Source organism: Magnolia sinica, chromosome 2, assembly GCF_029962835.1.
Source record: "Magnolia sinica isolate HGM2019 chromosome 2, MsV1, whole genome shotgun sequence".
NCBI classification, from domain to species: Eukaryota; Viridiplantae; Streptophyta; class Magnoliopsida; order Magnoliales; family Magnoliaceae; genus Magnolia; species Magnolia sinica.
Window position 1 is genome coordinate 12843846 of NC_080574.1, and position 144179 is coordinate 12988024.

At 39.9% G+C, this 144179-nt stretch overlaps 5 protein-coding genes across 10 annotated transcripts in view; 2 read left to right on the plus strand and 3 right to left on the minus strand.

Moving 5' to 3' along the window:
• Positions 1–565: 565 nt before the first annotated feature.
• On the minus strand, positions 566–2138 carry LOC131235398 (uncharacterized). The gene has a single exon (XM_058232576.1). It carries the CDS (start codon positions 2044–2046, stop codon positions 685–687), a length of 1362 nt encoding a protein of 453 aa, XP_058088559.1. The 5' UTR covers positions 2047–2138; the 3' UTR covers positions 566–684.
• Positions 2139–6542: 4404 nt separating this feature from the next.
• On the minus strand, positions 6543–66854 carry LOC131235407 (kinesin-like protein KIN-14B). Of its 2 annotated transcripts, XM_058232586.1 has the most exons (23): positions 66369–66850; positions 65378–65501; positions 65111–65197; positions 64787–64957; positions 64511–64617; positions 63455–63586; positions 63048–63226; positions 62549–62710; positions 57509–57600; positions 52926–53077; positions 52580–52753; positions 42414–42560; positions 37920–38111; positions 34701–34772; positions 28997–29052; positions 28599–28815; positions 25305–25496; positions 24939–25154; positions 24460–24810; positions 19049–19147; positions 8784–8924; positions 8521–8679; positions 6543–7202 (listed from the first exon to the last, which is right to left on the minus strand). In XM_058232586.1, the coding sequence occupies exons 1-23, from the start codon at positions 66573–66575 to the stop codon at positions 6747–6749; spliced, it is 3885 nt and encodes a 1294-aa protein (XP_058088569.1). In that variant the 5' UTR covers positions 66576–66850; the 3' UTR covers positions 6543–6746. The 2 variants fall into 2 exon arrangements, with proteins under 2 accessions (XP_058088569.1, XP_058088573.1); XM_058232590.1 differs by lacking the exons at positions 6543–7202; positions 8521–8679 and having other exon boundaries at positions 8788–8924; positions 19049–19137; positions 66369–66854.
• Positions 66855–94938: 28084 nt separating this feature from the next.
• On the plus strand, positions 94939–105383 carry LOC131235425 (peptidyl-prolyl cis-trans isomerase CYP40-like). 5 transcript variants are annotated; one of them, XR_009166123.1, is made up of 10 exons: positions 94940–95320; positions 98204–98704; positions 99734–99821; positions 99940–99992; positions 101943–102047; positions 102933–103008; positions 103652–103689; positions 103776–103849; positions 104415–104517; positions 105013–105383. XR_009166123.1 is itself a non-coding variant. In XM_058232627.1 (9 exons), the coding sequence occupies exons 1-8, from the start codon at positions 95150–95152 to the stop codon at positions 103827–103829; spliced, it is 1086 nt and encodes a 361-aa protein (XP_058088610.1). In that variant the 5' UTR covers positions 94939–95149; the 3' UTR covers positions 103830–103849; positions 105013–105383. The 5 variants fall into 5 exon arrangements, 1 of the variants encoding a protein (XP_058088610.1); XR_009166124.1 differs by having other exon boundaries at positions 104474–104517; XR_009166125.1 differs by lacking the exon at positions 105013–105383 and adding an exon at positions 104840–104991.
• A 1515-nt stretch (positions 105384–106898) lies between these two features.
• On the minus strand, positions 106899–121586 carry LOC131235417 (uncharacterized). Its single transcript, XM_058232602.1, has 8 exons — positions 121256–121586; positions 118871–119236; positions 117937–118220; positions 115320–115448; positions 108293–108415; positions 108041–108148; positions 107382–107560; positions 106899–107261 (listed from the first exon to the last, which is right to left on the minus strand). The coding sequence occupies exons 1-8, from the start codon at positions 121401–121403 to the stop codon at positions 107138–107140; spliced, it is 1461 nt and encodes a 486-aa protein (XP_058088585.1). The 5' UTR covers positions 121404–121586; the 3' UTR covers positions 106899–107137.
• A 14114-nt stretch (positions 121587–135700) lies between these two features.
• Positions 135701–144179, plus strand: part of LOC131235445 (uncharacterized) — a 14299-nt gene continuing 5820 nt past the window's right edge. The window contains exon 1 of the mRNA XM_058232632.1: positions 135701–135925. Within this exon, the coding sequence (XP_058088615.1) occupies positions 135745–135925 (181 nt within the window). The 5' untranslated portion in view covers positions 135701–135744. The remainder of the gene's footprint in view (positions 135926–144179) is intronic.

Here is a 144179-nt window from a genome sequence, read left to right on the forward strand (position 1 = left end):
TTATTCTAGCTGCACAAAACAAATAGACCGTGACATTAGGATGAGTATGCTTGCGAGATGGCTTCAGAATATCCAAGAAGCACAAATGCAACAAATAATCATGCACCTTGTATTAACCGTCACAAATTCATATAAGCATGGTAAGGGTCATGAATTAATAATTTCAAAAAACTAAAACAAAATTCAAGTTAGAATCAGGTTTCAAAGTAAATGAGCTACCATAACAAGGAATGGTTGTGGTCATATATACATACATCAAGAATAACATCAATCAATTGTTCGAAAACTAAGATTTTGATCAAAACTCAGCATACTCACCTGGGATGGCTGGTGGACCGACCTTTTGTCAACAAAACTCAGACTTTGTGTAAAAAACTTGACTCACCAATCTCTCCCAGGTTCAACTAAAAATTACAGTAAATAGCTAGCAGTTTCAAAACTCACCATGTTGGCCCTGCCTTCCCATCAATGATTTTGAGATGCTCATGGAGTTCTTAAATGTTGATCTATGATCCTTCTAGCCACAAAACAACTACTCATATAGAAAAAGACCACACATGTGAGCTCAGATCTCATTGCTGCAGGTCATACATTAAATTAAAACTTCGAGTACAAAGCACCGTGTTACAACAAAAACTTGGGTTCTCTCCAAACCCAATAAACATAACGACATGAAGGGGTGTTCTACTTTTCCCAAGCACCCATGTCACTGAATGTCATGTCCATTTCTTCATCCTTCACGCCTAAAAGCTTCAGTAGACTAGGAATATCTACAGGATCTGGTTCCACACTAACATCTTGCGGCGGCACCGGTTCCCCAACTTTCTCGGGTTCCCCAGCTTTCTCAGTTGCAGCTTGAGATTCCCCAAGTCCCTCAGAACTGCCAACACCCATTGCAGGGTCTTCTACATGATTTTGTGTTTCTACGTTCGTTTCATCACCACCAACCGGTTCCCACACTGGTTCTTGGGCCGGCACTTCTCCTAGCTTCTCAGATTTCACCTTCCTGACTGTTTGCTTCTTAGCTTTCTTCACTGCTTTTTTCTTCTTTGGGGGCCGCATGCTGATGGGCACTGCAAGTAAAGGTTCGCCAGCGTCCATATTCACCTTTGGGGGCGGTACATTCCTCGTCTTCTTCCTACTCTCCCCAGCTGATTCCTCAATCCAATCTGGATTGTTCAATGAACCCCCTTGTGGGCCCGCCGTCTTATTTGCTGCAGTCGCATTCCACATTTCCCCCAGCTGAGATCCACCGGGGAACATTGGAAAGAAAGGCTTCCAAGAAGGAAAACCCATGTTCTGCCCGCTTCCCAAATTAGGCATAAAAGAAGGGAATCCTTCAAACCCTAAGCTTGAATTGGGGCCCCAAATGCCCAAAGGGAAGAAACCCCAAGAACAGTAATAGGCTTCCATTCCAGGCACGATGGGCGGAAGTTTCGGAATTGGCTCCGCATGGAACCCACGTTGGCATTTCTGACATCGGAGCCTACAGTTCTCGTACTCCTTTGCATATTCATAGAGATTACAACAGTACGGGCACGAGGTCCAGAATCTAGCATCTGGGTCTTGTGCAGAAGCCTTTCGTGTTTGGTACCGCCTTGAATTCTTCAAACCACTGGAGGTCGAATTCGACGCAATGTTCAGCTCCTTATCGTAGAGGGCCCGTCTGGCAGGGTCCGACAGGACGGCCCAAGCATCGACAACGAGCTTGAAGGCGTTGTCAGCGCCGATAGATCGGTTCTTGTCAGGATGTAAGAGGCGGATGAGCTTGTGGTATTGCGTTTTCATGGCATCCGCGAGGTCAGGAACAGAATGGGGATCGAGTTGGAGGATGGCGTACCAGTCCATGTGGTTGTTTATGCGCTTCTGGGAGGCGAGGAGAACGTCGATGATGGCGAGGATCTGATCTGCGCCGTTGAGGGTGGGGTCGGACTGGTGTGCCCGTAGGGCGAAGTTCTTACTGCCGATGAGATCTCTGGCCGTGAGAAGCTTCTCGGCCACGCCGAGTGAGCGTTCTGCTTCAGCTCGGCTGCTGATCTTCTCCATTTCCTTTCCTCTCTCTCTCTCTCTCTCTCTCTCAATCTCTCTCTCTCCCCCCTGTGAGAGGAGAAAATGGTGGAGGAAAGTCAGTCTCTCACAGGCGTAATTTTAAAGGAGTTATTTGAGAGAGTGTGATGGATGATACGCAGGCACTTGCATTTGCTCACGTGGCATACAATAAAACTTATTTTTTAAGGCCGTCCATTTCAGCTGTTGAATTTGACCGCCCATTGTATATCATCTAATCGGCAAGGTAACGCATATCGGGTACCAGTTCTGAGTGACTGCGTATCATCTATCATACTCCGCCGGAGCATAAAGTTTTTCGCTCAAAGAGGTCAGATCCTCTGTTGCACCTGTGTTCTTTAAGTCGGACACTGCCTGCCATCTGTCACTCGTGAGCGTGAAATCCAACTAGACTCGCTCGTCACACGTGCCGCCGGGTGCGAGACCCGAGTCCCTTGTCAGCTAGATCAGTTGGCCTGAAAGGGTAAGGAACTTCGATACACTGCCATACGCACGGCTTGCGTCCAACCCCCGTCTAGACAGGGCGCTGTGGGGCCCACCGTGATGTAAGTGTTTTATCCACGCCGTTTGTCGTTTTTATCAAATCATTTTAAGGTATGAGCCAAAATCTGAGAAGGTAGAGGGCTTAAGTGGACTACAAAGTGGGGATTGAACATCCACCATTAAAAACCTCTTGTGAGCTGGAGAAGCTTCGGATAAGCTGATATTTGTTTTTTCACTTCATCCACACATCTACATGACCTTATGAATAGGTTAGATGGTTAAAAAAACATCACGGTAGCTGTTAGAAAGGTTTCAACGGTGGATGTCATTATAACTGCAGCTTCCTTTGGTATGGTCGACTGGAGCTGTGGACCTGCTTAATTTTAAGGTTATACCTTAAAATGATACGAGAAAAGTGATGAACGGCGTGGATAAAACACTTACATCACGGTGGGCCCCACAGAGCCCTGCCCTGACGGTACACAGGAGTTGTATACCCCGTCTAAGTAGAATCTACCTCAGCTAATGGTGGCCCCCACTCTGCATAGGCCGTTAGATGATGGGTGGACATCAAATGAATGGTTTTGAAACAAAGAAATTGGGTTCGCCTAAACATACCCCATCTAAGTGGGTCTTATTATTGGAACGGTAACATTTTTTTAATTTTTATATTTTTTGAAACAGTCTAACGTGAGTATTGCACGTGTACAATTATTTGTGGGAGTGGATTTGCTATTACCGGGTGTTATTCTAGCCGTGTGGGGCCATGAATATCTCCATCCTTTTTCTGAGCTCATTTCATTTCGTAAGTTTGTTCCAAAATTTAGGCAGATCAAAATCTCCAGTAGTCAATGGCCATTAAAATTAATATTTTCACTCCATTCAAGTTTGTCTCACCTTATTCATGAATTATATGGAAGATAATGTCATAGACTTTTGTTTCAGTGGTCCCTTGACAGTTTTTAATGGCGAATGTTTAATCATTACTATTTCCTGTGGTGTAATCCACCTGAGATTTGGATCTGATTAAATTTTGGGACCACTTTCTTAAATGGGCTGGAAATACTTATGTAGAGCATTGATATGTAACATATTATCAAGGCTTGCCTCACGGGTGTTACCTGGGTAACACCCAATCCTCTCCCATTATTTGTGCATGAGTATCAACCATCACGCTATGCCAGAGTATTAAACAAGTCGTCATACCGGCAGTAGAAAAAATTAGCACGGTAGACATTTATCTTTCATGCGGTTTTTTTTTTTCCCCTGAACGGTCGGAAATTTATATTACGAAATTAGATTTTTCAGGTACAGAAGAGGTTTTGGACGAAAATACTTCTAGCTTTCGGGTAAAAGTAGTTGAAAAGGTAGAGGTATTATTTCTAGCTTTTAGGTAAAAGTAGTTAAAAAATTAGAAGTATTTTTATCTTTATTGATTTAGCCATACAGGTAAAAGTCTATATTATTAAGATAGGTTTGTTTGGATTAAAAAAAGAAAAAAGAAAAGCGGATGGATGGTTGCATATATGGTAAAAAATTACGTGAAATAGAAAAAATTAGGGCTATGATAGCGCTATGATAGTTAGCTACTGCAGCAGATGGATGCTGGAAAGGAGTGCATGTGCAAGATCTGAGCCGTGAACAGAAATTGACCAACGATCCATATTCTACGTAGATTCAGTGTCCCACCTCATGATCAAATTGGCCCAAGTTTTAGACATGGTATAAATATACAGTCTCGATTTCCCTAATAAGCGTCTCTGATTTTTTGCTGGCGTGTGAGGCAGATGCCATGTAGAAGTACACTCGAGCAACTGCCTTCGGCATATGCTTGCTGCAGTTACTTTTCGGGACCACCTCCTAAGTCCTAACGCCGACCATTTTATATCCAACCGTCTCTTCGGGGACTTGCACCGAGGTCGACACTGCGTTGACGTGGCAAAGTTCTGTGGTACCCACCATGACCATCCATCCATTTTTCTAGATCATTTTGGGGCATGAGCCGTAAAATGAGTTAGATACAAAGCTCAAGTGCTGAAGATTGAACGTCCACAATTTAAATCTTGTTGTGTGCCAAGAAGTTTTAGATCAAGCTGGAATTGGTGTTTTTTCCTTAAATCCAGGTCACCGTACACTTATGAATAAATTGGATTGCAAATAAACATTATGGTGGACCGTAGGAAGGTTTTAGTGGTGGATGTTATTGTCCCCACTCTTTTCTGTGTTGTGGTCGACCTGAGCTTTGGATCTGACTCATTTTTGGGTTTATGCCCTAAAATGGTCTGGAAAAATGGATGGAGGGTGTGGATATGACTCGTACATTATTGTAAGCCCACGGAACTTTGCCACGTCAACACACTACCGACCTCGTGGTGCATATGAATGCTTTAGCCCGCCATTCACATTCAAAAATAAAAAATAAAAATGCATGTAGCCTACCAAATAAACCGTATGGATGACTAAGACACGGTAAAATGTGGCGACTTGGTGGGTCCACACCTGTATGTTGAGTCAGACAATCATTTTCCATTGCTTCCAGCAGTGTGGCCCACCTGATGAGTGGATGGCCTGGGCTTTTTGCCAAGGGATCTCATTGTGGGTCCTGCCACTTTCATAGCACTGACATCCCACACATGTTGGCGGTAAAGATGGTATGGTACCACAAGCTGTTGTACCTTGTGTGTATGTCATCGGTTCTCTCCCAAGAAAAGGTTCAAGAATGGGACCCGTCGTGTGACGTGCAATGCATTTCCTTCGTTGGATCAAATTAGCCAAAGCGTTTTAGAACGCCCATTTCTCCTTTCGGGAATTGAACTAACACAGTGCTGTTATTTGTCTCGGACTCAGTTGGGTGCGACTGAGATGAATTGACTCGGACTCTGTGAAACCCGATTCGGTTTGACACTATTTACCCCTCAGGACACCCCGACTACAGCAAGTCGCAACTCCAATCAGAGCCGAACGTGTGGATCCAAAGTGCCAGTCTTTCAACCATGTTCAATCCCCAAGGTAGAAATAGAAAAGTTAGGTGTGGGCGTATATCAATAAAGGCCCAGAAGTTATCATTTCCTTGGCAAAAAATCAAAAGTTAAAGAAAATCATGAATGAGTTACCAAATTTCTAACGGATTTGCACGCATGGGAAAAATGCTAGTCATGCCAATGGAATCCATTTTGGCCAGAGATAAATATATAAATATATTGGTAAATGGTATTATGAGGTCCAAATCATGGGAACTTCCCATGAGGTTGAGCTCTGTGGGCCTCACCATTATCCGTGCATGCGTGTGTGAAACCTCCAGTAGCAGTGTTTGCTTAGGCGGACATGATCGGATATGGAGTTCTTTTCTTGACGAATGCAGCTCGCCGTAGCATTTCCTGTCATGAAATCAAGCAACATCAGAGTATAGATTTTCATGAGAATGTTTCTCAGTAGAATAGTGAAAGTTACAAATCATACCTGCCTCCTCGGATTCCTTCACAATGAATTCTCAATCCTGGGGGAGATTTGACTGATGGAGACAAAGCATTCACCCTAAGCAGCATATGAAAGGAAGATGACTCAAGGGAATTGCACTGCGTCACAATCAAGGTTCTGCAGAGATAAAGCCGCTTTTTTTTATCCAGGCCCACAACAAAAGATAATAAAGCTGATTGAATACATTCCTCAAAACAGGTGAACATGGACATCAATGCAGCAGCGTTCCATGGACCTCTTTTCATATACCATCAACCCTCTAGCTGTCAAAGACATGCAATCAGTCCAATTTCCAAACTATGCCGAGTCCACACCAGGCCCCACGATCTGAATTGTGCAGATCATGCATGGAATATTTGCAGCAGACCTCTTTAGGTTTCCAAAGGTTGCCCGTCTTGATAACCGCACATTAAATAAAGGGCTTGTGTTATTCTTAATACTCGAAATCATCACACCTGAACGTAACAAGAGCATCACTCATATCCAATAGCAAAACATTCGCAACTGTCAAAAAGTGAATCATAAGGGGTATATCTGTCAATTCATCATTGAAATGGGTGGGTGCATCACCTTGAAGTAATGGGAACGTAACCCTGTAAAGACAAAATACAGATACATTGGAAAAACAATATCAACAAACCCCCCTGATACATTGGAGAAAGAAAAAACCTGTTTTACAAAACAACATGCATGGCTATTTACCAAAATACCCACTACATTCATGATCTCACATCTTTCAGTGCTCCCCCTTTTTCGAGCTCGCCAATGACATCCCGCAGCGATGGCACTTTCATTGCCAAAGTCCTGTATAGCCTTGAGTACCGGGCCCGTGTCCCATCAGCAGTCCTTGCCAGAGCCAACAAGCTTAGAGCCTCAGGGAGCTGGCTAAACACCTGCTTCATCTCCTCCAAGCTCATGTTGGCAAGGACATGTGGCCTCGGAACAACCCGTATGATCTCACCCCCTTTCGGTTCCTGCACTCGTGTGTCTGCTTTGATGACCAGCTCAGAATTGGAGTTTGCTCCGCATTTGATGATGAACGGAGTAGTCGAACCTGTGTTGAACTGCAGCACATTCCACTGCGCCACTTCAGTCTCCCCACCAGATGCCCAATCTGTGGATTGTTGGAGAGTTCGCCCTTCCACTTGCATAGGATCCTCTTTTTCAGGAACAGCCTGCATGTTCATCACACAGTGGCAAATTAGGACTGATGCCAATGAGTACTGAACAGTATCAAAAGTGTTACATCTCTGTCACCATGCCAAAAGAGTTTCTGCGACTAAATGGAGAAAGATATGCTGCTCAGTTCCCAAAAACTTTTTAGAAAATCTAATTGAGCCGGAGATGCACCAAGGCTAGGACCACTCGACTTGGGCTCGGCTTGACCCGAACCCGAATGACCCAACCTGAGTTTGGGTCAGGTTAGGTTGGATTGTCAATGTCCTTGGGTCAGGTTAGGTCGGGTTAGGAATACTTATCATGCATACTTTTGTCAGGTCAAGTTGGATCAAGTACAGAGGAAGTTGGGTCATTGTCAGCTTGGTCACCTTGGGTTGGAATTCGGATCTGGTCGGGTTGCAGATTGGTTCCTCTTGAGGTCAGGCTCAGGATGACCCTCAATTCAACCCAACCCGCCCGAGTTGCACCCCCAGCCAGGGCCAAGCTTCTGAAAGGTCGAAAGTATGAACCAAAGCAAAAGTGTGGCCTATGCTAATGTCAAGAGTGGCTATTCTAATGCAATCTCAGACCCTTGAATGCAAAACTCATTTGTTTTTATTCAATAAAGTCATTATATATATATATATATATATAAGAAGAATGAGCGAACAAACAGTGGCTACCTACAGGGGTTCACAGCTATCGACTTTTTGGATTTTGCCAATTGCAAAATTGAAGTTTTTTTTAAAAAAAAACCATGTTCACACATATCAGTTTCAGCTCTAATTAGTCATGAATACAGAGGGATGGGTGCACAAAAATAAATAAATGAATAAATAACCTGTTGTTAATTATAGACTGTGTAAGTTCCCATGACAAACTACAACTGTAATTTCATATCGACATCTGCGTAAGTTTGATTGTGTTCACCGACCTTGTTTAGCGCTGCATCCTCTAGACTTCAATGGTTCACAAAATCCCGTTTGCAGGTAGTGCACAATAGTTGTTCTAAGATGCAGTGAGGGCATTGTTCGAAATATCCCCGATATTATCAAAATATTCCTGTTATTATCCTTATCTCTAGCTCGGCGATACTGATAACACTAGCGATACCGATAACATTGGTAGTATCAGAAATTCTAGGTATCAGCGATGTATTGCTAAGTATGAGTCCTTCAAGACAGAGGAGGTCGCCTCCAAAGCGAAGTTTCTTATATCAAATCTTTAGAAGATTGTAATTTTTCCTTTTTTGCTTCAGTTGTAATTGGTTCTTGTGCCATCTCGGCGCTCTCTTAACAAAACGTTTCGTTGCTCTTAAAAGAAAAGGGAACATACCTCTACTGCAGTTCGAGCATCTGCTATCTGCCTCTGGGCACATGGATGGTCAATGCCTAGAAGTGAAGGCATCCGTTCCGAGAGTTCATCAAGAGAGGCAAGCAATGTTCTCTTCTTGGTTTTGGTCAGTGAGTCTTGAGATACTTGCCTCATTATATCCTGTGAACATAAAGAAATGGGTGAAGTTTTCAGACATTCACTTGAACATTAATCCTGCCATTTAATGAAGATAGATTCAAATATTGAGTTAAAGAGCAGCAGACCTTGACTTGTTTCAAGATGCCATCAAGGGATATGAGAGATGCCAGCCGTGCATCTTCAGCTGCAGTAGAAGGATTGCGGATAGGTGAACCACCTTCTTCTTTTGTCAGCAAGGCAATATCACTTCGCATTTGTTGCAAAATCTTATCACAATGTAAAAAAGAAATAAGGTCCCTACTCAAGTTGGGCAAAATAAGATAATATCCAGAAACATGTGGAACATAACCTTAGAATGATAGAAACACATGCTTGTCACAGTCTGCAGAATTGTTGAAGCAATTATCTAAAATTTCCAAACCAAAGTTGGAAACTCAACAAAATGGGGATCCAAACCAAAAGGCGAAGATGGCACTTTCATCTAGCTTAGGATCGTTGATTGACCGTTAAAGCAACTTTGCAGATCATTTCTTAAATGACAACAAGGGTTCATAAGCTATAACCTTCATAACAAGTTCCTCTAGCCATCAAACTTATTTGGTCAAACATCAATAACAATAACGGCTGGACCTTTGATCATGGTCAGTATTCAGACTCAAACTATCTTTCAAGTTTCCCAGTTTATGAAATGAGGCAATCATGACAAACGAAAATAGTTCATACTATTCAAGATATGGAGGTACTGGAAGTCCAAATATCATCCAGAAGGATGCAAGAAATGCCTTTGCTCTCCAGATGAAAAACCCAAAACATCATGCCCACTAAATCAATGTTGTCAAGGATGTAATTGTTTATGTGAAATAAATTAGCAAATAAGTAATGATTACGTGGCATTTGTCATAGATTAACATGCATTCACTTGACATTTGCACATCTATTGCAATTTATTTCGTACTAGAATCAGATACTCCACACCTTACAAGAACTTTCAACCAAGGTTTCAGTCCCACTTAGGAATCTCACTCCAATATCACCTCTGGCACCTAAAAATAGCTAATAGCATGAGAATATTATGACAACCAGCACCACCAGAGCTAATGGCAAGGAAAAACTGCCCAGTAATCGACACCTCCCGATTGATCATGAGGAAGGGGAGTGGACTAAGGTTCTGCCTAGAAGACGTAATCAGGTCCCGGCAGGTAATAGTCGCAGTAAATATGCCCATTATCCTACCATTTTCATTAAAGGCTACCCGCAAGGATGGTATCCCATTAATCTTGAAAAAGTATTCGGCCGAGCGGGTGCAGTCATGGATGTGGTAATGCCCAGAGATAGAAATAGCGGCAAATATCGTGGTTTCGTGTTAATCCGCATGAGTAGCGAAATAGAGTTGGCAAGAGCGGTGGATATGCTCCATGGCGATAGCTTCGATGGCAGGAAACTATTAGTCCAAAGAGCTAGATATGGCCCTGAAACACTTCCCAATCCTCCCATCCGTAGACACTCAGCTCCTAAGCCTAACCCCATTGCGAATTCCCAACAGCAAAACTCTACTCCCACTACAGCCGGTACTATCTATGTTCCTGCTCCATGCCACTCCTTCAAAGATGCTCTAGTAAACGGTAATAGCACCCCCAAAGATCCTTCCTCTTCTTCTCCAACGTTAGAGGAACCCATCTTCAACTCGTCTCAGCAGTCTGCCAAAGCAGATGGAGAAGATGTATCAGTCGGCACCCTTACTATAGATCAAGTTAAGTTTGAGAAAAACAGAGCACAACTGGCCAATTCCGCAGTCATCATCACGAATGAGGGAGCGTCTATTCCCATCATCAGGGACTGGATCAAAGAAAAAACTGGATTTCAATACGGGAATTCCGATCTTAAACCCATCAGTTCTAATGCTCTTTGAGTTAAAGTATGTCCAGGCCTTACCCGCGATTTTCTTTCGACAGTGGGGAATATTCACAAATCCGGTCCGATTGCTAATATCATGCCATGGGAGGAATTTTCCATTTTCGGTAAAGAAAATATATGGGTTCTCATATGGGATGTTCCGTTGGAATTTTGGTATGACGAATTCCTTATATCGGCAGCATCCACTCTGGGTTTTATTCTGGAAATGGATTCAAAAACTCAGCTAGGGGTAGCGCTTGGCGTTATCAGAGCTAGAGTCCGAAGGAAGAAAGGAACCCCCCTTCCCGACCACATACATGTTAAGGCGGATAATCGAAAAGTATTACTTCCGGTCCAAAAGGAAGATCCTCATTCCAATCATCTCAGGTGGGGTGATGTTTGGAGTGCCAGAGACATCGGCCGCTTCTCACCGAAGCAATTCCAGGAACACAACAGAGAAGATGGAGCACTGTCTCCATGTACCGGCGGAGCACCGAAGTAGGGTGCTTTCAAATCGCCTGCTACCGCAGTCTGTCATGATAGAATGATGTCGTCCTCCGAGCCACATGGCAGCTCCCCGAGACCTCTCTCATTCCGTATTGCTGACGGTTCTCATTCCGTGGGAGAGAAGTTCGGGCGCCTTCCGGAGTTAGCAACAGGTGGATCGAAATCTACGACCCTCCTACGATTGGAGGATCCGACGAAGGAGAGGCAGCCACGCAACATGCCTCCATTCCACTTCCCGAAAGCCTTCATGATGACAACTCTTCGATCTCCTCCGGACGTCACGTATCCTCTGCTATTTCTGAAGATTGCATTAGATCCGTTCATGTGGATGCCCACACAGCTTCTCCGAGACTCACATCCCTAAACGAAATCGGGTCAGTGGATCCGAGTCTGTTTTCGACCCGAATCCGCCTTCCTCATAGCAAATGGCCCACTCTCACAGTAGTCAAATCAGTTCCTCTCAAACCCAGTCCTCCGCCTATCGTATCCCAATCCTTCGATACCACTTCATACCCCCACTAAAAGCCCATCTCAATATTTACCCCCTTCATCTCATCATATCCATCCGACGCCTATGGAAGACAGTCAATCCCGCGGGGATTTTTCGGAGAGTTATTTCAGAATCACAAGGCGCTTCGTCCTGCCCTTCATCTCCTTCCACCTCAGCATCCAAGAGACGGGATTGGGCAGACCTGGGACCTCTGACTCTGTTCCAAGAGGAGTGTCCTAGTGAGATCATCATCGCTGAACCACTCCAGATGAGAGCAGAACCCTCCCATCAACAGATAGACAACTCGTTGTTATCCACAGAGGGCAAAAGTTGTGAGGAAATTTTTGATAAAATGCAAAACACGAGGTGGATCAGGGATGCTGTCGGTCGATCTCTAGGCTTATCTTTCGGCGACAGGACAGAAGACTATATTGGCCTGTTCCAATACATTAAAGACAGAGGAAGACCTCTTCCTCCGACCAAGAATCCGATTAAACAACCGAATCGTTCCTTCTCCAACAGGGAGCTCTTCAATCTGCAATCTCAGTCAGTGACATCTCCCACGTCTACCTCTAGAAGCAAAAGAAAGGGTGCTCAAGGCAGAGTGGTTTCTCAATGAAAATCTTTTCCTGGAATGTTCGTGGGGTGGGCTCCAAGCAGAAGCGGAGCCTCATCAAGGAATCCATCAGGCGTAAGAACCCGGACATCTTATGCCTTCAGGAAACCAAAGTCCCTATTTTCTCTGATAGACTCCTGGGTACATTATGGGATGCCAACGACGCCAAATTCGTGACTCGGGACGCTGATGGCTCTTCAGGAGGCATTCTTATTGCCTGGAAATCAACTCAGTGGGACTTGCAGCATTCGGTTACGGGCATTTATTCGGCAGCAATCATCCTCCAAGATAAGTCATCCAATTTTCGTTGTCTTATCATTGTTGTTTGTGGTCCTAATGATGATTCTGTTAGGTAGAATTTCTGGGATGAGTTGACAGCTATCAGACAATCATTTTTAGGTCCCTACTATTTTGTGGGAGACTTCAACGTGATCCGATTCACAGAGGAACATTCCCGAAAGAGGAGAGCAAACCCGGCCATGCTCGCCTTCTCGGACTGGATCCAGCAACAGGAGCTGGTCGATCTCCCTCTCTCTGGCGCCAAATTTACATGGACTAATGGGCGCCGAACTCCAATTCAATCCAGGCTTGACAGGTTTCCCCTGTCCACAGAATGGATCGATGCGTTTCCATCTATTAGCCAGATTGCTCTCCCCAGATTGACTTTCGACCACTGTTTGATTCTTTTATCGTGGGACGGCGATAACTGGGGCCCGAAACCGTTCAAATTCAATTCCGCCTGGCTTGCGATTGATGGCTTCAAACAGAGAATTGAGGAGTGGTGGTCGTCCTTTCAAGTTGCCGGTTTTGCTGGTCACAGTTTGCTATGCATGCTTAGACTTTTGAAGGAAAAAATAAAAATCTAGAAGGAAGAGGAGCTTCGAAAGAGAGATCAAGAAACCAAAGCTCTCTTTTCGGAATTGCAGCTAATAGACTCTAATATCGACAGCACCGAAATTCCTCTACGTATCCTATCCAGACGCATCCAGATTATCCAGGACATATCCCCCAGGGCTCTTGAAGATGAAATTTCTTAGAAGTTGAAAGTGAGGGCAAAATGGATTGCTAGGGCGACAGAAACACGAAGTATTTTCACAACATTGCTAGTATGAAAGCTCAGGCCAACGCCATCATCAATGTTTCAGTTGATGGAAGACAGATCGATGATAAGGATGAAATCGCTGCTTGCGCAGTCACTCACTTCAGTTCCATCTACACTGCGGAGGGCTGGAATAGACCTCAACTTGATGGTATTCCATTCCACTCCCTTCAAATCGCTGAAGCGGATCTGTTGGAAATTCCTTTCTCTAAGGAAGAAACCTTAGCGACTATCAGCGCGATGGGTGGAGACAAATCCCCAGGCCCCGATGGATACCCCACGAGCTTCTTCCAAACCTTTTGGGACACGGTTTGTTGCGATATTATGAATTTTTTACATGAATTCTACTCCAGGAGCAAGTTGTCTAAAGGTTTAGGTGCTTCTTTTATTGCACTCCTTCCCAAAGTGTTCGGCGCTTCTTTGTTTACTGAGTTCGGGCCCATCAGCCTCATTGGCAGCCCCTATAAAATCCTGGCTAAAATCCTATCCTCCAGACTATCGTCAGTCATGGACAAACTCATTTCCAAATATCAGAATGCCTTTATCAAGGGAAGACAAATCATCGATGGTGCTTTGATTACTAACGAAATCCTTCATTCTTGCCACAGGTCGGGGAATAAATATATTTTTCTCAAATTGCATATTGAAAAGGCGTATGATCATTCTGATTGGGACTTTTTATACTATATGCTCGATCGGATGGGTTTCGGTGATAAGTGGAAACGGTGGATCAAAGCTTGCGTCGAATCGGCCCATTTTTCGGTCCTTCTAAACGGCACTCCCAAAGGTTTTTTCCAAAGCTCTAGAGGGCTACGCCAAGGCGATCCCCTCTCTCCGCTCTTATTCCTCATGATTGGAGAAGCCTTGTCCCAAATGCTCATTAAAGGTGAATGTGCCGGTCTCTTCAAAGGAGTATCGATACCAGGAGTAAATTCGTCAATCTCACACATACAATTCGCTGACGATACCCTAATCACGATGGAGGCAGACTTAGTTTCTTTGGAAAATCTGCAGACCACCTTAAGATGCTTCGAGGCGGTCTCAGGTTTAAGAATCAATATGGCCAAATCCCGAGTCATCGGCGTCAATTGCTCTGATGACGACTTATCCTCTTATGCAAACATCTTCGGCTGCTCGCCTGCTTCCTTCCCAAGTATGTTCGTGGGCCTCCCGCTTACGTTAGGCCCCCATCCGAAGCCCATGTGGGACAGAGTGGTAGAGAAATTTCACAAAATGCTCGCCACATTGAAGGGCCGCTATCTGTCTATTAGGGGAAGGCTCACTCTTATTAAGGCAGCGCTGTCCAATATCCCCATCTATTTTATGTCCTTGTTTAAGTGTCCTTCTCATGTTCTAGATAAAATAGATAATTTGAGAGGAGACTTCCTTTGGAGTGACAAGGAGAATCAGAAAAAAAATCCATCTGTTGGACTAGAAAGAAGTTTGCTCTCACTTCAAGGATGGTGGAGCAAGCATTAGGAGCCTAAAGGTGATGAATCGTGCCCTCCTTGGCAAATGGTCTTGGAGGTTGGGAATAGAGACAGACGCTCTATGGAACTTGGTGATCAAAGGAAAATATGGGTCGTCGCCTGGCAGTTGGTGGACTAAAGATTCTTCGCGTTACAGAGCTTCCTCTATCTGGAAAGGAATTTTACGTGCAAAAAAGTCGGTGGTGCAAAATATCGAGTATCAACTCAGGAACGAAGCAGCAATTAGATTTTGAGAGGATCACTGGCTCGGCGAAACGGCTCTCAAAAATAGATTCCATAACATCTACCACATTGTTGTTATCAAAGCTAGCCCGATTCACTGTTTCTTCTCTCAGACCGATTCCGGCTTAGCATGGGAAATAAGTTGCACTAGGAATCTGAACGATTGGGAGGTGGGGGAATACGCCGATCTTCTCAATTGCCTCTCAATGGTGTCGCCGATCCGGAATGAGCCAGATAAATTATTGTGGAAGGGGGATAAATCTAGCCTTTTCTCCGTGAGGTCGCTTTACTCTCTCCTTTCTCCCTCCACAACCCCAGCTCCATCGGCGCACCCTTTTATTTGGAAGTACCAGGCTCCCCCCAAATTTATCTGTTTCGGCTGGCTAGCGGCTAGGAATCGAATTCTAACGGTTGCCAACTTGAAGAAGCGAGGCATGCAACTTGCTAATATCTGCCTTTGCTGCATGAATGATGAAGAGACGGCCGACCATTTGCTGGTCCACTGTGCGTTCATTTCTCACATTCTATTGGATTTTTTCAAAAGATTTGATGTCTGCGGGTGTATTCCTGAGACCGCCTCTTCCTTAACATCGTACTGGCATGGGTTTAAATTAGGGAAGACCAAATCGCATATTTGGAGAATGGCAATCCTCGCTATTTGGTGGGCTGTTTGGACGGAAAGGAACGACCGATGCTTCAACAACACTCAATCTTCAGCTCAAGCAGTGGGTTCTCAGGCTAAAAAACTTCTTATCAAATGGGTGGCCAATGTTTCTAGTCTTAAGGGCTGTAATCTTTTGTTTTTAGGCTTGTAATCCTGGTTCTGCCATCTCAGCAGAACTTCTTTGTTTGTTTTTTCTCTTTTAATAAATCGTTACTTCTGGAAAAAAAAAAAAAAGAAGAAGAAGCTAATAGCATGTCTACCATGTCCAATCAATATCATCTTCCTCCAGACCAATTCTATACAGTATTAGCTGGTTGATTATCGAATTTATGAACTTGTTATCAAATTTAGAAAATTCAACGTTTCACGAGTCAGATTGCATATAAACCAATTTTCAAACTAATAATAATATTAAAACATGTTTCAAAATTCAAAGCATTGTTTTACAAATTTATAGACTCTCGTGGATGGTTGTGTTTCATGACTTGGTTCTTTTTTTTAAAGCATCACCTCTCTCAATAGCCAAAGTTGCAACTTAACATGCCCCCGCTTCGTGCAATTAAGGGCCAGTTTGTTTTTCAAATCCCACGGTAAATGCAATGTAAATGGGTAATTATTATTTACACATGTATTTACACCCAGTAGCCACCTCTTGACAATGACCTGACGTTGACAGGAATCTTCTTTGAAAAGCTCTTGCACTGGAATAGAGAAGGCGGAGATTTTTTCCACCAAAATATGTGGGGAACACTGTTATGTATGATCTGAATCCACACCGTCCATTCAGTTTCCCTCTCATTTTAGGGCATGAGCCCAAAAATGAGACAGATCCAAAGCTCAGGTGGACCACACCACAAGAAACAGGGGGAAATGAATGCTTACTGCTCATTTTTTTTCTTTGGGGCCACGAAAGTTTTACATCAAGCTTATTGTTTTTGTTTTCCCTTCATCCATATCTGTGTGACGTTATGAACAGGTTGACTGGAAGGTATACATCCCTGTGGGCCCTAGGCTCATTTAAAATTTCAACAGCAGGCGTTCAATTCCTCGTGTTTTCTGTGGTGTGGACCACTTGAGCTTTGTATCTGCCTCATTTTTTGGCTCATGCCCTAAAGTGAGCACGTATAACATATGGTCCGCGTGGATCAGACACATGTATAGCGATGGGCCCCACAAAATTTACCACCATAATTTTGGTAAGATGACACTGTTTTGCGCCACGGTTTTTGACGTGAAATTACAACCTCATTTCCTCTTTTCCAATCAGGTAGAAAAAGTAATAATTGCTCATTTACTGTGAATTTGGAAAACAAACAGGCCCTAAGAGAGAGACATCGTTACTCGTGCAAAAGAGACTGACCAAGAAAAACAGACTTGTATACTATTCAATAAGAGAGTTGTGTGATCACTTCTTCTGTTTACAAGGCAAACAACAGGTTACCAACAAGCATTGACTGCTGCGAGATAGATTGTCAAGGTGTTAAGATGATGCTAATCTGATACATGATGTCAAAATGTTATCTTTGAACAATACAGACATTCAAGAGTAAGAGCAAACTAAGAAATAGCAGGAGAACATTGCCATTGTTGTCATCATAGAGTTTTACAGTTAGTTGGGTCAGCTTTACACATTCAGCTTTGCCAATCATTACTATCTAAGGCCACATACTTGGTAAGGGAACAAATGTAATATCCTTTCTAACCACCTAGAACCATAATCAACCGTAATCAAAGTTCCCCACTTTGGGGCCGTCTCGAATTTTCATAGTACATAGCTGAGCAATCTCAAAGATATCTGCATCATCTCATCTCCCCTATCAGAGCTACTCTCAAGGGTCCATTTGGTGTTGATTAAAGAAGCAGTTTGGGGTGATTATATATTCATAAAACCATTTAGTTAACAATTAAACATCTTTGGTTAGGGGCTGCATTAAGTGATCGTTAAAAACAATTAATGACAAAATTGCTCTTTTAGCGACTTGGAGACATTTCCAATACAGTTTTTTCACTATACGTGCAGACCCTCATGTGAGGGGGTGGAACACATGTAGGAAATCCGTGCTTACAGCACACATATCAGAGATCAAGGCCATTCATGAGGTAGGACCTACTATGAACATGTCAGATACCAAAATCATGGTAGCATACTCATCGAGTGAGGGAAACATGCATATTCAGATCTCGACTGTTGGACCTTTTTTCTAACTGCCCATTTTTCTCATACAAGTTTAATCTGCATGATCAACAGGTTATCATCATTTTTGGTTCATGGCACATTCACAGCGTACCATATGATGAATGGCCTGAATCTCCGATACATGTGCCATCCACCTGATATGTGGACACATTTTCTATCACCTCAAATGAGGACCCACTCCTTTTGTGAAATAATATGGCTCTTTTTGTAGGGGAGTTATTTGGTACTTTGGCAAGGTATCACGCTTGATAGTTGATACACATGCACAAAGAAATTGCACAAGTGGCATACATCAACTCAAATAACTAATCAAATTGTGAAACTCATTGTCTAAGTCACAGCCCCAAAATCAGATTGGTTGAACAATCTTAACCTCTGATTTGTGGACACTTGCTGGTTGAAATAGAATCTTTGGAGAGTCCCCAATCCGATAGTCAAGTGGTCAAATAAGCTTTGAAAATTGTTTTGTCTGCAATTTCTAAGCAATTTCCAAGTGCGTGCATATCATCCATCATATTGCTAGAATATCAAGGTTTTACCCTTTTGTAGGATCTTTCCAAATCCGATTCCACGCACACAGTGGCAAAGCTCTATAGAGGTTTGATAAGCCCATGCATGTACCAGGCATACTGTCTACACCACATCACACGTGCTACCATGGTAGAAATGCAATATCAAAGCAATCCATCAGACGGGTCCAACCGTCAAGATGTTCTCGTCCAAAAATTCAGGCCAGTGCACTAATCAGGTGGGCCATGATGTTAGAAACAAGTGGATGGCTTATAAAAGTTTGAGCAAGTTTTTTTCTAAGCCGTACATCTGTTTCATAAGCATGCTCACCTGATTGGTTTGCCGACCTGATTCTTGGGCCAATGCATTAACATGGTTGGCTAATTTTTATTTTTATTTTTTCATGTATGTTTACCAAACATGTTTAGTTTTGCACAAGCAATTCTCAATCAATAAAAAATGTTACGGAAGTTTTTATTGTTAATCAGCTCTGCACTTCCTAGAGCCACACCTTAGGCTACTTCAAAGACATAAAAGAAAATGCATTTTGTACTGTATCAAAATGAGGACAAAGATTCTTTATGACATTCAGACTTAGTTAGAGCAACTTTCAGCCACACAAGAAAGAAAAAGTTGGGATGAAATAACACGTGAGGAATGCTATTCATATTTTTTTCTATTTTATGTGGAGAAGATGGCTACCTTCCTTCTCTTGTGGTCAACAGACTCAAGAGCAGAACGCAGCTTATTTACTTGCACCGAGTCTTCTGCCTCCTCCGTTGCCAAGGTGCCTGCAATATCCTAATCAAAGACCAGAAAATCAAAGAAAGGTACACGCGCTTTCTTAATTCAGGCAAAATTAGAAGCATCCTTATAAGCACACATTTAATTTTTATTATTATTATTTTTTTTTTTAAAAAAAAACAAAGGTATGACTGCTTCTGGTACTGATTTTAAAGGGGAAATATTATAAGGTGTGCAACTTCTCTGCAAATGACAATGTGAGACGTGCATGGAAAAGGCTCAATTCCACAATAGGTGCCAAGTGCAAAAAACATGTGCTTTCGATGCAAGCACTTCAAGCATCAATTCAAGTGCAACAAATAAGCCATCCAGCTACCACCCTATTGATGGTAAGCTGGCAGCATGGGGGGCCTAGCCATTCCATTTCTGTCATCTTATTAAGTGCCCCTAGCAGAAGTTTCACAGAAGTAAATTAGGTCAAAGAACTTCACCACTAAAATATTCCCTGGAAACCACCATGAAATGAATGCTAGGACAATGTGACTTCACTAGATTCTCAATAAGAAAACAGAGAACTGCTGCAGGAACTATGAAGTAAATCTATGACTAAGCACGTAATGCTTATAGCGAGTTAAATGTAGAGCTTCTCTTTAACTGTTACATGGTCTATTAAAATTGTAAGCAGATGAAAATGAATAAAAATAGTTTTTTTTTTTTTTAAAGCAGTTTGGTGCTGTTTGGTAAACTGAAAATTAGGGTCTGAAAATTAATTGAAGTGCTGAAAACTTAAAGTGCTGAATTTTAGTACTCATAAGTACTGAAATATATGTTTGGTAATTTGTCTGAAAAAAAGTCCTGATATCTGAAAATAAGAACTTTTTTCACAAAAATCTGTTTGGTAAACACAAACCACAAATGTCTGAAAATTGGCAACTTGTCATATTTGCCCCTATTGTCTCAATTTCTATCTTGTGTAGAGTATGAGACGAAACCTGTTATCGCCATTGCACAAAATTTGGCACACCTATGTCCAATCCACATACATCTCTCAAACATATCCCTTTCTATCATAACCATTTGAATGGTATCCTTGAATTGGATAGTTAATAGGAGAAACACAACATCTCACATTTAATTGATAAAGGCCGATTTGAAGGTTAGGCTCATCTTTTCTTCTTCTTTTTGCATGGTCCATCCACAGCAGACCCCATGTTGACAGTATTGTTGATCATGGAATCGGTGGGCTCACCTGTACAAGGTGCACTATAACTTGTACTGGAGTACTTGATGGAGACATCGGAGGACCTACTTGGGTGTACTAGAGACGGAGACGACCACACACATCAGCGCAACTTTCTTTGTTGATGAGATACGAGTTCTAGATGGGGCCCGCCAGGCCATTTTGAAGACCCCACATGCATTGGACGTGCATCAGGAAGACCCCACTTTGGAATGGTGCATGTGGGTTGCTTAGGAGATAATTTTAGTCATACGATTTCTATTTCGTATCAATCCGACCGTTGGAACTTGTTGATCAAACCATCGGGCCACCAGATCTTCTTGATCTAGGGCCTTTGGAATCTGATCTTATTTTCTTTATTTATTTATTTTTTTTGTTATTTTTAGGATTTATTTGATGGTTGATATTGATAATAAATGCTTTATTTTTCTTATTTTGGATAATGGGCCACTTCACTTAAATGAGTGGCGTAGTTGTAATTATGCTGAATTTTTAATTCCAAATTTTTTATTATAAAAGCACATGGGAGGTGGAATTCCAACCCTAATGGTGTTATTGAGAAGAAAGAAAAAGAGAAAAGCTCTCTTGTGTGAAGGAATTTTCCTCCTTGTGTTTTAGGGTTTATGAGAAACTCTCCCTTCGAATTGAATTGTGGAAGGGTAAAAGCTTATTTAGTGGTGGATTCCCCAAGGTAGATCATTCATCTTCGTCTTCTTCGAAAGGTATTCTTCCTCTTACATCCTTCCTCTCTTTTTTTCAAAAAGTATTCTTCTTCTTCTTTTCCTTTCCATTACAACCTTCTAAACCCTAGATCCTTTGAATCCCTAAAAACCTCATTCTTAAAATTTCCATCCATGAATCCAAAACCCTAATCAAAATCTGAATTTTTTTATTTTTATTTTTGGGAAACTCTTCCAAAACCAGAATTTTGGTTGCATCATTATCTATCCACGTGGTTATTGCACTACCCACGCTAGATTGAAAGTCCCCACTTCCAAGTGGGCCACTCTTGAACTATTTTATATTTTCACGCACCGCGTATGTGTAAACCTAGGATATTCATGTTATAAATCTGAATTTTCGAATCTATTATGAGGATATGTTTGATTTTACATGATTGATTGTTGAAATTAATGTGTAATTGATCTCTCATCTTGCATCCTAGGATAGTTCCCATCATCCCACATTAGTACTTCTCTATAATATAATATATATTGAAGATATATAGCCCGAGACAAGGATAGCCCAAGCTTGGCCCAAAATTATTCGGGCTTTTACATTATGGCCGAAGCTCATCCCATGGGCCTAAAAGGCATGCCAGTCCCTTCCCAAATATCCACCAAACGGGCCAAAGTCAGACGCATATAGGAGAATCCTTCTAAAAGTGAAGTGTCCCACATTGATGTATGTGTGAAATCCACGCCAGCACACCATTGTGCCAACTTACTTTATGGCACAAGCACAAAAATGAGGTAGATCGGAATCTCCTATGACCACACCGTAAGAAACAATGGTAATTGAACACGCACCATTAAAAATTTCTTAGGGGCCACAAAAGTTTTGGATCAAGCTGATATTTGTGTTTTCCCTTCATCCATGTCTGTCTGGCCTACTCGACAAGTTGGATGGAAATAAACTTTACAATGGAACCTAGGAAGTTTTTAATGCATTGTTCAATCACCACTTTTCCTATGTTGTGGTCCACCTAAGATTTGGATAGGCCTCTTTTTTGGGCTCATGCCCTAAATAATTTGGAAAAATGGATGGATAGCATGGATAAAACACATAAGTCATGGTGGATAAAACACATACATCATGTGGGGCCATAGTTAATGTGGGGGCATTTTCACACTGGGCTCAAGTGGGGTGGCCTGTAGGATGCAGGGGCACACTCAGAGTGGGCGGCCTGCGGAACCCATGGATAAAACACATAAATCATGGTGGATAAAACACATACATCATGTGGGGCCATAGTTAATATGGGGGCACTTTCACACTAGGCTCAAGTGGGGTGGCCTGTAGGATGCAGGGGCACACACTCAGGGTGGGCAGCCTGCGGAACCCATGGATTTGGGGCACGTGTGAGGCAAGTGGCTCGTGTGAGGCGAAACCCATGGATTTGGGGTCCATGATGAGGGTTCGGCCAAGGACCTAATCCATAGATTTGGGGCCTGCGCTATGAGATAAAGGGATTAATTCGCCATGTTCTATTACCTCGAGCTTTTAGAGCAAGTGGTTAATTGTCCTGTATCAATAGTGCACCGTAACCTATGTGTATATGCAATCCCCGCCAGCATTGCATAGGTAGGCTATCAAAAAAATGACATGGCCCAATTTGATGCGGGTGAAATCCACGCCATCCTACCATTTTGCCAGCTTATTTTAGGGCACGAGCCCAAAAATGAGACAAATCCAAATCTCAGGTGGACCGCTCCATAAGAAACTACGATTATTGAATGCCCACCATTAAAAACTTCTTAGGGGTAACAAAAGTTTTGGATGAAGCTCATATTTGTGTTTTCCCTTCATCCCTGTATGTGTGACCTAATCAACAGATTGGATGGAAAATAAACATTACAGTGGGCCCTATGAAGTTTTTAATGGTGGGCGTTCAATCACCGTTGTTTTCCTGTGGTGTGGTCCACCTGAGATTTGAATCTGCTTCATTTTTAAGAATACCCAAGAATGATCTAGAAAAACTGATGGACAGCTTGGGCATACAACATGTACATCAAGGTGGGCCCAACAGTTAGGGCAGCACCCACTAACGTATTACCAAGTAAAACTTAAAACTGCTCATGTCATAATGGATTGCCTAGTATAGAACACGGCACCAAAGGCCAATATCATGTTGATGTGGCAAAGTTCTATAAGCCCCACCATGATGTATGCATTAGATCCACACCGTCCATCCATTTTTTTAGATTATTTTAGGTCATGATCCAAAAAATGAGGCAGATCCAAAGCTTAACTGGACAAATGGCTACAATTGAAAACTTCTTGGGGCCATGGAAGTTTTGGATCAAGCTGATAACTGTTTTTCCTTTCATCCAAGTCTGTGTGACCTTATGAATAGATTGGATGGCAAATAGACATCATGGTGGGCCCTAGGAAGGTTTCAGCGGTGGGCATCATAGCCCCCACATCTTTCTATGGTGTGGTCCACTTGAGCTTTGGATCTTCCTCATTTTTTGGCTCATGCCCTAAAATGGTCTAGTGAAATAGATGGACGGTGTGGATATAACACATACATTATGATGAGGCCCAAAGAACATTGCCACATCAACACATCTTCTAACCTACACAATTAGAAAGAATGGACCGGAAGTTACTTCGAAAATGGCAGAGTTGTCATTCAGGAAAAAAAAAAATATATCACTCAAAATCACTTACCGCATTCCGTGTTTAGTGTCAAGTCAAGGGAGAAAAGCTTTAAAAAAAAAAAAAAAAAAAAAAACCTATTTTTTCAGTGAAAATCCAAATCCAAATTAAGCACTTAATTTCTTGGATTTACCAAACAAACAGAATTAGGGAAAATCACTGAAAATAGCTTGTTTCAGTGATAAGCACTGAAATTAAGTTTTACGAAACAGGCCCTTTATCACTTTTTTATTTCCTTTTACCATATCCCATACACATTTTGATGGTACTAATGCATTTTGTCTACCTGGGTATGTTTTTCTAAGTTTTATGCTTTCCTGAAGTGATATTTGGGTAATAATAATGTTTAACCTTATAACTGCAAGCACATGTTAACGTGATGGGTCTTTCTGGGTACCCATTTCTGATACCCCATGTCTGTGTCCAACATTAACAAATGTGTCTGTCTAGGTTATTTAGGCTTAAATATGAGAAAGATGAGTGGCAGATACTAAGGTGATCTCTTATTGTGATCAAGCTTATAGTCATATCGCTTAAAAAAACACAATTTCAATTATGACAATCAGATGTAACTAGAGGAACATTCTTTGTAGCATAGATTATTGTAACAAATCAATATAACTAGCTGTGCCAGCCTAAGACAAATAAATAAAACACCAGAACCATGTGTTGAAACTTGAAGGCAAGGATCTGCCTGTTCAGAAGAGTAAACTTGGACGATAAAATTTTAACAATTTCACGGAAGTACCTTCAGGTGTTGCAACTGAGATGTATAAACCCGCTTAGCATACTCAGACAAAAGCTGGCCTAAAGCATCTGTACTGGGAGGTTGTGCTGCACCAAGACCAGCCATCCATCCATCCATGATTGCAGTTGAAAGAAGTTCTAACTGCCCAGTTGTTCCCCCTATAGCATCACCACCGGTGACAGAAAGAAATTCAAAATTCTCCGCGAGCCAGGATCTGATTTGACGTTGCAGCTCACCAGCTGGAGTATGAACAAAGAGAGCAGCAAGCGCCTTGTTTCCTACTGCAAAACTTTTAGCTTCCTCAGTTATCTCCCTGAGCTTTCCACCAGTTACATGTTGCCTCCATATCTCCTGCGCATTTTAAATCATGCAATCTCATAAATAAACTTCTGTGACCCATTCACTCCAAAAATGAAGATCAAGTAAAACACAGGCAAAGACCAATCAGTATCCAAACAAAAAGGCCATGGTAATTTTACCTGATCAATCCCTCGAAGTTTCAAGACAATTGACGAAAATTTGGACTTCTTTTCTTGTTTTATATTCACTTTAAATCCATGAACGTGCTCATCGACCAGAGCATTCCTCCCACTGGGATCATAATGTACTGGAGAACGGCCAGGGCTATTACCACGGCTGGAACTTCTACTACGGCCTGTATTAGTCTTCTCTAGAAAACGTTCAACTGGAGAAACCTATAACATGACAGAACGATCAGCATTCACCTCCACAAAACCTAGTATGAGTAGACACAGACATAACAAAAGTAATAAATAAATAAATGGAAAGAAAGAAAGAGAAAAAAAAGTAAAAGAAAACAAAGAGTAGCATGTTCAGCTTCTTACCTTGATGGATTGAAGTTCTGGTGATCTAGCTAGCAAAGATCTTATATACAGAATCCTAACACGAGAGACAAGCATGGTATCCATTACCCTCCTAGGTTCCATTTTACGGATAAATGAGAAAACAGCATCTCGAATTTCAGCAAGTATTTCATGCTCTCGTGCAGCACCTGCTTTAATGACTGCAGCCAAAACCTGCAACATTGGTATTGAGTGGTTCCTTTTAGAATAAATGGCATAAGGAAAAATACTCATGTTAAAAGACGACCAGAATGAAATAAAACAACTCCATAGTTATCTTTCAAGCAATTGAAAACCTACAAGTCTATAACACATCCTGCCCTATCATATCCTGGATTACGAACGCTGAAAAATGGAAGGCAAGTGAGCATATATCATTGACAAGATATACTTAAACTATTTCCTTTAATCCACCATCTCATGCTCTTTCATAGTGCCACTTTCTAACCGCTAGGGGGACGAGGAGGGCGCAAAAATTGTTATGGACTAAATCATAAGAATTTTTTTAAGTCAAAAATGAATATTTGTCCATGCATTAGGAACAAAAAAAAAATGCACAAGTTGCACTGAGAATTGCTCATGTACAACATTTGGCAAGATATGCAAAAGCACTTGTTTTGAACCTATAGTTGCATGAAGCATGAAGGGAAGTGGCAACCAATTCAGGTGCGGGAGTGGAGAAGTGTCTCTTTCAAAATGTAAAAAAGTAAACAGATAGGAAGCGGGAGCAAGAGCGAGAGGCTGAAGCGGGGATTCCAAGAGGTAACAGCATCTAGCTAGAAGGATCCTGCAACAATGTGAACCAACTAATTCCAGTTCATGTTGCCAGTAGATACAACGTGAATCAGCATGTAGTGACAGAAGTGGCGAGCAATTTGAATATTCAATGAGAATTCTCTATTTCAACATCAGAAGCAAATGGAAAACTTATTTTTCAAGAGATGCGCTAATGATGAGAGAATAAGAAAAGAGAGCTAACTCATCAAGGTAATAGAGGGTTAGGATTTTATAGAAATCACAAATAACTCCTAAAGTTTCCACACATTCTAACCATATAACCCCACTAGGATTAATTCAGTCTACATAACACAATAAGTATCATTCGATTAGAATTCTGTACCCAGTTGAAGTAATATGATAATCGCACAACATATCATTCAGTGGCACAATAGTACAGTGTTAGAGAAGATGTAGTTGTCACATCAATATATCATCCTTGCCAAAATCTAATGGATTATAATTAGAGGATAAAATCAGTTACTAAAAAACTATATTTATGCAATCAATGTTCTTCTCAAAATAATAAGAGAATAGTTGGTAAAAAAAGCAGCAACCGCCAACGAGAGAGAGAGAAGCGTGACACTAGTACAAGACAAGTATTGCCCCACAAGAGCGTAGCCCCCAAATCAAGGCACTCGCTAGTCACAGCAAACAAGTTAACTCCCACTTATCCATGGTTAGGAATAAACCTGCAACTCTTTATACCAAACTACGATACACATATTGGAATCTGTATATGCTAGTCCCAAAAAAGATACAATGTGGGGCGTACGTATCAGACCCGTATTGGAATCTATCATTTTTGTGTGGGTCTTTGTGTGTTTTTAACATGTATACAATGGTGTATCGGACATTCTTTGATAAGAATGTTGTCTGTCAGCTTGACCTTCTGAAAGTCAACCAAATCAGCCCTAATCGAACACAAATCAAGCATGATTTGGTGGACTAGAGCCCATTACACAAATACAAATTTTAAATAAATAAATAAAAGGATTAAAAAATGAAACAAAAGTGGTGGTTTTATCCCTTCTTTCAACATTTCTTAAAATGGTTCACTCTACTTCGATTCGGTGAACCTCACTTAGACCTTGTGTTTTGAACCTCAAAATCTAGTCTAAAAATAGTTTCTAAGCTTACTCCATGATTGAAATGAAGAAAGAAGTGAGAGAGAGAGAGAGAGAGTTGAAAATATAACTTCCAAAATGTGGCCTTTATGGCTGTATTGGCAGCATCAGTCCCATCTAGGTGCCGATATGGCCCATTTTCTTCATAATGGAATGACTGACCCCATATCATGTAATGTGGCCGATACAATTGCAATATGATAGGTACAGTCATATCGTAACTGATACTTAAAACTATGCATAATACTGTTATGATAGACATCCTCTCATCAATAATACATATGTGATATGTACATCTTTATGAGGAGATTCAGGCATTTTTTACAATCTTTGATACTTAGATACGGCATGCAGATGAAATGGGGACAGCATGAGGATGAAATTTACAATTCATTGATGTATCATGTATAAGAGATCTATAGAATACGGATACATTAGTTTCTGGGAACTCATTGGTCACACCCATAGCATTAGGCTGAGAAACAATGCTACAAACATGCAGGAGAAACATCATCATATTCAATGCTATAGCATTTCACCAAGATATCGGAAAGACTGGCGAGAGAGACAAAGCACAAAGCATAATCATCTGCAAGGAGAAAAAGGTTTCCTGACAACAATTTTTATCAGTGTTTCAAAACCGGACTGAACTGGACGGTCCAAGCAAGTTTGGACCAGAACAGCGACAAAAACAGGCTGGGCCTATAATACTCGGTTAGTTGAGTTGAGCGGGTAGCCATTTTGTAACAAAAAGTGCAACTACATCAGCCAAAGCTTGAACCTATGACTTCCACTTTGAATCAAAGGCTCCAACCACTGTGCTAAGAGCATATAACTTGTTAATTTCCTATATTTTTTTATGATCTTAAATTAAACAGTTTCCCGGCTGAAAGAGACCACTGTGCATCAGACCAGTTGGACTAGGTAGTCTGAACCAAACAGCCACGAAAAATGGGATCCTGTCTGGGTTTTGAAATATAGATTTTTGCGACTTCTGCTGTGATTTTGGTATTTAATTCAAATCATATACAAAGCGAATAATGATAGGATTTTTCTAATATATGAAGTGGGAGTGTATGAAGTGGGAGAGGGAACGCAAATGTGAGGCAATGAGTAGGAGTGAGACCATCACCTAGGATAGAAAATGGCTTCCACACCTAAGGGTTTGACATTAAATAAAGGCCAACCTACCTTAAGACCTCAACCAACTTGTATTCTTCTACAAAAGCTTGAGGGCAAAAAGAATCCTCAAGGAAACTTACTTTCCTTTCAACCAACTTAACATATAGATTACAGAAACGAGTACAATAAATATATCAGATTACTAATCTAATATCCATGTTCATTAACTCGAGTAATTCCATGTGCATACCAGCATCAACAGCTTGTTTGCTCCATCAGCAATGGTGGCAAGACTGTCATATTGTTCAGGATCAAATTCCGTTAGTGCAGAAGTGAGATATTCTCCTGCAGGGGTTGTCTTTACTTTCTCAGGACCTGACTTCACTAGAGCTACTGTGCCTTCATTCTTATCAGGGGCTGACATCAATGGAAGAACATCAGGGGAATGCCCTTTGGTACTTTCGGTCCTGCAAACACATCACCCAAAAGAAGTACTTTAAGAATTGCCTGCCAATACATTACCACCAAAAATGTAACCTCAGAAAAAATCCCTTAGGAATTGCTTGCCAATACATTACCACAAAAAAAGCAACCTTAGAAATTATGAATGCACTAAAAACACCACAAGAAGCAGAAACAATTGCATACCTGCTCAGCTCTTGAGAATGAGGAGTCACCAGTCCTTTAGCAGAGGGACTAGATATCTACATCAAAAATGGTTGCAATAGAAGACAATTAGAAATCACCACAATCTCGTTAATCACAACTTCTAAACAAAACAAGCATATTCACACCCCCACCCCCCAGGAAAAAAAAAAAAAGTGATCAACAAAGCATGGGACTCAATTGCTGCACAAGGAAAACATTTCCAAATCTTGGGTTTTGGTGATCTGAAGTTTCCAAACAAAAACCCATTTTTGGGGCTTTTCGAATCTTGGGGGGGGTGTCTATTGATGTATATTGGTGGTTTTCAACTCAATACCACCTCCAAATAATGGATATATGGATTTGGGCTTTAGATTCTAGAATGCGCACTTATATAATTATATATAACATTTACATAACACTGCCATGATATTAGATTAAAGTGTTCACAAATTCAGTTAGAACGTTTTCAGAGAAGCTAGGGTATCTCACAAAGAATTTGAATTAGGTAATATTAGCACTTCAAATTTAAGTGTTAAATAGTAATATAACATTGATTGTTTTCAAGATAACTAAAGTATTTCAAATTTCAGCATAATGGTGGACACCAACGTGAGGTTGTTCCAAATTTGAAAAAAGAAAAAATCGCCTTGAGGATCTTGAACCCGATTGCCTCTTCCTCAGGCTATGAGATAAAGTATAGACATTCTTTCTCCTTGGCACAAAGCCAAGAAATGGTTAAGTCTAAAAAGAAGGAGAAATTTGTTTTCGTCCACTACAATTTCAAATTGCGGGACATAAATCAAGCAAGAGTAATGAACAAGAAGTTTAAGTTCTATGATTCAATGAATTTGGATTATATATTTGAGGAGGATGATCCGTTAAGTGAATGGCTGTCAAAAGAGAATAGCCTACTCTGAACAGTCTGAGTTTTTTCAACAATTCGAACATGAACTTAGATGACATAGATATACCAATTTCTACATCACAACAAAAGCGATGGCAATCGCAAATGATTCCATGGAGCCCTATTTTTAGGAGGAATATTTCCGATAGGGAATTTGAAGAGATGGTTCTTTTGCTTGAAATGTTATCGAAGATTTCCCCACTTTATCAGAATCGGATTCCTTGAGATGGTGTAAGCTGAAGATAGGTTCTTTCTTGGTGAGATCCTTGTATTGGTTCTTGTGCTCGGGTGAGGATCATTCTAACATTGCGGCAATGGCATCCCTTTGGCATTACGGTGCTCCTATGAAGGTGGTGGCTTTTGGTTGGCTACTAGGCGGAAACAAAGTGCAACAATAGACAACCTTTGTAAGCGAAACATGTTATCTCCCAAATGTTTGCTTGATGTGCTTCAAAGATGCAGAATCTACGGATCATCTATTCATCCATTGCGTATTTGCCAAGGAGGTGTGGTATCTTCTTCTATAATTTTTCGGGGTTCTTTGGGTGTTCCCGAAGACGATTGACGAGTTTCTCATAACTTGGCATGGAGAGAGGATAGGAAAAGAAGGGAAAAGGCGGTGGCGTTTAAGTTTATTAGTGACTTTATGGGCTTTGTGGTTGGAAAGGAACCAGCGTTGCTTCAACAACAAAATGAGTGAGCCGGTGCAAGTTTCAATAGGGCAATTCTTAATATCAAGGATTGGGTGGAAGCCTAGATTTTTAAATCTTCTCTACCTTTCCATTTGGGGGAGTTCTGTTGGGTGGGGTTGTATTTTTTATATAGGACGTCTCCTTTGGCTTCAGCCTTTTTAATGTATCATCATCATTCAAAAAAAATATATCCACATGGTGCTAGTAGCAGTTGCAGTGCTCACACAAATGATGATGGAAGTGAGGTTGTTGGCACTAACCTGGCTAAAGGCATCCACGTATATGATTAGGAAGGGGGTCAATGTGGTGATTGAGGGTAAACCTATGCAAATGAGCTTGGTAAATAAGATGAATAGCCTAATTCTGGCCCAAATGGACATGGAAGTAGCAGTGCAGCCACAGGATCGAGAACACCGGTTAAGAAAATGGCATACGGGCGCAAGGCTTAACCTAGTTATGAACGGGGGTATGGAGGAGACTATGGCTATGGCCCTTATGGATCTGGACCTACCCTAAGAGCAACACTCCCAATAGCCAGAGTATGGGCTAGCCTTAGTATGGATATTGAGTCTATACCGAGAGAAGCCTCTCAGTCACAGTATAAGTTTCAAGGTGACAGAAGCAGGAATGGCTACATTGATATAATCTTAGATATGGGTGAGGACATTATCCTCATCCGTATCAAACATAGATGGAGATGGAGATGGGTTACAGTCAGCATGTAACTCCATTTGGTATTGATTGACACAACGAATAAATAGGCATTCTGAAACTGTATAATTTAATCAAGTTGTCTATGCATTTTGGACTTATGTCATCATGTCAGCCTGCTTGGGTTGTTTGATTAATCTATATTTTGTAAATTCTAGCTTCTAGTTCCATGTGTTGGCTAATTATTATAGATTTAGGTTAAAATATGTCAGCACCTAAATTTCTCTCAATGTGTGTTTAAATTTGTGTGGCTAACAGAATGTAAGTTTAATTTGATTATTTGTGTTTTTATTTTTTATTTTTCTAAATTTTCCATATTTTTCTCAAATTTTTGCTTCTTTTTTTTCCTGGTTTTTTCTCGATGTCAATGATGCGACTCGGTCAATACCCAGACAAGTTACACTTCAAAACCAACTTTTAAAGCATTGGTCCCACATGTATCATATGTGGTGACCTTGCCTTCCATTAAGATGTATTTGAGAAAACACATGAACACTTTTTGTGCTAGTTGCTCTCCAAGATGGGACTGACCTTTTAGACCTCATCAAATCTCGCACATGCGACCAAGGTGTCCCGTATCGGTATCGGTTGGCGTAACGGTGCCCTCCGAAACCGATACGGATACGGGGGCGTAACGGCGATACGGGGGCGTAACGGCTCGTAACGGCGCAAATATTTTTTTTTGCCAAAAAAATATGAAAAAATATGGATTAAATCCGGAATATTCTAAGCATTCCAAATATGCATTCATTTATAAATTGGAACATGTTTATGGTGGTGTAACGGTCCACTCTTTGGTGAGAAGTTGTATCGGACTGTCTGATGAATTTATGAACCAGATAACCTAAATTTGACTACAAAATTCATATATTTAATTTTCTAAATATATAATTTATATACTTAACAATTTGATATCGTTTCTCCCAATAGTTTTTTAAAAAAATGAAATTAAATTCAGATAGATGGCGTTGCCAATTTGGGGCTGACTTGGAGGACTAATCCATGCCCCAAATCAGCCTCAAATTCATGCAATTTATTGGCATTATCCCACCTATAAATTGGTGGACATTTATTGGATAGTGAATCATGAAAAAAATCAAAAGGCCCTATTTTAAAAAAATAAGCGTCCACAAATTAACAATTATAACTATTCAAACAATTTGATTTTGGCATTGTGAGTTAGCATCTATAGTTCATAATTTAATTGGTAAATTTTAAGTTAATACATGTCTTCTGTACAATTTTTTAAGGGCCCGAATTAGGCGGGACTCGGATTGTGAAGTGTAGCACACGAGTGTCAAAGCTTTTTGGGCCCCACCATGATGAATGTGTTATATCCACACCGTCCATCCATTTTGCCAAATAATTTTAGGGCATGAGCCCAAAAATGAGGCAGATCCAAAGCTCAGGTGAACCGCAGCATAAGAAACAACAATAATTAAACGTCCACCATTAAAAATTTATTGGGGGCTACAAAAGTTTTAGATCAAGCTGACATGTGTGTTTTCCCTTCATCCACGTCAGTGTAACCTACTTAACAGGTTAGATGGAAAATAAACATTACAGCGGACCATGTAACAAAACAGTGCAAGTGCACTGTTCAGCGTGCACCGCAGAACACAAAAAAAAAAAAAATAACAGTAAGTGCCTGGCTATGAAACAACCACGCAGTCCATTCCGATTTCGACGCTAGAAATGAAAAAGAAGAGAGAGGGAAACCGAAAAGAAAAGAGGGAAAGAAGAGGGAGAGAGAGAGAGAGGAAGAAGAAGAAGAAAGAAGCTACGGCCGAAGCCGCAATAGGGCCACAGCTCACAGCCATGCGGTCCATTCCGTTTTCGATGCCGGAAAGGAAAAAGAAGAGAGAGGGAAACCAAAAAGAAAAGAGGGAAAGGAGAGAGAGAGAGAGAAGAAGAAGAAGAAGAAGAAGAAGAAGACAAAGAAGAAGCTGTAGCCGCAGCCACAGTAGTCCGAGAAGAAGAAGAAGAGGAAGAAGAAAGAAAGAAAAGGTATGTATTTTTTTTCCTTTTTTTTTTGCCCGGTCAGTAACGGCTGTTACGCCCGTAACGGGCCCGTATCGGCTGATACGGGTACAAAAAAGGGGAACGGCCGATACAGCCCCGAATCGCGTAACGGGTACCACCATTACCGATACGTATCGGCCATTATGACCGATACGTAACCGATATGGGACACCCTGCATGCGACACATTTGGACATGTGCATTAACCTTACCGTCCGTTGATATCTATTTAAACACACAAGCATGCTCATGCATACCATGAGTGCTACTCGACGGGCTTGGAGGTTGTGTTTTTTTTTTTGAAAGGTTCAATGGGCTTGGAGTTTGAGTGTAGACCCCATCAGATGCCACATATGTGACACGTTGGGATGTGTGCATTAATTTTACCATCCATTGATGTGTATTTAAACACACGTGCACGCTTACACACCATGAATCTAAGGCACTATTGAATGGGCTTGGAGTGAGTGTGGAGATTTTCCTCTTATAGTTGACAAGATTAGAGACTTGACATTGAAAATGAAGGGATATTTTATGGAACTTATGGAAAGGGCAAATGACGAATGAGAGTTCCAAGGGCCTTGCCAAGGAGGCATTTTGCAACAGTAGATTTATATAGGATCATTGTTGCTCTCTCCTATAATTTGTAGTTGTTTTAGCTTTTAGCTTGAATAAACTTCTTCAGTTACCTATAGAGATGGCTAAGGTGGCATTTGGAATTTGGTGGGGCTCCTGGTGTCTGGGATGGAATGGGAAATGGAAATTGTTTTAAGCAGGATTCCATTCTCTGATTATGCGCGTCCTAGGTAAAAAGTGCACAAGAAGGTTCCCAACCAGTGTTTGAATTATCTCCGATATTATCAAAATATCTCTGAGATTATCTTTATCTCCAACTCGGTGATACCGATAACACTGGTAGCAATACCAATAATGGTGGTAATATCAGAAATTTCAAGTATTAGCAATGTATCACTAAGTATCACCAACGCATCAATATCGCTAATGTAATCACCAATATTTTCAACTATATAAATTCTAGGTATTGCTTGTATTGCCAATGCATCAATATCGCCAATGTATCACCAATATTTTCGACTATGTAAATTCTACGTAATGCTTGTATCACAAGTTATTTCAATAATATCACCAAAGGTTTGGCTCTAGTGAATCATGTCACCCTTCTTTTCTTTTTTCTTTTCTTTTCTTTTATTTTTTTTTTTAATTAAGTTTTTGTGAAGGAAGCCTTGGGAACTAACAAACTTCCAAATTCACCTTAAAGTACAACAAATCCTTGGGTAACCCTAAATAGCATAGCCTTCAGTAAATGTAATATGAAGGTAATGGCGGAGCATATATATTCGAGTGAAGAGGATGACCTGGGGTGATCCGCTTAACGAAACTTTCTCTGTCAGTCTGTCAAATAGCTTCTCATTTTCTTCATGCAACCTCTGAGGAAAATACATCAAGTTAAGCCAAAGACTGAAAATAAATGAAAGATATACATCACAAATTTCACATGCAGAATTCAAAAATTAACTAACAGAACCAAAAAGTGGCTCCTCTTAGCATGGTTGTATGGGACCCTAGGATGGAAAGCAGCATCCTATGGATAACCATCGTGCCAGAAATAGCATTTGGTTAAGTGAATCATCCAGATGAAGAACGTCGATAAATAGAAAGCCATTACAGAAAAATAATTCAATTGAATCAAATAGAAAGACTTGAGCTTAGGCGTAGGCCGCAGAAACCTACTTAACGCACAATAAGAAATTTATCAAATAAATCTCCTCATCCATGCACTTGTCACCTTGCATAACTGTCAGACCAACCATGCATGATAATTTTCAACGCAGTGTTCCTTCTACCCCAATTCTACACGTGCAATGAAACTAGAAATCATTGATTCGCATTAACTATGAGTGGAAAGTTATATATTTGTTCCACGCAACACCTGTTCCTTTTCTGTATAGTGACTGAAATTTTATTTTATTTTTTTAATGGTTAGGCCAAAATTTTATTAAAGCAGAAAAGGAAACAAACAAGGACAGTGACTCAAAAGCTATCGACGATGAGAGGTCATCAAATCCATTATAGGCAATGCCACGGCCCCCCTACAATCCTTGATTTGGTCCATGCTATACCCAGCAAAGACCTTCAAACCAGCTGCCTAGTATAAAAATAAAAATAAAAAAGCTCATTGTTTTTGGGAGTGGTGACGTAAATTTATCAAAAGCAAACAGAAGTAACGCATATATCATATTGACCCAACTCCTAAGGGCTCATCTCAATTCCAGACCACAAAATGATTTAAGTCCCTGAGATCAGGAAATAACTCAACCCTGGCCTTTTGGAATACTGCCTCCATGGTACCACATCTGTTATTCAAAGTATGATTGTTACATTCTTTCCATAAATATCAGATCACAGTCAGTAAGGATGGACCCCACATTCATCTTTTCATGTTGCCCTTGGAACCCCAACTCCAGGCAAACACCACCCCACCAACCACTTGGGGCATGACCCAGCACATATCAAAATGGGCCAAGAACTTCCTCTAGAATGTAGAAACAATCTCACAACGAATGAAGAGATGATCACCAGTCTCCACATTTTTTAAGGCACATGATCCAACCATTTGGGATCAACATATTCCTATCGTGTGGGGATGCTCACTGGCTAGAATTTTATTCTTAGCCTCTAGCTGCCCAAAAGCAATCACCCTCGGAGAGCCCAGGAAACACCAAATGGTAGCCCGGTGGCAGCACGATAATACACATTTCACCCCAAAGAAGGAACCAATAGAAATACTTTATCATGAATTTCCCTGTGGAATCAAGCTTCCACGGCCACTTATCTCTGGAAGAACTAGATTTGTTATTCAGATTTGTTGCAAAATGTTCAGTTGCAGCGCTCGTTCTAAATTGGCCATAGTCCAGCCCACACTTTTCAAACCAAGCAGATTAACCTGAGAATCACTGGAGTCAACACAGCCAAATCAAGGGCCTGGTTACTGGGTGGGGAAAACTAGGTGAATCCTGGTTTGTCTGCGACTCAAGATTCAGTTTGACTCGGATTTGGTTTCAACTTTCAACGAGTCAGGCAAGTTAGCGAAAGGGCACTTTGGTGGTGGGTATAACAAGAGGACGAAGAAGAAGATGATCATAACAATTAACAATGCATGCCCAAATATCTAGATCTAATGGACCTCACCACAGATGGTAGACGCCCAAAAGCCAAAGAAGATGATAATGACAATGCTGTTGGTGGTGGTGGTGCCATAGTAGTGCTGAAAATAATGGGTCTCACCATCACAATGGATGCAAAATAATCTTTTAGGTTGGAGGATGATCCTAACCCAAAATCTTGTTATGGGTTTCACCATGGGGGTGGGATGGCCAAAAATCTTTTAAAATGGAAAATCCTAATAAAAAATCTAATAAACAAATAAATATTTTTTTTCTTGACCCTCCTAGTCCACTTAGTTACTTGGTACGAAATGGATCAACTTCGCCCGAGGGCTGAAAGTCCCAAGCCAAGTGCTGGTGTGAAAACTGTGGTCCAGCCAACAACACAAGAAGCCACAAGAACTTCTCTTTCACAAAGTACCCAGTGCCATACCTTGAAAAGGGCTTCAATTTTCACCAACATCATCCGAGTCACCACAAAGAGATCTACGAACATTCACCAGCCCCCGAAAAAGCACAATGCATAAAGAAATGATCCAGTGATTCCTCATTACAAAGACAGAATACACACATTGGTGATGATCATCTTTCTGCTCCTTAATTGATGGATGGTTAAAACCTTAACCCTTCTGATAAGCCAACCAAAATCATTGGAGGAGGGCCTAAGAAATAATGCCATACGCCAGCCATTGGAGCCTGGTACTTTCCCCTAACCTCCTCTACCAACTGATAACATCCATTTATTTCAGCTGTATGTAAATGATAATGTGGGTAACTTTAGGCTTGCCACTGTCAAGAGCATCAAAACCTTGAAACCTCATTCTGGTGGAAAACTATTTCAAGCACATGTTACTAAATGTGGTAATCTTTTTTAACACAAATGCTTTAATAAGTCGAATCCTGTGACATTTCAAGTTAAACAACTTTAGACAACTAACACCTTGTCTTCTCCCAGAATATCTACCAGATTCAAGTTTATAATAATGCTGTAGAGAGTACCTTCATAAATTTATTTATTTTTGAAAAAAATAATAATGCTGCAAATAGCTCAACAAGTGATATTTATTGAAGTACATCACTATATGACCTGAGAAATCCAAAAGATTAATATACTAATAAATAAGACACGATCATAACCAAAAAAAAATTGTTGACTGATAATGAATGGATCAACTGGACCGGACAATTGGACCAGCTCAGAATGGGATTCAATCCAATGATCAACTTTATCAAACAAAACACTACCAACTTTTCGACCAGCATCCAGTTGCTTATGTCGTATCATTTTATTCGTTTAGCGTGTTACTGGTTGAACCAGTTAGCCAGTTGGTTGGACCTGTTTGGACGAACCACCAACAGAAACAGGTCGAGGTCGGTCTGGGTTTAAAAACATCAATATATACAGCATACCTCAATAAGTGCATCCCGCTTTGAGAGTTCTTCTTCAAGTTTTTTTGTAACAGCTGAAGAATCATTGCTGTCTGCTGTTGCCTTGGGCGTTGACAGAACCCCATTAGACCCAGATTCTGACCCAAGAGTTGACCTAGCATCACTAGAATGGATGGCTTCGTTAAGTTGTGATTCAACACTCCTGACTTTGGCCTGCATAAATAAATAAATAAATAAAGTAAAATTATTTTCTAATAGGTAGAATGAAGAAAGAATAATGAACTATCATGTTAAGAATAAAGAACAGCAAGTCAACTTTCACAATTTTCAGGTTAAGTTGTTATCCAGTCCATGTGGAACTTTCATCTCAGAAAGAAAAATCAATCTCTGGTGTGTTCTGAAATAAATTACCATCCACAAACATGTTCTTTTGAATTGAAATAAAATGGTTTCCAATCAATCCCTTGATATTTATTCTTAGGGATTAGTTGGTAACCAGTTTTACAGCATAAGATTGGCCCGTCCACAAACTTGATGAAAAACATTTCTTAACAAGCACATCAAAAAACAAAACAAACTACAGCATCCGAGTTGTATTTGTTCTCAAGGATGATATAGTTAAATTTGCCTACTCCAATCCAATTGGAGTAGAGGACCCAAACAACTGGAGGCAAAGGCATTGCTAGAGGGGTTGAAATTGTTCAAGGGTTCTATAGGTGAGCCCTGCTTGTGGAGCCCAGAGTGTCAGCGACGAAAGCGATCTTCTGCAAAGAAGAGAGCAGAAGAAGAAGATCAGTCTATTCACCATCCTTAATGTCCCTCCGAAAAAGAGAAACCAAACTCCATCAGCTCTGGAAAAGGAGAAACAATTGGAAACAAGAACGTTAGGATTAGGATAAAGTGAAGTTAAAGACGGGAATGAGCCTTTGAGGGGCGAGGGACCACAACAAGTGTTGAGCCAGAATCTGATTCTTTTTCCGTTCCCCACAACAAAGGAGAGATTGGGGAAAACTGAGGCAGCTGGCGTATCTTCTTCCCTCCAGAGGTAAGAAGACCTATACTCTACGCCATACTTCACAGTAACAACCTTTTTCCAAAGGGTATCTTCCTCATAAACAAAGCACCAAATCCACTTACCTAACAGTGCAGAATTAACGGAGTCCATCCACTTAATACCTACACCACCTTCAGAGACATGTTTACAGACTTCATCCCATCTACGGAGAAGGAATTTGGAGATGGGGGATCCACCTTGCCATAGAAAAGATCTCCTGAGATTGTCTATCTTATACAAAACCGATTTAGGGCAGCAGAATAAAGACATGAAATAAAGTGGCATACTCGATAGGGAGGATTTAATCATATTAATTCTGCCTCCCAAAGAAAGGAGATTACCTTTCCAGGAGGATAAAGCTTTCCAGCACCTTATCCCAAAGGTGTAACACAGGCCTACCAATACACAGCGGAAGCCCTAAGTATCTAGAGGGAAAAGACCCCACGCGACAACCAAACACACTTGCCAGTGCTGAAAGATCCTCACCCAATATATGAATGTCAAGGAATTCACTTTTAGCTCAGTTAATCTTAAGACCAAAGACAACCTCGAACCAGCATATGGCCATGGCAAGACAGATTATAGCCGTTTCAGATGGTTCGCGGAATATCAGCGTATCGTACACAAATTGAAGATGATTGATCTTTAGGGGAAAGTTGTCCACTAAGAACCTCTGAAAAACCCCGTTTCCTGCCCCTTGGAAAGCATTCTACTAAAAGCCTCAGAAACAACAATAAAGAGGAAAGGAGATAAGGGATCCCCCTGCCTCAGCCCCTAAGAGGGAGCCCCATTAATCAAAATGGAACTTGGTTGGGGAGACGCGAGAAATCCATTTCCTCCAAGTTTCCCCCAAGCCCAACCTACCCAGCATGTAATCCAAGAATTTCCAGCGTACCCGATCATAAGCCTTTTCCTAATCTAGTTTACAAATGATGCCATCTTTTCCTTCATGATGTTAAGTATCAATGCATTCCTGAGTCAGCAGAGCACAATCCAGAATTCGTCTCCCAAAGATAAAATCACTCTAAAAGGAGGAAATAACTTTAGGAAGCACTTGCCTAATCCTAGTGCTCAGGGTTTTAGCTAGGATCTAAGGATATCAGCTCCTTCGAGTTTGGGAACCAAGGCAATGAAGGAAAAGCCCATCTCCTTTGGGATTCACCCAGAATGAAAGGATTTAGGATATTTGGCATGAAACCAATGTGAATCTACCATCCTATGCATCTTTAACATGCATTTTTCTCTTTTTTATTGATAACTACAACAAAAAATTTATTATCTATGAGGAGAGGGTAAAAGTTGAGAAGTTCGCTGATCATGGCCGCATGAATCGGCATGAGATTTGTAAAGCCTGTGCCATCAGAGGACAATTGACGTAGGGACTATGCCTATAACATCATGTTGATATCTTCTTTTTTCTGGAAGCTCATGTTGATATCATGTTGATGTTGTAATGACATAAGCAAGATGGTGCCATCTATTGGGTATTTTGAGAAAGAAAAGGGATATGGATGGTTATCTTGGGGTCTACTTTTTGTTTGGAAACTCCTGTAGAACGTTTAAATAGACAACTCAGAAAAGATGACTAAGCGCAGCCTAGCAATATTGAATTGTGTATACATTTAGTAGTTTTTGTATAAGTTGTAGAGAGAGAGAGAGAGAGAGAGAGAGAGAGATGAAAGAGGAGGAAAAGTTGAGATAGAGCTCAAAACGTGAGCCCCCTCTTTTTCTGATTCTGTTTATATGTAAGGTTTCCCCCATTTACAAATTACATCATGACCCCCTAATAAATATAAAATTACACATAAGACTCTACTTCGCATATTTACAGCTAAACCCCTACATAACAAATAAATGTTCCAACACATTTAAGGGTAGTTTAGATATATTTTATTATTAGAATTAGGGAATAGAGATTTATATATAAGGCCTTTATGCAAGGTTTTCTCTTAGGGGCATCTCTCATAGATGATGGTGCTTGCTAGTGAATGTTGTAGAGCCCCAAAAGGTGCATTGCAAGTACAGTTGTTGTGCTGGGAAAACTTCTTAATTGATCATTGTATATTTGTTTTTTTTCCTTTTTTATTTTTTTGTGTCATTTTTTAATCTACGAACATTATGCCAGAGCTAGACACACTTCCCATATCTTACTCCCAGAAAGTCCAAATATCACTTGATAACTACAAGATGTCTAAATTTATATAAATGAATGATGTCTTGCCTTAGTTGTTGTTAAATATGTTGAAAAGCATAACCATCCAAAAAAAAAAAAAAAAATTTGGAATGTTGAAAATCATTTCAAAATACGATTACTTGGCATATCTATGTGTGTTTGATCATATAGGATCTTACACCAATCTTTGCTCTGATACTATGTTAATGAGGCTTCCGTGATTTTTTTTTTTTTTTTTAAAAAAAGGTAGAGAGAGGAAATGAGAGATGGATGGAAAGAAAATGAGAGCAATATCATGTGCGGCACCTCCTCTCCTCTTCTTATAAATACAATGAAGCCCTAATGCAAAAAAGAATGGAACTCCGCATAAGCATAATCATAAGCAACACATGGACCCATGAACAATATATATACACTATAAAACCATCTTTCCTGCAAACTCAATGCTACTCACCTTAGCTGGATCATGTAAAACGACTTTAGAAACTTTGAGGTGGAGGGTTCAAGGAGTTGGTTCGATCATTATCAAAAATTAATGAACTCAATATGGTACAATAATCGTGATTTGATAAACATTGCACCCGGTAATAGCAGAGCATGAATTACATTTGCATGACTTTCAAGTAAATGAACTTCTTAATGTTTCTTAATATTTTATTGTTGAACAGTGAAACCAATCATATGCTAGTGATATGCAGATTTTGAGTCTTTGACACTTCGAAGAAAAGCATACCTAAAACTATGCCACCACTTTGAATAGAGCTACTGCAATTTGAAATCATTACTTTAGATACCCAACAAGCAATCATATAAAATGAAAGTAATGAAATTTCAGGAAGCTGGAAATATAGTAATATACAGCATAGGTACGTTGAAGCAAATTACTAAGTATGTTGGGCATAGCCACCAGCGTTTACTAAAGATAACCTTCAAAATGCTCCATTCAAATTACCAATAATATCATTTCCAAAAACGGTGGTTTGCAACATTGGAGTTTTTGAAGTAATAATTAAACAATCCATAATCACAATAAGGTTTTCCCATAGATGAATGACAAACGCCCTAGGATAACTACGACATCTGAGACTAGAGCATGAATGCTAAGAATGGGTGTTTAAGAACATCTGTCCAGCCATGAAAAGCAAACATGCCACACTCAGAACAGGTAATATAAAATTTAAACCACGCACATTAATAAATATTAACAGTAAATTGTGTAAGATATTTCAGAAGTAATGCATCAGGATCTAATATCTAAAAGCGTAAGTACTAAAACTAAAGTTCCTACCTGCAGGGCCTGAATTGTCAGATCCTGTTCCTGTATTTGCATTTTCTGATCTTGCTCCAGTTGCAAAAGTTGAGCAACTTGATTCCTAAGCTGAGCATTCTGCTCTTTCTCAATTTTTTGTTTATCTGCCAGCATTATATTTTCCGACTGCAACAAAATGATAAAGATGACAAGGTTAGTCCCACGTTGAAAAATGCCACACCAATTAATAATCAGAATATGGATAGAATGTGCACCAGGCCAATCTCTATTTAAATTCTAAAGTGGAGATATCTTCACTTCTTCACTGAAAGGTCATTGTTATGTATAAGTTTTATTTCCCTTGACCAATGGTGACCAGTCTCTCTATCCATCTCTCCCATCCAACGACATAAAATCCCATGCCTATACGTGCCTCGATGTGTATGCAGTCCATATTTATGAGCAGAAAAAGGTGTTCTGTGATATTGCATAAATACTTGTTTTCTTTTCACACACACACACACACACACACACACACACACACACACACACACAGATTTTGTTGAGAGGAAATTAAAGCGGGAAGGAGTTCCCACTACGAAGGACCTCATGGTTAACACAATCTTAGCAAGAATCTCATTAACCTCTCTCGCCACATGGGCAAATGAAATGTTCAACTTGAAGGCAATAAGGGAAATTTCATTAAAAACATATTTGAGTTTTCCAAGGCTCAGAATTAGGCAGATGGCCGAAGAGGCCCACGAAATTGCATTCTTAGATTCCACTTCAACAATCATCCTCCACAGAGGAACTCCAAGAGAATATTCCAAAGCCTTCCTAGAAGTCTTAGCCTAGGAATCAGCAGCCTCCCCAACATGTGAAGGACCTAAAAAGCACATGGATGACACCCCTGTAGTACAAACCCCCTGGTAATCTAGAACCTTTTTTTTTTTTTTTGAAAGATGAAGATTTTATTAAGACCAGCGGCCAGGAAACAGTAAGACAACAAAAACTGGAAACAAAGAAAGCACCAAACAACAAAACAAACACCACCCTACAATCAGGGAATCCATTCCCTTATATACAACTCCACCCTATTAGACACCCCTTCGGATAACCCCTAGCATTACAAAAACAGCGACTGTTTCTTTCTAACAAGATCGACCAAAGTACAGCTAACATTGCAGCCCTCCATTTTGAGATCCTACAAAAACAACCCCCTCCAAAATGCCAAGTTCAATACAAAGAGTCTATCAAACGAGGCATCACCCAATAGACATTGGCCAATTGAAGAATACCCGACTAGACAATCCTAGAGAAGAAGCAATGAATGAAAAGGTGGCTACTGACTCCTCCACCCTCAAGCAAAGGGAGCAAGCATTTGGAATGAAAGGACCTCTTTCTTTGAGGTTGTCAATGGTCAAGATTCGGTTTCTCCCAGCCAGCCATGCGAAAGCCACAACTTTAAGGGGAGCCCCATAGAACCAAAGCTTCGCACCATAGTAAAATTTAACGCATGAAATACGAGGTTGACTTTTGTATGGAGATGTAAATGAAATACAAAACGGGACAAATATAGATATGTTTCTATTAAAAAAAGAATAATGATCTATCAAACATCAGGTATGAAATGGATACCACAAACACATCAAGTATCCAGATATCATAGCACATAAACCAATGCAATTGAATAAGCATTTATAATGTATAACGACAGTATGATTTTCATTGTCGTTAAAGATTTTATTAAAAGCGCAGAGCCTAAAACTGTAATGACCCGCCCCAGTATTGTGATATTATCCGCTTTGCCGAAGCTCACGAATTTAAAACACGTCACACCGGTTAAGGGAAAGCCTTCACATATAATCACCACGACTTAGACGGCGCTTCCGATGTGGGATAAGGTTCCACCCCACTACCAACACAGTAGCCTGCCAACCACTAGTAGCTTGCCCAGGTCTTTTTTTCAGACCCCGCCCACTCAGCGTCCGCCCACATGTGCCACAGTATTGTGTCACAATATCCCCCACCGAGGGCAAAGCCGTCCTCGGCTCTGATATCATTTGTAACGACCCTCCCCACCATTGTGATATTGTCTGCTTTGCTGAAGCTCACGGATTTAAAACGCGTCACACCGGTTATGGGAGAGCCTCCACATATAACCACCACAACTCTAGACGGCGCTTCCGATGTGGAACAAGGTTCCACCCCACTGCCAGCACAGTAGCCTGCCAACCACTGGTTGCTTGCCCAGGTCCTTTTCAGACCCCGCCCACTCAGCGTCCACCCACATGTGCCACAATATTGTGTCATAATATCCCCCACCGAGGGCAGAGCCGTCCTCGGCTCTGATACCATTTGTCACGACCCGCCTCACCATTGTGATATTGTCTGTTTTGCCGAAGCTCACGGATTTAAAACACGTCACACCGGTAAAGGGAGAACCTCTACATATAACCACCATAACTCTAGACGGCGCTTCCGATGTGGGACAAGGTTCTACCCCACTACCAGCACAGTAGCCTGCCAACCTCGATGGGGGATATATTGGTCACCCCCAAAGGCTTGTTAGCTGACTACACTAAAGTTGATGAAGCCATTTCACTCTCTTCGGCCAACAAGTGCACTTAAAAAGGATCTAACAGCAAATGACCCAAGGTATTCCACCTCGGAACGCTCTTATCCATCTCATTTTTTACTAGGTAGAACGCCCAAGGATTTAAAGATCAGTATGGGTGGGCACATCCGCAAAGCCCAAAAACGATGTAATACACAGCATATCGAACAGTATATAGGGGCCCACAAATGGGCCCTTTTTTGCCCAAAAATTTTGGAAATTATTGAAAAAATATAAAACACCAAACTATATCATATTTGTTTAACATTATATTCAATGGTGTACCATACCATTCTTTGACAAGAATGTACTCTATTGGCTTTACCAGCCGAATGTTAACCAAATCGGCCTTAGTGGAACATTAGAAAATATGTATATATATATATATATATATATATATATATTAGAGATCCTAATGGAACATAAGTCAACCATGATTTGGTGCACTAGGGCCCAATACATTGAAATACAACAAAAAAAATGATGAAAAATAAGTGATTATTTATCCCTTTTGATTTTTCCCAAAAATGATCCACTTAACTTTAATTCGTCAAATCCCACTCAAAACTTGTGTTTTGATCCCCGAATTAAGACAAGATCTAAGTTAAAGTGAGTTTATAAGCTTCTTCCATGGTCGAAAGATGGGGAAAAAAAAAACAAGAGAAAAATAAGACAAATTTTTGAAAGGGGGCTCTATCAGCAGCAATACAGCTCGTATTGGTCGTGCAGCCCCTTTTCTAGTTAGAACAGTTCACTATATCGTGTAACAGAGGTGAGTAATACAGTTATGATACAATCGATACAGATGCAATGTAAATATCTAAAACCACGAGAATGCCCGACAATATTCCCATTGACTAACCAGTTCCTCAATCTCCTCAACTCTAAAGTCCCTCCTAAAAGCTGGAGGCAACTTCCTAAGCACCACCCATTTATTGGAGCAAGCATGTAACTGAATTCAATGATCAAGCATAACAGCCACTCAACCACCCCTCTCAAAAGAGAACATAAATGCCATTCGCAATCTCAAAGAGATAACTCTCCAAACTCTCCAAACTATGATTCAACCTGTTTTTATTCTTAATATGATGCAACCTTTTTTATTCTTAATACGATTCAACATTTTGAATGGCTTTCCATACCAAGAAGCTCCAATACCTTGACCTAATAGAGGTTCCCCTCAAATCATACCGCACACCATATTTTCTCAATAAGACATTCCAAAGCATGTCCTCAGCCTCACCAAATCTCCAGTCGCTTCCCAAGCAGCACTTGATTCACAAGGTTCAGCAATTTCATACCCACTCCCCCATTTTGGCTTGCACCCTTGCAATCCACCAAAAGGTATTTGTGATTATCCTCTATTCCTACCATAAATATTTATTTTGCCACTTCTACAAGCAATTAAATACATCGATATGACAACGGAAAAGTGACATGAAGTAAACCAGCAATGCTAAAGGTCCCACATTATGATTCTGATGGGGACATCTCGCACACACGCACGCCCCCCCTACGCACGTGCGCAAGGAGGAGGACCCCACCATCGATCTGGATCGATGACGACATCCATGGAGGGCCTCCTAGTTAGAGCGTTGTACTATAGTTTCTTGGAGTGGACCCAATCATTATGTGGATCCCACCATTGGATCTCATGATCGTGGCCCACTACCCTATATGATCTAGGACTTTTGAGTTTTGTTTCTTATCGCTATTAGGAACATCATGAACGATTAGATTGCTTTGATTAGTTGTTATTTTTGTTACTTCGTCTCTAAGTAATAGTGTGCGCACATAGCGCGGCTTTTGGGGTATAGGGTTTTCTTATAAATAAGCAATCCCTTGCAGGTTTTTTATCATTGAAGATTATGAATAAAATTGTGTTTTCCTGATTCTCTAATTCTCTGAGTTGTAGAAATCCAATTGGGTGCGAAACTCTCCTTTCTTCGAAGGGCTAACTGCCGTGGTGCAAAGTCACACTCATCCTAAATCGCCCCATCTCCTACCCTCAATATTCATCATCTCCCACAACCATCCACGCTTCAAATTCACCCCCTTTTTGCAGCTAATCCTTCATCTACAGCAAATTTGCAGAATCAGGCCCTGCAGGAGGGCTGAAACTTCGGCGGAGCACCTTGCACAGACCAGACGTCTGATCGGCCTGAGATTTGGTGAGTGTGTGGCCCACCCCTGGCCGACCAGACTCAAGCTGCCCTTTTTTGGGTCTATGGGCCCCACACACGTGCGGGCAAAATCCCACGCACGTGCGTCTGGACCCAGCCGTTGTCCACACGTGTGGTACATCTCGGGTTCGTCTCTCTCCTCTATTTCACTCTTCTCTCACCTTATTTCCCTAACCCTAACCCTAGATAATCCTAAATCTCAAGTTCTATTTCACTTTTGCAACCCTAAGTTTTCCCGAATTAAAACCTGTGAATCCCTTAGATTGGGGAATAATCCTTTGCATGTGTGGATGAATCTACTCTCCTTTGAGCATTGTTTGGTGTATAATTTTTAATTAATCCAGCCCTAACATGTGTAAGCTTGGACCCTCATAGATTCCCCTTGTTGAATGCTTGATCTTATGTGGGATGTGGAATTTCTATGATTGTTTCTAAATTAGTATGATCTTAAGCCTAAAATCTTGCATATCATATTTAAATTTCATGTCCTGCATCAAATTTGGTATCAGAGCTTAGGTTTCTCGTAGGGGAATGCATTGCATGTTTAGGGTTTAGTTTGTGTGTCTATTTTGCAAAAAGTCTCATCCTATAGGGCTGTTTAGGACCCATCATTCACAATATGGGCTGCTGAATTTTCTGTTGTCAAAAAATCTCCAAATTTCTTGGCTGAATTTTCTATTGACAGGCTATTTAGGCAATTAGGTTGCTGGAATTTTAGTAGCATTATGTAGTTTCCCTCATATAGTCCTATAGGATCATTTAGTCCCATTTAGGCGTATATAATTGTGTTAGAAAGTCTTTGAGTTGAGTGAGTAGTTGTATGCCCACACGTACTGGTCATAGTTTTGGCTTGCACCTTACGCTAAACATGGAGCAATTGTAAGAATCAATGAACAATATAACCCAGCAGTTTGAGTCTTTGGGTAGGCATTTGAAACAATGTATTGACCAACGCTTTGAACAACTTAATGTGCGCGTTACCCAATTAGAGACTTCCACCCGAGTAAACCCCACTAATGGGGAAGATGCTCAATCTCAGGCAGGTGGTTAGGAGGATAGACCAAGGAATGGAAGTGGCCAAGAAATTAGTCATGGACGCGTACCCGTGCACCCACACCGCAAGGGGCATCATGATTATTATGACCCAGATGCGCAACTCCTCAAGGGAGTTGAGTAAAGGCTCCTACGTTTGATGGCCACTTGGACCCTAAGGCTTTTCTAAATTGATTGGCGGATATGGACCACTATTGTGAGTGGTATAACATGTCAGATGCTCGTCGGGTCCGATTCACCAAGATGAAGCTTGTGGGCCAAGCTAAGAAGTTTTGGGCTACTGTAGAGCGAAAGAAAGAAAGGTCGAGGGAACCCTGAATAGTCCATTGGGGAGAAATGAAAGAAACTCCTAAGGAAAAGTATCTCCCTTTCTCTTATCACTTGAGGTTGTTGAAGAATGGCAGTCTCTTCGACAACGTTCCATAAGTGTCTAAATACATTGAGAAGTTAGAAGAGTACTTGACCCGGTGTGAAATTGATGAGGATCCCGTACTCACTCTTGCTTGATTTAAGACGGGCCTCCGTTCTGACATTAAGAGAGAGTTGCTCGTCAAGGACATAAACACTCTTGAACAGATGTATCAAGTAGTGTTGGAGGTCGAGCAATACCTCAAAGCATCTATGGGAAGGCAGTTTGAGTTTCGTGATTCTGGCGCTAAGGCCACCCCTTCTGGGGCTAAGTCTAGCACTAGATATCAATACAAGCCTTCCAGTGGTTCTCAGTCTAGGCCCAAGGATGATAAGGGTAAAGAGGTTGTCAGGTCTAGTTCGCGCAAAAGTGAGGCGACTAGGTGTTTTAGATGTCAGGGGTTTGGTCACTTTGCCCACCAGTGTGGCACGAAAGAATACACCAAGGCATTCCTTATTAATGGGCAAGTAGAAGTAGTGCCCCCAGAGAGTGACGGCGAAGAGGAAGAATATGAGTCAACTGAAACCACTAGTGATGAGGAACGGGAAGCACAAGAGTCTGCAACCCTCGCAGTTCTGCGTTGCACCTTTACACAAGCAAAGAATACTGACGATTGGCGTCGCAACACGATCTTCTATACTGACGCAAAATGTGGTGATAAGAGCTGCAAGATGATCGTGGATAGTGGTAGTTGTACCAACATGGCATCAACTGGCACTGTGAGCCATTTGGGCTTAAAGCTTGAAGCCCATCCTCAACCTTATACAGTGTCTTGGGTTGATGAAACTTTCAGTCCAGTCTCGCACCGTTGTTTTATTCCTATTCAGTTTGGATCATATAAAGCCACACTTTGGTGTAATGTTGTTCCTAGGAAGCCTATTGATTTTGTCCCTATGTCCCTATCCCATAGGCCATCAAAGTCTGCAGAGTCCTTTGCACATCACATTCATTCATTGCATCAGGAAATCAGGCGAAAGATCACTACTAGTAATGAACATTACATACTCTCTGCAGACCAGTATAAACGTTTCAAGAAATTCAATGTAGGGGACTCTGTGATGGTCCGCATCAGGCCAGAGCGGTACCCTCAGGGAGCCGTTCGTAAATTACATGCGCGTAATGCTGGACCATTCAAAATTATAAAACGAAACGGTCTCAATGCGCATGTGGTAGATCTTCCACCTTCCATGGGAATTAGTTTCACATTCAATCTGGAGAATCTAGTTGCTTTTTAAAGGACCCCTGATACATTGTCCAGCCTTTCGCCTAACTATCCTAATTCCCCAAACCCTTCCCTTGATCCATGGCCTCTTCCCGACCCTTCTTCCCAGCCTCTACCTTCCATATCTACCATTCCCACACCCAGAGAGGAGATAGAGGATGATCTAGGACTTTGAGTTTTGCTTATTATCGTTATTAGGAACATCATGAACGGTTTAGATTGCTTTGATTAGTTGTTATTTTTGTTACTTCGTCTCTAAGTAATAGTGTCCGCACACGGTGCGGCTTTTGGGGTATAGGGTTTTCTTATAAATAGGCAACCCCTTGTAGGTTTTTTATCATTGAAGATTATGAATAAAATTCTACGTTTTCCTGCTTCTCTAATTCTTTGAGTTGTGGAAATCCAATTGGGTGCGAAACCCTCCCTTCTTCGAAGAGCTAACTGTCGTGGTGCGAAGCCACACCCATCCTAAATCACCACATCTACCCTCAATATTCATCATCTCCCACAACCATCCACGCTTCAAATCCACCCCCTTTTTGCAGTCAATCATTCCTCTACAGCAGATTTGCAGAATCAAGCCCTGCAGGAGGGCTGAAACTTCGGCGGAGCACCTTGCACAGACCAGACGTCCGATTGGCCTGAGATTTAGTGCGTGTGGCCCACCCCTGGCCAACCAGACCCAAGCTGCCCTTTTTTGGGTTCGTGGGCCCCACACGTGTGGGCAAAATCCCATGCACGTGCGTCTGGACCCAGCCACTGTCCACACGTGTGGTACATCTCGAGTTCGCCTCTCTTCTATTTCACTCCTCTCGCCTCATTTCCCTAACCCTAACCCTAGATAATCCTAAATCCCAAGTTTTATTCCAGTTTTACAACCCTAAGTTTTCCCGAATTGAAACATGTGAATCCCTTGGATTGGGGAATAATCCTTTGCATGTGTGGATGAATCTACTCTCCTTTAAGCATTGTTTGGTCTATAATTTTTAATTGATCCAGCTCTAACATGTGTAGGCTTGGACCCTCGTAGATTCCCCTTGTTGAATGCTTGATCTTACGTGGGATGTGGAATTTCTGTGATTGTTTCTAAATTAGTATGATCTAAAGCTTGAAATCTTGCATATCATATTTAAATTTCATGTCCTACATCAGATTCAATATGCAATTCCCAATACAAGATCATAAAAATACAAAAGTATGCAATATATAACAGTATGCTATACTTTTTAAGTGGTTAGGCGGTGTTGAACCCATGAAATTAACTTGAAACCATTGGTTACATTTAAAGGATAAATAAAGTATTTTATGTATTATGGTGTGCCGTTACGCAAAGCTAACGGTGGCAATCATTACCCGTTACGGGGTCGTAATTGTTGTAACAATTACATGTAAAAAAAAATTGACATGTAACCGCCGTTAACAGCCTGTTACACCCCCTGTAAAGGCCATAAAAGCCCCGTAATGGTCTGTTACAGGACAAATATAGGTTTTTCATATTATTTTCAACGTTACGGGGCAAATACAGGTTTTTTGGGGTTTTTCTTTCAATATAAAAAAATAAAATAAAATAAATAAATAAACAGAGAGAGGGAAAGAGACCTTAATGGTCATTAGGGCTGTGTAACAACCGTTATGACCCATATCGTAAAGGAAACGGTGGTGACCGTTATGGCCACTGTTACCATTATGGAATACCCGTGTAATGCACAAAACTCAACCTAATAGTGATGAACCAGCATGTCCCTAGCCCATGTAAAGGAGCATTGATGCCAGGTAGGGAGCCAGTTGATGAAACCTTCACCAAGCAATAACAAGAAATCCTTTTTCAGGTGATTAGCAAAACAGGAACCATCAAGCCTACCCAAATTTGCTCATCCCAAAAAAAAAAACCTGGGACAACGCTACGATGTTGGTGGTGTACATGTGGTATATTGCAATTAAGATTGTTCTAGTGTGCCAGTATTCTGTAAGTTACTAAAATTTTGCACAGATAGAAATTATCATGATTGCATGGCAAAAGTTCAATAACAAGGCCATGACGATGATGAGGGCAACGGCAACAGCAAAGGCAACGACAACAACAATGAATCACTAATATTGAGAAAAGGATAGATTACCATGACATAGCTGCCCATCTCACTCATAAGAAAATCCATGTTGGATAACCAATGGGAGCATGACATTATCGAGGTAAGAACAATTGTCTATCACTCTTATTTTCTTTTTCTTTTTTTAAAGGCACGGTGATTCTCCAACACAAACTCACCCAGCCGATTCAAACAGCTAGGACTTATGATCTTTCTTCTTCTTCTTTTTTTTGGTAGGCATCGAGGCCACCGCCTCACCGAATGCCCATGGACCAGGGCTACACTGCATCAGGAGAGTGGTACACTTCAAACTCAGATCCCAAGCTAGGTGAGAGACTCAATTGTTTAATCAAGTAGGAAATAAATTAGTCCAAGTCCTAAAAGGATTTTTTTTTTAACACCTTTTGTGAGTTTCTCTTGTTATAAGATTATATAGAAGGAAAACATCAAAAGACAGAATTAAGAAAATGAACAAACAACCAATTTGATAAGCTAGACTAAGCCTTACAATTCCAAGTCCAGTCAAAAGTTTTTAAAAGTTGGTGAAAAGCTTCATATCGTATTGCCAGCTTTGTTGAGAAATAGAAGGAAAAAAGAAAATGTAGAGGGAAAAAAAAAAATTAAGTTAAAAGACCTTCAAATCTGCCTGCAGTGTAAAGGAAACTTTCCAGGCCTTTTGGACTTCATTGAAGAGCAGGATGCACTGATCATTGCCATCTTTTAGTGCTTGCTTCAGTCCCAAAACCTCTTGCTTTAGATCATGGATCTCCTTCTCTTTCTCGTACAACTCCTTGCGTGAATCATTTGCCTTCAGAACACATCAAGGATAACAATTTTGAAAAAAAAAAATTTGTGAATTTACTTTAGTCACTCCGGAAACATGTTTATAACTAAATATAAGAAATGGCAAAAAATAAAGGCAGAAACACTACTCTCGAGTCTCAAGCCTCAGAAAAACAATAGATTGCAATGGAATTTACCACATCTCTCCATTTCTTAATTGTATCTCGATTTCCAAGACTAAGTTCAGAATTCCGAGCTCTGGCAGCAAAATTAAGGGAGGACAATGTGTCTGCTAAGTTTAAAGCATTTGGACAGATATTGACAATCAGCAATGTCTTAGAGCTTCCACCTGCAAAAACAAAAAAAAAAAAAGGAGAAATTTTTTATTTTACAAATTTGCTTGGAGGTGTACAGAATGCCCTTTAGCAAGTTACCAGAATCTGCCTGGGTGAACAAGCAGGCGTGAGGTACAATAGTCCAAAATCTCAGGGCAATAGAACACAACTATAAATGTAATACTTTAATGTTTTTATTTTTAAATATCCTTAAAATGCATTGTTATTAGTTATTACTTTAGATATGTTTAATTTTAATATAAAATGTTTGCCTACCCTTCAAAATAGAGATACAAAATGTTTGATGATCCATGTCCAACACAGATCCCATACCCATAGACATGTCATGTCACGTGTCTAGCATGAGACAAGTGTCCCAGTGGATTCGAGGGGTCTGGATATCATCGATAATCAAATCTTTAGAAAAATCTATTGAAATATATATATATATATATATATATATATATATATATATATATATATATAATATTGCAACTCACAGCCACTTATAACAGAACTCCACAAATGTGCAAAAGCTAAACTCATTCTGATATTTCAGATGTAATTAAATAAAATTCATAGAATGAAAAAAATTACTGACCTGGCAAATGAACAAAATTGACTCCATAAATAAAATAAAAAAAGAAATAAAAAACAGTCTGATGGCATCAAGCAAAGCACAATCATGAAAGACTGTTTCCTAATCCACGTAAATACACGTGCACACGCCACACAAAAGGATCTGAAGTGCCCATGTTTAGAAAGTTCATTTGTAATAGAATTTAGACTCCACTACCATCTGGAAAAATAGGTCAAAAACACAATATAGAATGTGCCTGAGGTACCAAATAGGGAATTGATTTACTTGCACTTCACACTCCGAATTACTAATGGTTCAATCAATCTTTTTTTTTTTTTTTTTTCGAAGCGATGAGAATATATATATATATATATATATATATATATATATATATAATTAGAAAGGTTGAAGCTGGAAAAAACAAGGACAAAAACCATACAACAGCCCGCAAAGGCTTACAACTCAGCCCAATTTTCCGAGAATCGAAAAACACCCTTCGAGGCCACCGCCCAATCAATAACATGCATTTTTGCTAGCTTGAAGACCTCTACCCAACCTGCCCGATTCCTAAAACACCTATTTTTCCTTTTTCTTCCATAGGAACCAAAGCCCAGCCAACATCGTGAGACGCCAAACTTTTTTACCTGCGCTTGTATACATTCCTTCGTGCCATAAGAGGAAAAATTGAGCAATTGAACTTGGCAAGACCCACAACACTCCAAAAATGTTGAAAAACAACAACTGCCTTGCAAACTCGCAGTGAATGAATAGGTGATCCACCGACTCCCCATCTTGAAAGCACATCACACAAACATTCAGAAGAATCATCTTCCATTTCCTGAGATTATCGACTATGAAGACATTGTTGCACCCTACTAACCACGCAAAAGCCGTCACCTTAGAAGGAGCACCATATCACCAAACATGGACCATCGGGCTTATCCTGCCCCTGCTATCATTCCCCTCCAGACTCCTATAAAAGGATCTGACCGAAAATTTTCCAGATTTCTCTTTCTGCCACAGCAAGAAATCCGGAACAGATAACACCGGCCTCACATGAGAAAGAACAGACAGCAGTCTAACAAATTCCTCAAACTCTTCATCGGCTAGATTCCTCGTGCAAGGCGGAACCCAAAACACCTCAATGAGGGGAGAGATCTGTGAAATTCCATATGACCAATGAGGGGAGAGATCTGAGAAATTCCATATGACTAAGTCACACCATTTGTCAAGCCAAACTGTATCCTCCTCTCATTACATTTTTATCAAGCTAATAGCATCTCCCCTCAAGGTACAAAATATTGGTACTCAAGATGTATCAGCTGCCCCAAAACCAATATGCGGCAGTGACTCGGTTTGTATCACAACCAAACTACATCCTCCTCTCATGTTTCACTTTTGCCAAGCTCACAGCATATCTCCTCAAAGTCCAAAATGCTGGTACAGAAGCATGTTTCAGCTGTCCCTAAAATCAATATACATCAGTGTGTCTAGGCTTTGGAGTTTTATGTGGTCATCACATAACATTCAAACTGAAAGGGAAATTTTATAGGATGGCTATAAGACCGGCCATGCTTTATAGGACGGAATGTTGGGCAGTTGAGGAACAATATGTCCATGGGATGAGTGTAGCTGAAATGAGGATGTTGAGATGGATTAGTGGCAAGACAAGGATAGAACAAGAAATAAATGCATTTGAGGGAATTTAGGAGTAGCGCCAATAGGTAACAAAATAAGGGAAAGCAGACTTAGATGGTTTGGTCATTCAGTAAAACGGAGACCAAGAACTGTGCCAGTTAGGTTTGGTACAATCCGAAGGCTCTTAAAGGGCAAGGGGAAGGCCCAAAAGGATGTGAGTGGAGGTAGTAAGAAAAGACTTAATGACCTATAGTCTAACAGAAGTTATGGCCCATTGATAGAGTGGAATGGCAGAATATGATTCATGTGGCTGGGCCCAATTAGTTGAGGCTTAGCTGATGGTGATGATGAGTGTGTATTGGCAACACACTAAATATCAACCATATCAGTGTGAATTTCGACCAACATAGTGCCATATAACTGATAAGTATAAAAACATACCAGTATAGTGTTTTAAAACACAATATGTAGCACCCCATATTGTGAACCTTGTGTTCCCTATATCCTATGTTTATTGAATAATTCAAGGTAGAGCACAGATACAGCAGTATGGATAAAATATATGACTAAAGTAACAGTCACAGGTAGGAAATCACTTCATATCTGAGCAGCACAATTTTCATCAAGGGCTAACCCCTCCACAATGCTGTGTCCAAAGAACAATGTGAACCAACCCTCAAAGCTAATAAAGTGGAGTCATGTTCATTCCATGGTATCTTTCAAAAAAAGGAAAAAAAAAAAAAAAAATCATTCCAAAGAAGAAAATGATTAATATATGATCATTCCATGCCACACTCCCAAGTCCTAAGGCATAAAGGCCTTGGATTTTCCCATATAACTAAATATAGTTTGCAACTTTACGTATATGTATCAGCATACATGTCTCTAGTATTTTTGCCTACAAGTCAGGATTCAGCAGGAAGAAGAACAAGAGGAGTGATAATGCCAAGAAGCTTAGGATCAAATACGGATTGTCGTGTATACTTAAAAATTTTATAATCACAGTATGTAAAATTTTTAGAAATCCGGAGGCTAGGATCAAATAGGGATTATCATGTATGCTCAAACTTTATACAATCATATAGTATGTAATAGATTAATATAGGCCATTAATAATAAGAATCTTCTAATTTGTTAAATCAACATTCATATTATTACTTGAATGATAGGAGAAAAGGGATTAATAAAACATATGACAAAGAGATGGGACGAGGCTGTGATTATGATGTTTTTTTTCGGAACGGTGATCATGATGTATCATATTGGTTTTGAATACACATCCTTCCAATGGTAGGAAATTGGAATAATTATGAACTAACAGCAAACTACATTTGCATGTTTTAATACACATGTAGATTTATGAAGACTCTGAAGGAGTTATTAGTTGTTGACATTATTAGAGACAGAATTCATCAAGTAGTCAATGCTAACTCGTAAAACTATAGGTAGCAAGGTATTCCATAACGGTAATGGTGGCCGTAACAGCCACCACCATTACCTTTACGATATGGTCTGTAACAGCGTTACAGTCTCTTTTTATTGAAAAAATGAAAAATGAAAAACCTGTATCAGCCCCCTAATGGACTTTAGGGGGGACGTAACGGGCCGTAACGAGGCTGTTTCGGGTCATTTTTTCCATAATGGCTGCTACAACCCCATAACATGTAGCGGTTGCCACCGTTACCTTTGCGTAACGGCCGTTACAGTAGACCATGATTGGTAGTTGCGCATCCATGGGTTGTGTAGAGATTAATTCATGAAAGCACATACAGTAGTAAGCAAATCTGTTGAAAAAGAAGAGTGAATTTGCTGTCAAGACAGACTTGAACCATCACAAGAAGAGATACAGAATCAGCAGCACAGCTCCCTGAGCGAAGATTCATGAGAAGCTCGAACAAGATGTAGATGGAAGAATAGGGTTCCTAAGGTTATAATGCCATATGTAATAATATATCCCCAATGACATGTTAGAAAACAGTTTTTTCATTTAACAAGTGTATCATGCATGGCGAACTGAAGATGTTGTCTAACATTACTACTTCACAACTATTACTTTTGCCATCACTGTGTTGTCATCAGCATAATCATCATGGTGATCAGTATGGTCATTGGTCACCACCATTCATTAAACTCACAATTAGTAACTCATAAATCAATCTATCAATATGATGGCCAGAAAGTAAATGTCGGAGTAGATTCAATTTATTAAAAAAATGGTAATGATTACCTAGGGAGTCCGTGAGTATTTTTGTAAGCCTTGAGTTTTCATAAGGTACGATCTCCTTCTTCGAATTCAAGGAAGTTAAAACATCTCCCAAACTACAAAAAAGCAAAAGTAGTAAGAACGTAGCAGAAGACGGCTATGAATTGTTGACAACTAATGAACTAATATAGGAAACACGTGTGCCAAGTACTAACATACAGTCCAGAAGAGCATGAAGAGAATAAGAAGGGATAAAAAAGGCATGCCTAAATTAATGCAATGTAAACTAGAAAAGGTGCTATCTGAAAACCAAGGCAGCATAATTGTAAAGTAGAAGAAAGTGGAAACACCCAGTATCAAGAGTTTCCCTCTTTGTCGCAGTTTCTTCAGAGACATAACTTCAAACCACACATGTTTAAGACAGTAGTAAATGTGCACAACTTTCAGAAGTTAATAATTACAAATTGAATCCAAAAGTAAGTGATGGAGAAGAGAAGAACATGAGGATCAAGGAGGAAGATAAAAGTGTATCACAGTGAGGGCAATGCTCTACCAAAAGAGAAGTTTTACTCCAACTAAAGGAGATATAATTTACAATACTTCAAGAGATCCTACCATCACTCATTTTTATGCAATTACCCTATCACCAATTTATCATTTGATTACGCTAACCATTTACTCCTATTACAACTTTCAACTACAACCATTTACTCTTACTAAAACTTTCAATTACATCATTAAATGCCTCAAAGTCTTAGACTACTACCTCCCTTGGGAACTCTAAATTGCTCCACTCCAAGGAGATGAGGAATTTCCAAGAAACACACATTTTCCTAGTGCATTCGATGGTCAACAAAATTATTACATGCAAATTCAAATTTAAAAAGCCATTTGACTTTTGAACTTGTTGGTATCAAAATGGGGTCCACTTGGCTAGGCACATGGAAGACCATCAATCCAAAGGGCATGCCTCCACATGTGCTACATCATCCTCCCAATGTTGGAGCGAACTCTCTCCCAAGTCCCAAGTTTGCATTCGATTCACCAAAATACTCCAAAAAGGCTTACAAGTTGAAATGGGGTGAATGCATATACCTGGTGGAATCAATCATCTAGGAGTTATCATTGATTTTCTCCAAGATTCAACATGGTCTTACCTTCTTCTCTTTCAACTTGATGTAGCTTGTAGGTACCTATCAGAAACCTTTCTTTCTTAAAGTATGCTCATACAAATTCTTCTTCTTTGAAGGTCTTCCAACCATGATGTGCCGCAACGGCCATTACATAACGGATATGGTTTTTTTTTTTTTTTGAACAGTGACAAGTTTATTGAAAAAAGGCAAAAACCTAAAGAATACAACCCATTGAACAGAAAAAGAAAAAAAAAAAACCAGAAAACTACGTTTACAACTCCATTTACAGACCTCCACTGAAGACTTTTTACGATTTCAAAAGCATCGGCTGTTTCTTTCCAGCCATTAGACCCAAATCCCAACAGGGAGACAGACGCGAAACTTGCTTTCCTAGATCCCCTTTGCCTCCGCCATGCCAAGATGTGAAAAAAGCTTCAATTGAGCCCAGCATTACCCAATTGAACCCAAGCTTACCAATGATGTCCGCCCATATCTTTACTGCGAATTCACAGTGAATGAATAAATGGTTCACCGATTCTTCAGCTTTATAAAACAAAAGACGTACATTTGGGACATCCCTCTCTTGCATAAGTTATCGACTGTTAGCACCTTGTTCCTGCCCACTAGCCATTCCAATGCTGCTACCTTCCGTAGAGCTCCATATTTCCAAACGAAAGCTGTATGGCTCCTCAACTTTAAGTCTTTTATATGCCGATTTGACAGAGAAGACTCTGGATTTTTCATCTAACCACCTCATTGTATCACTTTGTCAAGTCACTAGTCGAACCTTACTTAACAGCTCCAGAAGACTCAAAAACTCCACCAACTCAACCTCAGATAAGTTTCTTCTACAAGGAGGGTCCCATATCACTAAGTTTCCATGGATCAAGAAACATCTTACAACCACTATATTAGCCTCTTGAGCAATACTCACTAAGTGGGAGAATCTCTCCTTCAATTTTTGAGCAATACTAACCAAGTGGGAGAATCTCTCCTTCAATTTTTGAGCAATACTCACTAAGTGGGAGAATCTCTCCTTCAGCTTCTTTGCTTGTATTGCCTGAATTTGGCAAAGGTACAAGAGCAGGATAATGCGGTGGGCCACACTCATCCACAATCTCAAGTGAAGTGTTCACCATGGAGTTATATCAGAACTCGGCATGGGGAAGCACCACATCACATTGCTTAGTGCTCATTCCCACTAGGCTTCAAAGTGGATTGCTTAGAATTCAGTTCACAACTTCGGTTTGACCATCCCCTAGAGGATGATAGGTGCTACTACAAAGTAAACCAGTCCTAAGTTTCTTCCATAAACCCCTCCAAAAAAGTGACTAAGAAATTTAGTGTCTTGGTCAGAAGTAATCAACTTAGGCATGCCTTGATGCCTACCCACCCCCCAAAACTAAAGATTAGCAACGCATCATCCTTCTACATGGGATGAAGCGTGCTGTCTTAGAGAAATTATCAGGAACTACAAAAACAAAAGCCATACCACTTTTGAGTACCTGGCAATCCAAGCACGAAATCCATACATCTTCCCATGGAACATTTGGAACCAATAAGGGGGTTTTAAATCCTGCATTTTATACACGGCCTTTTTTTAAGTTTGGCATGTTTGATGCCGCTTCATCTAATGTTCCATGTCATGCCAGATTTTCGGCCAAAATCATGCCACACAAAGTAATGGTTGTGTGAAACTAAAGTGTCTTCCAAACCTCCAGCCTCGATTTTTTGAACTGGTCTTGCCAGACCTATTGGGCCAGTTTGAGTTTGCTTGGCCCAGGCAGCCCATTGACAACCCAGTGCTTTCCAGAAATGCCAATGTACACAAATTGGTGCCAAAGCCTAGGATCATTGCAGTCATATGTGACTTTTCTCAGACAAGTTCTAGTTACGACGAATGCAGGAACTAGCACCGTAAAACTCAAATTCTTAAGATAACGCAAGTGTGGGGATCAGGTAAACCAAAAATTTTTTGTACCTAAGTATAATCATGTAAAAATACTTCTCCAACAATATTGTTATGCGCTGAAAGAATCACTAGTTGCAGCCCAGATGGCATGGCTCACTTTGAATTCTAGATGACCAGTAGAAATAAAGTTCAAAACCCAAGTACTATTGGAGTTCCATGATGCTGGATTTAGGACTGATATGCAGCATTTGAGAAATCAAAAGCAAACCCGCATTACCTGAAAGAAAGATTTTTGTGCCTATGGGTGACATCATCCAAAGATACCTCAATTAGCAGGTTTCCACAAGAAACAAAAAACACAAAAAGAGAGTTGCTTTAGCAAGATTTTGTTGTTTCGATTTCATAATACTTTGGGAGATCCACTGGTTTTGGAAAGCAGCCTCGGATAATACATGGGAGATCTAAAGATTTGCTTTTCAAAGGGATATTACTTATGAAACTAATGATCCCATCAACGGAGTTGTGCAAGGGTTCCTTTTGAATTTGTTTTAGACGAATATTAATTGTGAGGGATGACTACATTCCAGAAACCTATGTAGGTGATAAGATATTGTGTTAAGGATACTTTTCTTAGTCAAACATAGCATGAGGGGATGTGAGAAGGGATTTAGGTGCAGGTATGGTCTATTGCAAATTGTTATCAAGAATCATAAAGCAGAAGTCAGAGCATGGGTTCAAAATGGGACCTGCTACAAAATTATGATTTGGGAATAATTCAGCAAGGCAATTAATCCCGATACAAGGAATATTTGGGAAGAATTGGGGGAAATGTGGCAGATTCTCTAAATGAATTGTGATTCTAAGCAATGCGAATGCAAGGTGGTTGCCACAACAACAAGCAAACCCATATGACTAAATTTGAAATTTAATCTGTATAGAAGTTTAACTTGAAGGTGGGTGAAAACTCGGTGAGCAGTCAAATGATCAAAATGCTTCTTGTTCCAGTTCACAAAAAAATTGTCATTGCTCCAAAGGAAAATTGTCATTGCTCCAAAGGAACATTGCTATTGTCCTTTTGAGGCGGATGCCAAGCTTAAGAGCAAGAACATGGCTATTTGTTTTGTTTTCTCCAAGCCAACAGGGTATGGTGATTCAAATAATGTGCAGCTACTAGAGACCAATGCTAGATAAATTGCCTTCGATGGTCATTTTGAGGTTCATTAATTGTAGAGGTCCGCCCTGAGAATGCTATTGCTTGGGTGGCAAGCAAGAGTTTGACTCTGTGGAAGCATGTTTCCATTGTTACTGGGATTATGAGGTGGTGGCTAGCGTATCCTCACGGTACACATCTTTTGGATAAGTTTCAAGGGATGTGAATTCCCTAGCATATGTGTTAACTAAGAAAGGCGTCCCGAATCTTGTTATTGTGTTTCAAGAATCATTCATTATCAATTGTCTTAACGTATTAAAGATTTGTGAATTATTGACCTTATCGAGTTACGAACATAACTCTTGACAATTGATACATACGTTCTCAAATCTCGGGGGCGAGATTTATTTTAAGGGGGGTAGATTGTAACAACCTGAATTCATGTAGTGTCTTATCCACACTTGTACACACAAATCTACCTCACGAGGAACACAAGGAAAGCTTAGACACCGTGAATTGGAATATCTTCACCCGTATACATGGTAGAAGTGATTGAATTTCGAGAACGAAATTATTTTAATGGGGGTAGATTGTAACACGCCGAACTTTTCAATACTCAGTCATCTACTGTCTCAAAAAACAGTTTTTCTAGATGATAGAAAAATAAATAAATAAATAAAAATAAATAAATAAATAATAATAATAATAATAATAATAATAATAATAATAATAATAAAGAGGCTTTGAAGTTAAGAAATGATCAAGAATCAGAGGATTCTCAATATCGCTTCTAACAATATGCATAATCACATAATTACCGAATATGCCAAATTGTGGAAAAAGGAATGCTCAAGAATCACAATACTTACGCAGATAGCGATTTCATCACATGAAGTAGGTCGGTAACATGCTCCCCACTAGCATCTTCCTCAATCAAACCTTCACTTCCAGCTAAGTCCACAAGAGAAAGCTTGCTATACAAGTTTTCTCGAGTGACCCAATTGCTATAATGTATATGAATTGTAGTGACCCTGAATTTTCCATAAGCAAGAGCAATAGTTAGACAATTATATGATAAAAAATTTAAATAATGACAGTAAAATTGATCTAACGTTAATTGAAGATTAAAGAGGCACAGCTGCAGTTTTGAGATGAGCTTAAATTTATCAGATTTTAAAGTAATGAATAGAGTATTATTCACAAGGAAAGTTAAGACACTGAACTGAAAATTAAAATAAAAGTAGAAGAAGTAATAATATTAGTGGCAGGAGTATAAATAGTATGGACACCAAAGATGTAGATGTTACAGGTCGTGTGTACCAAGGGTCCAAGACTGCCCAATGTTGGAATATCAGATTAAGATCTTACAGATGAGAGACATTGAATTTTGAAATGTTTGTCCCCCGATTCTGAAGCCCCACTTTTACAACTCTAGAGAAGTCGAGTGGATTCTCAACTCTCTCTTGCACCAATTCTACAAAAGAATCTGGGGGTCCTAGGCGAACTTTTGATAGATTGTTTGCAGACAGGGAGAGCAAATCTCGAACCTGTACAAAACAAGGAGCAGAGAACACCATCAGCAGATGACAATAACTTTAGATCTCAACAAAATATGCACCAAAACAAACAAGCAGAAAAATCAACAGTGCTTCACATGAAAAATGCTACTAGGATTCTAACAACTCGCATGCACACAATTAATAGAGCATGTTCATGGTAAATAAAGGAAACATTTGAGCATTGAGAGAGAGAGAGAGAGAAATGTCTAAGAAAACCTGTTCATTGTAGAGCTCAAAGACCGTGACATAAAAATTAAATTGGGAAGTAGACGTTGTATCTGAGTTGGATAAGTCAAAAAGCTCCTCAAAACTCCTCACATATAAACCACGGTCATGACTAGAGCCTTCCTGCGAAAGGAGAACGTAAGCAACAACTTAAGAGGCCAAATATTAATGATCACGACTTATCACGTGTTCAAATATACAAAGGTAAAAGGATTAAAGTTAAAATGAGTAAGTTAATTGCTGCCAAGATTAGCTGAAGAGTATGGACTCTACAAACGTTAGTTGCATGGCAATTTCTCAAAACTGGCAGCGCGTGAAAATGGCAACATGGCCAAGAGGGACCTTGGTTATGAAAGAATTGAAAATCACAAACGTGTAGAAACATAGAGTAGTTAAAAGCTCCAAGAAAGGGATATCTATTCAAATTTAATGAAGAAGTAAAGACCCAAGCTGATAGAAAAAGATAACCAAGCAAATATTTTTCCCATTAAAAATAAGCTATTCATTTCCAACCATTGTCAATACTCAATAGTGCATATCCACTCTTGATCATAAGAAAGGTTTAGAATATAGTTTGAACATATTAGATCACCATAAAAATTTAGGGCCTGTTTGGATAATGGGAAAAGAAAAGAAAAGAAAAGAAAATGGATGGATTTTCCCATGATGGAACATTTCACTATGTTTGGATAGCAAATAAAACATTGGATTTCAAAAAACAATCACTAACACCAAAGTCAAATTCTCACGGACAAAATACGAGGGGCCTGTTGTGAGAACTTTGTATCGATTTCCACTTGTTATCCAAACAAGACCCTGAAAATGGAATCCATGCTTATAAAAAATCTTAAGAATTCAGAATTGGACAATCATTACAATTTTCTTTTCTTTTTGTTTCCTGCTATCCAAACAGGCTCTTGTTGCATTTGCAGACCCAAGAAAGAGAAATAAGAAGCATGCCAAAGCAGAAAGGACAAGTCTTTGGAAAGTGTCACACACGCATGTGCCCAAAGAGAGAGAGAGAGAGAGAGAGAGAGAGAGAGAGACCATGGTGTGTGTCTTTCCAGCACGAGTTTGTCCATATGCAAACACAGACACGTTGTATCCATCAAGAGCCGACTGTACAAATGGTTGCACATCATGGAAAAGTTCTCCTGCATGTATGAAGTATCAGAAGATCAGATAACAACTTCCAAGAAAACATCTCCAGACAGAGTCATGATTTGCGTCCAATGACAATGTTGTTTAGAAAGAAAAACTGGGAGCCACTTTCAAAATCCAAGTAATCAAAGAGCTAATAAGAACAAACTTACGTTTGCTTACCTTGTCCAACATGCGGTCCGTACACCCTATCGAACTCAAAATCCTTCTTAGGATTGGTTATAGAATCAGCACCGGTGTTTACACGAATGGTGAAGTGATCAGGAAACTCAACGACGGATGGACCCTCATCTTCAAATAAGGGCCTCACGCGGCAATATACCTTAATGTTTCCTGAAATTTTCAATTGACTTTTCAAATGGAAAAACACCACAGCGGCTTTGAAAAGCTTAATTGCAAACACTCCATGGCAAACAAATAAATACATTTATGTGAAAACTGGAAGACAGCTATCAGATTTCAAGCAGAAAGTTTGCAAAATAGTACCTTTGGCTGTCAACAAGTCATTGAATAACCTTTTCTTCTCATTGATCAACGGGGAAATTCTGGCCTCAGTTTCAAGGGCGGCTTGATCTGAAAATGTATCAAATTTTTAATTAGACCTGGTTACTTTTCCTTCCATTGCACAAGACCAATTTACACCAAGTATTGAGAAAGGGGAGGAAAAGTATGTCATTCATGCATTTTAACTAATAAGACTTGAAACAGCGAAAATGATGTCTATGGTGCATCAAACATTGTTGTCTGCCTTACCTAGCTTCTGGGCCTTATCTGCAAGAACACCCAGATAGCGTGTAACTCGATCAAGTTTTGCATTAGAGTACTCTTGTAGATCGCTGGCCTCCTGTCTGAGGTCCATGTAATCTTTTCTTGCATGCTATCAAATTCACACCACAAAGTTGTGAGATGCACAAAAAACAAGAAAAAAAAAAAAAGAATAAGGGGGAAAAAAAAGCCATATTGATGTAGAACAATGCTCCCATGCAGATACCCTAACTCTCAAGTAATCCTTACAAAACCAGTAGCATGGTCTAAAAACTATTCACTAGAGCACGTATCAAACTCCTGAAATATGATGCGTATAGTATGCATTGAACAATACGTTCTGTAAAACCATAAATATACCCCAATTCAGCATCGTATCCTTCTAACATTACAATGTTGGTACCTCAGTGGTGTACCTTCAAGGAGAGAATTCCAATGCATATCCATACCAGACAGGAGTTTAAAACAGTATGCAGGGTTCCTCAAATGTTGCCTGATTGTATTTCTACGGCCCTGATCCTGGCACACAGCATGAAACAAAACCAGGGGGCCAGAATACGACATGTATTTCAAAACAAGATTTCAAAAAACCACTTGGACTCCTGTCCACCGTCTTTAGATGGTGCAAGACATATGTGGAGGACCAACTCTCGGTGCATGCTGTGTGCCCAAAATCTATTCCTTATTTCTATTAGCAATTCGGTGCTCGGCAGTAATAATAATTATTATTATTAATAATCAAGTGGACAACCGAAATGGCCCAAAATATATCAATGTTATAGAAAATTAGAATACTCTATGGTAAGAAAAGGGTAGATAGTAATGAATTTGCGGCGTTGTTTCTTACGTTACTCCAATGGTAGTTATCCTTTTGCGCCTAGGCAGCATATGGTTTGAAGTAAGCATCAGTGAAATTTCACCAAATCGCAGATAGAAAAGAGGAAGAAATGATGGGAAATGAAAGGGATGTTGTTGGTACCTTGACTTGCTCCTTCAATTTCTGAATCTTGGCGGAGAGAGCATGGTTCGAAAGCTCCGAATGCGGCAATGCAGCTGATGCAACTGTCGTGGCCGAAATCGAGTACCTGCGGAGCAACGGAGGGGGGTTCTGATCTTCGTGCTCAGACAGCTTCCTGGGCTCGAATCCTGGGATCTCCCAGTTCCATCTGTTCTTCTGCTCTGCCATTTTTCTTCTTATTTTTCCTTCTTTTCTTTTCTTTTTCTATCTCATCGAAAACCTATATCTCTGAAGAGGATTCTCAATGACGGATTCGAAGAGTGAAATGGAAATTTAGAGAAAAATGGAAGGGGTAAATGAGACAAAAGCAGATCGAGGAAAACCACACTCTCTCTCTCTCTCGCTCTTTTATCTCAAGATGACGAGAAACTGCAGCCAGATGTTTCTTTCACCTCTTCCTTGCGGATGTTACTAAGCTCTTTTTTTCCGTTTTTTTCTTTTTCCTTTTTTCCGTGTTTATTATATATATCGGTGTCTTTTAACTCTTTTCACCTTTTCTCCCGCCCTCTTCTCTCAAATCCCACCCTCTCGAGTACCCTGAGATCCTCGGCTCGATGATTTGCAAGTGGGGTTCATGATTTCATGGCCCGTGATCATTATCCTCGATCTAGTCGTATGCACAAGGAGATTCGGAGGTGGAAGAATTCCAACCGTGCGACGGGCTGCAAATAGGCGGTTGGGAAAAGGGATACGTGGACGGGATTGTCAGATTCAGGAGACATTGCTTGAATAATCCATCCACAGTGAGTTCTAACGAATCAACGGTTTGGATCTTGAAACACGAACCCTAAATGTAGGGAACCCCACCGATGGATACACGTGTATTCGGGTCTCTCACATATTTCAGCTCATTTCCCTTTTTTTTCTTTTTTGGTTCCAGAGATAAACACGTACTTGAACGTGTCGCTTCGCTCGCGTCCTCATGTTTTTCGATGGGTAGACTTGCTGATATCGTGTCTAAATGCCTCCTTGTCTTGGGGCCTCCAAAATAGAAAGAAGCCAAAACTCGTGGGACGTTGCGAGACCACGTGGCCCATCTGAGAGGTTGGAAACATCCGCTTCGTGGAGTTAGCTGAGCAGAATTGTTTTGATGAGTCAATGGGCCCTCCGTGTCCGGAATTGGTGGTTGAGATTCAAATAGAGAGGACCCTTTGTGCCAGATGTCCGTTAACTGAGATGTTCGGGGGAAAGGATTGGCTATTACCCCTGACACCAGTCCCGTGGCTGGTGGTCGGTGCTCTGTGGGCCCCACCATGATGTAGGTGTTTCATCTATTCCGTTCATCCATTTTTACAGATCATTTTAGGGCTTGATATAAAAAATGATAGGGATATAAATCTTAGGTGAGCCACACCACAGGACAAAAAATGATGAATGGATATTCACAATTAAAATCCTCCTAAGGCCCACTGTACTGTTCATTTGACATCCAATCTGTTTATTTGGTCATAAAGACCCAGATGAAGGGAAACAACAAATATCAGTTTGATCCAAAACTTTTATGCCCAAAACGTTTTTAATGGTCAAAATTCATTCAACACTGTTTCCTGTAATGTGGTCCAATTGAGATTGAGATATACTTTATTTTTTCTACCATATCATAAAATGATATATAAAAATAGATGGACGGCATGGATGACACACATACATCATGGTGGGCCCCACAGAGCACCGACCATCAGCCAATGGCTGGTGTCAGGGAAGTAGCCAATCCGTTCCCGATGTTCGGAGTGCAGCTGGATGGATGACGAGCTTCGATGTGATAGTGGGCTGCACGTGCTGACTTTTGAGTTGACGTGGGCTACTGAATTAGGCTTGCTTTTGCGAGCATGGTTTTAAGGCTTGGATAGGACTTATCCGGGTCTGACTCGTATTTGGAAACTCTTGGTGGGATTTGGCTAACCTTAGTTGCATCCCCCGACTCCCACCACCACCAACTCACCCTGATGAGGTTGGGTAACTCAAGTTGCAACCCCCCAACCACCGCCAACACCCACTCGAACTCAACTCATGGATGAGCGAGTCAATCTGAGTTGCCAGGTCTTCTGATGCCTAAGTGACAACAATATTTATACAATGATTTCCTCACTGTGGTCATTATTAAAATTATCTAGGACTCTATGTACATCTTACTCTTTCCCCGTCAGACTCTTTTTCTCATCTTTGATGACGTGTATTTCATTCAAAACAAAGCGTTGAAAGTAAAAATATTTTTACTTGGTTTTTTGTGTTTTAATAAGTTTCTTCATTCGCATGTTGGATAGAATAGGATATACAGATGGGTTTATGAAAGCCTTTGAAATTTATTGACTCTTTATGGAGTGTGTTGAACCATGCTCAGGCCTATATGCTTGCACAAATCTAGCCCGACGAAAAAACTTGGCCCAAAAACCTTTAATTGAGTGTGTGTACATGCGCACACCGCTGTATATTCATGTGCATGAGTGTAATCGGCCCTAGATGGGCCCAAACACCTTTATATGTTTTTTTATTTTTTTCGCGGTCATTGAATGTAAATGTGCCTTCATTGTTGAGCATATCTAAATACCGCAACCATTTCCTCTTGAAAAAGAGAAAACAGGGGAAAAAAATCCTTTTTTATTTATGTGATTTTCTCCTTTGTATTTATGAGATCAGTTTTCTCGATTGTTTCTTGGGCCAAGAGAATGTGATGTCTTATGTGTTTGTGGTATTGGTGTTGGATTCCCCGCAGCCAGAGCACGCCATGGAGAATCGTTTGTTGGGGAGTTTATCCTTAGAGAAGTCACATTGGTCACCTTATATACTAGTTTAACATATCAAGGGATGTAGACTATATTAAAGATAGCGACAGATATACGCCTTGACTCAGTGGGTGTTTCATATATCAACAATCAGTTACTGCAAGCATCTCGAATCTCAATTCCATGTGCGGCGTTCTTTTATTCCTCTTTATTATGGTCGAATGTTTCTATTTTCGTTGATGTATAAATGACAATTTTGATATTTTTGCATCCCACAACTTTAAAATATTCAAATGATAAATCAGTCCAGCCTCAACATTATAATGGCCAACACTTAAAATGGTGAAAACAATAGATATTCTTCTACCTCACCACTCTTAAAGTGGCATACATTATCAATCAACCTTGACCATCAGATCTACTCGAATCAAAACTAAATGTACTTCATTAAAAATGGGATGAGGACGATCGTCTCTGTAAAGGCCATATTTTGTGTATCGTGTCGAACCAATTATATAATTTGTATTACAACAATGATACCTTTGCTGAGATTTGAAAGACTTTAGTGAAAAAGTATATGACTGAAGTGGGAGTGTGGAAAAATATGTTGTTAGTTGATACTTCAAGTTCCAATTGGTTTATGCTAAATTAGTTGTGCATCAAAACAAACGAGTCTAGTCTCATAGCTGATGAACTGTGTCTGAATGAATCATGTTAGATGCATAATTCCAAGTAAGTGTTGTTATTGATGAACTGCTACCCACTTAGAGGGTTTTAAAAATGAGAAAGTTGATGTATCTAAGGTTCTAACGGTTGAGGAAAACTATAACCAAAATAAACATAAATAAAAGGCCATATCCACTGACCTGAAACCGAACAAAAACAAGTTTAAAAAATCCAAACATAAGATCAAGAAATATAAAAATGGTGATCATAATAAATAATCTAGTTGCTATATGTGTGACAAACCAGATTGCCTTTGCAAGAGTATTTTAAATTATTATTTTTTTAAACAACTCTTGTACCATAAGTAAAATTGATCGAGGAATCTAATGTCATGGCCCACACTCGTGAAAGTCAACATGATTTGCACTGAATCATGTGACGATTGATGGATCAACATCAATGGTAGTGCACACATGTGTTGCGATTGCACGTGGTTTTAGAATTAGAAGAAGGTTCCTTCTGTCATAAAATTCCAAATGGGGAATGTTGTCATAGCAAATGTTATTGGACAGGGTAAGGTTGATTTTGTGTTCATCTCGGTCAAAACCAATACTTTTGTTAATGTTCCTCATGTGCCAAGCATGTGCACAAGCATTGTTCCGGGATATATTTTGAACAAAGTGAGTTTAAGGTAGGCTACTGAGTCGGACCAAATAATAATAACCAATAATGACTCATTTGTTAGTAAAAGTTATGCTAATAATGATCATAGTGTGTTTAAGTTAAATGTTGAATTGAATAACACTTTTACTTTTTTGCTTGTATATTGTGCATTGCTTCGTTATGTCATGGTGAAAAATCTAAACAAGTTCGTCTAAAATATAGTTATGTGAGATAACTATTAAAAAATTAGTGTAATCACTCTAAACTTTGTAAGATCCAATATAGATATTATGAATATTTTAACTAAAACTCTAACTAGAGAGAGTGTCTATAAAATATCGAAGGAGGTATGACTTAAGCCCATATAAAGATGAATTACTAAAAATGGTAACCCAACATAAGGACTGGATATCCCAATAACTAAGTTTTATATAAAAATTTAAGTTTATATGCGATTCCATGGTAGAACTACATTACATTTTAAGAGGAATTATCTATCTGTCCCTCTATATGATATTAGTGATACGATTATTCGTAATATATTGAGGCTGCATAAATCCATTAATGAGTTTATAGCCTTGTTTTAAGGTGGGGCGATGGACGTTAGAGAGACACCCTTTGTGGACTCGTATATGTAAGTGTGAAAATGAGCCTACTTTATATGAGAATTGGGCAATTTTTCTACAGTACTTATGAAATTGGGATAATGCACATGGTCGTAACATGCAGCTTTAAAACACCTTCGAAAATTTCATAACTACCATGTATGTTTTGTTTACGGTGTACTTAAAAATAAAAAGAAATTTAGGACACGATTCGTTAATTTATTGTAGTTCAAACACAATTCACTGAATAAGGTCCAAGATATTTTGTCACCATCATTTATGCACAATAAATTTTTTTAAAAACCTAAAATTATCTTATTTGAAATAAGTGGGGGGGGGGGGGGGGTTGTTATGTGTATTTCAACAAAAACAAAGTCCTAAGTGCAAGTGTCTTTGTTTGGTTTATTATATTTTGGTGAGTTTCTCTAGTCCCATATCAAATAAAATAGGAGGTGCAAAAGTGTTTATGAGTATCTGCACTCCATAAACTTTTGCGAAGTATGTTTTAGTATGCTCAAGTCTATATGTGTGCACAAGTTTGGCCCAATGGGGAAACTAGGCATGTGCGCACGTGCATGCCCTTGTATACTTGTTTGCACAGGGGTGCAATCGGATCCTGACTAGCCTGAATGGGCTCTTTGAGTTGAGTATTGACGAGTTAGGTCTTGCCCATATTTAAAAACGTCTTTATCCATTATTTCCATCGCGGTTGTTGGATATAGCCCACTTGATAAGATCATTTCCATAGTGCAAAACCGCCGAGACATGACTATGCTATGGAACATGTCTAAATGTCGTGACCTTTTCCTCTTAACAAGTCTTTTAATTGAGACATCGTGATAGGATCCTTTGTAAGGGGTCAGGGTTAGGGTTTTGCATAATTTTGAAAAAAAATAAAAAAAATGGAAAAAATACTTATTTTTTATGCGATTTTCTCGTTCATGTTTATGAGATTGGATTTTTTTTTTTTTTTCAATTATTTATAGGGTAAAGAGAAGGTGGTGTTGGTGTTGTAATTTTTCGCAATTAGTGCATGCCTTAGAGAATCGTTTGCTAGGGAGTTGTATCCTAAAAGATTGGTGCATTTCCACCTTCTGCATTAGTTCATCATATCGATGGGCGCAAAATATCTTAAAGATAGTCACATGTACACGCATAGGCTCGACGACTATTTCATATAGCAACGATCAATTGTTGTAAACATCTTAGATATCTCTTCCAGGGATGTGCTTCCTTTATTCCTCTCTATCACCATCGAGTATTTTCCATTTCCATTTATGTGGAAACATCTTTTGTAATAGTTGTATTGTATACAGCTACTTTTCTTATTCCAAAAACATCTATATGTGTAATTATCTATCAAGGTAAGTATCAATTAGAAATTGAGAAATCCTCACTTGCCTAGTTTTTACATGACAATGGCCATGACATCCACTGTAGTTGCTGTTATGATACATGTAATAACAATTCTCAGTAACAATTCCTTATATTATCCTTTTCCCTTTTTTTAATTTTTTTTTTAGTAAACCTTATTTGTCTCCATAACATATGTTATAAGCCTTATTTTCTTTCATAAAAGTAGTCACAAGTCAATAATGTGTGTTAAGTAACAACAAAAGAGAATCGATTAGCTAAATGTGGCCATACAATGTATTTTCAACTAAAACCAAAGAAATCACGTGGACACGAAAACATGCACCATTATTACAGATGCTCGTAAAAGGTATAATTTTCAAAACATTGGGACAACGTTAGGAAAGGTGTAAAATTTTCAATGAAATTTCCAGAGATGTTGAAAAATATATATTTATACATGTACACAATTAGTACAAAAAATAATAATAATAATAATAAAACTATATATAATACAAATTCATTTTATAAACAATACAATATGGATACATAAAAACTGTAGTGAATTAGAGAAACAACCAACACTCATTAATACATAAAATTTTGTATCAATTTACAATGAAAAAATATATAAAAGAATCGATATGAAATTAGAAAAATTAGCATTTCATAAAAATAATTCAATTAAATATTAATTTTTATTAAAAATTCATGTCAATACACGAAAATCATCCATAAACATAGAATCATGCATTGAAATGGAGATCCATTGCAATCTTTGATAATATTTTTAAAAAAAAAACAATAATAAAGTTCTAATAAGTTTCTCATCACCCATGAGTTTCACCCATCTTCATTCTATGTAGGGATCTCTTTCCAAATTTAAACCTTAATTCAATAAAAACCAATAGTGGTCGTGATCACCCATGGAACAAATTTTTTTTTTTTAAAAAAAAAAAAAAAAAATCTAAAAAGGTAAAAATATTTTTGTAGCCTTTGAAATTTTTTTATTTCATCAAATTTTTTTAGTTTAAGTAATATTTTTTGCTAAAAATTTATGTTGAAAATCATACACTGAACTGGATCTCCATGGCAATCTTTGATAATATTTGTAAAAAACCAATAATAAAATTTCAGTAAGTTTCTCATCACCTCTAACTTCGGCCCATCTTTATAATGAGTCGGGACCTCTCACCAAATATAAACTTAATTTCAATTTACCCAATAAACAAACAAACAAAAAAAATCTAAAAAAATAAAGATACTTTTCTACCTTTGAAAATTTTTAAAGTTATCTATTAATAACCTATGATGCACACGTGTCATGGGCCAAAAATCTGAATGGTCCATGTGATGCGGTGCCCATAAAATGTCGGGTACTAATTTTCACTATGATCGAAAACTCTAGTGGGCCACAGAAAAAATAGAGATGAAAATCAAGGGAGGAAACTGTTTTCTTTTATAATGGCCCACAAAAGTTTTGGATCATGATAAAATTTAGGTCCCGGGGATTTTATGGAGTGCTGCATCATGTGGACCATTCAAATTTTGAGCTAACATCACGCATGATTCTTTCCAAAAAAGGTTCTTACGACAGCCTGTGAGAAGTGGTGCGCAGCTGAGCGTTTGGCCCTCTAAATATAATCATGCAGGACCCCGATCACATATGATGGCCATCAGCTATATGGTTAAAAGTAAAACAGCAAGCATTACAAATTCCCAGGGTAAAATCAGGTGATGCTTGTCATCTTACCAGCAATTTGTTTCCTAAGCTCCATCCCCAATTCCATTTTTTTTTTTTTGGATGATCTGGATTTCATACAGGTGCCATGTGTACCGGTGGTGAACTACGATAGTAAGTTTTGAGATTTTATCTGTAAGAGCGTTCTGTAGTGGGTTTTGGACTTAAATTTGCGGGTGCGGTCCCATGATCCAACGATCCAAACCATCAGTATAACAGGCAACACTTTCGATGGCAGTATACCAAAGGTTCCCGACAATGGGAGAGCTTCGCCACACAATATTTGAAAATTTCCATTGGATGTTAACGATGTTGCATATCGTGGGACATTGATGATTGGTCTTTTACTAAAAAAAAGCAACTGGTGGATTTTTGGGTGCATGGGCTGTGGCCCACCTTGGTAACGGTTTGGAGCAATGGATTCGGGAGAAATCGGATTGCCTACCGAGTAACTCAGTATGCTCTTATGGTACTGAGTAAACTCAGTTGGGCCCACCGTGAATGTATTTGTCTTATCCACTCCGTCCATTCATTTTTTTAGATCATTTAAGTAGTTGAGTCCAAAATCGAGGTATATGTAAAGCTCGAGTGTACCATATCACAGGAAACCATGGGAATAATGATTTCCACCGTTGAAACATTTCTACGGCCCACAGTGATGTTTATTTGTCATCCAACCTGTTCATAATATAAAAAAGACATGGATGAAGTGAAAAGACAAATATGAGATTGATCTAAAACTTCTGTGGCCCCCACAAAATTTTCAATGGGAGAAGTTTAATTCACACTGTTTTCGGTGGTGTGGTCCATTTGAACTTTACATATGCTTAATTTTTAGAATAACAATCTAAACTTATCCGCTAAAATGTGTGGACGGAGTAGATAAAATGCATGAATGACTGTGAGACCCGCCAAGTTTACTCAGTATGCTCTAATTGTACCGAGTAAACTCAGTTGGGCCCGCTGTGAATGTATTTGTTTGATCCACTTCGCCCGTTTGTTTTTATGGATGGAGGAGATAAAAAGATGTACGGTTAAAACTACTGGCAGAGGAGGATCCACGTTCAACGTGCAGACGTAGCCTGCCTGTCCTGCTGTGAAGAACGGGCCAGATCGAGCCCAACCTTATGGACACCTTGATCTGGCATACCATCATGTTTGCGGCTCTCATTTCTTTTGATCAACGGAAGAAAAGTGAAAACGGAATGAATCAACGCTTCTAGTTCACGTTATTGAGTTGGGCAGGACTGACCTTTTACAGAACAGTCGCGTATTCTTGTATTCAAATTCAAGTAATAGCATTTTTTTATGGCCCTGGTAGGGCTTCTCCAAAGCAAACAAACATTAAAAACAGCTTAAAACCTATTAATATTTAATGAAGAGAAATCACAAGGTGGGCTAATCACTTGTAAACAAACATTAAAAACAGCTTAAAACCTATTAATATTTAATTAAGAGTAATCGTGCGGTGGGCTAATCACATGTAAATCTTCCACATGCACACGGCTGCATTTGGTCTAGTTGGCATTTACGTTAGGTCTGTTTTTTGTTCCTCCTACAATGTGAAATCCACGTAAGCCGGGTCATCCAAAACATCCATGGCTGGACATATCCCGTTAAGATGATATCGTACATGCATTTTTGCCTACCAATGACTGGATGGTTTGGGTCAATCCCATCGGTATGCGTTTTTCAAGGCAGCCAGTTGAATTAGACCAAATGGACAGTCAGTACAGGTGATATCTATCTATCCTTGGTCGATTGATCGAACCTCTATAGGATTAGATAGATTGCTCCTTAGACTGTTTTTACCTTCTTTGGATCAATAGGTTGACAGTATTAGAGAAATAATAATCTTATTTGCTATCTGAACAATTTTTTGACTAGTTCGGTCACTTAAGCTATGGTTTGCTTGATCAATTAAAGGGAGCTCGAATGGTGTTAATCAATTGATACAGAGATTAATGGTGCACACAAAATCACGTAAGTACACAATTTGTTTCCTATTATGCTTATGATAGTAGATATATCTTGTGTAATTGGAATTGGGACATGATGATGGTTTGCTAAGACCTTTTTAAGGCTTCTAGAGATGAGGCTCGATCCTGAAGGATTGAATTTGGGTTTACTTCTATAGTTCCAAATAAGTAGTGTCATAACTAGCATTTGGGTTTCGAATTCTAATGTAAATTACATGTCGACGAAAATGGTCTAATGTGAAGTGTAAAATGGAGAATTTCACCTCTAGAAATATTTTTGAATAATGAGAGATAAAGATGATCGACCTTTTAGTTCAACAAGTATTTCAACACACTCTCTTTGCTAAGTCAAATTATCTTACATCTATGAGTGATGAAGGGTGGGATGAACTTGATGAGAGGACTACAACCTTTATCTAATTGTATCCAGCGGACAGCGTTATCTGAAATATCATATATCAAAAGGCCGCTGGAGATGCATGGACGAAACTTGATAGTTTGTAATAAATCATTAAGCAGTCATTTATATCTTAAGAAATAATTATACAATCTTAATATGATAAAGGAACCTGGTATCAATGAACACATGAACACATTCAACAAATTACTCTATAAACCGACAAATATAGATGTTAATATCGGAGACGAAGATTAAGTCTTGATTCAGCTGAATTTGTTTCCACCGTCTTATATGAATCTTGTAGACACTCTAATCCATGGTCATGATATAATCAATGTTGAAATTGTCATGTCAACTCTTCACGAGAAGCAATTGAGAAGGAAATATAGCGACAATGGTACCTCTACAAATGTGTTGGTTGTCAGGGGAAGGAATTTTGAATGGGATAATAGGAATTTTCGATCTAAATCCAAATTGAAAGAGAATGGCAAAATGAAGTGCTGGAATTGTGACATGACAAAACAAAAATAATAATTGTTGAAATCTTAAGGCTCGAAATGGAGAAAAACCTGATGATACGTCGAGAGAAGGTAACAGTTGAATCCAGGGGGGAAGCAGATGGTGGTGATGTTCTCACCGTATACAAATCCAAGTATTTTAGTAACGAGTGAGTTTTAAATACACGGGCCTTCTACTACGTGACTTTTCAGTGAGATTGGTTCACCAATTACAACGAATGCAACGGTGAACATGTATATTATGAGCAATAACATTGCCTGTGAGGTTGTTAGAATCGGTTCAATGCACATCATGATGTTCGATGAGATAGAGTATATCTTAACAGATGTGAGATAAGTTCCTAATTTCATGAATAATTTGATCTCTTTGGGGGCATCAGATAAACTTTGAGTGTAAGTTTGTTAGTTTTGATTGGGTCCTTGAAGTTTGAAAATGGACACTCATGGTGACGAAAGCTCGATGGAATATGAATCTTTATGAGCTAACCGGAAAATGTCGTATCAAGTGAAGTTGTAACATCTTCAGTAGAGTCCACATTGGCATGTTTGTGGTACGCATCTCTGGGCCACATGGGTGAGCTTCACTGTTTTAGATTTCCAAAAATCCTTGAAAATTTTTCTATTAATTAATTTATAATATCACTTAATGACCATTAACACTCAATGTTAGTTTATACAAGAGTGTACTAGTAAAGAACCGCACAAGTCCGATTAATTAGTGTAACGTCCCGTCCAAACAGAACAGTGTCCTGGGGCGTTCACGTAGGATTTACCACAGGACCGTTCATTTAAGCCACTCGTAGTGAGGTATCACAAATAAATTAGACCAAGATTAGCCCAATCGAATAGGTCAGACGGGTCCTGATAGAACCTGGTGTGGGCCTCCAAGTCAGATGGCCGTTAACACTTAGAGACAGCCCGTGCGGGCTATACCGCGACACGGGAAGGTCAGAAAATTATAAAAATTCAAGGGAGCATAGATCTCACTGGGTTTGGGGACCATCGCGGACCACGGACCCAGTGGACACCCAGAAGTGAAATCTGGCACTTGCCAGATGCGCCTCACCAATGCCAAAATTGGAATATGGCACGTGTAAATAAAACTGAAATGTAAGACATTTCAACCGTCGGATTTCTTCATAATTTACGATGAGGGTCTAATGTATTTTTCTACGCCCGCCCACAAAATCTGGGTCCCGATCGTGGCACGGTGACCGTTGATCGCGAATCAGACCCGTGCGACCAAACCCCATATCTGATCATCCCTAAATTTTGCATGGCCCTTCATCGGGCCATGGAGCACCTATCCTATAAGTTTCATGGTCAGAGGGCCACCAGAACTGCCCCGGTTATCCAAACAAGCTCTAGACCGCTCGTTGGTGGACCACTAGTTCCAAAACTATAGAATAATGTCCGTCTCATTGGGCTTGACGTCCATCGCGGGAATCGGACCTGGGTACGGTCTAGAACCGGTCAACTTGAGCTGAAGGACGAGTGCATGAGAAGTGCAAATACCCTAAAGGAAGGAGTTGGAACTTAAGTGAATTGAGTCGTCCACTCTTATGCAAAGTTGAGGATTTCGGACCGTCGGTTTGCGACCAAACTTTACCCATGGAGTAAGGATATTTTTCTGCTCATATCCGTATAGCCGCGGCCCCGATCGACTATCGGTGACCATTGAACAGACTTCTAATCATATCTGTCGATCGGCGCATCCAAATGGTGGGCCGATCATATACATACGTAGATCATCATTAGGGCTAACTATCCTACGGTGTATATCGACTTGTACACCCCATAGTGGGCCCTAGAGGCTAGAAAGACCCTCTCATAGGTCTAGTATAGTAAAAACCCAACACTTGGGGCCATTGTCACCAAATCTGGCATTATAAAAGGGTCTCATTTGGGGCACCCCTCTCCCATACGAATTTGCCCTAGAGAAAAGAAAGAGAGAAAGAGAGAAAGAGGAGAAAAGAGGAGAAAGAAAGAAGGAGAGAAGGAAGAAGGGAGTGAAAGGTAGGCCCAAGGGAGGTGAGATCTAGAAACCCCTCTTTCCTTTGCTCAAGAAATCCCACATCTACAAATACAAGTGATTTTCATTCGATTGGGGAGGTAAGCATCCATCCTTTTTGTAATCTTTTGTGTTGAGCTAGGATTTGTATGAAATCCTAACATGCAAGTGCATTGTTTTAGGGAATCCAGCCGATCGACCCCAAATCCATCCTCCTAGGTCGTTTCCAAGATCTTAACGATCCATAGGTGCAGACTATTGTTCTTAGGTGGCCTAGCACCAATTTTAGTATGAGTTTAATGATTTTGCTTGCTTGGATGATGCATTTGAAGAATTTAGACAAACTTAGGGAAGACCATACCCTTGATCCTATCGATTCACATGAAATAGTTATGGAATGTTGTTGCCTTTCGTATGATTTGGTTTGAATGGATGATTACATGTACTTGTCTTGTTTGGTTCTCACATGATGTTGCCTCATAGCATGTATGATTCATTAACTCTTGTGTAATTTGGTTCTATTAAGTATAGGAAGTGCTTAGCTTCCTCACTAACCCACACAAAACACATACACTTTATTCATAATATTAATAGTTTGCTTACTAGAGAAATTTGAATTGTATGTTGAGCAACATGAGAACATGGTGTTGAATATGTTTGATGTTATATTGGTAGTTGGCATGCTATGAGTCACTTTTCCTACCCTTGGGTTGGTCAGGAACATGAGGAGAGCGAAGGTGGTTCCGTTGGTAGGACCACCTTGAGGCTAAACCCATGGGTTTGGATGAGTACGTGTGGGCTGCAGTAGTTAGGCTACATGGGTCGCTTGTACCCGATGTCGTTCAGCCACATACTTGCCTGGGCTCGTGCAGTTTGTTAACCTTGTTTGCTCACATATGTATGGAAACCGGAACACCCCACCACCGTTGTAGCCCATCGATACCGGATGAAATATTGATCTACAGTCTTGAGAGTCGAGCATGGTGGAATGGGACACTGTGTCCGAGCTGTCGGCCTACGCTGGGGTGATGCTCCTCCCCGTAGTGACCGCGGGCGACCCCACATTCAGCACCCCCATGTGCTTGAAGTCGGGGATGGGGGAAACCCGACGGGGTCAAGGATCTCGGGATTTCGACCTCACACATTGGGGGCCTTGGCCTCGCAACTAGTTCAGAGTATTTGATATATAGGGTGTATCAGATTCCCAAATCTGCTGGATGAATGGACTTAACTAAGAACCCGGTTAACATTATCATTGCATGGCATTAGCTAGGTTAGCGACTCGGCAGTCGAGGTCACACTGAGGGAGTATTGGCATTGGCAATCGTTAGATGGTGTCGCACGAGGGAGTGTTGTGGCGAGGGCATACATCATATCATCCTGCATGCATACGCATTAACAAGACTAGATAGATGTTTATGATTGATTGTTGTTCATTAAATTCTTATTATAATTGATGCTTGTTGCAACTTAAGACTAATAACACCCACTGAGTTGATCACTCACTCCCACTCTGGGACGGTGTTTTAAAACACCAACCAGACCCGTTCATAGATGCAGGTGATATAGATTTCGTGGAGCCTGGTGATGCGAGCCTCGAGGAGGAGGACGAGTTCTCTTACTTTCAGCTGATGGATGGTTTCCCGTCGGCCTAGTAGACAGGATTTAGATCGCTGAGTTGTGGACTCAGCCCTATTCTTTTGGACATGATATTTCTTTTGTGATTTTGTTGGGCAACACGTTGTGCGACCCATTTATGTTTTGGACTTGATATATATATATATATATATATATATATATATATATATATATATATATATATATATATATATATATATATATATTCGAGCTCGAGTTCTGAGTTTAGTTGAATCAAAATTGATCAAACTCAGCTAGTTCAAGCTGAATTATTAAAAAATCGGTTATAAGTGATACCTGGAAACTTGGGAGTCGAGTGTGTGTACGACCCTCAATTTTTAGGGCGTTACAAGATGGTATTAGAGCAATAGTTTGGAATTCATTGGGCCATGGGTCATGAACTTACTAACGCATCCGCTGACTTGAGAGGATACGCAATAGAAAATGCAACAGGGACTTAGAACAATAGGAACCACCATAGACATCTGAATCAACAAATCTTAGATGGAAGGTAAGACTTCCAACGAGTTAGGATCAGGGAGCGAAAGAATGTAGCGTCGCTAGAAATTGGGCCTGAGCATCTTATAGTTTATCGGCTTATTGATAGGAACGAGCCGAAAATTGAGTGATCAGAAGGTCGAAACCATCGTCCTAGACCAAATGAGCGAATACCAGGACAAACTCGACAGTTCCGACCCAATCGGGGATTGAAATCTAAGGGTAAATGAAAATTTACTGAAAATAGTAAAAATGGAAATAAATTGGATTTTAACCCTTAAATAATAGGAATCTCATGAAACTACTAGATTCATTGCGTATATTGGCTTCTCCTACCCCAAAATCATATATAGTACTTTCCTGGGGGCTTTACCGACGCCCGGAAAATCGAAAAACTAGGAGCCACAAGCAGGACCCCGGCGTGCGGCCTTCGCAAGTTGACCACACCCGAGCCCGGCGTGCCCACGCCCAAATGACGGCGTGCCCACCCCCACCGGGCCTCCCCACGCCCACACTTCCAGTGGATCGGTGTCGCCACGCCCAGCTGGCGTGGCCACGACGGAATTTTCTGCAAAAGTCGTTCGACTTCAAAAATTCATATCTCCTTCATTACAACTCCGATTTAGGTGATTCAAAATCCATATTGAAGCTTGATCAGTCTAGTTTTATATAAAAATAAGAATAAAATAAAATAAAAATTATAATATATTTGAAATTAAGATGTTCTTCCAACTATCCAAAAGTTATTAATTTCAGACAGCTTTTACTCCTAGAATTTTAATAATTTATCTACAATTACAAATTTGATGAAATTTTATAGGATGGCTTTAAACTTAATAATAAATCATCATAAAATTTTTAAAAATAATTCAGTTACTAAAAGTATAAGAAATGTTACAAAAATTAGGGATGTGTAGAGCTCGTTTCCCTCTACTCCCACTCCATCATCCTCGCTCTCCCATCCTCAAACCCATCTCTTCAAAATCCATCTTCTTCCCCTACAAACTCTCCATCTCCTCTTCCTCATCTCCAAAACACCTTCTCAAACTCTTTCTTAACCATTTTTTTCTCTCAACCCCGTTCTTAAGTCCATCCACAAAATCTCATTCACAAAGCCAACATCAAACCTACTCTCTCCAACTAACTCTCATATCCAACCCAAACCCAATTCCAACATACATTCCCCAAAACCCAACATCACACTTCATTCCCAAGTCCCACTCCATTCGCTCAGTCACTCTCAAAACCCATTAAAAAAAAAAAATTCTCTTCTCCTTCTCCATTTCTTCAACTTTTCTCAAATCTCACTACCCACTCTCTCAAATTTGCATCTTCTCAAATCCTATTTTCCAAAACCTATCTCCAAAACCATTCTTAAAACCCCTTTCTCGAACCTGCTTCTAAAACTCACTCCTAAGAATCGTTCACAAAAACTCATTTCTAAAGGCCATTCCCCAAACCCTTTCCTAAAACTCAATTTCAAGCCCCTTGTCAAAATCTCTTCCTCATATTCAATCCACCTCTAGCCAAGAAAGATGACCTTTCTTGCAACCATTGCCTCCTTCTTTTCCTCCTGGTGATCCTTTCCCTCATGGGAAAGAAAGGACCGGCTCGCGAGGACGCGGGCTGAGCCAAGAATCGTCCTGTATAATTAAATCAGATTATTTTTAGTATATATATATATATTCAAAGTAGTTTCTAACATGGTTGGATTACAACTCCTTAGAAGGATTGGATTTTATTACTTAAGATCTTTTAAGTACGTATTCGATGCAAACTTCGCTAAAACATTATGAGTTCCTAAAACTTTTTCTTCTTTCCCTTTTTGCATCGTTCATAGCGTCATCAGCCCTCCAAATTTCTGAGATATCTTAAAACTTTTGATTCTTCCTTTACCCGAAATCAACGAAAGCAAAGTGTGATTTGCTCATAGCCCACGCCCATAAGATTAAGATGACAATATACAGAAACATGTTTAGGCCCTTAGGGGGTGTTTAGCACATGGTATTTAATAGGATTAGGTGGGATGAAATTGCATTTGGTCTGTGTAATTACATCCAACATTGAAGAGGATGGAAAGGGTAAGATTAGGTGGGATGGAATTGCATTTAGTTCCATGAAATTGCATTTGATCCCATGCATGAATTCCATGGATTTTGAAATCTACTACACATGTAGGCCCTACATTGAGGCATGCGTTAAACCATGCCATCCATCCATATGCACCATTTACATGTGACATTCTGATTATATACGTGTACAAATGAACGACATCCGTTGTGAATTTGGTTTGCTGATTACAAATTTCATGGTCCACCAAACATGATTTAGCTTAATCCGGTGTTTTTCGTGGCAATTTTTTTTTTATATCCCAAACATGGGATTAGATGGCTGCAATACCATGGTATTTCCAGACATGCAATCATTGTGAAATAATGATGTTAATCCCATCTAATACAATTCAACACCATTCAATTCCACTAACCAAACAAGCCCTTAGGCTTCCAAATCCCAACCCATTTCCTCCCTATTCCACTCACCTCTCTCAAATCCAAGGGCTTCGTGGGGCCAATGTCATATATGGATTGTATCCATGCCGTTCATTCAGTTTTTCCGAATTATTTTAGGGTATGAGCCAAACAAATAGACGGCTGAAGTGAACCACACAGTGAGGACTGAACTCCCACCACTAAAAACATTTTTGAGGTATATGTGGAAAATGTCATGTCAAAGAATGCACTCTACATGTTCCATAATATGGGGAGGTGTGGTTGAGGCCTATTTTGAGATCCTGTAACAGTCTCTTCAATGATTTGGTTAGGAGCCGTGAAGCCCGTGTAGCGATTCATGTGTATGATCAGATAATTTGAGTTGGGATCATGCCTGATCTTTTCACCTTTACAACGATGGTGAATGTTTGCTTTAAGAATGGGATGATGCATAGGCCAACTGAGTTTGTTGCAAGTGTAGAAGATAAGGGGTTTGAGCCAAAATGTGGTTACTTGTAATTCATTGATTGATGGATGGTGTGAGTTGGGTAAGACAGAAGTTGCATCAGACATTTTGCTGTTAATGGGTGAGAAGGGTATTTTGCCGAATGGGGTTAATTATACTTCGTTGATTAAAGCCTATTGTAAAGAAAGTGAGATTTAAAATATATATTTGTATATACATGATATAGCTCGTTTGACTCTATCGCCTAATTTGCTTGCTCGGCTTTACCATTTGAGGTGTGCATGTAATAGTTGTGTTGGGTTTAGTACTAGATGGGACCATGTCAAGATGCGAGGGTAGTCAATGTGAGGCTCCGCCATGGCCAGCTCCTGGATCCTAGTGTGTCATATCTCAAGTACTTCCCTAAGTGCAGACTATGAAGCATTCGCACACACCCTCATTGCGAATGAGTCAGCCTACCACCATAGTGTAGTCACGCTATTTTGGAGAGGAGAGTAACATAAGAGAGCCTTCAAGGTAAGCGAATTTGTTATACTAGAACTGAAGAATGAGGTTTATTTGGTTAGTTACAAATGAGGACCCGTCTTCCTTATGTAGACCTAAGATCCTTTTAGCTACCTTACATGGATAGTTAAGATAAGGCTTACGATGTCATCCTGCGGCTGAGAAAACTTTAGAAACCATCTAGATAATCCTACGTAGTCTCTACAATACATTCTTTTACCACTCTAGAATTTTCTATACACGTAGGAACCTCTTAACCTACAAAATGTGCCAAAATGCCTAGTTTCATGGAATAGCCTCCTTGAAATTTCTGGTATATCCATAACATCAGTTAACAGATGAAGATTGATGCCCTGTGGGTTGCCAATGAACCAAGTGTATTTTTTTCCATATTTGAGTTTTAGTATTTTGTTTCTTTTTAAAAATTACTTCTAACTATGATAGAAATCGTCTTGTATGATTAAAATTAGATTATTTTTAGTATATTTTTCTACTTCAAATAGTTTCTAGTACTGTTGAACTTTGACTCTTGAATAGGGTTGAGTTTGATTGTTTAATTCTTTCTAAGTTCATATTCGATGCAGACTTCACTAAAATATTGTAAGTTTTCTTATTTTCTTATGTAATCAAGATTCATACCACATTGAGGAGATGATGTTCTTCCTCTTTTCATTCCCGCGGCCTTTCTAGGGTCACCATCCCTTCTAAACCCTAGAGAGAACTCTCTCATTCTAGATCTACTTCAAACCCATCTCCAACAACCCATCTTAAACCCCCTTCACAAATCCAACACTAAACCCATTTCATTTTTCCAAAAACATTTTCCTTGCCGAGGGAAGTGGCATTCCTAGCAACTGTTGCCTCCTTCTTCTCCATTTCGGTGATTCTTTCCCTCATGGGGAAGAAGCACCCCCACCCTCGTCTGACCCAGAAGAATAGAAGCTTAACACACGGATAATTAGTAGTTTGTTTTGAGTCAGTTAGGACTATTTCCATGTATTGAAGGATAATTAGAACTTTTGCTTGACTAGGTTGTATTTCCCTTACGTTTGGAATATCTATGCTGAAATCCATACTGTAGGATGTAACTGGCCATACTAATGGCACTTTGAATCCAATATGAATGTATGGATTGCCTTGAAATTTTCTTGTTGCCTTGTGAATGCTTGTATGTATGATTGCCTTACTGCGTCCTTATTAGCGTATTAGAACTCCAAACCGCTAAAATACCTTATAACTTTCGATTCATCCTTCCCTCTTGAAGTTTTGGAAACTGAAGTGCGGTCTGCTCCTAACCCACTAGACATGAGATCGAAATGGTGATATACATATAAGATTTTATACTACTAGAAACCTTTTAAGATAATCATTTGACCATAAGCATCGTGGGATATTTAAATCACTAAGTTAGACAAGAATTAAAATGAGAACTCTCTGACCAAGACTCAAAGGACAACCTTATAAATAGGATATTGAAACCTTCCAATAATGGCTGTTCCCTAAACATTTAAATTGATCGGACTACAGAATTACGGAAGTATACACTTACGAAGCATTCGCGGCTTGACCCAATTCTCAATCCTGGGCGACTACTAATAGACTCACTGCTTTGACCGAGCAGAAAACCAGGATCCATCAGGATTAGAAAGGGATACAACGAGTTGTCTGCCCTGGTCAGACGGACAATCGACGTATTGGATCAAAGCCTACCACAACTGTTTTCCGTATTAGCCCAATCAGAAATACTAGAATATACCACCCTTAAGTAAACTTTATCATCAAACACTTAGTACGATAAAAATGATTTTAACATTTGTTTTCAAATCTCAATGGTGAAAACTTTTAAGGGGGGTAGAATATAATAAGCAAGGCTAGTGTAGTTAATATGCACCCTACCACACATATAAACTCGAAATCAATAAAACTTAAAACGAAATGATAATATTTTTAATTTATTACCCTTAGGCAATTTCGGGGATGAAATTGTTTTTAAGGGGGTAGATTGTAACGTCTCGGATTTTCACTGTTTTAGATTTCTAAAAAACCTTGAAAATTTTTCTATTAATTAACCTAAATATTACTTAATGACCATTAGCATTCAATGTTAGTTTATACAGGGTGTACCAGTGAAGAAGCGCACAAGTCCGGTTAATTATGTAACGTCCCGCCCAACCAGAACAGTGTCCTAGGCATCCACGTAGGATTTGTCATAGGACCGTTCATTTAAGACACTCGTAGTGAGGTCCCACAAATAAATTAGACCAAGATTAGGCCAATTGAATAGGCCGACGGTCCTGATGAACCTGGTGCAGCCTCCAAGTCGATGGTCGTTTACACTCAATGCCTGCGGCTATACCACGACACGAAGGTCGAAATTTATAAAAATTTAAGGGAGCATAGATCTCACCGGGTTGGGAACCATCGCGAGCCACGCACCCAGGTGGACACCTGTAAGTGGAATCGGCACTTGCGATGCGCCACCAATGCCAAAATTGAAATTTGGCACGTGTAAATAAAACTGAGATTTCAGGCATTTCAGCCGTTGGATTTCTTCTAAATTTATGTTAAAGGTCTAATGTATTATTCTACGCCCGCCCATAAAATCTGGGTCCCGATCGTGGTACGATGACCGTTGATCCCGAATCAGACCCGTGTGACCAAACCCCATATCTGATCATTCTCAAATTTTGCATGGCCCTTCATCGGGCCATGGAGCACCTATCCTATAAGTTTCATGGTCAGAGGGCCACCAGAACTGCCCCGGTTATCCAAACAAGCTCTAGACCGCTCGTTGGTGGACCACTAGTTCCAAAACTATAGAATAATGTCCGTCTCATTGGGCTTGATGACCATCGCGGGAATCGGACCTGAGTACGGTCTAGAACCGGTCAACTTGAGCCAAAGGACGAGTGCATGAGAAGTGCAAATACCCTAAAGGAAGGAGTTGGAACTTAAGTGAATTGAGTCGTCCACTCTTATGCAAAGTTGAGGATTTCGGACCGTCGGTTTGCGACCAAACTTTACCCATGGAGTAAGGATATTTTCCTGCTCATATCCGTATAGCCGCGGCCCTGATCGACTATCGGTGACCGTTGAACAGACTTCTTATCATATCTGTCGATCGGCGCATCCAAATGGCGGGCCGATCATATCCATACGTAGATCATCATTAGGGCTAGCTATCCTACAGTGTATATTGACTTATACACCCCATAGTGGGCCCTAGAGGCTAGAAAGACCCTCTCATAGGTCTAGTATAGTAAAAACCCAACACTTGGGGCCATTGTCACCAAATCTGGCATTATAAAAGGGCCTCATTTGGGGCACCCCTCTCCCCATACGAATTTGCCCTAGAGAAAAGAAAGAGAGAAAGAGAGAAAGAGGAGAAAAGAGGAGAAAAGAGGAGAAAGAGAGAAGGAGAGAAGGAAGAAGGGAGAGAAAGGTGGGCCCAAGGGAGGTGAGATATAGAAACCCCTCTTCCCTTTCCTCAAGAAATCCCACATCCACAACACAAGCGATTTTCATCCGATTGGGGAGGTAAGCACCCATCCTTTTTTGTAATCCTTTGAATGAGCTCGGATTTGTATGAAATCCTAACATGCAAGTGCATTGTCTTAGGATTCCGGCCGATGAACATCGAGTTTGGCACTTCTAGGTCGTTTTCCAAGATCTCAACGATCCATAGGTGCAGACTATTGTTCTTAAGTGGCCTAGCACCAATTTTAGTATGAGTTTAGTGATTTTGCTTGCTTGGATAATGCATTTGGAGAATCTAGACGAACCTAGAGAAGACCCTACCCTTGATCTTATCGATTCACATGGAATGGTTATGGAATGTTGTTGCCTTTTGTATGATTTGGTTTGAATGGATGATTGCATGTACTTGTCTTATTTGGTTCTCATATGATATTACCTCATAGCATATATGATCCATTAACTCTTGTGTAATTTGGTTCTATTAGGTATAGGAAGTGCTTAGCTTCCTCACTAACCCACACAAAACACATACACTCTTGATTCATGATATTAATAGTTTGCTTGCTAGAGAAATTTGAATTGTATGTTGAGCAACATGAGAACATGGTGTTGAATATGTTTGATGTTACATTGGTAGTTGGCATGTTATGAGTCACTATTCCTACCCTTGGGTTGGTCAGGAACATAAGGAGAGCGAAGGTAGTTCCGTTGGTAGGACCACCTTGAGGCTAAACCCATGGGTTTGGACGAGTACTTGTGGGCAGCAGTAGTTAGGCTACATGGGTCGCTTGTACCTGATGTCGTTCCGCCACATACTTGCCTGGGCTCATGCGGTTTAGTCCACTGGCTGACTCACCTAGTTTGTTAACTTTGTTTGCTCACATATGTATGGAAACTGGAACACCCCGCCACTGTTGTAGCCCATCGATACCGGATGGAATATTCAACTAAGACTCATGAGCCGGCATGGTGGAATGAGACACTATGTCCGAGCCGTCGGCCTACGCTGGGGTGACGCGCCTTCCCATAGTGACCGCGAGTGACCCCACATTCAGACCCCCATGTGCTTGAAGTCGGGAATGGGAAAAATCCGATAGGGTCAAGGATCGCGGGGTCTCGACCTCACACATTGGGGGTCTTGGCCTCGCAACTAGTTCAGGGCATTTGATACGTGGGGTGTATCAGATTTCCAAATCTGCTGGATGAATGGACTTAACTAAGAATTCGGTTAACATCATCATTGCATGACATTAGCTAGGTTGGTGACTCGGCAGTCGAGGTCGCACTGAGGGAGTGTTGGCATTGGCGATCGTTAGATGGTGTCGCACGAGGGAGTGTTGTGGCGAAGGCATACATCATATCATCCTGCATACATGCACATTAACAAGACTAGATAGATATTTATGATTGATTACTTTTTATTAAATTCTTATTATAATTGATGCTTGTTGCAACTTAAGACTAATAGCACCCACTGAGTTGATCACTCACTCCCACTCTGGGACGGTGCAACCAGACCCGTTCATAGATGCAGGTGATACAGATTTCGTGGAGCATGGTGATGCGAGCCTCGAGGAAGATGACGAGTTCTCTTACTTTCAGCTGATGGATGGTTCCCCGTCGGCCTAGTAGATAGGATTTAGATCGCTGAGTTGTGGACTCAGCCCTATTCTTTTAGACATTTCCATTGGACTGAATGGTAATTAAATAATTATGGCTGCCTCTTTTGACTTATATATATATATATATATATATATATATATATATATATATATATATATATATATCGACCTCTTTCATTTCAGTAGACTTGCATGTTCATGTTCATGTTCAGAGAATTTCAGGCTGCGAAACTTAAACATATTAAATAAAAATTAATGAAAATCTGTTAATAGTGACTCTAGAGTCCACATTGGCATGTTTGTGGTACGCATCTCTGGGCCACATGGGTGAGCGCGGTATGAATGTACTTTCTGATTGTAATTTAATTCATATTTTTTAAAGCGTTGATTTTTATACATGTGAACATCTTATAAATGATAAACAATTTCGGCTAGCTTTTAAAACAGAAAAGTATGTAAATGAGTACTTGAGTACGTGCATTCAGGCCCATCACCTATTATTTTCACCAGGGGGTCATCGTTCTTTGTCTCGTTTATAAATGACTACTAAATAAAACATGAATTTATTTCCCCAAAAATAAATTCAATCTATTTACCGCATTGAATGTGTGAAAGGCAATGGGTTGAGAAGCAGATAAGGTAGAAGCCGAATATTCTAAGGACAGACAATGGAATTGAATTCACTTCAAAGAAATTCAACTAAATTTGTAAAAATGAGAGAATTATAAGGCATAATACAACAAGACACATACCTTAAAAAAATGGTATAACAAAATGTATGCATCAGACTCTCTTGAAGAGAGCCCAAAGTATGTTGAGTAATATTAGATTGTGTAATGAGTTATGAACTGATGCCGTGAATACATCTTATTACCTAGTGAATAGATCATCGTCCATGCTAATAGACCGTAAAATTTCTGAAGAATTGTGGACTAGTTATAATGCTGACTACTCATGGTTGCATATATTTGGTTGCAACGCTTATTCTCATGTACCATCACTTGAGAGATATAAGGTAAACCAATGTTTTATCTTTATTAACTTTATATGTTATGGTGATGACGTAAAAAGATATTTCTTATTCAAGCATGCACGAGACATGAGTATAATTCAAACCGTCTACTGTGCTGCTCTGATCAAATATTAAATTACAAATATATAAAAATATATATATATATATATATATTCACAAACTCTCTATCTCCGCTTACTAATTATATGTAAAGTATCTTTTGGTATCAAGTGTAGTTGAATTAAAACAATTAATGCAACACTTTTCCTTTTAAAAAAAAGTCCATTAGAAGTTTAAGATATACAAAGATAGACTTAAATATAGACAAAGAGAATAAGAATGGAAACGGGTTGAGAGAAAATCTCTCTCAATTTAAATTCAAACTTAAAATAAAAATAAAAATTGTAGGTGTTACACTCATAGTTAGGAGCCCACCGCTTTAGTAGATATAGGGTCTTACCTAGTCCACTTCCTTTATAAACAGGTTGGATGGCAAATGTCTTGCTATGGGCCAAGGAATATTTCAATAGTAGGCATTGCTATAACCACCACTTCCCGTCGCATCGTCCACTTAAGATTCAGATGTAAATCATTGTTGGGTTCATAGCTTAAAATGAGCAAGAATGGATAAAACACATACACCACATCACCGTGGTTACTATCGAGTCCAATCGGAGAAAAAGGTACTCCACAGAGATAAAGTTCTCAGGCGGGCATGGCTTCGGTGGATCCCGCTAATGTGGGTGGATCATTGGGCACATGGTGATGTATGTGTCTTACATCAAGTCCTCCATGCCTTTTGTTGGATCATTTTAGGGCATAATTCAAAGAAAACGAAGTTGATGTGATCAAAGATGATGTTATGCAGTTATTTAGGAAGAGACATGGCGCTAGGGCCAGATGGTTTTCCTATTTGTTTTTTCCCTACCTTCTGGGATGTGATCAAAGATGATGTTATGCAGTTCTTTAAGGAGTTTCATGATAGGGGCAGACTACCAAAAGGTTTGGAGGCTTCCTTCATAGCTATAATCCCAAAAGTTCCCGGTGCGGCTTCTTTTAAAGATTTAAGACCTATTAGCCTGATTGGTGGCCCGTATAAAATTTTGGCAAAAGTCTGGGCCTCCTAGTTGAAGAAAGTTATCGGTAAGCTCATTTATGGGCATCAGAGTGCATTTATTATGGGAAGACAATTTATTGATTGTGCTCTTATTGCAAATGAATGTCTAGATTATAGTCACAAAGATGGGTTGAGGACAATTTTTTGTAAGTTGGACATTGAAAAGACTTATGACCATGTGGATTGAGAGTTCTTGCAATACATATTGAGGTGTATGGGCTTTGGAGCGAAATGGAAGGGTTGGACTAGAGAGTGTGTAGGTTGGTCTTTTTCTCTATTCTGATTAACGGGTCCTCGAAAGGCTTCTTCAAAAGCTCAAAAGGCATTCTCTAGGGTGACCCACTGTCCCCTTTCCTCTTCCTCATAGTGGGGGAGGCTTTGTCCAGACTGGTCAGGAGGCAGGGATCATTGGTGGCATCAAATGAGAGGTATGCCAACCCCAATATCTCATATCCAGTATGCAGATGACACTTTGATTTTTAGTGAAGCCGATCCAGTCAAGGTAGATAATTTGCGCACTACGATTCGATGCTTTGAAGCTGTTTCGGGTTTAAGGGTTAACATGGCAAAATCCGAGATGTTCGGGGTCAACTTGAAAGAGGAGGAGGTTAATAAATTTGTAGAATCCTTTAGGTGCTCTTCGGTTTCACTCCTGGTCTCTTTTATCGGTCTCCCTCTTTGTTTGGGCTCTCCTCAAAAATCCCTATGGGATAAGGTGATTAATAGATTTGAATCTTATCTAGCCAGATGGAAATGTGGATACATTTCTCTGGGAGGCCGCCTCACTCTCATTAAGGCAGCCCTCTCTAACCTGCCATTATATTATATGTCTCTCTTTAGATATCTGGCCTCTGTTTTGGCTATCTTGAAAAGTTAAGACATGATTTTATTTGGCATGACAATAAAGATATGAAAAGGTTTCATCTTATTAAGTGGAATCAGGTTTGTAAGCAGACTCAAGCAGGCAGAGTGGGGATAAAAGACCTCAAAAATATGAATAAGGCTCTCATTGGGAAGTGGATTTTGAGGCTCGGTTTTGAAGGTGATATTATATGGACTAAGATTATCAAAGGCAAATACGGTAGGTCTATTGGTGGATGGTGGACCAAAGATTCCCCTTTCTACAGGTCCTCGGCTCTTTGGAAAGGAATCCTATCATTGAAGAAGGAAGTGCTCTCTAGTATCGGTTTTATCCCGGGAAAGGGCAATAACATCATATTTTGGGAAGATATTTGGGTGGGAGAAGCTGCCCTTGATCCAACTATCACTGTAGCTGAATGCTTCTCTACCTCGGCCTCGAAGATAGTGAGGAACGTGGTTTGCAGGAGAAACCTCCACGATTGGGAGGTCAACGAGTATGTGGGGCTCCTTGATCGTATATACAAGGCCATGCCAGATTGTCAGAATCCTGATAGTATTTTATGGAGGTTGGATAAATCCTCTTCCTTCTTAGTTAGATCGCTCTAATCTATGTTAGATTAGGAGCTGACTCCTATAGTTGACCATGTCCATCTTGCTATCTCTGGAAATACTCAGTTCTCCTAAATATGCTTCCTTCAGGTGGTTAATCGAAAATAAGAGGATTCTCACAATGGATAACTTGAGAAAGAGGGGGATGCCTCTTGTGAATGTCTGCCTTTGCTACCTGAAGAACCAAGAATTGATTGATCATCTGCTCTTTTTCTGCCATTTTATCACTCATATTTGGTCAGAACTCCCTACGCGCTTCAACATCATGTGGTGCTTTCCTGGTTCCGTGTCCCATCTCCTTAAAGCTTGGCATAGGGTTAGCTTAGGTAAGCAGAAGACTCGATTAAGGAGAATGGCCATTATTGCTATTTGGTGGTTAGCTTGGGAAGAAAAAAACAAGAGATGCTTCAGGAACACCTTTAATTCAGAATTGGTTATAGCAAGCAAGGCAAAACGTTTATTATTAGAATGGGTTGTGCAAATAGCAGGTCTTAAGGATTGTGATTTATTCTTTCCTGAAGTCTAGTGGAGTCTGCTCTCTCGGCAAACTTCGTCTTCGCCTTTTTTTTTTCCTCTCTATTTGTAATCCTATCCCTTTTTTCTAATATATAAGGACTTTCCACAAAATAAGAGGAGTTATTAAAGGCTACCAGATGTTTATTTACTATCAAACCTATTAGTAAGGTCACAAAGACATGAATGAATGTATGACACAAATATGTAAGCAAATTGCATACTGAGTAAATTATGTGGAGCCCACCTTGATTTATGTATTTTATCAACTTCATCCATCGCTTTTAACATATAATTTTAGGAGTTCAGCCCATAAGTAAAACACTACAGTTGAAAAATGATTGGGAGTGGCAAAAGTTTTGGATCAAGCTTATATTTGTGTTTTCCCTTCACTCACATCCCTGTAATCTTATGAACCGGTTGGATAAAAAATAAACATCACTGTGGGCCCTTAAAAGGTTTCAATGGTGGAAATCTTTACTCCCACTGTTTCCTTTGGTATGGTTCACTTGAGCTTTAGATATGCTTCATTTTTTGGGATCAACCCCTAAAATGAGATGGAAAAATCGATGGATAGCTTGGATAAAACACGTATATTCATGGTGGGCCCAGCGAAGTTTACTCAGTAAACAAAGTTTACTACAATAAGAGCGTAATGAGTTACTTGGTACGCATTGCGATCTACACAAATATCAGCTTGAACGAAAGCTGTACGTCTTCCAGAGCGTCATCACTCGTCACAGAAGAGGTTTGCTTGCAATTCTGATATGTCCGAACTTTAGCCATTAGGATAGGTTTCTTTTCAATAATCCAAACCTATCATGTGATAGGGCTTCGATTGGATTGGGTATAGTACAAAAATTTATCAGATTGAGTATATTATCTATTTTATAACACAAAGGTAATGTTAACCGTCCATTTTTAAAGCAATAGAGCCAAATTTCCAATGGCTAAGAAAGTCAAATTTGAGAAATTTTACTTTCATACCCACATCGAGATTTATCCTTTAAACGGTTTGGATCATTCGAAGACGGCCCAGCTTCAAAAGGTTAAAGTTGCTACGAATCAAATTCGAGCAAACCTCCGCCAGAAGCAAAGTGGGTCGGTTACAACAAAGTCCCCTCGGCGCAAGTTAGCGACAGCCCGTCATAAATACGAGGCTTTTGATTTGAACACTGGTCAGCAGCGGGATTAGGGTTTTGTTTTCCGTTCTCGACAGAACGGGATTCAAAGAAGCGTAGTTACAGAGAGAGAGAGAGAGAGAGAGAGAGAGAGAGATGGGGAACCGACGGTGCTTTTTCGACATCAGCATAGGAGGGGAGTTGGAGGGGCGGATAGTGGTGGAGCTCTACAGCGACGTGGTCCCCAAAACGGCCGAAAACTTCAGAGCTCTTTGTACGGGCGAGAAGGGCATTGGCCCTAACACTGGCGTTCCTCTCCATTACAAGGCATCTCTCTCTCTCTCTCTATCTGACTGCAATGCCTTTCGGATTTTTGAAATACCACGGCGTGGTTTTTGCTGTCCTTTTTCCTCAAATCATTTTGGAAATTATGCGATTTCGAGGAAAATATTTTCTTTTAATTTTTTGCATTTTTTTTCCAGATTTCAATGTCAGATTCAATCTTGGATTTGGTATGGGACTTGAAAGGGAATTATATGATACTCGACCTGAGGAAATGCATGGCATACTCGAGCTGTCAGTTTGTACACGTGGGACCAAGGTTGGTTGACCTAAAACATTGGTTTGATAGGCCATGGCCCCAAAATCTCAATGATAGGACAATCCTAACCTTCCTGTTTGTCGCCTGCAAATAGACAATAGTTCCACATTGACATGAAAAAGGCCCGCGATTGGTAGCTAGGATCTTTTAATTTGGGTGTTTTTTGGGGCAGGTCCATCCAGGATCGGGTGCAATAGACCTATGCTTTGGTTTGCTGAACCATGGGCCCCACTTGTACAAACTGAAAACTTGAGGATACTGTCTGGACATCCTTGGGTTGAGGATCATATAATTCCTTCATCAATAATACATAACAATATTTGATTACAGAACAATCTAAGGTGAATAAAGGATGGGATATTATATTTACAGTGTTTACAATGTCATAATCCACTAGTCCATACAAGTGGATCCCTTGGCTTGTTGATCAATGTCGTTGATCTGATTAGCAGTGGGCCCCTGCATAAATGGAGCTTGCTACAAAAAGCATTCTGGCTGGACACTCACAATCCCTAGATTGGTGGCCCACAAATAGACAACTAAGCAAAGGTTAAGCAAAAGTCCACATTCAACTGAAAACCTAGGACTTTTATCTTCGAGATTTTCAGGGACGGTCCATCCATGGTGGGGCGAGCTTGGTTGTCTGGATCATCAAACCATGGTCCCGACTGCCTATTCAAACTGAAGACCTGTTGATACTTGTGATCACTGTTACCCAGATCGAGGGTTAATTTGGTACATGGTATGGGATCAGTTACATGGTACGGTTAGCATAGGACTGTAGGATTATGCGGGTCGCCCTGGGAAATACAACCGAGTATACATAATATAAAAAAATGAACTGGATTTTTCTCCCATTCACGTATCACAAATTGATCAGCAGCGAGATTTTCATTCTTTTCCACTCTTTCTGGCATCATCTGTACCACAGTTCTATATGAAATAACGAATGTCACCAATACAAATCTTTCATGCTTAGCATCTTGTATATGTTATTATGTTTGATATCGCATAAATCAAAGAGTAAATCCAAATATAAATTTTAATTAGAATGTAAATATGTAATCAATAATAAGAGTGCAGACCATAATTTCGGGCTGGTAAGATGAGCGATTTGGATCACAAATGACACACAATCCGTATCACATAATTTGGAACAAAAGAACACAAGATGTTGGCAGTTTAGGCAACATTGCTGATGATCATATGGAAATACTAAGGCCCTGTTTGGTCGCCACTCTTGAATTTTTATTTATTTTTTCCGAAGATTTCTATGCAAGTCAAATTTTGAAGAAAAAAGTTCTAGAAAACTAATTATATATGTAGACTACACCGTTTTCAAAAAAATGGTAATAGTGAATAAAAAGGCACTTTGCAACCTTGCCTAGGTAACTATTGGGGTTACTTTCACTAGAATAGGATAAACAGCTCCGTGTGCATGAAATCCACGTTTTCCACCTATGCACAACTTGTTTGGCCTTGCTTCCAAAATTCGGGTTGATTCAATGCTCTGGTGGGCCACCCCATAAAATCCCACCTAAAACCTCTAAATTTACGTGCTATGGCCCACCTGACTGTCGGAATAATGTGATTTTTGGCTAATTCTTTCATCCTGATGAGGGGAATTAGAGGAATGGATTGAATGGCTTATAAACACTATGGTGTGCCCCCTACACATAACTAATATTGGGCATCCCATCCTAATATTTCTCCTTGTGGTGTTTCTGACCTGAATTTTGGATCAAGATGATACTTGGTATTTATGGTGGAGATTAGGTAGTAGAGTATTTGAACAGTTTTGATTCCACATAAACCACAAAGGTGGTCCCAATGTGTGAATGTTACTATGAATACAAGATTACCCAAAAAGCATGCAGATAATGTGTTTTTGAGCTGTCACAGTTAAAAAGACGAATCCAATTCCGTAGCCGATGTAACAAAATGTTATGTGGGGCTCACTGTGACATCCACTCGGTTCATCATTTTTGCCATATTATGTTAGGACTTGAGACTGAAAATCAATCAGATTTAGAACCCAAGTGGGCCAGACCAGAAGAGACTGTGGGATGGAAATGCCCACCATTGAAACCTTGCTAGGGTCCACTGTGATGCTTATATGCCATCCGGCCCGTCGATAAGGATATTCACATCAGGATGGCAGCAGGTATCAAACTTCCAGCACTACTTCTATCATTAATCTTGACAAATGGTGGAACACAATTTGTGTAGCTGACCCCAAATAGTTGGGATAAGGCTTAGATGATGACGGATAAAATGACGAGCACAACATACTGTTGTCCACAAATTTATTCAGTATGGACATCTTAGGAAGAGCTTCCCAACTCAGAATTGTATCCACCATCTATTTTAGCTCATGGTTTCAATTCAACTTGTGAGCCCAGGGTAGATCAATCATCTTAAAAGTTAGCGGTTTAGAAATTTCAATATTTTTCTGTAGGTTCATACATGGATAAGGCTGGAAGTAAGAAATTCATTTGTTGGGGCTGCATTTTGCTCATTATCAATCATGTTTCCTTTCTTCTAGTTTAGAACTTGTTTCGGGTTTTGTCTTACTTAGCTTGCTATTAAGAACAAAACTTTCATTTCAGGGCGTCCGTTTTCACCGGGTTATTAAAGGTTTTATGATACAAGGTGGCGACATATCTGCCGGAGATGGCACCGGGGGAGAATCCATTTATGGGTTGAAATTTGAGGATGAGAATTTTGAGTTGAAACATGAAAGGAAAGGAATGCTATCGATGGCTAATTCTGGACCTAATACCAATGGGTCTCAATTCTTTATTACCACCACCCGGACATCACATCTTGATGGTAAACATGTTGTGTTTGGGAAAATAATTAAAGGCATGGGGGTCGTTCGTTCCATTGAGCACACCCCCACTGAGCCTGGTGATTGTCCCACAGTTGATGTTGTGATTGTAGACTGTGGGGAAATTCCTGAAGGTGAAGATGATGGCATTACCAATTTCTTCAACGATGGTGATACATATCCTGATTGGCCTGCTGATCTAGATGAGAAGTCGGCTGAGATATCTTGGTGGATGAATGCTGTAGAGTCAATCAAAGCTTTAGGGAATGATCAATACAAGGTGAACTATGGAACTCTCAGTCTTGAGCTTTTAACCTTGTGAGATTCTGTTTTGCAATACTGGACTGATCCGTGGTGTTGGTGTTACCTTTCATTTTTGTTTAATATTTTCCCAATATGGGAGTTTTCTATGATGCTCAATGAAACACAGGTTTTGCTCCCCAGCAGTGGTGCATGTGGAACCATGCCATATATCTTTTAGGACCCACCATGGGATGAGCTGTGCTTCAATATTTCCCTGATCAGACGATTCATTCTACTCATTCAGTTGATGGCTTACAAATCGACCAATACAGTTATCAGTGGCATTGGGGAGCATTTTGGGAATCTTCCATCCATGATGAAGCTTGCTAGGCTCTTCACCTCAGGATGTACAGTTGTTGGGCAGAATGGCATTTTTTTATCTCCTATTTCCAACTTGGCCACCAAGAACCTATAGTTATTCTTTCTTTTACATACTGCATGGTATTTCACCCTGAATTGATATTTGACCAACAAATGCCATGACCATCATGGTCTACTTTCATTCATTTAAAGATGTAATATATGATTCTTGATTGAGATTTAATTGTCCCGAGGAATGTACTGGTGGTACCCACCTTCCTGCCGGCCAAATGTTCATATGGTGGGCCCCGTGGTGGATGGCTGATAATCCAAAATCTTTCCCATCAGATGATCACTGTTGTTGATTTCTTCCCCTTTAAATGTGGACCATTGGTTGTAATTTTCCATTTTTGTCAGAGACCTATTACTATCAAATACTTGAGAATGAGATTAGTGGATGGCTCATCTCATCATTGGCTGGGTTATCATATCAATAGAGTTACTGAAAGGTGGTCCTGCCTTTACCATTGCTGGGTTGAACAAGACGAACACAATTCCTCCTGATTGATCACCATATAATATCTTATATAATATCTTTCAGTGAAGATTACTCTGGCTTTAATACTGGATCTATCTTTATCTGTTTGCTATCGTTGGCTGTCATTCTACTTGGTTTATTTATTTTATTTACCATGGCTGTTTGCAGAAACAAGATTTTAAAACGGCTCTTAAAAAGTATCGGAAAGCATTGCGCTACTTGGATGTTTGCTGGGAGAAAGAAGAGATTGATGAGGGTGATCTATTGAATCTCTCCATTCGTTCTTTTTCTGGTTTAACCATTTGCGGTGACTAGCTTTGTTACAGATGACTGTCTCTATTCCTGCTTGATTTGTAATTTCTGCGGTTGTGCAGAGAAGAGTTCTCATTTGAGGAAGACGAAGTCACAGATATTTACAAATAGCTCTGTAAGCATTTTCCCATCGACCACTAGGTGGAATTGAGGAATTCTTTGTCAGTAGATGCGTCTTGTGAACAATATTAAAAATCTCAAAATCAATTCAGAACTTGCCTTAAGGTGTGAGCAAGTTGATGCAGTTGAGTTACTTGGAAACTGTCCATGTCAAACTAGTTTCTGAAAATACTTTGAAGAATGTTAAAATGTCTGAAAATAAGAGACAATGGATCTGAAATAGCGGTAAGGGGTGTTCTACTCTGGATAATAGGAATCAAAGAAGTTTGGATGTAATGTGTTTTGAACTCATGTTAGAGAGAGATCAAGTTGCAATTGCCTCTCTTCCACTCTTCTTTCCCTTGCATCAAACTCTCTCTCTCTCTCTCTCTCTCTCTCTCTCTCTCTCTCGGATCGACTTTCCTAGAAAAACCTCTACAACCTCTAATTTTCTTTTCGAAGTCTCTACCCCGTCTCTCTTGAATTCATCAACTTCTCAGTGTCACCTAGTTTTCAAGAATCTTAATTGTCTCACTTCATTTCCTAAATCTAGATGGTTAGTGGGAATGGCTGGGGTCAACCCATATTCAATCCATCATAAGATAGCAATGTCTAGGCCTTGTCCAATCTCAAGATTGGCTTTTATATCTGAACCAAAACTAAGCATGCTGGTATTTCCGAAGCACAGCCCAAGCTCACGTCGCCCACTTCTCTTTACAACCTTAGTTAAGGCAGATGATTGAGGTTGACCCTTCTGACCAGCGCACGAGGAAAGTCGATATATGAATTGGGACTATCCATCAAGTTTCTTCTACTGCTGATGAAAAATGGTCTAAAATATGCATATAGATCAGATGATCCTATCCGTCTGCTCGGTAGCCTCCAAAGAAATAGTTACAATCATTAGCGGTCAAACAGTCAGTGTCCGTCTGCTTGGTAGCCTCCAAAGAAAATTAATGGATAAAACTGTGTAATAAAAGTGTTTTTTGAACATAAGCCATCCATTATAGAGCATACTAAATGGATGGCCCTGATTGATAAATAACCTTCTCTTGTGTATTGTAGAGAGGCGGCACTCTTACCTTATTTGGGTTCTTCCTGCACTACTGTGTTAATCTCCTTTATTATATTATAAAAGCTCCTTTTGTGGGAACACATTTTCTTGTCATGGTTTTCAAATATTGACAGGAAAATCTCTTTAATACATCATATGGTAGTAAACAAGTGAACATTTTAGGACATGAATATAGTTGCTCATGCCACCTAAAATGTTGATAAATCTCTAGTTGCAGCCTTGTAGGAACCTTTTGCTGCTGCTCCTGTGGAATCTTGCTACCATCCTCATCCCCTTCCCTACTCCATCTCCCACTTCCAATCTTTCTAGCTCTCCTATGACCTTCTGCTAACTACCAATTTGATTCCGCCAAGTCATCTTTAACCTAATCAACCTTTTGGCCTATCCAACTTCCTTCTATTTGAATATTATTTTTATCATTTTAAAATCTAGACATCCTATATGAAATCACCCTGTATAATATTTCTATATTTAGCACGCGCGCACACACTCACAGACCCCACATACATGTGGACCAGTGTGTATTATTTTATGCTGGTGGTTCCTAGGCTCTTTCAATTCCCGAACTTTTGGGAACCATTGGTATTAGCACGCGTGCGCGCACACACACACACACCCCCTTGCCTCAACTTTGCTTTTGCTCTTGCCTCGCGCAACTGAGATTGCATCATGCATGATGTTTTATCTACTTGATGTGCTTCCAAAAGCTAGTATTGGATGTTCCAAACTGGAGTTTTGGTTGTCTTTAAACTTTGTGCTGTTTTCATGTTGTGTGTGTTTTTGTGCACATGCTTTGGCTTACCTGCAGGATGCTAATTTACTATTATATACTGTATCTCTGTGTTAGGGGCCTTGCGTATCTTACTGTCTAATACTTGATGTATTGTCTAGGCTTGTAAGTTGAAATTAGGAGATTTAAAAGGCGCATTATTGGACACAGACTTTGCAATGCGTGAAGGAGAGGGTAATGTCAAAGCCTTGTTTCGCCAGGGTCAGGTTAGTATCTCCTAAGTAGACAGGAACCTACCACTTAATTGAATTCTTGTACTCTGAATGCCAGGTCTAGTTCATGGTTACTCAGTGCCTTTCAGAGTAACATTATTATACATGCAAAACTTACAAACAGTTGATAGTTACATCTATTTTTGTACTTGTCTTTGGATCTTAATGAAATTGTTGTTACCTATCAAAAGAAATAGGAACATCCACTTTGACTAACAAATATCTGAGTGGGATACATGGATTCTTATTTGATAAAAAGCTACTGCAATGGAAGTTTTTGACATGCATCTTACATAATAGTATCTTCAGACTTGAATCCTTTGATGGTTGTATGGTAATGGAACTCTTGCTTCAAATATTTAGCAAACTCGCTGCAGATTTCACTGTAAATACTATCCCTTTTTGTTCAATATGCTGGGATGTGGTCAGTTTGAGTTTATCAAGGTGGTTATGAGTTTCATGAAGTCGGCATATTAATAAAGGTTCCATTGTTTAGTACCATCGCATTCCTAAAGAGTGAGGTGGGTGAAGGATTTTATACTGGCAAATTGGGTGGTGGTCTTTACAAGCTGATTGCCAAAGTTCTCTCCATGGGGTTGTGGGGGATGATGGTTTGTAACTGACGTTATTTCTCCCAAGGTGCTTTCAGGATTCTCTTTGTAATTCCAGTGCAGCATGAATGCGTGTGCATGTCTGCTAACACCCTGTAGTTTTTTAGAGGCTTCATGAATTTGGTTTGTTTATGGGAATGTGCGAGACATCTATTTGAATTGAATGGAATAGATATGACCTTTTCTTTTTTAATGTTATATTGTTCAAACATGTTTCAGATGTTTCAATTGGGAGTTCATGATGCTTATATATTGTTTTTATCATCAGGTATACATGGCACTTAATGATGTAGATGCTGCAGTGGAGAGCTTCAAGAAAGCATTAGAGTTGGAGCCAAATGATGGTCAGTTGTTTGATATTTGTTTCAAAATGCTATTGTTATCACCATCTTCATCTTCGAAGACTTGTCCCAACTAATTGGAGTCAGCTGTACAAATCCTGTTATGCCATTCCACTCTATCAAGGACCATGTCCTCAGTTGAACCATAGGTCATCAATTCTTTTCTTATAATCTCCACCCATGTCCTTTTGGGTCATCTACTTGCCCTTTTAGGGTCTTCTTCTTGAACTGACTCACTCCTAAACGGCACAGTTCTTGGTCCGTTGCACATTGTGAAACTATCTAAGTCTACTTTGCCCAATCTTATTACTTATTGGTGCTACTTCTAAGTTTTCTTGAAAGCATTCATTTCTAAATCCATCTTTCCTCATCTCACCTCAAACCCATCCCAACCACCTCATTTCAGCTACGTACATCTTATAAATGTGTTGTGCATTCTGACCCATAGAGCATGGCTGGTCTTATAGAGATCCTATAGAATTGCTTAAAAAAAGTTATCCTACAAAATTTCCCCTTCGGTTTGATTGGTATACAGGATCACATAAAACTCCAGAGGCACTCTACTTTAATATGCTGTTGTTATACACCTGCTAATTCTAAACTATTTATTTCTGCACTTGCCTTAATTTATGCCATTTTTTTTCAGGAAGTATAAAGAAGGAGCTTGCTGCTGCAAGGAAGAAGGTCGGATGTTCTATCCCAATTGCAAAACATTATGGTACTGTACATTAGTTCTTCACATGGTTATGAAAGCTTGAAATGGGTTACAGATTGCTGATAGGCGTGATCAGGAGAGAAAGGCTTATTCCAGAATGTTCAAATAAGCATCCAGATGGTCCGCCAGGTATGTGTTCACCATTCTAGAAATTGTTTTGCTGATGTCTTGGTCAGTGTTTTAAATAGCATGTAGCATATAACGTAGCATTCAGCCATCTATAGCGTGTAGCATAAGCTACAAGGTACTTCTATTTTTTAATTAAAAGAATGAGAAAAATATAATAAATAGTAAAAAAATAAGTACAAAAAACAGCAAAAAAAACATTCACTGTGATGATGGGATGCCCCAAAAATTTGGCCTACCCACGATATGACTCACAGTTTGAATGGCCTGGATAGCTGTGCTATAGTGCAATGTGTGCGGAGGATGAGTCACTACCGTCTTCCAATTGGTGCTCAACACCAATGTATAGAGCCAAAATCTTAACTGTTGCATATGCTACATCGGCTATATGCCACATGCTGCATACCATACACTACACTACAAATAGCGTACGCAACATGAGACTTGCACTCAAAGTACTGGTCTTTGTTCTGATGTCTGCTGTTAAGATTTATGGCAGTATCATTGTGCAAAATTGGGATATACTAATTGATATTGACTGTGATTTCTTCTTGGAATTGGAATACAGGCCAATGTCAAAAATTCTAATCTGCTGCCCTCTTATGTTTATATGGTCGAATGGTTCAGGCTTTCTCCATATCAGGCAATTGACTAGCTTTAGTAGAGTACAGGTATTTAATTTCCTGTTGCATATATACTATTCATTGTCTGTAAATTATTATAACTCTTCTCGATTAAGTCTCACTTCTACGTGGTTCATGTCTGTGGGATTGTTTTGCAGTGTGTCAGGTGGGCCCAGTCTGGATTGTCTCAAAAATTAGTCTGGTCCCCACATGAATATCGACCATTAGCATTTTTTTTTCACTCCATAGCTTCTGTCCCATGTACATGCACCATTGGCATTTGTCCACATTGGCATCTTTTATATGCCTGTCCATTGTTTCTGTGCACGTGTGGCCCTCCTGATGTGTAGACTCTTGATTTTTGGGCCAGGTCACATGCAAACTGGTGGGGCCCACCTGATGCATGACTTGGATTCCCATGTGGCCACGTGATTGCTGAACTGTCATGTAGATCATCATCCTGTATAAGTGAATGTGGCTGTAGCAAAAAAATAGAAATAAAAATCAGTTTAATGTTTCTGATGATCTTTTCAATTGGTGCAGGTTTTGTCATTTTAATGGGGCGAAGGAAGAATTCCAGATCCCCTTTTGGTTGCCAAATCATCTGCTGTACCATTCATGCAATGTGTGAAAGAACTTAGTTTTAAATGGACAATTTTGATCTTCTTATCCCAGTCAAGTGGACAGTTTTGATATTCAGTTTTTCTTGCCTGTAATGGTAAAGGTCTTGTAGAGAAGTCAAACATATGATGGTTGTCTTTCTTGGCCCGCCCGCCCACTGCTTGGGGCATGAGTAGGATTATATGCTACTTGCAGGCATACATGCTAATGTGGGTCAAATGAGCTCCAAGTTGTTCATCATTTAGATTTTAGACTCCATTGCCTGTCTGAGGCTCAGGAATCATGCACAGAAATCAAGTGGGATGGTGTGTGTGTGTGTGGAATGAAAGACTTCTCAGAACGTTAGGTTGGACAAAATTTTAGTCTCTTCCAAGTGGATCGAGAGCACCGATCTGGTGAATTGCTACTATGATTTGCATTTAATGGTGAATTAGTGTACATGTGCTCCAATTGCAGATCTGGCCACGTTTTTGGTGAGGCTATGTTAACTTGCCCTCTTCAAAAACCAGGCAGATCTACATAACGGGTTGTTTCACTTCTATCCCCCTCCAATGCAATCATTTGGTGATTTTGTCCATTTTCAAGCTTGGCTTACCGGATGAGTTGATTGGCCTGATTTGGGGGCCCAGGGTGCATTCATGTCGGTTACTCATGTTTGGGGGTCATCATCTCATGCCAATTTCCTGGGTATTAAAATTGGAAAGTTGGTCTTGGGCAATCGGTTAACTGCTGTCAAGGTTCAAAATGTCTGTACGTAATCTCTCTCTATATTCTTTCATCGAATTTGGAAATATTGAAATGCACCATACCGGGAATGTGCTGTCAATAAATTGATCCAGCGATTGGATTCACCATCCACAGGTATTAAATTGTATCAATTGTTGCCTTGTATGATCTACCAGCTAAATAGCCAGCCACTGACACGGAAAAAATAAAGTCAGGCTGGGCTACTGGTTGGATCTTTAGCAAGCCAGTGTCCATCTGAATTAATTATCGGGCCTAAAACTCCAGCTTGGATGCAACCAATGACGGGCTTTGATCCTTAGCAGAATCTGGTCTAAAGTGGGCTGGGTCAGGCCAGATGCTCTGAAAGTCGGGGTCCATAAAAAGGTCTATTTGACTTGTTTGGACGAGTTCCATGCCCTGGAAGATTATGCCAAAGAAACCCACTTAAAAAGAAGAAGCTGGAAACAAAAAGTGTGGGCTTCGTTGCAAGCTTCCACTTTTGGGTGGGAAGCTCTGCATGAGTTCATTTGAATGCAATTTTGTTTTTAAAATAAAAATTCTCCCATATCTACTCATCCTAGCCATTCCTCTCAAAAACCCTCTCTTCCTTTATCTCATTCTCCTTCTCTCCCTCTTCATCACTCCATCATCCCAGCCAAAAAATTACCATAATCTTCTTCAATCTCGGTCTTCTACCTTATGCCCCATCTTTGCCCATCACTTGAGCAAAAGGTTGAAGGAGGTGTCGTTCTAACCGCAGTAAGCAAGTATTGGATTTGGACTTGCCACTTTGTTGTCTTTTATGATTTATGGGATATTGACATCCAAACACAACCTTGGGTTCCATGTAACACTTGAGAGTCGTCATTCAAATAATAATGAGCCAATTTAATGAAAGTCCATTTCTTGTAACCAATTTACAATCATCTCCACTTTCCCTTGTAACTGGAGTTCCAAGCATCCAGATTAGATGTACCAAGCAATTCCCAGGGTTTTCCATTCCCTTTGGTGAGCATTCTACTTGGACTGAAAATCATATGAATTATTGAGCAAGCAGAACCATCGTGGCTGCCATGATCATACCAAATCTCATAAAATATGATGAAACAAATTTGTTTCTGTTTGGTAATATCAACAAATTTCCTGAATTAATTTTCCCATTTCAATGTAAAGAACTCAAGGTGAATTGTTTCCATGCAAGAATCATACTCAGTAAAGAACTCAAGGTGAATTGTTTCAATTTTTCAACCAAAGCAACCTTCCAGAACAGCATAGAGAAAAAACAAGAACCATACCAGAAAGGAAATGGTAAAAGCCATGGCTATGAGTTATAGTCGTCGAGCCCTAGATCCCTCAATGCAGCAGCAGCAGCATCCTTGCAGTTATCATGGTTTTGCTTGGCCTTCCTTATGATCTTCTCAATACCATTACCAAGCAAAATAGTTCTGGAAAAATATGAAGGAAAAAAAAAATCATCTAAACAGACTGGTATTAACTGAAAAATATGACTCCTTACGACATTAGAACTACGGAAGATAATGCATCCATTAATTGCAGAGGCCAACCTGTTCTCTGAGTTCCTGACAACAAGATTCCGGATCATGAGACACGATTGTTTTTGCATTTGGGACGCAGCAGGAAACTTCTGCATCGCTTGGATTGCAAAGTCCCCAGCCCCTGCTTCCATTGCGCGGGCTGCACTCTCTGGGGATCTTAGTGAAAGGATCCAGATGATAGACATAATCTGTGCCATAAAAAAAATTCATTTCAATCAGTATCCATCATCAGGATGCACTAATGCAGCACATGCACACAAGATACAAGCTGTCCATCAGTTCCTCATTATTGATGTTCCAGCTCAAAACTCAGACAAGTCTGCTCATCAGGTGGGCCACATATGCACAAAAGAAAACGATGCTTAAAACATACACAACTGACCCACATTCAAGTCTGCTTGTCAGGTGTGGCTCATGAGATGAGCAGAGAGGCCTGATTCTTGTTGATGGCATTGGGCATTGAGACAGTAAGGCCTCCTTGAGTGGCTTGGATCTCGCATGTGTGCATCACACTAGCAATTGTCAGCCGTGAGTCCCTTGGAATGCCACTCAGGCTGGTCCCTTTTGCATTTCTCATAAAACAAAGCAATGGATTTGCAAGTGCATAGCAATACGTGTTATCCTATGTATTCAACTTCAAGTCTGGTACAACTCATCTCTCAATGTACCTCTTGTAACACAGATGGGTCTTCAGAAAATATAGATGAAAGTTTGATTAGTCTATCGAGTCCTCCCTTCTGAACGATAGCACTCTTGTTAGCATCACTTCCTGCCAACTTTACGCAAGGGAACACTACAAAATCAGATGGTTTAAAGAAGACACCATGCAACTAAAAAAGTACAGCCTGCTGCCACACACACAAACAAAAAAACAAAGAAATAGTAATAATAAAAATAAATGATGGCTTCAAAGTTCAAACCTTAGACAACAAAGAGCAGCAGGCACTAGCAACAGCTTTGTTATTTTGTGCACCACTGTCATCAATACACTGGAGAACCACATCAATGCCACCGCATTCGGCAATAGATTTGCATATTTCATCCTGCAGAGAGAACATGGCATGGAAGATCCATAAATAAATTAGCCAACAAACCAGAATGGCATCAACAAACTAAAAAAAGAAGAAGGGTTACTAGATATTAGTTTGAAAATTTCCCAATATTGGCGACAAATGGAGGAATAGACCGCTGGCAGTTAGGCTTCGTATTTTGTTTTTTTGTTCCTTTTTGCTTCTTTCTTGTCTGTTTTTTTGGGAGGTTTCTTCCATTGTTGTTCCTGTTTTTGTTTGTTTTAATAAAATTCTTGCCTTTCTAAATAAAAAATAAAAAATAGAACAATGGACCAATAAATTTTCATGTTACAAGTACAACTCAATGCATGTAGGGACACACACGGGCATGTGGCAGTTTCCTGCGAACTAGACTGCAGGACACCTTACGTGCGAGCAAGCAGGGGGTCAGCTTGAGCGGGACGCACTCTGACCATCAGGGATGCAGATTGGGTCCTACCCTTCCAGGATGTACTGTCTTGGCAGGGGCTTTGCAGGGCCCACCATGATGTTTGTGTTTTATCCATGCTGTCCATCCATTTTAACAGATCATTTTAAGGCATGGGACCAAAAAGGAGGCAAATCCAAGGGTGCCCCACACCACAAGAAATAGTCAGGATTGAACGCCTACCGTTGAAAACAGATGGATGGCGTGGATAAAACATACATTGCAGTGGGCCCCATAGAGCACCTGCTAGGACCAAGTCCGTCCTGGCAGGGGTAGGAAACAATCCGTATTCGGCCATCAGGTGCATACGAAAATTTAGCTGTAGGGCGCAAAAACTAGGCAGATTCGCAATTCAGGTGGGCTACACCAAGGAAAACAGTTGGGAGGGGGATGCCCAACCTTAATTTTTACAGGCCCACTGTCATTTATATGTACAATCCACTCCGACCATCAGTTGTGTCATCCATCGTTAGGCCCAGGGCCCAAAAATCAGGCTGACCTGTCATTCATGTGAGCCACACCGAAGGAAAAAGTTGGTAGAGGAATGTCCACCCTTGATCTTTTACAGGGACCACTGTGATGATTATGTGGAATGAAATCCACTCCAACCATCAGCTGCCTCATGCAAATTTATGACTAGGGCCTAAAAATTAGGCTCACTCGTGATTTATGTAAGCCACACCAAAATAGTTTGGAGGGTGGGTGTCTCCATGCACGCATCTTTTCTTCGAGTGCTCCACCTGAATCATGGATTGCTTCACACACACATATGAGAGAGGGGGAGGGGGGGGGGGACCTTGGCCCCAAATCACATGGATACCGCCTCACATGGGCTGCCCACCCTGAGTGTGTCCCCGCATCCTATAGGCTACCCCACTTGAGCCCAGTGTGAAATGCGCATCAATCACCCCCGGTGAGGAGTCTTGAACACGAGATCTCCCCCGTGGGCCTCACCCACCCCTAGTGTGCCCCTGCATCCCACAGGTGACCCCACTCGAGCCCGGTGTGAAGATGCCCCTGCATTAATCATCTTCGGTAAGTAGTCTCGAACACGAGACCTCCCGCTCTGATACCAATTTGATGCAGGACAATTAACCACTTGCTCTAAAAGCTCGAACTGTTAGAGCATGGTGAATTAATCCCTTTATCTCATAGCCCAGGCCCCACATCTCATGTATTGGGACCTCGGCCGAACTCCCCTCGTGGGCCCCAAATCACATGGGTACTGCCTCATATGGGCCGCCCACCCTGAGTGTGTCCCCGCATCCCATAGGCTACCCCACTTGAGCCCAGTATGAAATGTATATTAATCACCCCCGGTGAGGAGTTTCGAACATGAGACCTCCCCTATGTGCCCCTGCATCCCACGAGTGACCCCACTCGAGCCCAGTGTGAAAATGCCCCTGCATTACGCAAGCAAGCCCATGTATCATCGCGGTGGAGCATTGGATAAGAGTTCACTGTCAATTGCTCATTGCCTTAATACCACCCTGATCGGACAATCACATCCATTCCAACAAAGGCCTGCATATAAAATAGTAAAATTGGTCTTAACATCCATTTTGCATGCTCTCAATTGTATGGAGAGTTTTTCTTGGATAAAAGTGCCGAACTTTAGTGCCTAATTCTGGAAAAACATAGGCAATCCTGCTCTAATAGTAAGCTTCTTCTTGAAACTGAACAAATCAGGACAGTTTTGTGGAACTAGGGTAGTGTTTGTAGAGCTGAGGCATTGACCTAATTGCTTCAAAACTCTAGTCTGGTTCTAACCAAAGGAACTCCATGAGTGTTTTTCTTGGGCATGGAATGGTCATGATGAACTATGGAAGCTTTCTTTTGTGTTTGATGAGATCCATAATATTGCCTCAAGGTTAAACATTTCATGTACCCATGTTGAAGGCTCTAAGGGCTTGTTTGATTTTTCAAATCACAGGGGTTTGCACTCTCCCTGAGCATTTATTACATGCTCAGGGAAATGTCGTGGGTTTGTCAGCTGGTATCATCACCATTTTCTACGTTTGAAAAAGTCGGGCGGGATTACAAATGCCCTTGCGCGCGTTTGTTTTTGAAGTTGACCACGGTGCGGGGGAATGTTCGTGCGACAGCAGTTGGGTTGGGCAACCACAAGTGTAATGCAGTTGTGTGCTTTCAGCATGCATCACACGGATTGCTCTAGTCTGATGATCTGACGCGTGAACAGATGGTCCTAATAATCAATTGGTGGAGTTGAACCACAAATATGGTCAATGGTTCACATTCAATGGTTATGATCATCCATTTAGTCTGTGGTCCAATCACATTGTTGGACGGTTGAGATTCTGAAGAGGTCAATGATCCAAATGCTCATTGTTTGGACGCTTTGGATTGTGCAAGTGATATGATTTTTGGACTATGCCATAATTACAAATAGGGCCAAACGAATCTGATCCGTTGATGTATTTTACTCCAATAGACCTAATGGTTATGATCAACCAACCTCTCGAAATGTAAAACATCCAATCGGATTCAATCACCTAAAAGTGGGCTCCACTAAAAAAAATATATCCTCTTCCCACCCGAAGACCACATTCTTCTGCTTCTTCCTCGGTCTGATTTTTGCTTAGCCATCATGAAACAGGATGGCTGTCCGCTAGCTCTCCATCAGTCCGTCGGTGGATCTTTAATGAGATCTAAAGCCGTTCATCAAGCCTAATTTCACCCTCATGATTTGTAGGGTCTCTCATGAGGTTCACATGTCATCCAATCCATTCATCTGATGCGCCCCATTTGAATGAAAGGATGAAGGAAAAATCACAGTAAATCTGAAATGAGGAAGAAATAGACCTACCTGAGTGTGTGGTGGAGCAGGAGGGAATGAGGTGGCGTGTTCCGGACGTCCCGACTGAGTTCCCGCCTCTAGCACCGTGATGAACGCAAGATGGACAGTATACCTGAAACAAGGAAGAAGCGGCTTCGATTAGGGGGAAATCTTAGCAAAAGAATCAGAATAATAGGGATGGTGGAGGCACGTACCTGCGAGGAAGGATGGAGAGGAATGGAGGCGTTTGTTTCTTACGGCTATGCGTTATATAGAGACTCTTGCATACCATTCTCATGCTCTTGCAGACCATACACGGAGACGTCCTGTTGTATTTCATTCTCTGGAGATCGTTTTGGATTGCCTGGGGATTTCTCAGCAAGAAATGGGAACGACGGCAGTTGCATTTCCCAGGCGCTGACGCACGCCGACTTCGCACCCGTTAAACGCGCGAAAGGATCATTATGACCCTTTTGCAGTGAATTCACCACACGCGGAAAAACAAACACGCCCTTAGTTTCTGATGGTCAAACATTACTTGCAAATCAAGTCAGTACATGCATGACTCCAAGATTGCATGTTTTAAAACTCTTAATTAGGACTCCAGATTACAGTTGAAGGAAGATGATAACGGACTTTTTGGCTACTGTGATCAAGCACATGCATTACTCACGTTGATTTGCATCAATAGAATGTCCAAATTGGGTTATGGTTATGTTCTTAAGGCCTGTTTGGATTGGTGAAAACCACAAAGTAGACGAGGAAAGGAAAAAGTCGCATCTGAGGAAAACTGTGGAAAAGGAAAATGTTTCGTTTTCTTCAGGTCCGAGAGTAGAAATGGAAATGGCCTTTGATAGAGGAAATCTGACAAAAGGAAAACAATTTCCTCAATTCTCATGTCTTTCACAAATGAGGGAAACTTACATCCAAGGAAACTAATTTCATTTCCTCATTTACCTTTTTATTTCCACCAATCCAAACAGCCCCTTGGGCATAACTTGGTTTCATGTGGTAGGAAACTAGACATGGTGCTAAGGCGGAGTAACATACCATGCCAACAGATTCACCTTCATATCTAGCCTTTGACAAACAAGAGTGATACTAACATGCCTTCAAACCAATATGCCGTGCACAAATCAAACATGGTTATGGTTTTGGTAATAAAACTACTCATTTTCCATCAGAGCAGGTGGCCAGTATCTTAACTAGGACCTTTCAAAAGGTAAAATTACATACATACTTTCCATTAGAGCAGGAAATGAATGTCTAACCAAGGCCTTCCCAAACAATGCCTTATTTTTGTTTTGTTGTGTTTATTTATTTGTTTGTTTACTACTACTACTACTACTGTTATTGGTGGTGGCGGTGAAATGGTAGGACAGAATACCCTATCTCCACACAATGATTCCTAAATGGGTCTTTGTCATCATAATCACCTAAGCCTTATCCCGATTAATTGGGGTCGGCTGCATGAATCCTCTTCCACCATTCCACTTTATCTTGGGCTAGGCCTTCAGTTAGACAATAGGTCATCGGGGCTTTTCTTGCTACCTCCATCCACATGCTTTTATGCCTTCCCCTTGCCCTTTTAGGGCGTGTTTGTTTTTCCGCGTGGTGAATTTGCTGCGAAAAGGGTCATAATGACCCTTTCGCACGTTTGACGGATGTGAAGTCGGCATGCGTCAGCATTTGGGAAATGCAACTGCCGTCGTTCCCATTTCTCGCTGAGAAATCCCCAGGCAATCCAAAACAATATCTAAATAATGAAATGCAACAGGATGTCTCCGTGCATGGTCCGCGAGAGCTGAAAATGGTATACAAGAGTCTCTATATAACGCGTAGCCGTGAGAAACAGATGCCTCTGTTCCTCTCCATCCTTCCTCGCTGGTACGTGCCTTCACCATCCTATTGTTCTGATTCTTTTGCTGAGATTCTCCTCTAACCGAAGCCGCTTCTTCCTTATTTCAGGTGTATTGTCCATCTTGCACTCATCCCAGTGCTAGAGGCGGGAACTCGGTCGGGACGTTCAGAATGCGCCACCTCATTCCCTCCTGCTCCACCACACACTCAGGTAGGTCTGTTTCTTCCTCATTTCAGATTTACTGTGATTTTTCTTTCATCCTTTCATTCAAATGAGGCGCATTAGATGAATGGATTGGATGACCTGTGAACCCCATGAGAGACCCTACAAATCATGAGGATGAAATTAGGCCTGACGAACGACTTTAGATCTCATGAAAGATCTACTGACGGATTGATGGAGAGCTAGCAGACAGCCATCCTATTTCACGATGGCTGAGCAAAAATCAAACCGAGGAAGAAGCAGAAGAATGCGGTCCCGAGTGAGTTTCTTGTATGGTTTGTGGTCCTCGGGTGGGAAGAGGATATATATTTTTTTAGTGGGGCCCACTTTTAGGTGATTGAATCCGATCAGATGTTTCACGTTTCAAGAGGTTGGTTGATCGTAACCATTAGGTCTATTGGAGTAAAATACATCAACTGACCGGATTCGCTTGACCCTGTTTGTAGTTATGGCATGGTCCAAAAATCATATCACTTGCACAATCCAAAGCATTCGAACAATGAACATTTAGATCGTTGACCTCTTCAGAATCCCAACCGTCCAACGATGTGATTAGACCACAGTCCAAGAAACAGGCCGAATAGATGATCCTGACCATTGAATGTGAACCATTGACCATGTTTGTACTTCAACTCCACCAATCAATTATTAGGACCATCTGTTTACGTGTTAGATCATCGGACTAGAGCAATCCATGCGATGCATGCTGAAAGCACACAACTGCATTACACTTGTGGTTGCCCAACCCAACTACTGCCGCACGAACATTTCCCAGCACCGTGATCAGCTTCAAAAACAAACGCGCGCAAGGGCATTTGCAATCCTGCCCTACCTTTTCAAACGTAGGAAATGGGGATGATGCCAGCTGACAAACCCACGGCATTTCCCTGAGCATGTAATAAATGCTCAGGGAGAGTGCAAACTCCTGTGATTTGAAAAATCAAACAGGCCCTAAGATATTCTAGACCCACCTCATAAAAATGTGACTTGACCTTGACCCCTTTTTTTGGGCACTTGGTCCAAAGACTCCAAACCAATGCAAGAGCCAGGTCAAACAATCCGATTTGTGCTGTCTGTATAAAAATATAAAGATTAAAGACTAATGTCGAAGATTATGCAGCAAAAACACTTGTGGTTAAGTTAATAGGAAGTCGGTATCCTAAGTAGGAGGCACAAGTTTGAGCCCTACTCAATGCATCTAATATTTTATTCATTAAAAATAGGTGAGAGGGTTACCCCTCTGGTTATAATGGGTGAAAAATTGCTGAACCTGGACAGCTAGACCAAGACAGTCCTTACATGACTTGATGTGTTATTGTGGCCTGTTCCGTGCAGTCTAGGTTATAGAACGTTGCCCCACCCATACCACACATAGATGTTCTGTTGCACTTGCATCCTCAAATAGTTTGTCTTGGAAGTAACAAGATTTTTGCTCACTCAAGAAACAAATACACACTAAGAAATCATTTAAATGAAAGAAGAATTTGAAGCTGATGCAACATCAGATAACATATTCAATAATTATGAAATGAGGCCGGATGCCATTTTCGACATATCTAAACAAACTTACATTAACAGCAACAGCCTTCAATGCAATGCTTGCTGAAGCTAAACAAGGTGAATTGACTCCTTCACGAAGAGCATCTACAACGATGCCTGCAATGCCAATTTTGGCAAATCTTCGAGCATATCCAAAAACCTGGATTTGCCTACATTTTTCAGTTAATTCACAAAATCTATGGAATATTCAGACACAACTGATAATGTTTAGACTTAAAAAATACAAAAATCCAACCACACAATCTTCAGTTTATCCAATGTAGAAAATAGACATATTAATAGCACTTACATCTTTGAAATATGTGAGGAAAGCAAATCTATACAAACAAGAGAAACTTTTAACAGTCAAGGGTGCGAAATCAGGTGGCAAATTTATCACCAAGGGGGTGTTTGGGAATATTGAATGGTATGGGAATGAAAAAAGTTTTCCATGGAGTCCTAGTTTTTCCTTGTTTGAGATAAAAAGAGTAGCTATGAAGACTGTTTTCCATTTCCAAGATTTTTAGAAAAAAAGGTGCTCTAAAAAATCACTAAGTGTCAATTTTAAGGTTACAAAGGACATCTCTTGCCCTTTGATCATCGACCTTTTAATGTTTCCATGGAAAACAATTGTCCAAACCAAACAACAGAATTACTGTTGGAATCCGTAGTTCTCCATTTCCTAAGGATTGCATGTTGGTTTTCCGAGTCCATGTTTTCGATTCCCTCTATCCAAACACACCCATTGAGAAATCTGATTATTGCTCCAAACAACATATTGGTACAAAAAGCCATGTTTAAGTACAATTATATGTCATTTATGTACAGAAACAATTTGGAGTGGTTCCAGCACAAGATATGGAAAATCATAATGATAATTTTGTATATAATTGCCAATGTTGATTCTAAAGAATGCCGTAATTATATTCGATAAATTTGCTAGCAAATATTCACGCTTAAGCCTGTACATTTCTATTCATTTGCTTTATTAATTCTTCAACCAGAAGATACTTCACAAAAGTATAATGTGCATGACGTGCAACCCTGTTCATATTTTTTTTTTTTAAAAAAGAACTAAACATTCCACTGAAAGAGAAAAGGGAAGATTCCTTGAAATCACCAAAGAAACACATGCCAGCCCGGAGTCTTAACTGATTTAGCACAATAGAAGAATATACATACCAATTTGATGATTGAATCCTTCAAGATTATGCCACAAAACTAATTTACTTTTTATTTGCATCAGAAATAAATTAGAAGGGAAAGGGATATGCAGCTGGAGTTGGAAAGTTGCACCACAAAGGAAACCAATGGAGCCACACCGAAGGGATCTAGATACATTTCACCACAAGATTCTATAAGAATCACGCTCTTAGGCTAGAATTCCACTGCACGAAACCTTAAAAAAAAAATAAAAAAAATCCATTCAATTAGTATTCAAAGTAGCATTCATTGTTCATATGCCTGCCCCAAAAGGCCTATTTGTAGGCTTCAATAATCGCCACCACCACCACCATCATCTAAGCCAACTAATTGGGTTGGCTACATGAATCTGCTTCAGTGATTACACTCTATCAAGGGCTATGACTTCAGTTAGACCATAGGTCATCAAGTCTTTTCTTCCTACTTCCACCCACTTCCTTTGAGACTTCCCCTTGCCCTCCTAGAGCCTTCAACTTGTAACAACTATTCCTTTTAACCGGCACAACTCTTGGTCTCCCTAGCACATGACCAAACCATCTAAGGCTAATTTCCTTCTTCTAAGTCTTATAGGCTTCAGCAATCCCTCCTAAATAATAAGCTTTCAGAAAGAAGGTTCTACAAGATCCTTATAACAAATCTCCTAGTTGCCCCTATAAGGTCCGCACGCATGCACACACGCGCACACACATACACACACGTGCAAAATAATGGAAATTCATTTAAAGAAAGACCAACAAACAGAGCCTCCAAAGACTAGAAAAGGACTCAGGGATGACCAGGCTACCATTGATATCAATCACATCGACTTGTTGGGCTGTACCATATGTACAAGCCAACCAAAGAGGCTATCATTATATGGGGCTAATAATACTGTACGGTACTACAGCTGGATTAGTGGGCCCATCTAGTCCAACTGGTCATCAATCAAGGCCATATAATGGGATCTGTGGTTGGCATAGTCTAATCTGACCACGAAATGGACCCAATGTAAAAATGTAAATGATCACGTTCAGTACATCCAGATGTGTAATTTTCCAGTGCTACAAGCCTAAAAGCACAGCTGTTTTGCTAATTGTGTTTTATATGGAAGTCATAAGATCAGTCACACGATATCAGCAGAGGCATAAACGGACCATTTGATAATGACTAGCTACTTTCAGCTACCTAATTTACAAATGGTATATAGATATTTGAAGAAGCTAAACTAGAACGACATGAATACATTCCCAACCAGTTCTTGCATTCTGCTAGTCCAGGCAACAATATAGATGTGCTTGAATGAAATTTTAGACAACCTGAATGCCAATATCGGAATGACAGAATCTCGAGATACAGAGAACCAGTCAACAAGATAACAAAACAAATACAATGATGTGAAAGAAGTAATGAGGTGATTAGAGGATCTTTACAATATGAAGTGGTGTTTCCATGCATCATATACTTACCTGAGAAGCCAAAACACGGTTATCATCAGGTGTTAACAGGACTCGTAGAGCATCATATAAACTATGGATGTTGCCTTTTGTCTGTTCCCTCATAATTTGGACTAAAAGCTCATCAATTTTTAAGTCCATGAAAATTTCCTTGAGGATCTCATTACCAGTTGCAGCTGCAGCAACAACAGAAAAACCGCTATCCAAGATGTCTTTGTTTTCTCTATAGTTGTTTAGGATATCCACAACAATCTTAGGTCCACCGCTTTGCCTAAATGTTTCTGTACTCTGAAGATCTGTAAAATGAAAAATGGGCATTAACATAGAAGGCTAAAAACATCTATAGCAGGAAACTTATGATTGTGCAAGCATGAGGTATAACAGCTTTATCATGTAATGCAAACTTAAGACTGGGTGCAAGGGTTAATTGGCACTGTAAAAAGTTGTGTTGGGCCTATTGGCGTAATATTCAAATTTTCATTACCCTACTTTATAGTCTCTGTCTCTCTCTCTCTCTTTTTTTTTTTTTCCTTTGTTTTTGTTTTGTTTTGTTTTTCTTTTTTTGGTAAATGACAATAGACTAACTACAAAAAACACTGTTACCATGTTTTCTAGGAACAATAACTCAAGACTCGAAGCACCTGAGAATAACATTCTGAAGTGTGCACACTAGTCTAAGCAGAAGATATGCAACTATAAATCAAAGAACACACATCCTTCCTTTTCTCCTCGTGTTGTCTCGCTCTTATGTGCATACAATACACGCATGACATAGACAAACACATGGACTGTGGATCCACAAGTTGTACAGTATAAAACAGAAGTAATCAATTGTGATCATAGAAGTAAAAGATAAACGAGTAATTTACACCAACAGTTGAAGTGATTGAGAGAAATGAAAAGTCCTTAAGGATTGACTTCCCCTTCATTTATAAAGTCTTCATACCATGGATAAAAGTACTCAATGCCTTCAACGCTGAAACAAGAGGTCGCTCATGTCTGGCCTGAAGTGCAGCACATATGGAGGTAACCAGCTCAACTCCTCCATTCCTTGTCGCGATAGATGCATCACTTGATCCTTCAATTGAACATAAAGCATAAAGCTTGTCGAGTAGCTCGATCATCTGTTCAAGATCTACAATCGTATTGAGCTCCTCGACCTTTTGGTTACTGGGTTTTGTTGCTGATGGTTTATCATTGTCCTGCGAACTCAAACTCACCAAGTTGGCTGCTATGCCTTTCAATCCGTCCAACGACTGAATAACAGGATAATCTTTGATGCTAGTAACTCCAGGAACACATGTAACAATACCTGTGAAATCAAAATGACACAAAAGCACAAAAATGAAATTTACGTCTCCAGGAATAAAAACAAATGGTATGCATTTGGATGCACAAGTGAATTAAATTGTGAACAATCAGTCTAATCAAGAAGAAATGACAAAACTAGGGATATTTCCCAGTATTCATTATGCGAAAATAACCCTCACATTTCAGGTGTCATTTCAAGTCTGATACAGAAGTAGCACAGTTATAATTAGGAGTCCAGACCCTCAATATAAATACCAATGAAGAAGACTGCAATTTGGTTATTTCCACCTTACTAGACTAATAATTGCAATTCAAATTGTTATGGCATCCTAACACATCCATAGTGTTCTTTCTTTTATGGTCCAATGCCCATTGAATAGATTGTTCTTTCACTGACACTCAATTTCTGGCATGTACATAGATTAAAGACACACACACGCATATGCTAATGTGGGGACATTTTCACACCGGGCTCGAGTGGGGTGGCCTGTGGGATGCAGGGGCACACTCGGGGTGGGTGGTCCGCATAACCCATGGATTTGGGGCTTGTGGAGGCGGGTGACTCGTGTGAAGCGGAGCCCATAGATTTGGGGCCCACGAGGGGACAGAACCCATGGATTTGGGGCTCACGAGGAGGGTTCGGCTGAGGACCTAACCCATGGACTTGGGGCCTGGGCTATGAGATAAAGGGATTAATTCGCCATGCTCTAACAGTTCAAGCTTTTAGAGGAAGTGGTTAATTGTCCTACATCAAATTGATATTAGAGCGAGAGGTCTCGTGTTCGAGACTCCTCATCGAGGGTGATTGATGCGGGGCGTGGGTTACTCGTGTGAGGCAGAGCCCATAGATTTGGGGCTCACAAGGAGGGTTCGGCCGAGGACTTAACCCATGGACTTGGGGCCTGGGCTATGAGATAAATGGATTAATTCGCCATGCTCTAACAGTTCGAGCTTTTATAGCAAGTGGTTAATTGTCCTGCGTCAAATTGGTATCAGAGCGAGAGGTCTTGTGTTTGAGACCCCTCACCAGGGGTGATTAATGTGGAGACATTTTCACACCGAGCTCGAGTGGGGTAGCCTGTGGGATGCAAGGGCACACTCGGGGTGGGTGGCCCGCATAACCCATGGATTTGGAGCCTGTGGAGGGGGGTGACTTGTGTGAGGCGGAGCCCATGAATTTGGGGCCCACGAGGGGGTGAAACCCATGGATTTGGGGCTCATGAGGAGGGTTCGGCCGAGGACCTAACCCATTGACTTGAGGCCTAGGCTATGAAATAAAGGGATTAATTCGCCACGCTCTAATAGTTCGAGCTTTTAGAGCAAGTGGTTAATTGTCCTGCGTCAAATTGGTATCAGAGCGAAGTGAGGTGGCCTATGGGATGCAGGGTTTATTTTGCAAACTGTGGCCCACCTGACCAGTGGATCAATGTGATTCTTGGGCTAGGGCATCAATATAGTGGTGCCCTTCTTTGGATCCCAGACCTATCATGCCATGCTAGCACATGTGTGGCATGTAGGTGGGCTTTATGGCATACGCGTGGCATGCAGGGTTAGCAAAGCTCAACATACAAAAGTGCGTCTAAGTGAATTTAAGTGAGCGTAAGCACGTCTAAGCACATCTAAGTGAGCATATGCACATCGAACTTCATCCAAGTGCAATGTACTTGGATGCACTTAGACCACACTTATATGCGTCTAGACACATGAGTTGTATCTGAAGCTTAAAGTACCAAGCGTTGTATTGACTCACGATGAATCACACTTCCACTCATGGAATTGAAGATTTTTATTTATTTATTTATTTATTTTTTTCCTTTTACAGGTTTTACAACACACTAACAGAAATTCAATCTTCATTCACGAGACAATGCACATTCATCTTCTTCCGAGAACGGACTCCATTCTCACCGCGGAATTCAAAAATATGAGAACCGAGGATTCATTCTAGTGCATTGGATCTTAGCATTTGGGAAGATTAGGGTTTTGGAAAACGTTGAGAAGAGGAGAGAGAAGGACGCACCTGAGAGGTCGACTCCTTGCAGGGTTAGGGTTTGTATGGCATCTTCGAGGGCTTCGGAAGGATCCATGCCCAGATCTTCCATGTTTTCTCTCACCAGTCCTTCGAACGCTTCCTGTGAGATCGTACGGACGGTCTTGGAAGGGGCCATCTCGATCCGGCCGTCGTTAGACGGCAGATGCTGCTGGGCGAAATGATATCGGAGTGCGTTTTCTTCTGGAAATAGTCTGGGATCGCAGCAGAGAGCTTAGTAGGGGGAGAGTGAGGACAGCGGTCGTCGGTTGTAGTTGTTTGAAATTTTGAAAGTGGGTGATTCTTGAGCCAAGGGGCTAGATTGACTATAGTATAGTAGAAATTGTTGGATCATTCATCTGGACTGTTCATCGTGTGGAGCCCACTTTAATGCTTGAGCATTTGAAGAATTGCTTTGAGCGAATGACTACAACCATTTGATCGATAGTTGGGAAAATGGATGGTCCATGGTGCTCAAACTAGAAAGGGTCGTCCATCGATCTGGACTGTTCACTGTAGGACCTACCTTTGATGGTCGCAACCCTCAAACATCACTTGGACCACACAATTCTAAAAATACAATCGATTTGTAAGAAAATGGACGATGCATATTGATTATGTTGGAAAAGGTCCTGATTGTTCACTACCTCCGATTGTCCGTGATTCTAAAGAGCTACTTTGTTCGGATGATTTCAACGATCCCATCAATGGACAATGGGCAGGAAAATGGATGGTCCAGATCGATTGCAATGAAAATGATATGATCATTGACGCGGATCATCCATAATGTGGGCCACGTTTGCTCTTTAGAGTTCATTTTCATCTCCCGAAAATTACGAGAAATAGAGGGAAACGCAAGTACTAATGTAGGAGAGAGCTTTGTTTTATGTCCCAAATATCATTGCTGCAACGTTTGCAATTGCAAAATCAGGGAAAGGAAAAGAAAAAAAAAAAATCATTCTTACTAAAGATAGTTTGGATGCTCATAATTGAAATACAGTGGAATCCAAATCATATGGTAAGTAGAATTGATGCAAATTGGAACCCAAACAGTGGAATCCAAATCATATGGTAAGTAGAATTGATGGGCATTGGAATCTTCAATTATATTTGGATATTTGTAATTAAAATATATTAAAATTAAAAAATTGTATTTGGATGCCTGTAATTAGAATATATTAAGTAAGATTCAATAAACCAAATTAGTAGAAGTAAAATAAGTAAATTAGCTTGGGTGGGCTACAAAAGTGGGTGCACTTTTTGAAAATCAAATCATTTTTTTACATTTGCATCTGATTCTTAACCTTCTAGGCGGATTTCAATTCACTCGGTTTTGCTGGATTCCAATTATCATTGTTTACCCATCAACAAATGATCCTTTTTGCCCAAATGCATCTATTTACTACCAATGACAATTGTTTGCCATCAACCAAACGACCTTGAGATTAACATTTCGTCCCTAGTGATAGTTAAAGTCTAAAATGAGCATTTTGGTATAAACAACTATCTAAATATTGAAATCAGGAGATCCTCAACAAAGATTAAACATGAAATTGCAATTTATTATTATTATTTTTTTCCTTTTTTCTTTTGGGTATTAATGAGATTATTGGCCTGTGACATTTGTTAATTGTTGTAGAGAATTTCAATCACAATGGTGAAAAAGGATGAGAGGGGTCGCCTCGCCTCATTTCTCTAGTACTCCAAAGCCATAAACCTTACCATTAATTATCGGAGATAAAGATGGGTTGATGATGTACTCTTGGATCTGATTAATCTATTGTATTTCCTCGTCCAATTAATCCACTACTCGAGGAGGTTCATAGCTCTCATTTGTCTTCAAAGATAAACTTCACTTGCCGGTGTTAAATTTTTTTTGGAGAAACTTTCATTCACAATCTCTGGTACCCCAAGTTCCGCTGGATACCGCGAAGTAAATCATGGCTCAGGAGGATGTTATTTGTGATATATTTTATTTGGAATAAAATCAGCTTGATTTTGACTAATGAAAATGGCATTGTTTGAAGTATTGATATCGTTACAAGTTTTGCTGGCTGAAGATGTGAAAACAACATCGATATCGTTGATTTCCATAAATGTAAGGAAACATGGGAAATGATGATTTTTTTAATAGAACTTTAAGAGCTGTTAAGATACAAATATTTACATATATAGGAACAAAAAAGAAAAATAAAAAAGAAAAAGAAAAAAATACACATATAATAAAATTTTATTTAATTGGACTTAATTAAGAGTATATGCTATTGTAAGAAATTAGTCCAATAATAACACAGTAATCGCTTAAATCTCGTAAAACTGATTAATAAACAAAGAAACATTCATAATGCATTCATACTTAATGCATCCATATATAAATAAGCATATAAACACAATACACACTAATGATAATCCAGCCATCGACCTATCCCATCCAACCATCCATCTATCAAACCAGTAAACCATCCATCCATCACATCCATGCAACCATTTAAACATCAATCCATCCTATCTATCTATCTATCTATCCATGCAACCATCTAAACATCAATCCATCCTATCTATCTATCCATCCAACCATCCATCCTATCCTATCCTATCCTATCCATCCAACCATCCATCCTAGCCTATCCTATCCATCTAACCAACTAAACATGTTTTTAGTAAATAAATTTTAGACAACATCAATACATTGATGATATTATCAAAATATTGCTGATGCACTAGTGATACAAGCAACACTTAAAATTTACATAGTCAAATATATTAACAATACATTGGAGATATCGATACATTGGCAATGCAAACAATGCATGAATTTTACATTGTCGTAAATATTGGCAATATTGATACATATCTGATGGTAATATATCGGTGATACCTAATTATTATTATTATTTTTAATATACTGATAGTGTTATTGATATAACTGAGGTGGAGATACAAATAATATGATACTCTAAATAATGGACGATGGCTTTCATCCTTGCACCATAAGACAAGTTAGTTGTGATTTTATAGAGCTCATGTGTTGAAGATATAAGTTTGAATTGGTCCAGAAAATCCACATTATTACCGTTTAGTAATAAGATTATCAAAGCAAAGATCACAAGTGCTTTGATTTCCAAGTTATGAAAACATGCAATTATTCCTATCTCGAATCAGCATAGGTGCATAATTCATTTGATGAATCTTTTAGGGCGTGTTTGGATTCACGTTTTGGTTGTATTGTATTCTATCTGGTACTGTTCACGTATACGTTGGGCGATATTCATAATACATCTAGCAGAGACGTGCCACTAACCAATGTTTGGATAAGATGTAATACTCTAGCATGTATACAATTTCATGTCAGATCAGTGTTTGGAAACGATTGGATAAGGGCCACACGATGTATATACGTGTGTGTAGTGGGGCCCATTCACTGTTCCATTGAATGATCTGAGCCGTTCATTCACTTCAGAGGGTGGGCATTATTCTTGCGTAGGTGTCCTTTCGTTTCTATGCAAACTATTGTAGAATCTCAACCGTTAAACATGAAATGGACGACGGAGTAAACACCCTCATGGGCCACGCTGATTTCACTCTAAAAGCACTCCCTTTCGGATGGTTTTTCGTCCTAAATCCAGTGGACATAGTGGATTTTCCAAGAAGCTTCAATAAGTAGGCCACCAAACTTCACAGAGTCGACGTACGTCGACTCTGTTGTGAAACAGAGGTTCCGTCTTTTCATTGTGGGCCACCATCATGCAGTGAAAGGTGGATCTGAACCGTTCATCAGGTAGAGGGAGAAAAACCCATCAAAAACATGCTGACCTTTCATGGCCATGTACTTCCTCATGATCGCTACAATGATCAAAAGAAGACCGTTTAGCCGTTGTTTCAGCTTGATTGTCTCAGTGGGCACATCATCGGATGATCAAACTCACCATTCATGGTTTAAATCTCGAGAAGAAGATGATGGACGGTATGGATTTGTCAAAAGACGGCCATACTGGGCATTACCAGCAACACGGTGAAAGAAGAAAATGCTTTCTTCCTGTTCAAGTATGACAGAACGTCCGGCCGGTTGCGCGGTACAATCCCATCGATGATGCAAAGTGGTTCTCGGGCGTATTCGCGCGCGTTGAATACATCGCCCGCTGTTCGTTTCCAAACGAGGTACATGTCCCATCAACCCCACTAATACGATACTATACACTCGAAATTGTGAATCCAAACACGCCTATGCAGTTCCATAGAAAGAATTTTGCCTTTGGCTCTAATAGAAAATCAACACGCTACAATCCATCCTCATGCTTAGAAATTCTTCTAATGTCTTGCTCTAGAGGTGAGCTTGTACCCATCGGCCATGCTTTTGGTGTTGTGTGGGTTATTAGTTTTGTTGTTTTGCTCGGTCTAGTTTCTTAGGCTTTGGTCTACATTTTTTTTACATTGTTTCGATAGTTAATCTTTAGGCTTCCACCCCCCCCCCCCCTTTTCTTCTTCTTCTTTTGTTGTCTCTCTTCGCACTCAACCTTTGGCTCTCTTTTCTTTTTGGCTCTAACTTGGCGTACTACCCTTCTATTGTAGATTGGGTTTGGATTTTACGCCCCCTTTGTTGATAACAAAATTTGCTTATGAAAGAAAAAGAAGGCGATGTGTGGTCTATTCCAAGGCTAGTTTAATCGTAGTCTAACTGGGTTGAGTTGACTCAAAGGCTCAAACAACTCTTCATTTGATCTGACTCGATATTTGGTAATAAAAATGGTATTATTTATAAATATTTTTAATAGATATATAAATATAAAATATAGGCGCGCATTTTTACTTAGAAATTTATGGGAGGATATGTTATTCCCATAACATGCTTTGACTCTTCAAATTTACCAAAACATTCTTCTAAGGGCATGGATAAAAGACGAAAAATCAAAATTACCCTTGATGGTGAGATTTTTGCAAGGCTGAAACATCTTTTTCCTGTGGGGAGCTTCAAGAAATCAAAAGCTATGTTAGCTATAACTTGTATTTTCGAAAATCAAATTTTCTCACTAGTTGCATGACTTAAGTTTAGGCGTAAGCATAGAAAATGAGCCAAATATGTGATTAGGTGGACCATATGATTGAAAATAGTGTGCACGATGATGCCCACCCTCCAAACTATTTCCCTTTATGGCATATCTAAATCATGGATTATCTTGATTCTTGGGACCTATGCCTAAATATTCTATGGAATCTAATGGTTGGAATGATTTTCTCAAAATCTTTGTTGGGATTTGTGTTGCAAAATCACACAGATATAGATCTAGGTTAGCAATCCAATGGCACCAAACACACACAAAAGAACACGCAGATTTAACATGGAAAACCCTTATGGGAAAAAACCAAAGCACAAAGCGATAGAATTCCACTATGAAAATAGAAATTACAAAGAGAAAGGACTTACCCGATTTGAACAACATCGAATCTCACTCTTGCTACACCCTTTAGAAACCCTAAAACCCTTGGAATCCCTTTAGAAAACCTTAGCATTACATAGAAAGGCCTTAGGGACCTCTATTTATAGTTTAAGAAACTCCACTTACGCAGCTCTTTGAAACCGCCATAAATTTACGCAGTCCGCGCAGAATCCACGCAGCATCTGCGTAACCCTCGACTGGTCGAAGGACCCGAAAATCTCAAATACATTATCACTAGACTTCGAGTCGAGCGGGCTTCGACTGGTTGAAGGGATCCTCGACTAGTTGAACCAACCCCTTGATTGGTCGAGTAGCGCGGTGAAAATTGGATTTAAGACATCTGCTTGCAAAAATCTCCACCATTCTTTAATCTTTAACTGTGTAGCTTCTTGACCTCTTCTCATATTTCTGCATTACATCATACTTCTCGTGCACACTCCGTCATTCTTTTACGCCATCGCCAAGCCCAGAGAAGTTGCACAGAACTTAAACTTTTCTGCAGGAATGACCTTGGTGATCATATCTTCCAGATTTACGCTGGTGTGAATCTTCTTTAGTGTTACACCTCTTTCCTCAAGCACCTGCTAGATAACATGAATATCCAACTAATTGCTCCACCCGCTAGTACAAAAGAGTAACTTGAAGTATAATTTCTGGAATCCATGTCGTCTGCATAATTTGAATCCACATGTCTAGCCAACTTTGTCCCTGTCTTTCTAAAAGTAAAGATGTAGTCTTCTTACCATCTCATCACCATCTAATGTTGCTTGCCGGGGTATTTGCTCACAAGACCGATTGCCAGTAAAATAACCGGTCTAATACAAATTATGACACACACCGGCAACCACATTCGAATAAGACTCATGAGACATATCCTGCTTTTCCTCACCTGTTTTGGGACATGTCGTAAGGAAAACTTAAGGAGAGACGCGTAGGGAACGCTCTCCGGCTTTGCCTGGTCCATCACATACTTGATCAATACCTATCCTAGGTTTTCTATCTGAGATAACCAAAACCTACTCCTCTTTCAGTCTCAATGCGGAGAACCATCTTTGTAGGCCCCCAATCCTTCATCCTGAATGTCTCACTTAACCGTGTCTTCAGTATATTGATATGATAAATGTCATAATTGACAATCTACATGTCAACAACATATAATACCTGAACCACTACGAAGGAATTAAACTTTATACCACTGCCTAGGCAATAGGTCGTACCATGACTTCCTACAAACTCTTTTTCTCAGCCCCTTTAACCTAGAACCACCCTAGTTGCTTCATGCGGATCTACTCTTCCAATTTTTCGTACAGAAGTACAAACTTCACATCCATCCTTCCAGCTTAAGATCGCATTGGCCAACTAGCGCCAATCACGGATCTAATAGACACCTGCTATACCGTCAATGCGAATATCTCTGAGAAGTCAATCCCTTCTCTCTGAGAATAACCCTTTGCTACCAATCTTGCTCTGAATTTATGTTGTATCCTCTTGAAGATCCACCTGCATCCAATCGCTTCCCGGCTCACTGGAAGCTCGACCAGCTCTTAGGGGTCGATCTGATACAACGAGTCCATCACATCACTCATAGTCACCTTCCACTTCTCAACCCCAGGCTTACCTAGAACTATCTGAATAGAAGACGGATCCCTTACGATATTGGAGTCGTTCATGTACCTTGCCGATATTTTACGATTATACTATGTGATTCTTCTCACAGATGACTACTCTACCTGCTCTGTATCTCTGTTTGTGCGTCTTAGCCTTCCTGCCCTGCCTGTTCATATGGTCATGTCCAACATGCCACACATGTGCAGAGGTGGAATCCGCTACAGCTACTGCAGCTCCACCTTTTGAAGTGCTCCCGATAAACCTGTAAACATTATCGAGTCATTGCGCTTTTATGATTACCCTGCCCCTTTAGATACTTTAAGGACACCATTAGAACTTGTGAACTTGCAGCCCATTGCCTCAAGTACACCAAGAGAAATCATATTCTTTTTCAAATCAGGAACGTGCCGACATCAGTTAAGGTACACTACCCCATCAAATATTTTGATGTGCACCGTATCAACAGCTACAACATTACAGGTAATGCCATTGCACTCCCTATAGTTGGTGAAACAACTCCGATAAGGAGTCATGTGAAAGGATGCCCCTGTTTCTAGAATCCACTCGCCCCTACAATCATCGTATGAGCGTCTGATCGTAGACACAGACAAAATATCACCATCACGTCCACTCGATTCATCTAACGTGGTAGCATTGACCTCCCTGTATGAAGCCTCAAATTCTTTTCTCTTAGATTTAGGATTTGTACAATCCTTTTTCATATGTCTTTCCATCCCACAATTCCAGCACTTTAACTTACCTTTGCCTTTGCCCATGGACCTAGATCTTGACCCTGAAGATCTTGTACCTTGCTCAGAATTCTTGTCCCTCATAATCAGTGCATCAGAAGATGTCCCCATGTCGCCGTTAAGCTTTCTCATGGCCATTCCTTGAAGGGTTGAGATAACGGTGTTAATACTCAGAGTTTTATTTGTGGTGCATATTGTGTCCTTGAATGACTCATACGATGCTCGAAGAGAATTCAGCAACATACATGCTTGTTTCTCATCTTTCATCATGTCCTCTATATCCGGCAATTTGCAAATCAATTTATTAAAGTTACTGATGTGAGCCTCCAGATTTCCACCCTCTGCCATATTGAAGTTATACCACTGCCGCTTCAAGTGTAGGTGATTTTTAAAGGAATTTTTTGCATAGACATCCTCTAACTTTACCCATAACTTAGCCGCAGTTTTTTCCCTCATGACATTGTAGAGAACTTCATCCGTGAGACATAAACGGATTGAAGATAATGCCTTCTTATTAAAAATATTCCAATAATCATTAGTTATAGTAGACTTTCGCTCCTTAAGAGCACCATATTTCCCTTGCTTGATTAAGGAATTGATTATTTTGATATTCCATAACTCAAAATTATTTTTTCTTGAGTACTTCTCAATATCATACCTAATGCTTACCATCATTGCTAATCCTGCAGATTCAGATCTGTGCCCCAACGATTGCTCTAATACTACTTGTTGGGATTTGTGCTGTGGAATCACACATATAGATCTAGGATAGCAATCCAATGGCACCAAGCACACACAAAAGAACACGCAGATTTAACGTGGAAAACCTTTGTGGGAAAAACCATGACACAAAGCGATAGAGTTCCACTATGAAAATAGAAATTACAAAGAGAGAAGACTTACTTGATTCGAACAACCTCGAATCTCACCCTTGCTACACTCTTTAGAAACCCTAAAACCCTTTTAAGAACCCTTGAAACCCCTTTAGAAAATATTAGCATTACTTAGAAAGGCCTTAGGGACCTCTATTTATAGTTTAGGAAACTCCACTTATGCACCTCTCTGAAACCGCCTCAAATTTACACAGTCCGCGTAGAATCCGCACAACATCTGCGTAACCCTCCACTGGTCGAAGGACCCGAAAATCTCAAATACATCATCGCTGGACTTCGAGTCGAGCGGGCTTCGACTGGTCGAAGGGATCCTTGACTAGCCGAGGCAGCCCCTTTACTGGTCGAGCAACGAAGTGAAAATCAAATTTAAGACATCTGCTTGCAACAATCTTTATGGTGGTCGTTCTAAAAAATCAATGTTGGACATCTCTCATAATTGTTTACCTAATGAGGCCCATATGAATCACAAGTAATTAAGCCTGATTTTTTGGCCTTGGTCTAATGTGGGATTACACCATTAATGACTGATCGATTTCTTCGATTAGTTAAGTGAGGGATGCCACTACATGTACAAAAGCTAAATCTTTGGAAACAAATAGCGTGGTGTGCACCAAACTCACTTGCGTGTTGATGCCACCTAGTTCTATGGGTCCCACCATGATATATGTGTTATATCCATGCTGTCCATCCATTTTGCAAGATCATCTTAGGTTATGGGCCAAAAGAGTAAGATCTAAAGCTCAAGTGAACCACACCATAGAATGCTATGAGGATTGACTGCTTACCATTGAAAACTTCAAGTCCATAGAAGTGGATCAAACTGGTACCTGTGTTTTCTTTTACCCATGTCTATGAACAGTTTGGATGGAAAATAAACATCATGGTGGGCCTAAGAAGGTTTAATGGTGAGCTTCATTGTCTCCACTACTTTTTTTTTTTTTTTTGTGGTGTGGTCCACTTGAGCTTTGGATCTATCTCACTTTTTAGCCCATGCCTTAACATGATACCACAAAATGGACAGATGGTGTGTACATAATACATACATCTGGTCAGGCCCACACAAAACTTGGTGACATTAACACACTACTAAGGTTGATGGTGTGGCTCACCATTCAATCCGTTCTCTAAATCTCTTCATGAATAGCTACAGGAGCCACACCACTACAATTTTTTTGGCTGGTCCAATCATTAATTGTGTAATTTAACATTATGCTTTTGGTAAAAAACTAAGCTGACTTGTGATTCAAATGGGTCACGCTAAAGGAAACAATTGCGAAAAATGTGTACCGTTGATGTTTTTTGTAAACAAAGCCCACCGTAAAGATTATAAAAAATTCACTCCAACCATTAATCTCTCAAAAAAAATTTAAGCCCAAGGAATAAGAATCAGGATAATCTATTATCCAGACTCAAAGGAAAATAGTTTAGAGGGTCGGTACTGTGGTCTATTCCATTTCCAATTGTATGGTCCACCTAAATCAAGAATGGTTTCATTTTTTATGCCTACTTTTAAAATTAAGTGATGCAATTAATGATCGAATTGCATTTTTATAAATACAACATGTTAGGGTCATCTTAGGTTCTGATTGTCAGTGTTATTTTCTTCTTCTGGTTCTATGAAATTGGGAGGTTTCATTATTCTTCAGTACAATGGGAGGAAGATTTTAATGAATATATAAAGTCAAAGCATGTTACAGGAGCATAACAGGTTCTTAAAAAAATTTGAATAAAAAACCTTAAAATATAAAATGATAGATGACTTTATTAGAGGCATTAAAACTTGTCGTTGAAATTGTAAGTTCAAAACCTATTTCTCGCTTTCTCATGGCTTCTGCTTATCATGTGGGCCCCACCCTATAATCAAGGATGACTCTCTAGAATTAGTTGGAAGGAACAGTTCTAATCCATCCCATAATAGTCAGTGATCATCCACGGCCCACATTCAGTATACTAGAAAGGTTGGACGATCGATCTGGACGCTCCATGATGTGAGCCCATCTTTTGCTAACCCGTTTCTCTCCAGAAACATTTTGATTGGACTTTCGTAATCAATGTTAAAGAAAGGATGAGGTCTACAACGACTATACTGAGAAATGGACGGTCTTGATTTATATAGTCCATGATATGGCCCTCACTTGTGATCCAAATTAGATCCAAGTACTTGAATTAGATCTCCCATTTAATTGGCTTGAAATCTGAAACTTCCGCATGTAAAGCTCCAATCGGAACCATCCAATCAAAACCCTGTAAATGGACGATCAGATGAAAAGGGACAAGAACACATCCCACGAACACATCTAACTCTCTGTTCACACTCGATGCACAGGAACCCTAGCTGGACCTTCGTCATGCATATCTCATCAATAGATTGATTTTTCACATTTACAACCCCAATCGGAACCATCCAATCAAAACCCTGTAAATGGATGATCAGATGAAAAGAGACGAGCACATCCCACAAACACATCCAACTCTCCGTTCACACTCGATGCACGGGAACCCTAGCTGGACCTTCGTCATGCATATCTCATCAATACATTGATTTTTCGCATTTACAACCACAATCGGAACCATCGAATCAAAACCCTGTAAATGGACGATTTGATGAAAAGAGACAAAAGCACATCCCACGAACACATCTAAGTCTCCGTTCACACTCGATGCACAGGAATCCTAGCTGGGCCTTCGTCATGGATATCTCATCAGTATATTGGCGTTCGGGGCTTGGATGGGAAGAAGCTGGCGTGACACGCGGGGAACGCGAGGAGCGTACCTTCTGCCACGCGGGTCTAACTTTCATAAGATCTAACCCGTTCATCAGGTATACTGACTCTTATTCCCTCTGGAATCAAGAAATCCTGACCATCCAAAGCTCAGGTAGGTCACCGTTAGTTTTCTGTAGACCCACCATGGTGTCTATATTTCATCCACTCCATTCATCTAGCTTTCCTCAACAGAATGAAAGCATTTCGCAAAAATCACAATATTCCAAAACTAAGGTGGGCCATAAGACGTGAACATATAGTTTTTATGTATTATTCCCTGTGGGATGGCCCATATGAGTGTTGAACGAGCACTATTTTCGGGATCGGGGACAAAGAACTGGTGCTTTAACTGATGGACGGTTTGGATCTCATCCACGTAAATACATTCCTCTCACAATAGTGGTAGGCACGCTCCCCAAGTACCTACGCAGGTCACGCAAGAATTTTCATTTGGAATGGGATCCATGGATAGCCTATCACCCGAACAACTGCTGGAAAATTGAATGCCGAGCGATTGGAGTGAAGAGGCTCTGGTCTTGCTTTAGCGTGCCTTTTTTTCCACGTGCGTGGTGCACTCGCCCAAGTGGGCTTCGCATTCCACGAGCAAAATAGCTGATACCCTGTGGTGACATCCAAGTGACATCGAGGGCTACATCAGGGCATCTGTGGGCGACTTCGAGGTCGATTATGTGGTGGGCTCCACCATGCTTGTGAAAGTCAAGCTAGCTTTCGTCAGGTGAGCCACAAGTTCGCGAAGAAACTGATTGTTAAAACTTGATCATAGTCCACAATCAATATTGACGTGTGGCTCATCTGATGATTGGCGTTGGCCCTGGTTTTAGGTCGTTTGAATGCTGGTATGTTAGAATTGAATTTATAGGTTAATTCAAATCGAACAACTATAATCTCAAGAAGATAGATATATAATATATGACTGAAATCAGCCGATCTATTCAACCACTCAATCACTGTGTAAAATATGATAAAGTGATATTCAGAGTGTAGGTTTCGTTCTCTAGCAATGTATTACACAATTGACTGATGCACGAAAGAGCTTTTCAATGCAGATAAAAGAAAAATAAGAAAGAAATGGTTAGGGAGAAAGAGATGGTCGAAGAGAATGATTGGGAGATGACTTTCTAAATGAGGAATTGAATCTAATATATAAGCGTATACCCAAACTATTGTTATGATTACCAGCTACTTCTTTAACACTACAAATTACACTATGCAATGTAAACAACAAGCAAAGAGTAGATGATTACTAAGGAATGTAATTCACGCAATAGAAAAGTAAATTGATTATGCTAAAGAATATAATTTAATGATAATTGAAAGGATAATTAAACATAATATTTAGGTTTAATAGGGTTAGTGTGAGTTGCTGAATTCTTCTATTATTTATAACTTTAATTTGGTCATCTAGATCCTTTCCATATTCTAGCTATTGTTATAACTGTTCAACGGTACTTGGCCTTCTTTGATACTTCTTTCACCATCGTCTATTGTATAATTGCTTTTACATGATTGCTCGTAGTTTTGTTTAATATGCTCTAGTTATATTATTGTAAAATGGTCTACGTATATTTTTAATTATCTTCAAATACATCATGCAGATCCATTCAGATCATATGTAACTCACTCTGATTGGTTCCCACAGTAAATTAGGACAATGGGATCTAAGACTTTATTTAATTTATAGAAGCTAACAAGTGAGGCCCATTTGATGAATGGTTTCGATCTGGCATACACTGGACACTCCGGCTCTTATGGGGAGGCTAGCCATTTAGCTCTGCCCAAAATTAATAACTGAAACCCACCATACCTACCAAGGACACAGAAACATAACTGCCCGGTCCTCCCATAAAGTCAGCCACCGGCTTATGATACAAGCATTCTTTCATTCGGGCAGTTGGCAGAGAAAGGACAGCTCATGGCTGTCTATGCGAAATTTCAATGGTCGTACAATCTGAGCCATCAATTTTCTTCAGCTTTTCCCAGCTGAATTCCAACCGTTCACCACTTCTGTTTTCAACCGTTCCATTGCAAATCAATCAATCGCGTGGAAAATATTAAAGAGGCCATGTGCTTGGCTAGTTGCAGTCGATCCACATTAGGGTCCACACAATGGATGGTACTTATCCACTATTGGAAGCCACAAGTGCGGATGGAATAGAGTCTCCATCATAACAAGACGGAGACCGTCTCTTTCATGTCACAACCCCTCCACTCAAACTTCCCAAAGGAGGGTTCGAGTACCCATAGGTGGTGAAATTCCAACGGCGTGAGTGTGTGGCGTGTGTGTGCGTGTGTAAAAAAAAAAACATCCCAAAGGAGTATTTTTTGACATACTCTGGCATCGTCTTGATACTCCGGCACTCGGAAATAGTACACCTGGCGTATACTAGATAAATCTAAACCGACTGAACTTTGGAACCCACTAACTCTAATTCACAGTCCCAATATCATATTACTTTTAAAAAAAACCGCCGATTCGTAGACACATATTTGTTGAAATAAGACCATAGGATATTCTGAACCGTTCAATAAATACCCATGATTTGGACAGTTTAAATGAATTATTTGATAGTCAGATAATAAAATAATCTGAATCCTTTGTTCATGTACATCTAAACTGGGACCCATGATTTGGACAGTTTAAATGAATTATTTGTTCTCCACGCAAGCAATTTCTAAGTAATTTCCAAGTGCCTGTGTATCATCCATCACATACTGCCTAAGTACCAAAGTTCTTCTCCTAATCAAGATGCCGTCTTTGGCGCTTAATGGAGCACTTTTATCTACTTTCCCAGTGGAAAATCACCCAAACCTCACTAGTTTTAGTCCAAATGAGACTCAAAGCCAGTCCTAAGCTATCAAAGAAAAATTGGTTGACAGAGACAAAGAGGGGCATTATATGAAGGCAAGGGTATTTTGGGTATTTCCCTTCGTTCCATTTTGATATATATGGACCCCAAGGCCGTGCACCCTCTTCACCACTTTCCGCTCATCTTGGCATCTCTTTTGAAAATGGGCTTGAAATATGGGTCTGGTTTTCCACTACTGTTCCATGTCCTAGTGCTTACCTCCATGCCTGCGGCCAGCTGGGCTGCAACAAAAATTGTTGGAGGGTCCGACCACTGGCGATACGGGTTCAATTACACCGATTGGGCTCTTAAAAACGCGCCGTTTTATCAGAATGATACATTGGGTAAGTGTTTTTTATGGTGTTATAGGTTAGGTATGTGTGATCTAGGCTTAGATCTGTCCATCACAAGTGTGCATTTGCTACACACAGTGCTCTTCTACATATTTAGGCTATTCTCAGCACGATATATCAAGGTTTCTAAAAGGTAGTCCATGGATTTCTAGTGGTATCAAGGGTCCAACTCATCATGGGAGTGTTTGGAAGTTCCTGACTCCTGGGAGTGTCAGGATTCACACAGATGCACTTGTACATCTTCCTTATATCTATTCGATTCAAACTGTTGCATTTTTCTGCATGTGATCATTTGCATTCCTTTGCATGATAAGACAGATCCAATATAATTTCTCGAATTTGAACCATCCATCCATGGTACATGGGACGGGATGATGTCGATTGTTACCAGGAACATGGATGGTTTACTCTGTTTAAAAAAAGTATCCCTATCAGAAAATGATATCCATCAAGAATTTTCCAGCACCGAGTGTTTGGCTGTTAACTATGTTTTCAACTATCATTTTGAAGGTCACGATCTGTACAACTTTATGCAACTTTGCAATGATCTATCATTACTTTCAATTTTGAAGTAGGGTAAATTTTCTTCAAATCAAGTTGATTAGTACTAGGCTAATTGGGTTAGTTGACATGGACTAATTTGAATTATTGTTTATTAAGCATTCAGGATAAGAAAGGATTATCCATATTGTGCGGTTGAGCAAACTTCCTACTTGGTACATTTGGGCTTCTAAATGTATGATGGACGTGTGTTAGTAAATTTTCAAATGAAGAGTAACTTTTAAGAAAAATTCCAGATTTTAGTAACATGGTGGATTTGTGTGTCTACTTACACCCCCCCCCAGCATTAAAAAAAAAAAAAAAAACACTAATCGATGCTCACAACTATTCAAGTCGCATGATCTTCTGAAGTCAATACTCCAAAGCAAGTTTCTTGAGAAGAACCCCGTGTGAAAAGGGATATGCATACAACCGTGAAGGGGGAGGAAGGAGGTGGGTGTGACCCCCCCTATAGGTGTCCCAAGGGGTAAAGATGTCCAGGCGCAGATTGGATACTGTCAAGGTCAGTAGCCAAATGGCTACTGAAGTGACGTCACCCAGCTCTATAAACCCCACCATGATGCATGTGTTGTATCAATACTGTCTAACCATTTTTAGAGATCGTTTTATGGCATTACAAAGAAAATGAGATAGATCTAAATTTCAAGTGGACCCACCACAGAAAACCGTGGGAGCTGTCACACCCACCGTTGAAACATTTATAAGGCCCACAGTGATGTATTTTTGAGATCCATCCTATTCATAAGTTAACATAGAGATAGATGAAGTGAAAAAAAATAAATATCAGCTTCATCGGAAACTACCGTGGCCCCTAAGAAGTTTTGAACGGTGGATGTCACTGTCCCCACTATTTTCCATGGTGGGGTCCACCTAAACTTTAGATCTATCTCATTCTCTCTGAAATTCTATAAAACGATCTCTAAAAATGGTTGGACCGTATGGATACAACACATGCATCATGGTGAGGTCCACAGAGCTTGGTGACATCACTTCAGTGGCGATTTGGCAACTGACCTTGATCAGTATCCAATCCGCGCCCATTCTGTCTTCTCCATGCCCTGAGATATATTTATTAGTAGGAATTAAGTGGAAAAAGCGCTTATAGAGCTCACAACCCCATGAACTTTAATGAGCCCCTCTATGCATAAAATTTAAAATCTATGCCTTATCCATGCATCTAAATCTGCCTTATTAAAATTGATTGATTAATCATTTTAAATGTTTAAAACATACTAGCTAGCTTAAGTCCACTTAATGGACAGTCCAAACATCGCGATTGATCCATTAATTAAGTGGATCCCTTGTCAGAATGTATGGGTTTCTTGTGTTACATCCACATGCTTGTGCCAAAACACACCCACATGTCATCTACCAATGTAGCCTTGTATAGCCTCGTAGGGTGAGCAAAGCCCAAAAACATTAAGACCATGAAGTCCTACCACAACCTCAGGTTTAAATACTAGCCAAAGTTAATGCATTATTAAGTCAACTTGGTTAGGCTAATGGACTTTAACCTTTAATTAATGTGCAATAGAAAGGTTGGATTTTTCAAAAAATAAATACAATCAATCAAAAATTCAAAAATTCAACACAATTAATCAAAATCTCAAGCAATCATAGTGATAACCTTATATTTCACTATGATCAAACTAAAAAGACAGTTAGGCCATATTTGAACGTGATGACTGGCGTAGATGATTTTCGCAATGTAAATTACCAATGCAAACCTCTACACCAAGGGGATTCTTTTCGATATACTACAGTTCAAGGAGCTGGGAGAACCATTTTCTGCACCTCTAGTAGGGGCTGAAGGAGATGCACAGTGGCTAGAAGTGGATCCCACATGTTCTACAAGTGTGAAGATATGGGAAGAACAACAAGATGGCGGTGACGAGAAGGAGATGCACACAATTCTCTCCATCACTTCTCCTCTCTTGTTGATGCCCAATGGGGATCTCCATGTCTTTTTCCACTATGTGTAAAAGCTCTCATATCTATAATATGATTTATATACAAGGAGGTGTTAGGACTCCTTTATTGTTCTAGGAACTTCGATGTGCATTAATACAAATGAAGCCTATTAATTCGCCTCATACATGCACTTACTTATTATTTATCCTTCTATTATTTATGCCATCCATCATTGATCCAGATCTGGTTTTGATCAAATAGTGAACTATCAGATCTCAGCCATCAAATCATCATTAAGTGAGATACAATCAGCTTTGATGGTTAAAATAACTTTAATGATTAAAAATATTTTAAAATGATTAGAGTGTTTGGGCCTAGTGGTAAAATCATTTAACGAGTCCCCGATCTAATAAAATATAGCTCAAAACAAGTTCTTATGTAAATTTAGTGGATCTCATCTTATTCCATGAAAGAAACGATAAATCCTAATGGACATTATCCAAGCATTATCCACTTTCAATGGCCCATAGAAAATCTCATAAAGTGAGCCAAGATCCAAGACTTATATATGTCCTTGTTAGAAAATAATGTGTTGTATACACCGAAAATAAAAAATAAAATAAAATATCAATTTTGTTTCACTAGGCTGAGTCACGTAAAACGATACGCTGTCCTTAAAGCGCAATTCGCCCCCTTATCAATTGCTGATGGGTTACAGGTGAATTGCTTCTAAGATAAGACAAGCCTGTTTGGATCTGGCGTGCAACAATCACGATGGTTCCACTTAGTAATAGTTTAACGCAGTAGATCTGTTCTGGCAGAATCAGACAGTGAAAATGTTCATAATATTCTATAAAGAAGATCTGGAGTTTTTGATGGGAGAGATGGTTTTGAGATGATTGATTTTGGACGAAATGGTCCAGTTTATATAGGCACCAGGGAGTGGACCGTTGCTAGGTGGCTATCAATGGTTCAAAATGTTTGAAAAACGTTTCTGACTATTGACTATTAATTCCAGCCATTTCTGATCATTGGATCACAAGATCTGATCGTCGGATCATCATGGCCCGTCCGTTTTCAGACCGTTGTGGCTTTCAAGATAGCTAGTAATTTTCAAAAACGGCTGAACGTTTTGAATTTATGATCTGACCGTTGTCAGTCGTCCATAAAGCCCTGGCTCATTTCAGACCCATCGCACCTAGGCTTCTACCAGACCTCTTACACCGTGATCGCACCGTCTCGCGATGGTTCATGTAAGGTCGCGAGGGAGTGACTACTCTGCAACACGATGCGCACGTGCGAAGTGTGCCAACTAGCGCCATTATAGCCACACTGCCCATGCCCGCGCACTCGCCCTCGACCTTGACCTCGTCCTCGCCCTCGCCCACGCCCATGCCCGAGCCTGAGCATGCGCGTGCGTGCGTGCGTGTGTTAGCACTGGAACACGCAACCTGAGCATCTTCATCTCCAAAATATCCAAGTAAGAATACTACATGCACATCCACATATAAATCCCAAAAACTTTTCTACCATTTTCGATGTGGGACTAAAGGCACACACCGGACCTTTTAATTTGAAATTCCCAAAAATTTGAAAATTTGAATATTTTTCAAAAACCACAAATTTCAACAATCCCCACTGGGTTTTTTCTTTTTAAAAATAATAAAAAAATCTCTGCCAGAAATAAAATAATAGTTATTATGCATAAAGAAAGATATCTTGCAATTTGAATCTTTCTTCAGTATAAGTATTTTAAAGTTATTTCGAAATTTCTGGTTGCTGTAGCCTTGAACCAGTTATTCCTCTATGACATAACAAAAAATACTACACACATAATAGCTTTTGCGTTATGTGTTCCTTCATATTACTCGCTTAGCACTTTTAATGGTCATGTGCTTATCCTGTTTCATGAACGATCCCGAGATAACTTTAACTCTCATGAGAAGCGGCATCACTTCTACGTTCACATAGGTGAAATCGTTCCAGTGTTTCTATTATTTAAAACACTCGCCCACGCCCGTGCCCGAGCCCAAGCGCGCGTGTGTTCTAGTGCGTACCTGAGCATCTCCATCTCCAAAATATCCAAGTAAGAATACCACACATACATCCACATATAAACCCCAAAAACTTTTCTACCATTTGTGATGCGGGACTAAAGGCACACCGCTTTTTAATTTGAAATTCCCGAAAACCGTTTTGGCGGAAAATTCCCAAAATTTTGAATATTTTTCAAAAACCATAAATTTTAACAATCCCCCACTGGTTTTTTAAAAAAATAATAGAAAAATCTTTACCAGAGATAGAATAATAGTTATTATACATAAAGAAAGATATCTTGCGATTTGAATTTTTTCTTAGTATAAGTATTTTAAAGTTATTTCGAAATTTCTGGTTGTTATAGCATTGAACTAGTTATTCCTCTATGACATAACCGAAAATACTACACACATAATAGCTTTTGCGTTATGTGTTCCTTCATATTACTCGCTTAACACTTTTAATGGCCATATGCTTATCCTGTTTTATGAATGATCCCGAGATAACTCTAATTCTCATGAGAAGCGGCACCACTTCTATGTTCACATAGGTGAAATCGTTTCAGTATTTTCGTTACTTAAAACACTTGTCCTATTTGACTGGATTTCATTAAAAGTTTTAATACTCAACCCTCTTTTATAACGACCAGCACTTTATCCTTGATGAGGCTATTTAAATTTAGTGTTGAAACTTTCCACTTATCAATGATTTTTTGTTACCCATTGAATCCGATCTTTAGAGATTTTCTAAGTTTGGGTTGGGTTTCTTTCACTGGTGGAACTTTGATTAAAGAGTTTCAATTACATCCATCTAAATGTTGTCCTTACTACCTCTCTCGTCATAGGTTTAGTAAAAGGAACAGTCAAGTTATTACTTAACTTCACAAATGAAATCGCAATGATTCAATCTTGAATCAATTACCGTACATAATCATGTCTTAAACTTATGTGTCTGGACTTTCTATTATAGGTACCGCTATAGGCTCTCGCTAGAGCAGCTTCACTATCACAATGAAGTGAAACAGCCGGTATAGGCTTCGCATAAAATGGGATTTCTAATAGAAGATCCCTTAACCACTTACCATCTTTACCTGTAGTAGCCAAAACTATGAACTCAAATTCCATTGTTGAGTGCATTATGTAAGTTTGTTTCTTGGATCCACAAGATATAGCTGTAGCTCCTAAGTTGAATATCCATCCTGTAGTGAACTTGTTGTCCCCTGCACTCGATATCCAAGTTGCATCGGTATATCCTTCTAACACTACTGAAAATTCTGAATAAAACAGCCATAGTTCTTTGGTTTCTTTCAGATAACCTAGAACTCTACTTATAGCTTTTCAGTGTTCAACATTTGGATTAAACCTACTTAGTTTACTTACAGCGTATGGTATATCCGGTCTTGCGCATTGCATCGCATACATAAGACTGCCTATAGTATTAACATATTCTGGTTGTTCAACCACTCTTTCATTGTTTTCTTTCAACTTGATACTTGGATCAAACGAAGTTTTTGCCTATTTGATTTTTAAGTGGTTAAACTTGATTAATATTTTCTCAATATAATGAGACTGACACAATGCATAACCCCCACTATGTTTTTTTTAAAACTTTGATACCTAATATAGTATCAACTTGTCCAAGATCATTCATTTTGAAAACTAAAGAAAGAAACTTCTTTGTTACAGTTACACCTTCCATTTTATTACTGATTATTAACATATCATTTACATACAAGTATATGATTACAACATAATCATTACACACTTTTGAGTAGATGCATTTATCAGCAATGTTGTGTGTAAAACCATAAGACAGAACTTTAGAATCAAATTTATCATGCCACTGTTTTGGAGCTTGTTTTAATCCATACAAAGACTTAACAAGTCTACGCATTTTTCTTTCATTGCCTGCTAGAACAAACCCTTCTGGTTGCTCCATGTATACATTCTCATCGAGATCACTATTCAGGAATGTTATTTTCATATCCATTTGATGGATATGAAGATGATGTATGGATGCTAGAGTGAATAAGATCCTAATCAATGTTAGTCTAGCCACTGGTGAATATGTGTCAAAATAATCCATTTATTCTTTCTGTCGGAAACCCTTAGCAACTAATCTTACCCTAAATGTTTGAATTATACCATTAGTGTAATATTTTTTTAAAAAATACCCACTTACAACCTATTGGTTTAGAACCTGGAAGTACATCTACCAGTTTCGATGTTTGGTTAGATATAATTGAATCTATTTCATCATTAATGACCTCTTTTTAAAAAGCGGAGTCTCTTAAAGTCATAGCTCCACTAAAGGTTTTACGTTCATCTTCTATAGTTAAAACCATATGTATTTTCTTAATGACATTCTCTTTATCACCCTCAACTAGATGAAAAGAGAGTCGTTGAGAGTTTATTTGATTAGGATCAAGACTCTTCTTTATTCTTGCTCTTTGACTCCTACGAGGTTCACTTGGTGTTTCAACTTCTAATTGTGTTTCTTTTATGGTTTTATTAGGAGATTGAATCTCAGTATTCTTTTTCTCCATGAATACAGAGTTATTAAAGAACTTTACATCTATAGACTCTATGATTACATTTGAGTCTAAGTCTAGACGTCTATAGGCCTTACTATGTTATGCATATCCTATAAGGACGCACCTAATAGCACTTGGTCCTAACTTAGTTCTTTTAGGTTCTGGAGTTCTGCAGTATGCGAGACACCCCTACACTCTAAGATACCCTATGTTCGGTCTTTTTTCTTTTCATATTTCGTATGGAAAGGTCTTGATTTTTTTAGATGAGATTCTATTTAAAACATGATATGCGACTAGCAGTGCTTCTCCCCATAGGTTTAATGGCAACTTTGCTTATATTAGCATTGAGTTGACCATTTCAATTATGGTCCTATTTTCTCTCTACTACACCATTTTGTTGTAGTGTATAAGGTGCTGTACACTGGTGTATTATGCCGTGTTATTCACAATAAGTAGAAAATTCATTAGAGAAATATTCTCCTTCTCGGTCACTACAAAGGATTTTAATTTTAACTAATTGATTTTCTACTTCGAATTTATAAATCTTGATTGCATTAAATGCTTGATTTTTTGATTTTAACAGATATACATATACATATATATATATATATATATATATATATATATATATATATATATATATATATATATATATATATCTTGAACAATTATCTATAAACATAATGAAGTACCTCTTCCCTCCACGGGTAAGAATGCCATTTATTTCACATATGTCAATATGCACTAGGTCTAATATTTGAGATGATCTCTCAACACTAGGAAATTGTTTCTTAGTTATTTTAGACCGTATGCATACTTCACATTTATCTTTGTCACTATCATTGTATGATATTAGGTCGTTCTTAGCCATGAGTTTTATGGTACTGTAGCTAATATGGGCTAGTCTACCATGCCATAGCGTAACAGATTCAATCATGTAAGCAGAAGAATTCTTTTTATTCAAAGAAAATTTGATCATCCCATTTCAAGCATAACCCTTACCCACAAAGTTCTCATTCTTGGACAAGATCAGCTTGCCCGATTTAAACACAACTATAATCCCAGGTTTGCTTAAGAGATCTCCTGAGACTAAATTCCTCCTTATGTCTGGGTCATGCAGTACGTTGGTCAGGATTATCTTCTTTCCAGAGGTAAAGAGTAATTGCACGGTTCATTTGCCTGTAACTTTCGATCGACCTTCAT

What these genes read in the sequence shown, in the direction of transcription:
- LOC131235398 (XM_058232576.1), bottom strand. Translation starts at nt 2,046, where the DNA reads ATGGAGAAGATCAGCAGCCGAGCTGAAGCAGAACGCTCACTCGGCGTG.
- LOC131235417 (XM_058232602.1), bottom strand. Translation starts at nt 121,403, where the DNA reads ATGGCCCCTTCCAAGACCGTCCGTACGATCTCACAGGAAGCGTTCGAA. An exon ending in ACCCATCTGTGTTACAAGAG is followed by an intron (nt 107,561 to 108,040) that starts GTACATTGAGAG and finishes TTTATGGCACAG; the next exon opens with ATTATGTCTATCATCTGGAT. An exon ending in GTCAGGAACTCAGAGAACAG is followed by an intron (nt 107,262 to 107,381) that starts GTTGGCCTCTGC and finishes ATATTTTTCCAG; the next exon opens with AACTATTTTGCTTGGTAATG.
- LOC131235407 (XM_058232586.1), bottom strand. Translation starts at nt 66,575, where the DNA reads ATGGCAGAGCAGAAGAACAGATGGAACTGGGAGATCCCAGGATTCGAG. An exon ending in TGACTTGTTGACAGCCAAAG is followed by an intron (nt 64,958 to 65,110) that starts GTACTATTTTGC and finishes TGAAAATTTCAG; the next exon opens with GAAACATTAAGGTATATTGC. An exon ending in TTGAGCTCTACAATGAACAG is followed by an intron (nt 63,227 to 63,454) that starts GTTTTCTTAGAC and finishes TGTTTTGTACAG; the next exon opens with GTTCGAGATTTGCTCTCCCT.
- LOC131235425 (XM_058232627.1), top strand. Translation starts at nt 95,150, where the DNA reads ATGGGGAACCGACGGTGCTTTTTCGACATCAGCATAGGAGGGGAGTTG. An exon ending in GAAAGAAGAGATTGATGAGG is followed by an intron (nt 99,822 to 99,939) that starts GTGATCTATTGA and finishes GCGGTTGTGCAG; the next exon opens with AGAAGAGTTCTCATTTGAGG. An exon ending in CCTTGTTTCGCCAGGGTCAG is followed by an intron (nt 102,048 to 102,932) that starts GTTAGTATCTCC and finishes TTTTATCATCAG; the next exon opens with GTATACATGGCACTTAATGA.